Source organism: Labeo rohita, chromosome 23, assembly GCF_022985175.1.
Source record: "Labeo rohita strain BAU-BD-2019 chromosome 23, IGBB_LRoh.1.0, whole genome shotgun sequence".
NCBI lineage: Eukaryota > Metazoa > Chordata > Actinopteri > Cypriniformes > Cyprinidae > Labeo > Labeo rohita.
In genome coordinates, this window is record NC_066891.1 from 7960718 (window position 1) to 8082613 (window position 121896).

Genomic DNA, 121896 nt, shown 5'->3' on the forward strand with positions numbered 1-121896 from the left:
ATGATATTCTTAGCTATATAATATGCAAAAATAAAAAATAAACAGACTTCTAGGACAATATATAGACAATATAGGACAATGCACACTGAGCCACCTATTGTGCCATCAAGCCATTTTGCGGTGTTTTTTGGCTGCCACGAGAGTATGCATTAAAGCAGGGGTGCCCAACCCTGTTCCTGGAGATCTACCTTCCTGTAGAGTTTAATTCCAACCCTGATCAAACACACCTGTTTGTAATTATCAACTGTTCCTTCAGATCCTAATTAGTTGGTTCAGGTGTGTTTGATCAGGGTTGGAGCTGAACTCTGCAGGAAGGTAGATCTCCAGGAACAGGGTTGAGCACCCCTGCATTAAAGAAATCCAAGGCCTTGAAATATGACATACTACCCTAATGAAAGCCAAATTTAGAGCACACATTTTTACAGTACCAGTGTTTTTGTTTTGTTTTTTTAGACCCTTGAACTTGGCAAATAGGACAATGCTGTATTGTGCCATCAGCAAATTTCATGTCATGGTTTCTCCGTCTCCACAGAGGATGTTTTAAACTGGACATTAGAGGTGTCCTTGATATTAGAGGTACTACCATAAAGAAAACTAAATTTTGAGCAGGTAGATCTCTATTGATTCACATGCATCCATGCTCTCGCTTTATTCTCACTTTATTCATAGTAAGATGGCAGTGATGCACAAAAGAAATAGGTTATATAAAACTAAAAAAAACTGTAATGCGTAAGCATGCAGTGCTAACCCATGCGAATGTGAATATTTTCTCGAGGGCACAAAAAAGTTTACACATGCAAAACCATGAGAAAATAAAAATATTTACAGATGACTGTACTACATACCAAATATAAAGTTGAAAATAATTCTGTATGAACCATTCATGTTAAATAAGGTTTAGCAATTGTGAGTTTGTATCTCCCAATTTAAATTTTTTTCTCACAATTGCGAGTTTATATTTTACAATTTTAACTCTTTTTCTCATAATTGCGACTTTATATCTCACAATTTTAATTTCTTTCTCGCAATTGCGAGTTTATATCTCACAATTTTAACTTTATTTTCTCGCAATTGCAAATTTATATCTAACAATCTGAACTTTTTTCAAATTGTAAGTTTATATCTTACAATTTTAACTCTTTTTTTTTTGCAATTGCACGTTTATATCTCACAATTTTTACTTTCTTTTCTCGCAATTGTGAGTTTATATCTCACAATTTTAACTATTTTCTTGCAACTGCAAATTTATATCTTACAATTTGAACTTTTTTCTCACAATTGCAAATTTATATCTAACAATTTTGACTTTTTTCTCACAATTGTGAGTTTATATCTCACAATTTTAACTTCTTCTTTTCTCGCAATTGCACGTTTATATCTCACAATTTTAACTTTCTTTTCTCGCAATTGTGAGTTTATATCTCACAATTTCATGTTAAATAAGATCTGAAAATCTACTAAGTGGTTTGGAAATTGGAGTCTGGAAAAATATGGAATATGGAATTTTATATGGAATTTCGAAATGGAAAACCCTGAGAACTCTTTTTTATTGTAAAATATTTTAAAATGTAATATTTTAAAATTTATTCTTGTGATGCAAAGGTGAATTTTTAGCATCATTACTCCAGTCTTCAGAGTCAGATGATTCTTCAGAAATCATTCTAATATGCTGATTTGCTGCTCAGTGTTTAAATCAGTCACACTGCTTAATATTATGTTAGTATTCAGCTTTTTTCATCACACAAATAAATTACATTTTAAAATACATTACAAAAGCAGTATTTTGTTTTTTGTAATACTATTTCTATATTTCTACTGCATTTTTGATCAAATAAATGCAGACTTGGTGTGCTTAAAAGAAACCTCTTTGGGAAATCTTAAAGGTATAGTTCACACCAAAATCAAAATTCTGTCATTAATTACTCACTCTTATGTCAGTTGTGTTGCTGTCTATATGCAGGGTCAGAAAGCTCTCGGATTTTATCAAAAATATCTTAATTTGTGTTCCAAAGATAAACAAAGATCTTACAGGTTTGGAACGACATGAGGGTGCATAATTAATGACACCGTTTTAATTTTTTGGTGAACTATCCCTTTAAAAAGGTCTCAACTATGCCAAACTTTTGACCAGCAGTGTACTTTCTTTCTGATGTTTTGCTACATAAAGGTGGGGGAAACTCTCTCAGCATGCCTGTGATATTTTTAGGGCCTTTCGGGGTCTCTGACTATTGGAAATCCCATTAGAAGTGGCTGCCCTTGTTTGTCTCAAAGATTCTTCCGGAAGGGCTGTCTGTGTTTGACGACGTGTCTCAGCTACAAGGCAGATGGGAATCTCTACAAAAAGACATGATGACGCAGGTAAGGGCCAACTAGCCAAATCAAATCAGTCAGAGAAAAATGAGAGAGAGAGAGAGAGAGAGAGAGAGAGAGAGAGAAAGGATGATAGAAGGAGGGAGCAATTTTGAATGTGTGTCATTCAGCACGGAAAGAAGGTAATTATACTGAATGATGTCCTTGCCTGGGTCAAACAAACCCATTACTTTAGACAAACAAACCAATAGGTTTTGTGTCAGATCGCTTCTTGAGTTTAGGGGTGTTCCTCTATTCATTTAATAGTGTTTATCATTTCAACAAGGTGTAAGTCTAAACTTTTTTAAAGCTTCTGTTATGAAGCCTTTATTTTTCATGGTTTCATGGGTAATATCTACTGACAACTGACAGGTGATGTCCTGGTTTATTATTAATGAATCTATTAAAGCTGAAAATATTGACAGATATTTCTGATCTGACTACATTAGCTCACAGTATCAGCCAGACTGACTAAACACTACATAAAAACTAAATCTCAAACAAATGGATGTAAGAACGGATGTGGGCATTTGTAACTTAAATGTGTTTTGTCGCCAGTGTTATTCGATTTCCAAACATATGGAAACTTGTGAAAATGTAAAAACGTAACTTCGACCTTTTATTTCCTCACAGTCCTAAGAAATTCTGTGAGTTTACACCTCGCAATTCCAAGTTTATATTTTGTGAGTTTGTATATCACAACTGAAATTTGTTTTTTGCAATTGTGAGTTTATATCTCACAATTTTAACCTTCTTTTCTCATAATTGTGAGTTTATCTCACAATTTTAATTTCTTTCTCGCAATTGTGAGTTTATATCTCACAATTTTAACTATTTCTTTTCTCACAATTGCGAGTTTATATCTTACAATTTTAACTCTTTCTTTTCTCATAATTGCGAGTTTATATCTCACAATTTTAACGGTTTCTTTTCTCGCAGTTGCGAGTTTATATTTCACAATTTTAATTTCTTTCTCGCAATTGTGAGTTTATATCTCACAATTTTAACTATTTCTTTTCTCACAATTGCGAGTTTATATCTTACAATTTTAACTCTTTCTTTTCTCATAATTGCGAGTTTATATCTCACAATTTTAACGGTTTCTTTTCTCGCAGTTGCGAGTTTATATTTCACAATTCTGACTTACCTTCTAATAATTGCAAGTTTATATCTGGCAATTCCATTAATATCTCACAATTCTGAGTTCATATCTTGCGATTCTGAATCATATCACTGAATTGCAAAGAAAGTCAAAATTGTGAGATATACCCCCGGTTTCACAGACAAGGCTTAAACCTAGTCCTAGAGTAAAATGTAATTCTGCGCTGTTTCAACTGAAAGAAACTTGCACTGACTGATCTTACATATATATCAGTGCCTTTGTTTTGTCTCAAGATGCACAGTACTTGGACATCAAGTGCAGTAAATTATGCTGACAATTATGAAAATCATCATTAAATGCTGCTATATTAATCACTCGTGGTCTCTTTCAACAGAATCTCTGTGACGTCACTAGGTGGTTTGATCTTAGTCATCAACCCAAACATACTCAAGCATCATCATAACAGCTAAACTGATTGTAATATGGATGATTATATTGTTGTTGTTGTTGTTTTTGTATAAGGTTGTGCATGTTTATTTGACCTTAGTTTATATCGAGTCGAGTTTATATCTCACAATTTTAACTTTTTTCTCGCAATTGCAAGTTTATATCTCCCAATTTTAAAGGGATAGTTCACCCAAAAATGAAAATTTGATGTTTATCTGCTTACCCCCAGGGCATCCAAGATGTAGGTGACTTTGTTTCTTCAGGAGAAGACAAACGAAGATTTTTAACTCAAACCGTTGATTCACCGCTATGTCCTACTGTCCTGAGCGCAAGCACAGCATCTGGCGCGACGTGTACGCGCTCTGGCGTAGTATACGCAAGCGCTGGAAGCAATCTGCGCTTACACGTCACTCATTGTTTACACAGTGCACAGAGATTGTTCACTGGCACTGTGAAGATCTAAAGATATTTAGAAGTACAGGTCATCGCAATGGAAGACGATTTTTATATATCATCACGTCAAGCGCCAGATGCTGTGCATGCACTCAGGACAGTAGGACATAGTGGAGAATCAGAGGTAAAAAATTATATAAATACTGTTCATTTTCTCGCACAAACCGATTGTTTCGTGTCTTAGGCCATCAGTGTATTGTCACGAGTCGCAGGGTTTAATTTGGTTTTGTTTGTGTATGCTTTTTTTACTCTCAAAGATTTGGTAACCATTGACTGCCATTATATGACTGACAGACTGCAACGGTTTGAGTTAAAAATCTTTGTTTGTGTTCTACTGAAGAAACAAAGTCACCTACATCTTGGATGCCCTGGGGGTAAGCAGATAAACATCATATTTTCATTTTTGGGTGGACTATCCCTTTAACTTTTTTTCTTGCAATTACGAGTTTATATATCACAATTTTAACTTTTTCTTTTCTTGCAATTGCGCGTTTATATCTCACAATTTTAACTTGTTTTCTCATAATTGCGAGTTTATATCTCACAATTTTAACTCTTTCTTTTCTCGCAATTGTGAGTTTGTATCTCACAATTTAATTTTTTTCCTCACAATTGTGTTTATATCTTACAATGTTAACTTTTTTTCCCATAACTGCGAGTTTATATCTCACAGGTTTTACTTTTTTTTGCAATTGCGAGTTTATATCTCACAATTTTAACTCTTTCGTTTCTCGCAATAGCGAGTTTGTATCTCACAATTGTATTTTTTTCTCGCAATTGCGAGTTTATATCTCACAATTTTAACTTTTTTTTCGCAATTGCAAGTTTGTTTCTCACAATTTTAATTTATTTTTTCGCAATTGCGAGTTTATATCTCACAATTTTAACTCTTTCTTCTCTCACAGTTGCGAGTTTATATCTCACAATTCTGACTTACCTTCTAATAATTGTTTATATCTGGCAATTCCACTTATATCTCACAATTCATATCTTGCAATTCTGAATCATATCACTGAACTGCAAAGAAAGTCAAAATTGTGAGATATACCCCCGGTTTCACAGACAAGGCTTAAACCTAGTCCTAGAGTAAAATATAATTCTGCACTGTTTCAGCTGAAATAAACTTGCACTGACTGATCTTAAATATATATCAGTGCTTTTGTTTTGTCTCAAGATGCACACCAGTAATGTTTTCTTCTAAGCATGTTTATAAAAATTACTTAAATGTCCTAATTGAACAATGGCCTACACTGTAAAAAACAATTTGTTGAGTCAGCTTAAAATAATTTGTAACCTGGCTGCCTTAAAATTTTAAATTCAGTCAGCTCAAAAAAAGCTAAATTATACTAAGTGACAACTTAGATATTTGAGTTGAATCAACTTAAAATTTTAAGGCAGCTGGGTTACTTACCCATCTGTTAAGTTTAGCAAACACAAATATCTAAGTTATCACTTAGTACAACTTAACATTTCAAGTTGACTAAACTTATTTTAGTTGACTGAACTTAAAATTTTAAGGCAGCAGGGTAAAAAATTATTTTAAGCTGACTCAACAAATTGTGTTTTTTATTTTTTACAGTGTAATCACTTTTTACTTTTTATTTCATGGTGAAAACAACAAATGTAAATGTAAAAAAAACCGTAAAAATGTAAATGTAAAAGATAAGTTGCAAATTGGTATTTGTTACCATATTATAATAATTCATTATCATAATCATAACTACACTGGTTTATACATCAAATAGTTTTACCATTTACTGCACTTGTTGTTCTTCTAGTTGTTTACCTGTAGCGGCTAAAGAATCAGAAGTCTTACACATTCACAGAAAATAGCTTCTGTGTTGCAAAAAAAGGAGGATTACCTTTCTTATATATAATGTGGCACTTAGAACCACTTTGAAGACAGTACTTGGACATCAAGTGCAGTAAATTATGCTGACAATTATGAAAATCATCATTAAATGCTGCTATATTAGTCACTCGTGGTCTCTTTCAACAGAATCTCTGTGACGTCACTAGGTGGTTTGATCTTAGTCATCAACTCAAAAATACTCAAGCATCATCATAACAGCTAAACTGATTGTAATATGGATGATTACATCGCGGTCATCGTTGTTGTTGTTGTTTTTGTATAAGGTAGTGCGTGTTTATTTGATCGTACTGTGTTTGCGTGCAGGAGGTACCGTGCGAGTGAAAGCATGCAGAGAGTGGTTTGGCTGGATCAGCTGTGATAGTGCTTTAATGACATGGGGGAAGCCCCAGTTCAACACATTACTTACTGATATCAAAACATGAACAAGCAGCGATGCACATGTACACATGATTGCTTTAAAATCATTGTGGGGAAATTCCATGAACTTGTATTGTTTTCATACGGAGCCAATGATAACACATTCATTCTTTCTTTGGCAGGAAATATAAATGTGAATCTTCTGTCTAAAACTAGAGCTGAAATCCCAGTGTTTGTTATGTATTTAAAAAAACACGCAACAGGGAGCTTTTTACAACTGTTGAGCAAACAGATGAACTTACATTTTAGTTAGAGAAGGTTGAGTTCCATTCACGCCAAGATTGAAAGTATAACGATAAGTATATTATAATGATGCTCTGTTTATTAAAGGTGCGCACTGCTGTTTTGTCATCTACCGGTTTAAATCTTCAAGCTATTAAAAGCCGAGCCGTTTCTAATTGCCTGTCAATGTTTTTACTGTTCATCAACTAGAAAAAAATAGCTTGATATTGTTCCTATGTTTTGTTACTGTTATAGCTCTGTTGTGGATTCTGCTTTAGGATGATTTTTACTTTCTTGTGCTTGGTGTGTAGTTCCTGATAAAGCTTAGGCAGAATTCAATGTGTTTTCAAATAACACACAGTGGAAGTGTTTATAAATGAATCAGCGTTTTTTAACAAATGTGGTGAGTGGGTGAATGAATAAATTAATTATAAAGATGTAAACTTGTTTAGTGGCTAAAATCATGACTGCATACTACTTATGTTTATATATCAGTAATAGTAAGAGTAGTAAACAAGTTTGCCATTTTGAATTCAGACAAACATTTTAAGTAAAACGGTTGTGTGTGTAATTCAATGACTCCTAAAGACAGTCATATGTTTTGTTTCTGAATTAATCAATGTTGTTGAATGAATCAGCTGAGTGAGTGAATTAATTAATGAATCACTCATCAAAACATGTTCATTTCCCAAAAACAAATCTGTAGGCTGGTGGCCTATATATTAACATATATTAAAGGGTTAGTTCACCCAAAAATTGTAAGACCTTTGTTCATCTTTTGAACACAAGTTAGGATATTTTTGATTAAATGCAAGAGCTTTCTGACCCTCCATAGACAGCAATGCAAGTGACACATTCAAGGCCCAGAAAGGTAGTAAGGACATTGTTAAAATAGTCCATGTGACATCAGTGATTCAACCGTAATGTTATGAAGCTACGAAAATAACAACTTTATTCAGCAATTCTTTCTTACATGTTAGTCTTTGATTCGCGTTCATGAGGTACTGTCGTGAACATAAATCGAAGACTGACATGGAAGAAAAAGAACTGTTGAAAAAAGTCATTATTTTTGTTTTCTATGCAACAATGTCCTTACTACCCTCCTGGGCCCTAAACATGGTAGTTGCGTTGCTGTAAATGCAGGGTCAGAAAGCTCTCAGATTTAATTAAAAATATCTTAATTTGTGTTCCGAAGATGAACAAAGGTCTTACGGGTTTGGAACGACATGAGCTCCAATAGACTTCAGCAGATGATTATGCTAAACCAACACAATTCAAGACGAAGCTGTTAGCTAACATGCCATTAAAAGGCCAATTCACACTGCACAGACAAATGTCGACAAATGCCAAAAAACACGTTTGTTGGGTTTTGTTGGATCAGTGTGTTACCCCTTTCAGCATTTGTTGCTGTTGATCGGAGTTTGTTTTCGCCCGAATTAACATGTTCAGTCAGCGTTTGTTGGTGTCTTTTGGGGCAGTGTGAACATGACAGTTATTTTTCATAAAATTCTAAATCCAACGGCCAACTTGTTTGATTGATGTTTGTCTATGGGGTGTGAACTGGCCTAGAAAGATACCATAGTAAACCTGTAATATTGACTTAATACGCATAAAAAACACAAACCAACACATTCTCATCTGTGCAAGTTTATCCTGTTTTTTTTTTGGGGGGGGATTTAAATTTTGGTGTGTTTTTTTTACAACCAGAGGCTGTGCAATGTGGTAGCATCTTGGAAAACTGATTTTTATTGTGAGTGACGACACATTGCCAGCGGATGAGTTGACATGTCTGGAGCGGTTGAATGTGGCATCTACCTATACAGATCTATGGCCACATTCATACAGCAGCAGAATACGGTTGTCAGTCCTGCATTTGAGACACACAGTACAGTTATTACGGGTGTGACAACCGCATTCTATAACCAAACTCACAACTGTGAATTTTCAGGACTTACAACCGCATTCCCAGAACACACACACTGTGTGAATTGAACTGGACTGGACAACTAGTTGTCTGTCACGTCATTCAGTGTGAGAGAGCCGCTCTGCCGCACAAATGCGCGTCTGTAAGCTGCTGTGTGAACGGGACATTTCAAGACTCACACCTGTAAGTAAATGCAGTTGTCAATCCCAAAAACTGACAGTGTTAACATAGCCTTCTCCAGCGTTTTCGACCCTCGGAAACTCTGGGGTTGTGTTTCAGTGTAAATGGACCAAAATGGAAACTGGTGCCGTGGCTGCCGACATTCGTTTAGTGTATCCTTCACAACCGTGTAAACAATAACATCATGCTTATTGTTGTACCTGCATGAATGGTCATGTGACATGCGTTTTCAGTAGTGTAGTGTGGACACTGGACAGAGATCGTTTCTGAAACGCAGTGAAAATGCCAGTGTAGACGAGGATCACTTTCGTTTTAAAACAAAAACGCACTAGTGTAAACAGGGCCTTAGGCTCCCCAAGGCTGAAAAATACAGTAAAAATGTTAATATTGTGAAATATTATTACAATTTAACATACATTTTATTTTCACTGTATTTTTGATCAATTGAATGCAGCCTTAGTGAGCATAAAAGATTAATTTTTAAAGAGGACATCAGATGCCCATTTTCCACAAGTTGGTATGATTCTTTAGGGTCATCATGAAATGTCTGCAAAATACTTTAGTTAAAGACGTCATATGATGCGATTTCATGTTTTCCTTTGTCTTTCGAGTGTTACAAGCTGTTTGTGCATATATAAGATCTGTAAAGTTGCAAAGATTAAAGTCTCAAACCCAGAGAGATATTTAACTTAACTTTATAAAAGTTAAGACTCGGCCACGCCTTCCTAAAATGGCTCATTCAAACACGCCACCACGTCTATGACACTTTTCATACTTTGTATTTCTCCCCTGATTGATTGTTTATGATTTTATATTTGTTATTTGTAAATAAATGCACCATCTTTGCTTTGGAATCCTCTTGTTTTTGTCGTTATTTGGACTGGCATCTAGCAACCTCTACCAGGGTTAAACGAGATCTGGGTTAATTTACATTATGTTAAAACATCTCTCATACCCCTAACGGCCCCGGAGACGTAACATAAATTGTGGGGGCTCGTCCGGGATCTCTCTCTAAAGGAAAGGGAGGGAATCTGTAATCCTTAAAACCCTGGAGATGTTGTAGTTGCTGGTTCAAACTGCTAAAGCAAGTGCATTAATAGGAAAGAGCTTCAGGATTATGTGGAAGCTTTCTTGTGGGTTGGCTGTTTGTTGTTTGCTTGTAAACGTAATTATGACTTTGCACGCAAAAAGCTTTATTGAGAACCCGTCATTTCAAGTGTTTGAGAAATGTAGGAAAGATGATTTAATTGCTATAGCAGACCACTTTCGAGTTTCTGTTAGACAACAGGCATTAAAGAAAGAAATAAAACAACATTTATTAGATCGATTAGTGGAAATTAATGTTCTGGTTTTGCCGGAGATGGAGAGGGAAGCAGATTAAATTAGAGGTAGTGCGCAATCTGACGAGGATATGGAGGCTGAGGAGGAAGGGACAAAATTTGCTGAGGTACAGGCGGAGGTTGATGCCAGGGCAGGTTTGCCTCCCTTTGAGTCATTCTTCCCGGTTATGCCGGGATCGAAAGAGGATACAAACTTAAAGGTTCGTCTCGCCTGACTCCGCATGGAATTATCCTGAAGTTTTCCCTGCATGTGCTTTAACTCTTGCTCAGGCAAAGAAAATGAATGACAAGGTTGTATTAAGTGATACCTTTTTGTGTGTAGGTGAGAAGACTGCAGAAGAAGCAGCGCCAAGTGTTTCTGATCAAAAAGACTCAGAAGTTCAGGAGGTTTGTCTCCCGTTGTCTCTGCCTGTTACTCGTGAGAAAATTGCGGAGGCTCAGAGAAAGGATGAGTCCTTGGTTAAATATTTTGCTGCAGCCAGTGATGGAAAAGAAAAGGATGCTTTTATGTTGTAGAACAGGGGTGCTCAACCCTGTTCCTGGAGATCTACCCTCCTGCAGAGTTTAGCTCCAACCCTGATCAAACACAACTGAACCAACTAATTAGGATCTGAAGGAGCACTTGATAATACCTTGATAATACCTGTCTGTAATTATCAAGTGCTCCTTCAGATCCTAATTAGTTGGTTCAGTTGTGTTTGATCAGGGTTGGAACTAAACTCTGCAGGAAGGTAGATCTCCAGGAACAGGGTTGGGCACCCCTGTTGTAGAAGATGGCTTGTTGATCCGTAAATGGCAGCCGAAGGCTACTGTGAGTGATGACGGTACATTAGTATATCAAGTAGTATTTTCTTCTGCTTATTGAATGCATGGGCTTTCCCCTCATGATCATATATTATCTGGACATTTAGGGGTCACTAAGACGTATAACTGCATTTTGCGCCATTTCTTCTGGCCCAGACATGTCACGTTTGTCAGTACATGAGGAAGCCAAACCAAGTAATTCCCCCAGCCCCGCTCATACCAATTTCAGTGTTGGGCGAGCCATTTGAGCATGTGATTGTTGACTTCGTGGGGCCACTACCTAAGATGAAATCTGGTAATCAGTTTATTCTTATGATCATGTGTACCGCCACGCGTTATCCAGAGGCTATACCCTTGCATAAAATTACTACTAAGGTTCTAGTCAAGTTCTTTTCCGGACCAAGGTCCGAACTTCCTCTCTAAGTTGTTCATGCAGGTGCTGAGTTCACTTAATATCACACACCGTGTGTCAAGTCCATACCATCCAGAGAGTCAGGGGTCCTTGGAAAGATTCCATCAGACCCTGAAATCAATGCTGGAGAAGTACTGTGTAGAAACAGGGAATGAGTGGGATGAGGGAATTCCTTTTGTTTCATTTGTTATTCACGAGACTGTGCAGGAGTCATTACGATTTAGCCCAGCTGATCGGGTCTTCGGTCATTCTATTAGGGGACCTTTAAAGGCTCATAAAGAACAAATGTTGGGTATTAATTGTGACTTAAGTTCGAAGGTAAATGTGTTGGATCATGTTTGTGGACTCCATGAATGCGTACAAAAGGCTTGTGATAATTCCAGAGATGATGCACTTCCTACTACTACTTCCTATGGCCCGCTGTCTTATAGCGCCACCCGCTGATGATGTGAGTGAGGACGATAGGATTTTGTTAACTAGTGATTCTTTGCCATCTATACCTTTGTCAAATTCTGAGATATTAAGCAATCTTTCAAACTTTTTTGTCGGTTTAACTGACTCGCAGAAATGAGATATAATTGCACTTATCCATGATTTTCCCACAATTTTTGGCAATGTTCCTATGCAGACTAGGGTGTTGTGTCATGATATTAATGTGAAGGATGCATCTCCAATTAAGCAGCATCCATACAGGGTAAACGCAACTAAGAGGGCTTTGATGAAAGATGAAGTTGAGTATTTAGTAAGTGACGGTCTTGCTGAACCAGCAGCAGTCCATGGAGTTCACCGTGCCTCCTCGTCCCAAAATCTGATTGATCTTACAGTTTTTGCATGGACTACCGGAAGATCAATGCGGTCACTGTACCAGATTGTTTTCCCTTGCCTTGAATAGATGATTGTATCGAGAATCAGGGCTCGGGCCAGTTTGTTAGTAAACTGGATCTTCTTAAGGGATATTGGCAGGTGCCTCTAACCGCCGAGCTTCTGAGATATCCACTTTTGTAACACCTGATTCACTCCTGCAATATAGGGTGATGGCCTTCGGTTTACGCAACGCAGCGGCAACGTTCCAGCATTTGGTAAATACTGTACTAGTGGGAGTTTCTAATTGTAGTACGTATTTGGACGACCTAGTTGTGTACTCAGAGAGTTGGGCTGACCATTTGCTTAGAACAGTATTTGAGCATCTTGAGAAGGCATTGTTAACATTAAATCTTGCAAAGTGCGAGATTGGTAAGGCTACTGTTACCTATTTGGGGAAACAGGTAGGTCAGTGGCAGGTTCGGCCAGTGGAAACTAAGATTTTAGCTATTCGTGAGTTTCCAGCTCCTACCACCCGACATGAGTTGAGGCGGTTTCTTGGAATGGCAGGCTATTATAGAAGCTTTTGTAAAAATTTTTCCACTGTTGCCCGCCCTTTGACAGACTTGCTTAGTCCTTTTGAGAGTATCAAATCCCCTTTGTGTAGTGCTCCGGTACTGTGCCCCGAACCCCTCATTGCAGTTTAAGCTAGATGTCGATGCGAGTGCATGTGGGGTGGGAGCTGTGCTTCTTCAGGAAGACGCAAATGGAGTTTAACAAGCATCAAATTAACTGTTCAACTATCAAAAAGGAGGCACTTGCTTTGCTCTTGACACTTTATAACTCCGAAGTTTATGTGAAACACCTGCTGTTAGCTGTTTTGTATATTTTTGCTTTGGTTAGAACAGTTTATGTAGGGCGCATAGTGCACTGAAGAATTTACTTTTTTTTGTTTATTTGTTTGTAGGTAGTTTATTGGGAGCGGGGATTTAGTTAGAGTGGGGTTTTTGTTTTATTCTTTTTTTTGATTTAGCTCCGCTCAAGTCCTGCTCCCTGATTCAGTGTTTTTTCCCCGTTCCTTTTTTTCATACTTTGTATTTCTCCCCTGATTGATTATTTCCGATTTTATATTTGTTATTTGTAAATAAATGCACCATCTTTGCATTGGAATTCTCGTTTTTGTGGTTATTTGGACTGGCATCTAGCAACCTCTACCTGGGTTTAACGAGATCTGGGTTAATTTATATTATGTTAAAACGTCTCTCATATCCCTAACGGCCCCAGAGATGTAACAGTCACGGTGTGGGAAGATTTGCATAACACCACCTAAATGTATACATAAAGAAAGAAGGCGTAACTTTTATTCTCGCTGTAGCATTGTTGCAGTCACCGTCATGTCATGGAGACGCTGTGTGTTTTGTTGCGAAAGCGAAACTACTTTGTTTGGCCTCCCAAATGAGTACACAACTAGAAATCTGTGGTTAAACACTGTTCCAGAACAGTGCAACGCAAATATTCGAGTATGTGCAGCACAATTTACGGAAGTGTTTCCTGAAACTGGGAGAGTAGCTTACAATGCCGGCTGTTTCTATAAAGTGAGACAATTCCAGCTTGGCAAGGACAGTCCGGCACTTCTGACTCACAGCCTGTAAGTACATTTTCATATTTAAAGAATTTGCTACTGACTATTAAAACACAAGTTTGAGCAGTGTAGAGTAGTGCTGGTTGTTTGTTGTTTCTACGATCACAATTGCAGACATGGTTTTATGTTTACGTGGCACGACCCAACGCAACAAAACACGTAAAAAAACAGTGTAAGTCATTATAATCTGTAATTATGTCCTCACTGGATGCAACAAATGCCTCATTTATAATGGATTTTATTATTTTGGTCTCATCACGCCGGGACACCAGAGCACACTTCAGACTGATAAGCTTTATAAAAATCGACACATTTTAGAAAGGCGGGGCAAAGAGGAGCAACAATCACAGTGCATTTGATAGCTGGCTAATCAGAGCACTTTTCAGACTGATAAGCTTTATAAAAATCGACACGTTTTAGAAAGGCGGGGCAAAGAGGAGCAACAATAATGTACAGTATATAGAAAATAATGTGTTTTTTTAACCTTAAACTGCAAATACTCATTGCAATACACTAAGTACACAAAATAATGTTCTTTTTAGCAACATCATTTGACCCCATTAAAATTCCTCAATGGTCGTGTAAACCTTGTCAAACCAGCACTGTTCACAGCGACCCATTTTGGTGCATGTCTTTTTAAATGATATTGAGCTCTGCTCAATCTACCTCTCTCTTCTGTTTTTTTTTTTTTTGTATATTCGGTAACATGTTACCATCAAAAACAAAACTAATCCACTACTTTTTCAGTAGCTCTGATGTCAGGAGAAAATTAAGACTCTTACGCCTGTTTCACACCGTAAGCTTGAGCTTCGCGTCAGCCTAACTTTATCGTTGCTGCAGCTGCAGTGAATCGCTAGAGTATTCACACTGGAAGTGTTTATACAGTGTCACGTTTGTGGAGTGAAATTGGCCTTATGCTCCATTTTACATCCAACTACCACACGCCTGCAATGCTTATGAGACATTGCTGTTGCTACATCTGCTCAAGCACGGAGAAAACGGCAGACAGCATACAACCAGCTGACATATGCTAATACGGGACAGTCCGTCAGTGGTCGTGGGTGGGGCTTGAGCAGTGTGGCATCATAATGCTTAGAAACTCAAAACAGCTTGATAATTGAGACTGTTTAGGGTTTTTGGGGATTCAAAAAAAGGATTTTTGTGATTGTAGGGTGGTTGTGTCCACACACTGCTATGACAAATTTATATGCAAACACCATGTAAAAGTGAATTTTGCATCCGATGTCACCTTTAAAAAACTCGTCCAAACTTGTGATGGGTAGTGTATAAGATTGGCTGATTATTCATTCATATATTCATTTATTTGCTGTTCTAGTGTCCGACAGGTGAAAATCGTAATTTTGATGACTTAGAAAAAACAACGACAAATTTCAGCTGGTCAGTTTGAGTTTCATTACGATTCATGTTTATAAAACTGACAAACGTGCATATAAAATGGGATGAGTTACATGCTTACATTTGTTAAGGGTTATGGGTTTTTATAGCTGCTATAAATATAGAGGATGATTTCACTACACCTTCTTCAGTCCCTGCTGGCAACAAATGCCAACATCGAGTTTGATCGAAGCATTCCTAAATTTTATCTTTTATCTTTTTTGGTCGGGGTGAGAGGGTTGATGTGAAAGTTAAATGTTACAGTATGAAAGTTTATGGGTTTGACTTAATAACAAGTTCTTAGAAGTGTTTAAAGAAAGAGCTTTCTTTAGACCCTGATTTAGTTTTTCATCTACTTTTTGGTTGTTAGTGCTGTCGCCATGGTGATTATGGAGGGTGGTCATTAATAACTAACAGGGAGTAATGGAACAGGTCTGGATAAATCCACACATACGCAGAGAAACTAACTTGGGCTGCAGACAGGACATTAAGAATGACTCCTCTCTCGCTCGCTCTACACCCCGCCTCCTTTTCAAAGATGAAGATTTTCTGGGCAGATAATGATAATGTCAGAATGTCAGATATTATCTTTCTATTTCTGTGTCTCAAACTCTTCTATCTACTTTGCTGCTCTAATGAATGGAATTGTGAATTAGGCCGCAGGCTGATGAGGTCGGATTGGATGAAATAGCGTGGGAGAGGAAAGAAACGGTCTGATTGGATGAAGAAAGACTTGGAGAATGAATCAGATAGAGTGTGTGATGAATGACTTGAGATGTGATCAGTTGAATGGCCAACTCCGCTGGCTTTCGACTGAATTTGGATCCTATTCAGAAGCTGGTATTCAGCTTCTGCAGGCCTATGTTGTTATAAAACGTCAATGGTTGTTGTGTAGTTGGTTATAAACTCTAGCTATGTGTATGACTTACTAAAAGGAACCCGTTTTAGTCATTTGTTCGGGAGTCAGACTACACTGGTTGTTTTGTATGTTTTTGAATCAAAGAACCTGTTCATAAGAGTCATTTGTTCGGAAGTCGAACTACACTGGTTGTTCACTATGTTTATAATTCAAAGATCTGACTCATACGAATCATTTGTTTGGGAGTCAGACTACACTTTTTTTCAGTATTTTTTTTTTTTTTGATTCACTAAAAATAACCACCTCATAAAAGCCATTTGTAGAAAAAGGTATACACAATTTTTTAGAGATGATTTATGAACGACCACTCAGTAACTATTAGTTACTTAGTTGGTTATAAACTGTAGCTATGTGTTTGAATCACCAAAAGGAACCAATTTAAGTCATTTGTTCGGGAGTCAGACTACACTGGTTGGTTAGTATGTTTGGATTTAAAGAACCTGTTCATAGGAGTCATTTGTTTGTGTATAATTCAAAGATCTGAGTCATTCGTTTAGGAGTCAGACTACACTGATTTTTAAATATGTTTTTGATTCATTAAAAATAACTGCCTCATAAGAGTAATTTGTAGCTATGTGTTTGATTCCCCAAAAGGAACCAACTTGAGTCATTTGTTCTGGGGTCAGACTATACTGATTGTTCAGAAAATTTTTGATTAGAAGAACCTGTTCATAAGAATCATTTGTTCGAGAATCAAACTACACTGGCTGTCCTGCATGTTTATAATTCAAAGATCCAAAGAGTCAAAGCGCCATTTTTTCAGAAGTCAGAGTACCCTGGTTGTTCAGTATGTTTTTGTTTCAAAGAACCAATTCATTAGAGTCATTTGTTCGAGAATTGAACTACACTGGCTGTTCAGTATGTTTTTGATTCAAAGTACCTGTTCATAAGAGTGATTTATTCGAGAGTCAAACTACATTGGCTGTCCTGTATGTTTATAATTCAAAGATCCGAAGAGTCAAAGAGCCATTTGTTCAAGAGTCAGACTACACTGGTTGTTCAGTATGTTTTTGATTCAAAGTACCTGTTCATAAGAGTCATTTGTTCGAGAGTCAAACTACATTGGTTGCCCTGTATTCAAAGATCCAAAGAGTCATAGAGTCATTTGTTCGAGAGTCAAACTACACTAGTTGTTCAAATGATTACAAAGATCCAAGTCATTCGTTCGGAAGTCAGATTCACTAAATATAATGGCCTCATAAGAGTCATTTATAGCAAAATGTATGTTTACGCCAGATGTATGATGCGTATGTGTATGAGGCGATGTATGAACAACCACTCTACTAACTGTTAGTTATTTAGCTGGTTATAAACTGTTAGCTATGTGATTGATTCACTAAAAGGAACCAACTTAAGTCATTTGTTTGGGAGTCAGACTTTAGTCATTTATTCCGGAATCGTACCTCTTCATAAGAGTCCTTTATTTGGGAGTCAGACTACACTGGTTGTCCAGTATGTTTATGATTCAAAGAAATGACTCATAAGAATCATTCATTCTGGAGTCAGATTCACTAAAAATAACAGCCTAATAAGAGTCATTTGTAGCAAAAGGTATGTTTACACCATTTTTTATGAGGTGATGTATGAACCACCACTCTGCTAACTGTTTATTATTTAGCTGGTTATAAACTGTTGCTATGTGATTGATTCACTAAAAGAAACCAACTTAAGTCATTTGTTCTTGGCTCAGACTACACTGGTTGTTCAGTAAGTTTTTGATTCAAAGAACCTGTTCATAAGAGTCATTTGTTTGAGAGTCAAACTACGCTGGTTGTCCTGTATGTTTATAATTCAAAGATCCGACTCGTAATTAGTTTGGGAGTCAGACTGTAATAGTTGTTCAGTATGTTTTTGATTCAAAGAATTGGTTCGTAAGAGTCATTCAATCACTAGGTTGGATTACACTGATTGTGCTGTATGTTTCTGGTTTGCTAAAAAGAACCATTTGTCATGGTAAAGAGTCATTTGTACTTTAATCAGATTATGCTAATCACTCTCTCTCTTCAAAACTTCAGTTCTTGTCTTTTATTTTATTTTATTTTGTATCATTTTACACTAACAGGTTTTTAATGTATCTTTCTAGGTTCTGCCATGGTAAAGAATAGAAAAGTTCACTAATTATTTCAGGTTTGTATGTGCTCCGAAATTATCATAGGTCATGACAGGGGAAAAAATGTGGTCTCGTCACATTCAGCTTATTAATCAAAGATGACCAACTGTCAAAAGTGAAATGAACCCTTTATACCAGTGGCAGTCGAACGTCAGCGTGACTCACGCTCTTACCATTAGGTCTATAGGAACTGACACCTACTGATGGAGAGCATATACGGACAGTGAAGGTTTTGAGGTGGTTAGGCTTTAGTACTGATCTGAGATCAGTTTTCTATGATAGCTAGATAAGAATTTTGTAATGGAAAGCTGGTCTGGGATCAGAGTTTGTCTACACAGAGTGGGTGTTAAAGGAAGAGAAGTTTGAATGAACTTGCCTTGTTCTCACCTGGTGCCCACATGAGGTGAGATCCTGACTCATGCTGTCACTTTACTATCTCACATGTCCTTTTTTGTATGGTGCAATGAAAAAAAGTTCTCAGCCACCTTTCTGCTATGTTCAATAAGATTTAGTGACTATATCTACATAACCACTGTCAAATGTTTGTTCAAGTGGAGGCACTTGTGCTTATGATAACTATGAGCATAAATGAACAGAGAGCAACATTTAATCGAACATACCCACCTCTATCCACTATAACTCTCTAACTCACTTAGTTTTTTTGTCATAGTTTGGCAAAAAGTCCATTTAATTTATTAGATGTCTTATCATATTTATTAATTTTGTAAAACCAAAATTTGAAACAAAAATGTAAACATTTCCAAGCTAACATTTAACATTTATGCAAGCATTTTTAAACAAGAACTTATTACACTTTTAAACATGCCAGGTTAAAAACAACCCAGCGCTGGGTGAAATATGGACAAACCCAGCGATTGGGTAGTTTTGACCTAGTAGTTAGATTAAATGTTTAACCCAACCTTTAACTCAACTACTGCTAAAAAAAATACTATATTTCTTGCTTAAAATGAACCTAAAATAGGTTGGAAATTAATATGTATTAACATGTTCAATAAATGAAGATTTATAGTTTCAAAAAATAATAATGAAATAATAAACATTATTGAGGTATTGCTCTAGTAATTATGTCTCTGATTTTTAATTTACAACCTATTTTGGGTTCATTTCAAGACAGCCATATAGTATTTTTTTTTTTAAATGGGTGAGTAAAATACAACTACCCAGAAGGTTGGGTTAAACATTTAACCCAACCGCTCGGTCAAAGCAAGGTTGTTTTTAACCCTGCATTTTTTTTGAGTGTAGAGACTGTAACTTAGTTCACCTGTGCAGGTTTACTGTGCAAATGCAACTTGTCCTATTACATGTTTGTTCTAAATATTTAATTGATTCTTTATGCAGAATCACTCATAAAGTCATAAAGATGCTACACTCTAAAAATGCTGGGTTCAGCTTGTTGGGTCATTTTATTGGGTTGTTTTTAATATTTGTATCCAGGTGCTGGGTAGTTTTTCTGCACTCTAAAAAATGCTGATTTTTTTTATTTTTAACCCAAATGCTGGGTTTAGTTTGTTCAGTCATTTTATTGGGTTGTTTTTAATTTTTTTACCCAGATGCTGGGTAGTTTTTCTGCAATCTAAAAAATGCTGTATTATTTTTTTAACCCAAATGCTGGGTTCAGCCTGCTGGGTCATTTTTTTGGGCTGTTTTTAATATTTTTACCCAGGTTACTGGGTAGTTTTTCTGCCCTCAAAAAACGCTGTTATTTTTTCCCCAAATGCTGGGTTCAGCTTGTTGGGTCATTTTATTGGGTTGTTTTTAATATTTTTATCCAGGTGCTGGGTAGTTTTTCTGCACTCTAAAAAATGCTGATTTTTTATTTTTTCCACAAATGCTGGGTTCAGCTTGTTCGGTCATTTTATTGGGTTATTTTTTAATTTTTTACCCAGGTGCTGGGTAGTTTTTCTGCACTCTAAAAATGCTGAATTATTTTTTTAACCCAAATGCTGGGTTCAGCCTGCTGGGTCATTTTATTGGGTTGTTTTTAATAGTTTTTCTGCACTCTAAAAAATGCAGAATTTTTTTTTACCCAAAGGCTGCGTTCAGCTTGTTCGGTCATATTAATGGGTTATTTTTAATTTTTTACCCAGGTGCTGGGTAGTTTTTCTGCACTCTAAAAAATGCTGAATTATTTTTTTAACCCAAATGATGGGTTCAGCCTGCTGGGTCATTTTTTTGGGCTGTTTTTAATATTTTTTACCCAGGTTACTGGGTAGTTTTCCTGCACTCTAAAAATGCTGAGTTATTTTTTCCCCAAATGCTGGGTTCAGTATGTTCGGTCATTTTATTGAGTTATTTTTTAATTTTTTATCCAGGTGCTGGGTAGTTTTTCTGGACTCTAAAAAATGCTGTTTTTTTTTTACCCAAATGCTGGGTTCAGCTTGTTCGGTCATATTAATGGGTTATTTTTCTTTTTTTTTTACCCAGGTGCTGGGTTGTTTTTCGACACTTTAAAAAATGCTGAATTATTTTTTTAACCCAAATGCTGGGTTCAGCCTGCTGGGTCATTTTATTGGGTTGTTTTTAATAGTTTTTCTGCACTCTAAAAAATGCTGAGTTTCTTTTAACCCAAATGCTGGGTTCAGATTTTTGGGTCTTTTTATTGGGTTGTTTCTAATATTTTTTTTACCGAGGTGCTGGGTAGTTTTTCTGTAACTAAGCTGGTGGGTCATTTTTAATTCTCTTTGCCCCTCTGGCAAAGCGTTGCTGCCTTACAAGTTTTCTCCTTGTCTAAATAAATTGTCTGAAACTCCAGAATATTGCTAGTGTCTCCCCCTCATCTTGTGACGTCAGGAGTGAGATGTCTAAAGTTTAAGTTAATGACTTCAAAGTGTATTTAACTCAGTGTCTGCATTTCCCAAATCCACTTTAAGGAAGACCCCCTAAATACTTTGCTTCAACTCTGACTCACATACTATTTGACAAATGTGTCTGGAGCAGATACATTCTGTTGGAATAGCTTGAGTCATTAGATCCACACTACAGACAAGATTTCACGTAATGACTGAAATTTATTACCTGCACGTTCACCTCCCTTAACAGCAATAGCTCCATATTAGAAATATATATCACTATGAAATGAATATGTAACATAAATGTCAATTGAAGGTCAGGGAAATTCTAATAGATGATCAAAAAGGTTTCTTTTGTTGTTTTTGGTAGGTTTTCAACTAGCCATTATGAGTAACATTAAATATGATGTCAATATAGGCTTAGTTTTGTATACGTTGTATTAATCTTTGGTTGTAAAGATGACTTAAGCAATTGTCATTAAATCTATTTAAACGCAACCAAGTGTAAAAGAAGATCTTCAGACTGAACAGAAACTGGGATTCCCCTTTAAGTGAACATTTCTAACAATCATCCAACCGTGAGCGTGAAATTGTAGCTAAGCACAGATCTCAAAATCATAAGAAGAACTTGAGTTGTTCTTGATAATCCCAGCAATTCACAAATGTGGTCTGCAGTGTACATTAGCAGCAGCCATTTTGTAAAGGAGAACATCTTGAATCACTTTTGAACTATGCAAAAACACACAAACAAATGGCATGTTTATGCAATTGAACTAAAGCTGAGCTGTTTTACCTAAATGCAAAGCAAGCCGATTTGTGCAAAAGGCAACAACACATGACATTAAGAATATCAAGACTACCATCCCCCCTGTTAAAACATAAGGGTGTAATTTTGTGAGGCTAAAAATGTAGAAGTATAGAAAAAAGACCCTAACCATTTCCATCAGCACATTTTTCCAGTGTCTGTCTGGGAAAACCTGTTAAAAACATCCTTTGCAATTCCATTTCATACCACTCATTCAAAAGGAATATTTTTTTATTTTATTTTTTGATATATGCATCAAGGTTGGAATCAGTATAATTATTATTTTTTAAGCAAGTAATATTTTTATTCAGCAAGAACACATTAATCAAAAGTTCAGTAAATGCATAATTTTATAAAATATTTCTGTTTTAAATAAATGCTTTTTTAAAATAAATTATTCTATAATATTATTTATACAAAAAAACATTTATTTATTATTATTATGTATATATATATGAAGAGTTCAGATGTAGTATAGTATACGTCCATCAAATACTTTTATTTCAAACTCGCTAAATTCCAGCCTCAGCCCAATCAGAAGTACCAGTACTTACATAGAAACCTATACAAAGTAGCCAGAAAGAAATGCTAATTTTAAAGAAATACGCCAGATGGATTTAGAGGCTTTTGCATCTGAACTCTTCATATATATATATTCTTAAATGTTTTTGAGCACCAAATCAGCATATTAGAATGTTTTCTGAAGGAGCATGTGACTCTAAAGACTGGAGTAATGATGTTGAAAATTCAGCTTTGATTACAGAAATGAATTACATTTTAAAATATATTAAAATAAAAATTACTGTACTGTATTTTTTAAAAAGTAAATGGAGCTTTGTTGAACAAAAGAGACATTAAAAATACATATTAATCACATATTAGAACTTTTTTTTTCATAAATACATAAAGGATGGGATTAGTATGATAGTTTTTTTTTGTTGTTGTAATAATTACTATTTTTATTCAGCAAGAAAACATAAATTAATCGAAAGTTCAGTGAATTTATAATTGAATACAGAATATTTATGTTTCAAATATTTATGTTTTTTTGACAGTTTCCACAAAAATATTAAGCAGCAAAATTATTTTCAACATTAATAATATTTCTTGTTCCTTGAGCAATCAAATCAGCATATTAGAATGATTTCTGAAGAATCATGTGACGCTGAAGACTGAAGTAATGATGCTGAAAATTCAGATTGCATTACAGAAATAGATTACATTTTAAAAGATATTAAAAGAAAAATAGTTTATCTTAAAATATAATATTTTTTTTCAATATTGCTGTTTTTACTGTATTTGTAATCAAATAAACAGAGCTATGTTGAACAAAAGAGACATTAAAAATTCATACTAACCGCACATCAGAACTTTTTTATTTTATTATTTGTTCATTTAATTATTTATTTGAAAAAATACATAAAGGTTGGGATCAGTATGATTATGTTTTTTTTTTGTTTTGTTTTGGTAATAAATTGCAAATTTTACTCAGCACAAACACATAAACTAATCAAAAGTTCAGTAAATTAAATTTTAAGAATTTTTATAAATGCTTTTTTGACCGTTTCCACAAAAATATTAAGCAGCACAACTGTTTTCAACAGTAATAATAATATTTCTATCTTGTTTCTTTCTTTTTCAGTATATTAGAATGATTTCTGAAGGTTCATGTGACACTGCAGACTGGAGTAATGATGGTGAAAATTCAGCTTTGCTTCACAGGAATAAATTACATCTTAAATGCTATTACAAAAAATGCAGCTTTGCTGAACGAAAGAGAAAATTTCTGATTAACCCCGAATGTTTGAATGGTAGTTTAAGTCCAAGGAATTTCCACTCACTTTATCGTCTTCTGGATCAATTACAAAAGTAACAGCACATCCGACCTTAACAAATCCACGGGATTTAAGGTATCATTAATTTTAGTAGCAACTGAGAGATTAGTTACGCGTTAAAGTTTAATACTTGCCTAAACAAGCACTGGAGGTCTGACAAAAAAGGTTGTCTGTCAGCTTTAATGGAGACAGACAGAGTTAATCGTACAAAATTAGGCAGAATGATGAATTACACAGCGATAAAGACCTCAACTGGTGTGTGAATGTACATTTGATTGGTGTTACAGTAAATGTTTAACCCTCCATCAGGACTGTGGCTTGTGGCTGTGGAGAAACGAGCGCTTGTGCCATGTTTTTGTTCTGCTAATTCTTTGTTATTATGCAAACAGCAAAAAACTGGAGCAACTGCAGGGGCTTTCATTTAGCCATCTAATTGGCTGCAATCAAACCGTGGATTGTGACACAAGAGATGTTCTCACCTCAACCAGATGTGCCTCATCAGAAACGGATCACAGAGCTCTCTCTCTGATTCTGTCTCCATTTCCTCACCCGGCAAACTCACGCACACTTATGAGGACCACCAACACGCTAATAACTCCAACCAGAGCTCGGACCACAGCCCCTCCTCTCCTGATAGCCTAAATGGCGGTCATAGGACATTATCGTTAGTTCTATCAGAGGACATTTGCTCAGGAGGAGAAACAGAGCCGTGACAGTGGGTGTGGAAGATGAATCTGGCGTACAAATTATGCCGAGACGAGTCAGATGATCTCATCACTATTGATAGTAATGAGTCCAACAGCAAGGAGCACAGATACATCAGATCAAACGGTTTAGGTCATTACTGAGATGCACATGTGCGCTCGCTCACTCACAGACATACCAGACGTGCAATCACAAATACCGCACACAATGAAAATTATACAAATAAGCACACGCATGCCCACACACACGCTAGCAGAGGCCGGTGGCCAAGGTTTGACTTCAAAGTACTCAAATTATTAATGGTCATTTAGCATGACATGATAAAAGTCCAATACATTATATATACACATCCTTAAAAATAAAGTTTCCAATAAAATTAAAAAGCTTGAGAAGTCATATGACAGGCAGGGCTTGAAAACGAAAAAAAATTAAATCAGTTCACTCCGAGCAGAATCCATATTTTAACGGTTCTGTTTCTGCGTTCCTCTGTATTATTACCGTTCCAAAACCGGGTAGAAAAAAATACCGGTTAATAACGTTATTTTTTAAATGTCTTTGCCTATAATAATAATGTTAATAAAAAAATAATAATAATAAAGTACAGCGTTTTCTCAGTGCCGGCCCGTCCAACAGGCGATACAGGCGGTCGCCTAGGGCCCTGACTTAAGGGGAGGGCCCCGCGGCTGGGAGGATGTCAATTGGATTTTTAGGTGTGTTCGATTTAAGACGCCGCTGCGTAGAAAGACTCGTTTTTAAAATCAAAGTTCTGCAAGAACTATAGAGCGCAGACAGCTCTGTATGCTTTCAACTCGCTCTTGCGGTACTTTAATTTCATCCACCGATCCGTGTGCACAGCGCAACTTAAGGCTGCATGCACCTCTCGTAACGCACACCAGTGCTGTACAGTGCGGCATATGTGTCGAATGTATGAAAAAAAAATCAGTCTGTGCTTTCAAACTGCCCTCAGTAGAACGCGTGCATGGATTTTGCATGGGGTTGAGTCTGTTTACAAACCTGTCTATTGAGAACGTTTTAATGACATGATTTTGCTCCAAATTCATTCAATAACATCAGTTGAGTTTTTGAAGTAACTTCCTTTCTTATCTTACGTGGTTTCACAAAACAAAATGAGGCAAAATCATTATTTTATGTAGTATTTTATAAAGTGATAAAGCATTGCATTGCATATTCATATAAAAATGCCCAATATGGCTCGAAGAACAGAGATAATCCATTTAGTCGCAATCGTACAGATATGTCTTCATGTTTCATGAGGTAAAATGTCTCTATCTGAGTTTTATTCAGCTACACGAAAGCGTACCTTTGTCCATATTATAGGGATTTCCTGTATGAATTAAACATTCTGTTACATCTATTACATATATTAACACCTTATTTTGGGTAAAAATAGGAATAATAATACTTCTCTGTAAGTTTTTTTTCTCCAGTGGAGTTTTTTTTTTCCCTCTCTCTCAGTGAATGCATAAGATTTTCTGTCAAAAAGTTAAGTTTTCTTTTTTTTTTTTTGGTCAAAGATTTTAAATCATAATTAATTTTATAATAATTTTTATAGCTTTTATAGTTAGGCCTCCTGTATGTTAACAGGTCATACTGCATTTTTCTGTAAAATCTGTTGTTACGGTTTAGACTTTGGAAATCACTTAAAATTGTCTCTCAGAATAGTCTCTGGAAATGAAGTCTTGTTATACATTAATGCTATTTTAAAATTATTTGACATGAAAGAATGACATAGAGATTAAAGTGAAGTTGTGGTAGAAATGGAATCCAAACAGTATCTTTCCAGGGCTGGAAAAATAGATTTTTTGACTGCTATATACATAATATTTATTGCTGTAGTATTTATTTAATTTTTTTTTTACATGCAGTGATGCCCATGATCACAGACAGACTTGTCATATAAGGAAAAATTGAGCCACATTTAGCATGTTATGTTATAATTACGGACCCGGGTCCACTGTAATTCAATAAAGTTTTTTCAAAAATATTTTTTCATATGATCATCAATCAGTCCTTAAAAAAAAAAGCAGAATAGCCTGCATTTCTTATCATTTATGAATATTAAGGCCTATGTTTATTTTGTTTATGCTGTATTTATTCTGTTTAGTTTTTGTGTATACTTTACTCAATCTCACTTGCACTCCTATTTTTTTTATTTTATTTGCTTAAATATATATATATATATATATATTTTTTTTTACATATGTTTGTTGAATGTGTTACGATTAATACACATTCATGCTTAAATATTGAAATTTCATGTGCTTTATCTTCACTAGTCAAATTTCTGTGACAGTATTTTACACTAGTGGGGCCCATTTTCATTATCTTGCCTAGGGCCCCGCAAACCTACAGGCCGGCACTGCGTTTTCTTAACTAAAGGCTACTAAACAAAAGAAAAAATAAAAATGTTTGCTGCATTGTTTAAAAACCGCTACTGGTCGCCTATAAAATTGCGTTTTGAGAAGTCGCGTAGGCTCAAGTCGCGTAGGATGTCCCCCCTAAAAAACTTTAGGAACGACTCTTTGTGTTGCAAATACCATATGTAAAATGATTGTGTAAGTAGTTTTAAGTTCAGAAATGTTTTGAGTCCCCCTCCTTTGCCTAACAGTGGTTTGGTCCACTGCTTTCCCCCTACCAGTACATAAACTAGACCGGTGGGAGAGAGAGGAAAGTTCTTCAGGAGTTATGTGTAAGTAATTTAGGCTGTCAAGGCTATTATTCACTTTAAACATCAGGTGAAGTGATTCTTTCTTTTTAATACAGAAGATGCTGGATCATTAATAACTTAGTCATGACAAAAAATTAGGATATCCGATGTATTTTTTCTATGCGCAATTATAAAATAACCAAGCTTAGTTTGTTATTACCGTAGCTTGTCACCCACTACAACTAACACGGCGATAATCCTGTTTGTAAAGTGATTAGGCTAATATTGTAGACCTACCGATGTGTTGGTTTTGTCTCAATATGATAAGTGGCAGATCAGTGGGCTTGCTGCGGATGAATATCTAACAGTTACCTGTAAATAATCCCAGACTAAAGCTAAAATACTATGTCGAGGACGCAAAATAGCTCAATAATTATAACATTAATATGACCGCGTTGTGAACCTATGAACCGAACTCATATTTAAACACGCTCTCCATGCTATGTAACAGTTACACATGTTGTGTACACATATTATGTATCCTTTCAAGTACGATTTTGGCTGTATTATGTCCTCTTCAAAAATTGCTCTTCAGAAATATGTTTAAAAGGGTGTAAATGTCACTGTTAGATGACATTTACACCCTTGGGTTATACAGATAGACGTTATACCGATATTTCTGCAGTCTAGCTTTCCTTTCAGTGAACTTTGGATCGCGTCACAATAAACCGAAACTCAGCTGATTTTTTTTCTTTCGTTTTGTTAATGTCAATGATTTAATTGGAATATTTCGTATGTTGAATCCATTTTACACTATCCTCGGATAAACTCTAACGCCCGTGCTTTGCCATTTCGACTTACCTATGATTAGTTCACAGTTGAGCAGGGCTGCCAGGTTTTCACAACAAAATCCGCCCAATTGCTACTCAAAACTTGCCCAATGGGTTTCGAGGGGCGGCCCCCCGTCAAAATACACGTTTTTTGTCGGGGTTCCTTTGGTAAATTCTTATTTCAGGTACCAAATATGACATTATTAGGGTCGATTCTACCCGCGGAGATCTAAAACAAACCGCCGCAACAGTGTTAAAGAAGCCCAATTTCGCGGGAAAACTGAGGATTGGCAACACTGCAGCTGAGCGCGGGCATTTAAGTCGTTGGATGCGTCAGCTCACATTTGCATAGGCCGTACTACTTGAATTCGTGATTGGCTGACAGCAAATTAATTTAATATCAAAAGTTCAAATATTATATGTAACGATAAAATAACGTTATTAACCGGTTAATGGCCATTTCAAATTTTCGATTCTGTTTGGAACTATAACTATAACTATATTTGTTTTCATTTCTGTTTCTGGTTCATTTCCTGTCAAAATGTCATTCCTTTCCCGTTTTCGTTTTTCCTTACAGTGTTGCCAACTTAGCAATTTTGTTGCTAAATTTAGCAACTTTTTCTTACAAAGCATCTACAAATTTAGCTATATTTATTTGGCAATATTTAGCAACTTTTAATAAGTGACTCAAACGATAAAAAGCACAAATATATTTGTTGCTGAGTTTTGATGCAGTGACACAATTTTGAGTTGTGCAGTTACATGTTGAAGTCATAGCGCAGTGACATTACAACATCATTTTGCAACCTTTAGCAACGAATCCACCTTCCTTTAGCAACTTCCCCTGAAAATGAGTTGGCAAAACTGTCCTTGAACCGGTTCAGAGCCCTGAGGTGCTTGATTCAGAGGGATTTAGTCAAGTGACTGAAAACTGAAGTTACTTCCAAGTAGCAAGTATATGTTGGCTTTTTCTAAAGAATTCTGAATAATGTGCAATGACGCATTGTTTGCAAGTTCATTGTTGTTAGTAAAATTCTTGATAAGCAAGCATGTTTCTCACATACCTGTTTATTCTCTAGTCCTTCTGCTGAAATTATGATGAGAACTTTTATATTTTATATGAAATTTGCTTTATAAATTACATTATAAATTCACGTCATCTATTATTTAGAAAGAATTTTATTAACATATTTAAAATATTGTATTAATATTATTATATTATATAACAAATATGTCATTAATATTTTAACAATATAATTAATATTTAATATTAATATTTTACCACTGATTTATCGCATGTTATTGAATATTTTTATATTCAAACAAAACAAACAAAAGATTCACACCAAAATACACACACACACACACACACACACACATATTCTTTTTAAATACAAAATAAATATTCTTTTAAAACTATATGGAACAAAAGGTACCACAGAACCAAAAGTAAAAAACAAAAAGACATTATACAGACGTATATATATATATATATATATAACTGTTCTAACTGTAGGGTTTACAAAAAACATGGGTGTATGTACATTATATAATTATGTAATTATATAAGTATTTGCTTGCTGAAGAACAAGTGACCCAGTCTGGCGGATTCCTGCATGTTTTCCTCTGACAGCATTTGGTATTTTGATATATGTCTTCTTCATTCTTCTTCATTATACTGGTTATGAGTTGACTAACATTCCTGCAGCTCAGAGAGTTTATTATTGCACAACATCTTAAATCTTGGTGTTCCATAATTAGCATTCAGCTGAACCTGGAAAGAGTATTCTAGATATTTTAAAAATGCACCTTTATAAGCTTAAAGCAATAGTTCACCCAAAAATGAAAATTACCCCATGATTTACTCACCCTGATGTCATCCTAGGAGTAGATGTCTTTCTTCTTTCAGACAAATACAATTGGAGTTATATTTAAAAATCTCTTTCAACTTTTATAATGGCAGTGAATGGGTGTTGAAAGTTTGAAGCCCCAAAGAAGTACATAAATCCATCATAAAAAGTGCTCCACATGGCTCTGGGGGGTTAGTAAAGGCCTCCTGAAGTGAATCAGTGCATTTGTGTAAGAAAAATATCCATATTTATAAACTATATAAACTAACTGTCGTACACGCAAGCGAGTGACGTTCCAGTGGATGACATAGTAGGTAGGCATAGCCAGAGCTGTAGTTGCGACAACTCCATTCACTCCAATGGACCAGTTTCACCAATGGTGGATCGTGGAGGTGCTCAATAGTTCCCGGAAGTTAGCGCTAATATCAGCATCATAGAGACACAGCAGAAAAGACCACATTTTTGCATAAATATGACACAAAACATCATTATATTTTCACACATGTCCTGAAAGTTGACAAAGAGAACCCAATCAAACAAATCAAACAAAGAAAATATATACTTTGTCATATATTTACTGAGAAACATGATCCAGTGTTAAATATTTGCACGTTGCAAAAGAATGTGAATTTTGCTTTCAGTTTTTGGTGTGACCCCATTGTGAAGCAATAACCGCAGGTAACCACTGATCAGTCCTGCACAACAGCTTGTAGGAATTTTAACCCATTCTTCAGTACAGAAACACTTGAACCCTGTGATATTGGTGGGTTTCCTTCTATGAACTGCTTGCTTCAGGTCCTTCAACAACATTTCAGCTGGATTAAGGTCCAGACTTTGATGTGGCATTCCAAATCATTAACCTTTCTGTTCTTTAACCATTTTTTGGTATAATGACTTGTGGTCGTTGTCTTGCTGCTTGACCCACTTTCTTCTAAGATTCATTTCTCGGACAGATGTTCTGACATTTTCGTTTAGAATTTGCTGGTATAATTCAGAATTCATTGTTCCATCAATGATGGCAAGCCATTCTGGCCAAGCTGCAAAAAAGCAGGCCCAAACCATGATACTACCACCACCATGTTTCACAGATGGAATAAGATTCTTATGCTGGAATGAAGTGTTTTTCTTTTTCAAAACATAACTTCTCATTTAAACCCAAGAAGTTTTCTTTTGGTCTCATGAGTCCACAAAACATTTCTCCAATAGCCCTCCGACTTGTCCACATGGTCTTTAGCAATCTGCAGACCGACAGTTTTTTTTTTTTTTTTTTTTTTTTGAGAATTGTGGCTTTCTCCTTGCAGCTGTGCCATTCATACCATGGTTGTTCAGTGTTCTCCTGATGATGGATTTATGAACATTAATATTAACCAATGTGAGAAAGGCCTTTATGTGCTTAAAAGTTATCCCTCTTTTAAGGGCCTTTGCAACCTTGCAGACTATTACAAGTCTTGCTTTGGAGTGATCTTTGTTGGTTGACCACTCTTAGCAAAGGTAATAATGGTCCTGAATTTCCTCCATTTGTAAACAGTCTGTCTGACTGTGGTTTTGTAAAGTCCAAACTCTTTAGAGATGGTTTTGTAACCTTTTCTGGCCGGATGAGCAACAACAACACTTTATCTGAGGTTCTCAGAGATCTACTTTGTTCATGCCCTGATTCAGTTCCACAAACATGATCAGACTTTGATAGATTCCTGTTCTTTATTTAAAACAGGGCATACATTGGGACCTGGTAGTCATCCTATTGACTGAACACATCTGAACACATTGACTCTAATTTCACCTTAAAATTAACTGCTGATCCTAGAGATTCACATACTTTTGCAACTCACAGATATTTAAACTGGACCATTTTTCTCAATAAGTAAATGACAAACTATATATTTTCATCTCATTTGTTTGATTGGGTTCTCTTCATCAACTTTTAGGACTTCTAAATCTGATTAAAATTTTGGGTCATATTTATGCAGAAATACAGAAAATTCTAACTTTTAGACAGCACAGTATATTACTAAAGTAATCACAGTAAACCTGTACATTATTACTCTACTTTATACTTAAACGTCTTAGCTACTAGAACTAATGTGTTGAAGGAGTAGTGATGCCACAGGACTGAAATGTGATGGAGCATCACTTAACCATTTCTCCTGTGTTTTTCTCCTTCTCTATCCTGCTTTCAGAACAAAAACCACCTAAAGACTCCCTGTAATGAGACATCACCCTCACAATGAGTCTCTTCACTGGGTTTGGCAAGTCTTTTCCTGTTCTTTGTGAAAAAGTTCCAGTTCCCAAGTATAATTACATCACATTTTGCTGATGTAATCTATAGATTGCTCCTGCTGACTATATCCAGCCTCTTATGAAGACTTCAGATGACCAGCACCTGTGAAGAAATGACGCCAACCCTTGAGAGGACTTCAGTTGAAATCGACTGAATAAACATACAAAACTGCGGAAATTTTTCTGCATTGTAATCAACAAATCATGTAAGCATTGCTTTAATTTGTTCACTGTTTCCGAATACATGACGTTACTTAACTGCGTAATTTGGATAGCCTAATTTTAGAACATTTCTGCCATATGAACATTACTTTGACCATTTGTCAGAAAATTTGTTTTGGACTGATGAAGAGAACCTATGCCGTTCCAAAGCTTAGGAGTGGCAAAATTTTAATATAACTCTGACTGCATTCGTCTGAAAGAAGTCATACACACCTAGGATGCATGGAGGGTGAGTACATAATACGCTATAGTAGTGTCAGGTCCTATCGTCAGCCTGTGAGATCGCCAACACATGATATTATCGTGCTAATTTATTTAATTATTTACATACTTAGTTTCATTGCCCAAAACCAGCTCCAACATAAGGCTAAAAGCAGCCAAACATTTATCAAAGAAAATCATCACTGATTAGCCTAGCCTATTTAGTGCAGGTTTATGCATTTTAAAAAACATTGTAAGTGAAGCTGTCTACACTGTATGATGAATAAATCTCTTACCATACACGTTATGGCTCTGACACGGCAACCGGAGTAGATTACGGCTTCAGCATGTGTTTCGATCCCCTGTACTGCACACGTCTGCGGCGCGTTAATGCTCTGAAGTGGCCACTGTAGTCAATGCTTGTGTTTATACCTATTGAAGCGGCTCTCCACGCTGCATTGCTAAAGTTAGGCTAATCCCCTACCTCATCTCTACCCACCCCCCAACAATTTTAATTTCCGTAGACTGGATTTAATTTAATGATATTCTAATGGACCGCATCGTGACATCATTGCACGTGGAAAACAAACGCTGTAGTCTAAAGGAGCCGTTCGTTGTAGTTCTTGAAAAGAGATTTTTTAAAAACGAAATATCTCCCTTTGGAGTGGAATTTAAGATTTGTAACTTTGTAGATGCTTTTTATGCCCAAAGATACACACCACGCACTGACTAAAATTCAAAAAGTGAAAAAGCATAATAGCACCCCTTTAAGTTGTTTTAAATTTGAATATACTACAAATATATGTTTCTATACAGTGCACAGCATAAATGAGTACACCCCCTCTGAATAAATATAATGAAAAAATAAAATATGTATTTGTTTTTAATGATCACTAATATAATTCATATGAAGATGGCAAAATTGAAATGTATTAAACATATACTTAATAAAAACAAAAAATATATGCCAATATTTTCTGAAAAATCAGTAAATTAGCCAATTTTGTTTAAATGAAGGATTGCAGAAATTAGTACACCCTAGATTTAATTCAGCAAATGTATAATATAATAAGCTTTTTATAATGCTATTGGAGCATAAGAAACAATATTTATGAGGCAGTTCTTGTCAGATTTTATTGGGGTTTTTCAAATATGAAATTTAATCGTAAGCTTGGTGAACAGTTTTAGAGAATTTGATGTTTCCCCATTCAAAGAGATACGAGCTGCACTTGCCTGCCCCAAAGCCATTTCAAAGATGGCCGCCGAGTGATATGACTTGCCTTGTGGCATTTCAAATATTCAGTGATTACTATGATGAAGGCCGTAAAGTTAACCAATACAATATGGTGGACTGCTTACGTATAGTGGCATAGAAACAGTCGCTAATGAGGCATCTACATATATAAATCTACGCCCTATAGTATAGACGGTTTTCCTGAAACGAGACGTCTGGTCACCCTCTCCCTAACCCTTTGGGTGTTGAGTCCATTGTTTCAGATTGCTAGTTTGCGTTTTGGTTATCTGTCCACTGCGGCTGTTATACTGAGACTAGACATGCAAATGCCACCTATGATCCAATGACAGAGACGCACATTTTGAAAGACAAGACAGCTAACTTAGCCTATAGGATGTATTTTGAATGTCCGATAGTCCTCAAATAACATTCTAGTCCCGTCTCGTCTTGTTAACGTAGACGCGGCATAAATTTCGTCATAGTTTTTATCATCAGATATTAGTTTTAGCTTGTCAACGTTTCGTCTTAGTCATAGAAAAAAATGTTTATTAACAAATAATTAACACTGATTTGAATGGGTTCTAGTGGAAATAGAAGAGCACCCCATCAGAAGTTAGAATTCGTAATAGCGGCACTCATTGTTTACTCATGAAAAAGGTCTATAAACATGAGACCTCGGGTGTGCATAATTTTCTAAGAAATCAGTGGCTTGTCGTCAATTATTTATTACTTAACCACTATAGAGACATTAGAGCCAGCGGCAATACCTTGGCTGAGGTAAGGCTGCTCTCTGCAGGTTCATGAGCACTGAATGGCCGCTGACACCCTGGATTTTAGATCTCTGAAAACGTTGAGGCAAAATTTTCAATAGACGTTATCTGCATTAACAAACTGCATGTTTGAACTATAAACAAGTGCATTCTTGCCTGAAAACCTTGTAAAAATACATTCCGTGACACAGAAACAGGAATATTTTTACAATTATAAGACAGTCATGACACTCGCCTTGAGAAGTATCGCAAGCGGAGTAATACAATTACAAACAGTGAAATGGCTGTTGGACTCTAATATCACACTCTTATTAGCCAATCAGCTTTGAGCACCAGAAAGAACTGTTTTGTGTTTGTGTCTATATATATATATATATATATATATATATATATATGTATATACACTGCCCTCCATAATTATTGGCACCCCTGGTTAAGATGTGTTCTTTAGCTTCTAATAAATTCAGTTTTGTTCTAAATAATATAGGACCACAATGAAAAAAAAGAGGAAAATCCAACCTTTAATTCAAGTGCATTTATTCAGTGGGAAAAAATCCCACATTAAGAAATAATTCTTTTACATCAAATCATGTGTGCCACAATTATTAGCACCCCTGATGTTAATACTTTGTACAACCCCCTTTTGCCAACAAAACAGCACCTAATCTTCTCCTATAATGTTTCACAAGATGGGAGAATACAGAAAGAGGGATCTTCGACCATTCCTCTTTGCACAATCTCTCTAAATCATCCAGCGACCTGAGTCCTCTTCTCTGCACTCTCCACTTCAGCTCACTCCACAGGTTTTCAGTGGGGTTGAGGTCTGGGGAGTGAGCTTGATTCTGTGTCTGGTGAACCATTCCTGTGTAGATTTGGCCACATGTTTAGGGTCATTATCTTGCTGAAAGACCCAGTGATGACCCATCTTCAGCTTTCGGGCAGAGGCCACTCAGATCCTGGTATTTCAAAGCATTCATGATGCCATGCACTCTAACAAGGTTCCCAGGGCCTCTGGAAGAGAAACAGGCCCACAGCATCACCGATCCTCCCCCATACTTCACAGTGGGCATGAGGTGCTTTTCTGCATACTCATCTTTTGTGTTCTGCCAGACCCACTTAGAGTGTTTGTTGCCAAAAAGCTCTATCTTGGTCTCATCTGACCAAAGCACACGGTCCCAGTTGAAGCCCCAGTACCGCTTAGCGAACTCCAGACGTTTGCGTTTATGATTGTGAGTGAGAAAAGGTTTTTTCCGTGCATGCCTCCCAAACAGCTTGTTGGCATGTAGATAGCGCCTGATGGTTGTTTTGGAGACTTTGTGACCCCAAGATGCTATCATTTGTTGCAATTCTTTAACAGTGAGCTTTGGAGAACTTTTTATTTGTCTTACCATCCTCCTCACTGTGCGTGGAGGCAAAATAAACTTGTGTCCTCATCCAGGCTTGTTTACCACTGTTCCAGTTGTTTTAAACTTCTTAATGATTCCTCTGACAGTAGATATGGGCAGGTGCAGGCGAGTGCCTATTTTCTTGTAGCCATTGCCTGACTTGTGAAGGTCGACACACATCTGCCTCACTTGATTGGTGTGTTCCTTTGTCTTTCCCATGTTGAAGAGTGGATAAGAGAAATGGCCTCTGTGTCACATCATATTTATACCCCAGGGAAACAGGAAGTGATGAATTACTAATTAAATGTTCCTAGATACTCTGATCAACTTTGTAAACTACTGTAGAAACGACAAAAATACTTCAATTACATTTATTTCCTAGGAATTGTTAGGGGTGCCAAAAATTGTGGAACAGGTGATTGTATGAAAAATAATTATTTCTTAGTCAGGGATTTTTTTTTCCCCTTAAAATTCACTTGAGTTAAAGGTTACATTTTTCTACAATTTTTAGTGTGAGATTATACTTCTGCAATAAAAATTGAATTTATTTTAAGGCTTTTAACGCATCTTAACCAGGGGTGCCAATAATTATGGAGGGCAGTGTGTATATATATATATATATATATATACACTGTGTGCAGAATTATTAGGCATGTTGATATTCTGGTCATATTTTTTTTCCAAACACATTTTACCAATTCCAAACCACATCAGTCTTAATAACTACTGTCAATTTTATATTTAATCATTTTGTAAGTGATATATAACTGTCCGTGAAGGCTGGAAGTGAAAAACTCCTTATATTCAGGTGTGCATAATTATTAGGCATGTTTTCTTTTACAGATAAAATGAGCCAAAAAAGATATTTAACCCAGACTGAAAAATCCAAATTATTAAATGGCCATGAGAAGAATGCAATACTAATGCATTACAAGAATTTGCAAAGTTAAGGCTTGACCATTGGACAGAAAAATGCTTGTTGAGTCTGCATGGTCAGAAAAAACAGGTGGACAAGAAAAGCTGCATGTTAACTGCAAAAGAATTAGGAATTAAGGTGAAGAATTAGGTGTGACACCATCAGGAGCCGTTTCCAGTTCTCCAGCGCCACCATTTTCCAGAATTGCAACCTACCTTGAGTCTTCAGAAGTACGATGTGTCAGGTTCTCAGAGACTTTGCTTGGTAAAAAATCCTAAAAAATGCCCCTGACTTAATAAGAATAACAAGCTGACGTGTTGTGAAATACATGAAGACAGTTTTTTTTTTTTATAGGCTTTATAGACAGATAAGTTGAGAGTGACTCTTGAAGGACCAGCATCACATTCTCTTGTACTTCTGATTCAAGAATTTGAAATCTAGCAGTACATTTTGGGAGTTCATTTTAGTCCATCTCTGCAAGTCAGACTTTTCAGGATAAGAGACTAAACATGAACTCCCAAAACTTACTGCCAGATTTTGGAAGATAAATTCTTGAATCAGAGGTACAAGAGAATGTGGTGCTGGTCCCTCAAGAGTCACTCTCAACTTATCTGTCTATAAAGCCTATAAAAAAAAACTGTCTTCATGTATTTCACAACACGTCAGCTTGTCATTCTTATTAAGTCAGGGGCATTTTTTAGGATTTTTTTACCAAGAAAAGTCTCTGAGAACCTGACACATTGTACTTCTGAAGACTCAAGGTAGGTTGCAATTCTGGAAAATGGTGGCGCTGGAGAACTGGAAACGGTTCCTGATGGTGTCACACCTAATTCTTCACCTTAATTCCTAATTCTTTTGCAGCTTTTCTTGTCCACCTGTTTTTTCTGACCATGCAGACTCAACAAGCATTTCTCTGTCCAATGGTCAAGCCTTAACTTTGCAAATTCTTGTAATGCATTAGTATTGCATTCTTCTCATGGCCATTTAATAATTTGGATTTTTCAGTCTGGGTTAAATATCTTTTTTGGCTCATTTTATCTGTAAAAGAAAACATGCCTAATAATTATGCACACCTGAATATAAGGAGTTTTTCACTTCCAGCCTTCACGGACAGTTATATATCACTTACAAATGATTAAATACAAAATTAATAGTAGTTATTAAGATTGTTGTGGTTTGGAATTGGTAAAATGTTTTTGGAAAAAAAATATGACCAGATTATCAACATGCCTAATAATTCTGCACACAGTGTATACACACTACCGTTCAAAAGTTTGGGGTCAGTAAGACTTGTAATAGTCTTTAAAGAAGTCTCTTATGCTCATCAAGGCTGCATTTATTTGATTAAAAATATAGAAAAAAACAGTAATATTGCAAAATGTTTTTACAATATAAAATAATGTTTTTTATTTTAACATACTTTAAAATAGAATTTATTCCTGTGATGAAAAGCTGAATTTTTATCAGCTGTTACTCCAGTCTTAAGTGTCACATGATCCTTCAGAAATCATTCTAATATGCGGATTTATTATTAGAATGATCAATGTTGGATAATATCAACAGTTGTGCTGCCAAATATTTTTTGGAACCTGTGATTTTTTTTTTTCAGGATTCTTTCATGAATAACAAGTTTAAAAAGTACAGTGTTTATTCAAAATATAAATATTTTATAACAATGTAAATTATTTATTATTAACTTTTAATAAACTTTTAATTATTAACTTAATACATCCTTGGTGAATAAAAGTACTAATTTCTTTAAAAAAAAAAAAAAAAAAGAAACAATAAAAATGTACTGACCCCAAACTTTTGAACGGTAGTGTATAAATATATATGAGGTTGCGTTAACTTTAAATTGTCTGTCATTGATGGAATTTTTTTTATCAGGAAGGAAAAATCCGAAGGCTGTCCGTCACTTTGACAGATTACACTAAGGGTCATCTACTGTAAATTGTAGCTGGCGAGTGCGCTCTAATGTGGCAGCAGATTCAGAACAAAAATGAAACTGTCACAAATGTTTTGCCATGCGTTCGATTTCACACAGGCGAATACACAGAAGCTACAACGATCTATCATGCCACATTAAAGAGCGCCAAAACGGTATTTATTGCTTGAATTTCCTAATTAAATGGACATAATGTGAAATCTGAGACTTTGTTTCATATCAAAAGTAACACAAAGCTTAGCCTATTGCTATTTATTGGAAGGAAGACATACTGTGTACTGTTCATTCATCAACTGAAAACAGCATAGACCAAAAGATCGATTGGAATTTAAGAATCGATATTGGTTCATTAAAATGAGAATCTATTAAAATCGAGAAATCTATTTTTTTTATCCAGCCCTAGCATATTTTGTTGTTTTTAAACACTGCACTGTCGTCCTGTAGGTTCAGGGCTAAAAATGAAAATTTGAACAAAAATAAAAGCAATTAAATGTGTTATTCTAATTAAAATATGAAAATTAAAATGACGGGTAATAATAGATTATGACGGAATTCTTATGACCCTGTCCGTCAAACTGATGGACGATGTTAAAGTCCAGCACAACCTCATATATATATATATACACACACACAAATAAATGTATATTTTAATGCCCCAGGATTTGGTAAAAAAGCAACAATAATTCATTCTTGTTTTTATAATAATAATATTAGGCCCTGTTCCTCCAAGGTGTCAGATATATACGTGAGAGATGACCAGACAGCAAGGGAGAGACTGATATGCCTGAGATTTGCTCATCTTCATCACCTCTCCTCCACAGGTGGCTGTCTGAAACTCGTCTCTCTTGCTTGCTGATTTTGGCTTGTAGCTGTTGTCCTAACGTACCCTTTACAGACTTTTCAGAAAAAGAGAGAAACATCCCTGACAAGTCCAGAGGCTTCCCATGCACGGCGTGGCTGCTGTTTCCCAGTCTTACAACAACAGCTCAGCGAGTGCATGCAAACAAGACCTCTACACTTGGCTCCATCATTTCATATCATGACTATTTTCTTTTTGATGCGGAATGTGTTTCGCCCTCCTGACACTCAGTCCCGCTGGAAACCGTGCACAAACACACACACTCATACAAAGCATTTGGCATTGTTTGAACTATGTTACAAAAAACAACAAAAAAAAACTCTTGCAACCGCGAACAGCATGTCTTTCATTTTGTCACTCTGCACCACACATCTGCTTGAAAACAATTCACAGATACAGGCCGAACTGACGTGTGACATCATTCAACAATCCTTCATTCTGTCTATCTGCTGGATTATAACTCAAAGTCTTACAAAAGAGTCTTCTGACACATCATCTGTCATAATTGTGATTCTATGCCAATGACAATTTCAGAATGCTTGTAAATAATCAGTCGGATAACGCATGCCTTTCACAAATACTTTAAACACCTATGTATCTATTGCACCTGAGTTGCCGGGGAGCCACACCTATAGGCACTTTGCACATAGTTTAAATCCGTCTGTAAATAAGACTACAAGGGCACAATTGTAAAAAAAAAAAAAAAAAAGTGTGCGTGCAAAATCATGTGACGATGTTGCTGTTTATTTAGAAAGGTTGTTTTTAAGTTTGTGTTTAGAAATACTGTTTCAATACAGTGTTATTATGGAAGCCTGTTTCTGCCAAAAAATAAAAATAAATAAATATCAGTGCTTTCAACCTTTCTCAAATACAAATCTTTTTATAGTTTATATCTTGCAGTTTTTATATTTTGCAATTCAGACTTTTTCTCAATATAGTACATTTATATTCTCATAATTCAGACTTTACTCAGAATTAAGAGTTTATTTCTCACAGTTCTGGCTATATCTCGCAATTCAGAATTTTTCTCAGAATTGTGAGTTTACATCTCACAATTCTGACTTTATATCTTGCAATTCAAACTTTTCTCAGAATTCTGACTTTATGGGCCCTATCACACATACATTTGTGGAATTTAATCTCACAATCGGCTCTTAAAGGGAATGGGAGATGAGACTCTGATTGGTTTAATGCACGTTACGCCCAAAACACACCTACGACTCATTAAGAGAATAGAGACAACCCTTTTAGACCATGCGCCGGGCAAAATAGCAAAAGTGGATTCGGACATGCCCCAGGTACTGCACCGTGCACTTTAGACTATGCGCTTAAAAAGGCTCTATGTATTACAATTCAGACTTTTCTTAGAATTAAAGTTTTTATCTCACAATTCTGACTTTTCTCATAATTCTGACTTTTCTCACAATTCTGACTTTATATCTCGTAATTCAGACTTTTCTCAGAATTAAAAGTTTGTATCTCAGAATTCTGACTTTATATGTTACAATTCAGGCTTTTCTCTCAATTCTGACTTTATATCTCGCAGTTCAGGCTTTTCTCAGAATTATACGTTTATAACTCACAATTCTGACTTTATATCTCACAATTCACAATTTTTTCAGAATTCTGACTTTATATCTCAGTTCAGAATTTTTCTCAAAACTGAGTTTATATCTAACAATTCTGACTTTATATCTCACAATTCACAATTTTTTTTTCAGAATTCTGACTTTATATCTCAGTTCAGAATTTTTCTCAGAACTGAGTTTATATCTAACAATTTTGACTTTATATCTTGCAGTTCGGACTTTTCTCAAAATTCTGACTTTATATCTCGATTCAGAATTTTTCTCAGAACTGAGTTTATATCACACAATTCTGACTTTATATCTCACGATTCAGACTTTTCTCAGAATTAAAAGTTTATATCTCACAATTCCCACTTTATATCTCACAATTCAGAATTTTTTTTTTCAGAATTCTGACTTTATACAATTCAGACTTTTCTCACAATTCTGACTTTATATCTCACAATTCAGGCTTTTCTCAGAATTAAAAGTTTGTATCTCACAATTCTGTCTTTATATCTTGTAATTTTTTTTTTCAGAATTCTGACTTTTATATCTCACAGTTCAGAATTTTTCTCAGAGCTAAGTTTATATCTCACAATTCTGACCTTATATCTTGCACTTGAGGATTTTTATATCACAATAAAGCAATAATCCCCAAAACCTGTTGGTTACAATGAATTTATAACAGCGTTGTTAGGCACGAAGTGAAGCAGAGTGCCTAAAACTCCCTTAGCTGTTATAAATTCACTGTAAACCACAGCTTCAAGTGGCTTATTTCTTTCATAAACCGGTTATTCCATATACGTAGTAAGGTTTCACTAAATAAAACAGCAACTGTGTAATGATATAAATAAAAACACTATTCTTCCACCAAAGAATGTAGTTCCTCAGATACAGTTGTGGTTGCAACAAAGAGGTTGCCAAGCAACACACAGAAGTAAACAAAGGTGTATGTTTGTAGAGTAATTTACAACAGCTTCGAACAAGGCTCAGGATTAAGGACCGGAACTATTTGTTTTATAATTCTGACTTTATATCTCACAATTCTAAATTTTCTCTTAATGGTGAGACTAAAAGTCCAAATTGTAAGATAAAAAGTCACTTTTTTAAGTCTGTGGCAGGAACGGGATTTCATATTTGATTCTATTATAGTTTCAAGGAAATTATAGAACCAGTCGAATGCAATGGAATTGAATAATCTGTCCTTTTCGAGGGACAAGTATTGGTTTAATTCTGGCGTTCTTTACCTTGGTTACAAAGAGGCTCTCATTGAGGAGATAAACAAATTAGCAAACAAAAACCCACACATCTTGACCAACATCCGTTTAACCTAAATATAGCCTAATTTGTCTTGTAAATGTTTTTTCAAAGAGCTTCCAAGAGGTGTAGGTCTAAGTGAAAGGGAAAAAGAAAGAGGAAACAAAGCCAAAAATAAAAAACAGATTGTTAGCAGTGTTTGCCAGGGTAACTGTGGCCAATATCTACATTTAAGTGTCTTCCCTGAAGAAAAGGAATGTAACATATAGGAAGGGATGGATAGCTTGTCATGTATTTGTTACTTCAAAACATCAGCTGTTAATATGGCAGCCATTAGAAAATGAAATTTATGTCAGCTTTACCAACAGAGCCTTGTATATTGCAGAAATGTACAATTCTATGGACTTCACCAAGAAGTTCAGCCAACATGAAACAAAAGAACATAATAAAAGAAATTTATTGGACATAAAGAATCCCCAAGCGGTCACAAAAAAATATGTCAGAATCCAAATGCTAGCGGAAGAAAATTTTGTCCATTTCAGAGCTGAGAGGACAAAAGAAGTTAAATAGACAAAACAGATGGGCAGTCTGAGAAAGACGCCAACAGACGCAAAAGGTGAATGAGGATGCAATGAAGAAAACACTCCAATGGCCAAAGTCTGTTATGAGACCGACCAGCTTTTATCGACAAAGCCTTGTTCTAACTGCTAGAATGAGAGTTAGACATTTCCGAATAAGAAAAAGGAAATTGGCACACTGCAGGGTAAACAAACTCATGCAAAATATGTCCTGTAAGAATGCCATGATTTCAATTAAAGGGGTAATTCACTGCAGGCAAGATGAGATTTTAATAAAAGTTGGCTGTCTGTGCAGCAGAAACCATTTTAAAAAAATCGGTGCTACACAACTATATAAAACAGAGAAATGGGGGGGAGTAGAAAAACTTCAACACCCACAATGCACTGGGCTTGTTCAGACTATCCATGACTGGAGATACAAAAATTCATATGTAGACCAACATTGTAACAATACAAAGCTGGTTGAAAATCAGCAAACTTGCCCTTTAAGCTGAACTAATTTCTCATACATGCTTTGTTTGCTTACAGCTGAATCAACTGTAATGAGGCATGGTGTTTGCCCTTCAAAACACTTGATTCATGGGGGGGAATCCTTTTTTGAGTGGCATGTTTGAATTATACATTGACATATTTACAGTTGTCTCAAAGTTTGTTTCATGTTTTTTTAATGCAGGTCAAGAAGAGTTAAGGCTAAACGATGCAGAGGAAGCATAATTTCCATCAATTCCTGTTTTGAATTTACTGATTTGTAATTTAATTGACGTTTCTATATAAAACAGCACTACTATACAGCAGTAAAAAGGAATAGTTCACTTAAAAATAAAAAATGAACAGAAAAAGAATGTAAAAATGCTACACTGTTACTGTTTTACTGTTCTATACTGTTTAATATATAAAATGATCATAAATATGATAAATGTATAAAGTATTTAACTAATTTATCTTAGTCAAACATGTTCCATTTATTTTAATTTTCATGATTTTCAGTGGAATATGCAAAAAATATGTTTCCAGATGAAGTTTCATTGCATGATCCATCACATTTTATGATATTTTATTTAAATCTAATGCTTGTTTTTAACAGTTATTATAAATTTATAAACTATTTAATTTAACTGTAATTTATCTTATAGCATATGAAGTAAAATACACTGAAAATATGTGCAATGTTAATGTAACATACTTTTAAAATAGTTTTTTTGCAAGTCAAACATGTTCCATTTATTTCAATTTTCATGATTGCAAATGCAAAAATTGTTTCCAGATGATGTTTCGCTGCATGATTCATCACATTTTATGAAATGAAATTAAGCTTTTCACTGATGGTTTGTTAGGATAGGACAATATTTGGCTGAACTATTTGAAAATCTGGAATCTAAGGGCGCAAAAAAATCTAAATATTGAGAAAATTACCTTTAAAGCTGTCCAAATAAAGTTCGTAGCAATGCATATTACTAATCAAAAACACATTTTTAATATATTAAGGTTAAGAAATATACAAAATATCTTCATGGAACATTATCTTTACTGAATATGTTAACGATTTTTGGAGTAAAAGAAAAAACGATCATTTTCACCCATACAATGTATTGTTGGCAATTGCTATAAATAAATGAAGGCTAATATTATGTAGAAAGCAGCGTCAACATTCCGCTAAATATCTCTTTTGTGTTCCACACCCCTATATAAGGTCACGCAGGTCAACAAAGACATAGCGGAGAGTAACTCAGGACAGTGGGTAAGTGAGGACAAATGATAAATTTCGTTTATGAGTGAACTATGACTTTAAATGTCTTTTTGAATGGTTTGAAGCTATACAACCTTTCAGATACCAGTCTAAATCTGCAACCAGCAGGCTGACCGATATTCTTTAGGTTTCAGCGTACAGAAAAAGCTTTTATGATATCTGTACAGTGTAATCACTTTATCATGTGTACCTGCCTTTATGAGCACTTGACTTCACTGATAAGATAACCACACACATTAAGCTGTTTCCATGTAAACAATCCCAAACAGTAGAAGACAAAGTTGTTAACCGGATAATGTTATGTTGTTATAAAAAGCACACAGAGGCCAGAAGCAAACAGGGGCCCTGCTTATTTTTCCCTAAATATGTCCAGGTTTAATTCTGACCGTGGACACTTACGGTGTTAGGTCTAGTTGACTTCAAGGGGCCCTAGACGGCTGCCTACCTTTGCCTAGTGTTGAGTCCGCCCATGCAGATCACCATTCGTGACCGGGATGGCAGCCAGATTGCTCCATGTTCTCTTTTGCTTTGAGGGAGTGGTATGAACGAAAGCAAACACAAACTAATCCGAACTCACTTTTCTCCTGTCTGTTGGCCTGACTGCTTCTCTTGTGCTATCATTACCATTACGCAGAATAATTACATCAGCTGCAGCCACTTCCAGGCATCGATCTGTAACTCGAATCAATCCTCTGGAGACGCAGGGGGATGAAATGGTGATCTATGGTGGTGTGTGAGGGGAAAAACCTGACTTTCAGGCACCATAGGAGTTCCAGTCTGTAGAAATGGTGGGACAGTTCCTGGTATAGCTGCATCTCTTCCTGCAAGCGCAGCTTTCTAAGTGCTCTAATGAGATAGTGGGCAAGGGAAAAAAAGTCCATGGGATGCTGCATGTGAGAAACGGGAATATGAAGATGTGCGGCGTACGTGTAACGAGTTTCTAATTAAAGACACGGCGATGTAAGCCCTCGAGGGACGACTCCTTCCGTCTGAGAGCCTCAATAAATTGGCGAGAATCGGCGGCGAATGTTTCGAGACGTTCAAGACGAGCGACGAGCTTTTCCACTGGAGTTTGCTCAAGTCTCGGAAACATCAGAAGGGAGTCTGACCACTCAAACTTCCCACGCTTGAGCACGTTAAAGGACGATTCGCTTTCAAGGATAGCGCTCCCTCTCTCTCTTTCTCGTTTTGCGAGCCTTGCGTGGGGTTATATAGGCACCGGACGCTCAATCGCCTCAGGCTGTGTCGACTGAGGGACAGAAACGCGGCGATACCAGCGTCCTCAGGTAAGTTTACTGGAGGCGTTTATCACCTATGGTGATTCCTTTTTGAAACATTTTTTATCATATCCTCCTAACTTTCTAAGCTTTTTCACCGGGTCTATTTTCCTCATATACAAAGTGGATTGTAAATTAGCAGATAATCAATGCGCTTCTGTGGAAAGTGATGCTTAGATAGAAGTTTCGTAGCTTAAACAGTTCATCGAGTCCAAGTTTAGACACGCACCACTGAATTTGTTTCCATTCAAGAATTTAAAGTTTTTGCACATGTGTCTCTTTTATACTTTAATGGTGAGCTAATTTATACTGCATGTCTTATTTCTCAATACAACTCCTAAGAAGAAAATAAACATCTGGGAAGAAATGATTGAGTTCATATTGACTTTTAATCGTAGATGTGGGTATCTTAGCAAATGTGAGCACAGCTCAAGATTTGTAACTGAGTGACACGTGTGAGCTTCTGTGGTTTCTTTCTGAGGAGTTTCTGAAGATCAAGAGCTTTTTTTATTTGCTCTTTATGCAAAGTTATTGCTGCCGAGGAGAAACAGACTTATTATGCCTACGTATTAATTTATAAAGCTAACGCTTTGATTGATTTGTTTTGAAATGAATGAGCTGGACCACGTTAGTGAAGAAAACCCAGCCAACAAGTGCTCAGCGTATGTGAACTCAGCACTTGATGAAGAAAATGTGCGGAGAGATAGTTTGAATAGTTTTCATGACTTACTATTGCAGTAAAATGAACAACAAGTAGGTGTGTCCACGCTGACTGGTGGTTAAAGTGTTAATAGCACTTCTTTTTTAAGAAACCGTAAAAGCTTCCAAAGTTTATTTTTAACATAAAGTGGACTTTTGCATCTTATAAACCCCGTCGCTTCTTTACCAGATCCAGGACTTGGCCAGTGCGGGACTTGGGCGCACTCTGGTTGCGGGAGCGATGCGCGCCCTGCGGGCTCCAGTTCTAGTAATGGGGCTCGTCATGTTAATCTGCACTACCGCACAAAGCGACGCCAGCGTGAACGAGGTCGAGAAAACGTTCAGACGGATAATGGACATCATGAGACTGGTGGGAAACAGCGCTGACGACGGGAGCGCACAAAATAAAGAGAGCGCGGCTAAGGACACCCATCGTCTCAAAACGGAAAGCGGGGAAACAATTTTAAGTAAGCAGCGCGTTGAATGCACAGAAAAATGTAGGAATGTTAATAAACGGGTTGGTAAAATGTGACAAGTGACCTTAATTTGAAAGAAGGAATCACAATGAAATGCTAAAACATGTTCAAAGTTAAGCCACATGTCACATTGTGGCTGTGAAACATTAGTGGAACATTTCAGCTTTTACTGAGAAACTGACTTCATACACTGCAAAAATGATTTATACAAGTAAAGTTAATTTTCTAGCATTTGATGCCATTTGATCATGTGATGCAACGAATGCGCGGCCAGTCTATGTGCCTTCTTTTTCCATGACCTATATGTGAGAGGGATGTGACTTACCCACTAGGGAAGGAGCCAAAGTCTTAACTCTCAAAGCATTAGGTGAAATAGTTTTGCATTGCACCTGTTGCGTGCTGAGTCAGACATATGGTGGTCAGCAATTCCCAGTTAGCTCAGTCGTCTCTGGCCTACATAAGATTTATGATATGAAAGAAGCAGAAGCACTGAAAAAAAGTGTGTTCAATAAATAGTTATAATATTAATGAATGCACTCTTAAAAAAAGTTCTTTATTGGCATCGATGGTTCCATGAAGAACATCCATAGAACCTTTCAAAAATGCAAAAAAGTTCTTTAGATTTTTAAAATGTTCTTTAAAGTTGTTATTTTAAGAACTGTTCACTGAAAGGTTCTTTGAGGAACCAAAAATGGTTTTTCTATGGCATCACTGCAAAAACACCTATTTGGAGAGTGCAGGTGATCATAATGTGTACAGAAAACTTGTTTTGGGGTCTAAACTGCTGAGAGCATGTTCATTGTTGGGGAATGTTGAGATGAGCGATGTGGCTCAGAATCAGGATTTGACTTTTGAATTTCTTTCTTTTTGCAGAAATCTTTCCCAGAGATCTTAGAAAGAAAGAAAAGGTGATCAGAATCTTAACAGGTGAGAGACTTTTCAGTCTCCTGTGATTTTGAAACAAAACCGGCGTTTGAGAAATCTAACCTAGCCGTTTTCCCTTTCACCAGGTCCTCTTTATTTCAGTCCAAAATGCAGGAAGCACGTCTACAGGCTTTATCATAACACCAGAGACTGCACCATCCCTGCATGTGAGTATGGTCGAGCATTCGCATCTCTTCAGACCCCACACACAGGTCACATCTCTGCCCTCATGCGCCACGAGCCTCTACACACTGTCTTTATATTCATGACAGTCTCATGTCGGCTAGGTGCCCCTGATTTACCCCTGCACATGGAGTTTTAACACAGAAACAGTATAGGCTACAAATTCAGGACTCATCCAGCTGATTATCCAACTCATCCAGCTTTACTCCTGTCCTCAGACTACAAAAGATGCGCGCGACTTCTGACGCGACTGGCGGGGAGTCCGAGATGTCAAGAGGGTTAACTTTACCAGGTAAGACACTTTTTTTTGTTTGTTTGTTTTCCTTGAATGTAGGTAATTCTACAAGAAATTGGAGAAGAGAGGGAGAATGTGATATGCAGGATTCCCATGGTCCTGAAAAGCCATTCAAATCAAAAGAATTCATGGAATTTCATGGATTTTGTCTAAATTTCAAAACCATAATATATATTTTGGACATACCATTGTGGTCAAAAGTTTACATACACCTTGCAGAATCTCCATTTATAATATTTTATAATATTAAATAACTTATATATATATATATAGACAGAGAGAGAGAGAGGGAGAGAGACAGATTGAAAAAAAAAAAAAAATATATATATATATATATATATATATATACACACACACATATATATATATTCAGTATATTATATATAAAATCAAATGTATATCAAAATCGGCATCGACTTAAAAAGCATTAATTTATATAAGTAAAATACATATTTTTATATATATATATATATATATATATATATATATATACACACACACACACAAATTTTCCAGTTAATTACAATACAATTTTAAATTAATTTACATATATATATAATATATCTTAAAATAAAAAAAATGATGACAAATAACATTTAGTATATAGATAACATATTGATTTGTATAAATACATTATATATAGAGTTTAAAATAATACTAGATTGAACTGAAAATGTTACAAATATATATATTATATATACACACACACATATACATATATACATACACACACACATATATATATGTATATATATATATATTTGTAACATTTTCAGTTTGAAGATGTTTTATGCTGCAGAACATGTAACTGCAGTTTTCAATTTGTAACAAAAGTTCAGCAAAGTTGTCCTCAGATATATGTTTGTGTGTGTGTGTGTATATATATATACACACACACACACACACACACATATATATCTGAGGACAACTTTGCTGAACTTTTTTGATCCACTTCAAATGTTGACTAATGTACCTGGAAATGAAACAGATTCAAAGCAAAGAAAGTGTAGGTGAATATGTAGGTAAATTACAAAAGCAAAACAAAACGACAATTTATTCTGCAGATTCGGAGAAAACACATGCACTTTGAGGTTTTATGACTCAGAACACATTCCAGGATTAGATAACTTATCCAAGCTATTACAGATAAACCTGTTTGTCTTAGGATGTGATTTAAGGAGGTAAACAAACCTAAGTCAGTGCTTTACATTTCAGCGTTTTTTCCTAAGACCACTTCGGAGGGAGTACATGTAACAAACCGTGTTTCCCAATTTTTCACAGAAGGAAAAAATTTCAGACGCTTCCAAGCTCACACATGAATGTGAACACGGCCAAGTCTGAAACAGCACTAAACTTCTCTTCCTTTATCAAGCAGGTTGAAGCCAAACCAGAGTGACCCAGAGAAAATGAAAAAAACAGCAGTCAAAGTGCCTTTGGACAAGAGAAGAGAATTTAAACCAACACGCAACATTCCACATAATCAGCACATCGCGTCCAGAACACTGCTCTGTCTCTCCGGAGAATAGATGTGGGAAAGAATTGATAGAGCAGTAAACGGACACAGTATAATGGGATGCACTTGCCCAAAGACGTCTGATGGACTCAGCATGGAGCCAACGGTAAAATACAGGACGATAGAGAAAGAAAACAGAAAACGCATCTGGCGTGTTGGGTTGTGAACCACTGCCAAAAAACAAAACCATTTTTCCACCACTTTATCATGACAAAAGGGATTGCCATGGTTTTTGCGTTTCGTTCTCATCACATCAGACTCGTCACAGTCAGTGCTGATGTTTCGTGCGACATGCCTCGATGGGGTTACAAATCAGAGCCGTGACGACAAATTGTGCTAGTTCGCCGCAACGAGAGAGCTTCGCTTTTCTCTGTGCTAGAACTGAAAACCAGTTAACTGCATGAACGTTTCCTTTCGCTTCTGTTTGCCAGCAAACAGGTAGTTTTTTGCAGTAAATCCGTGAAAAGCTTATTGTTTTTTATGTGTGAGACTCTGAGTGTATGACTGTGGAATATATTCAGTATATTTTGATATGTAAATGTTGTACAAACGAGACTAAAAAATCCCTATAACAAACATGTAAGCGTCTGGCGTACGATGGGATGTGTATATTTAAAAGGAAATATATTTAAATAAATTATGATTGTTTAAACACTCTGGTCTTTAATGTTACAAAAATAGACTGAAAAAATTAAAGGTTAACCTTCTGCAGCATAAAACATATCTTTATCTAGTTTAACAGCTTATCTTGGCATCAGAAAATGTAGTTTTTAGGGAGTTTAAGATCTCTTATCACTTATGGTGGATGCTTTAGATGCTTCAGAGTTATAGAATTTTTTTGTCTGTAACCACACCAAAGATAACAGTCAAATTCTTTAGATAAATATCTTAGCGATGAGAAAAATTCTCCAAATTAAGAGGATGAAAGAGAGAGGAAAGGAAAAGTAATCAAAACTACTGGCACAACCATAGTCATATTCAAAGAAATGAAGTGAAAAGCCATAAACGTACTCAAAACAAAAAGTACTTTCAGCATTTTCAGCTGGTTTATTTTGGTGAGTTTACTCTCTTCAGAGGGTATGGTCAACAAACGCAGCTACAGCTGCTCAAACAAGCATCCTGTGACATCACAACTTATTTTACAATTAAAGACAAAGTGCTTATTTATACACTGCTTTTGTTTGGTTTGTGTGAAGACACAATATTTCGATTGGATATTTACGTTCGAGCATCTCATGAGGCGTTGCAGGTTTCAGGAGACAGTCGCTCTGTGTGTGTGTGTTATGAGTGCTGCTCCAGGAAGGCTTTGCAGCACCTCACACACTGTTGATACACCGTCTCAAAGTCTTTATCACTCCCCTGCAAGTGAAAACAAACAGGAGCCATTAAAATATAACTGTGAACAGAAATTATTCAGCCAAGATTTGTAACAGCAGACACATGCAAACTTAAAGTGATAGTTCATCCAAAAATGAAAAGTCATTAATTACTTACCTCATATCGTTCGAAACCTGTAAGACGTTCGTTCTTCTTTGGAACACAAATTAAGATATTTTGGATGAAATCAGAGTGCTTTCTGACCCTGCATAGACAGCAACGCAACTGACACGTTCAAGGCCCAGAAAGGTAGTAAGGACCTTGATACAATAGTCCATGTGACATCAAAATAATAACGTTATTCAACATTTCTGTGTCTTGAACGTGTCAGTTGCGTTGCTGCTTATGAAGGGTCAGAAAGCTCTCGGATTTCATAAAAAATATCTTAACTTGTGTTCCGAAGATGAACAAAGGTTTTACGGTTTAGAACGACATGAAGGTGAGTAAATAATGATAGAATTTTCATTTTTGGGTAAACTATCCCTTTAAGAATGACCAAAACACAGTACTAGGGTTAGGTATCATTACAATTTTATCAGTTCCGATGCCACTTATCGATTCCAATGTGAATAAAAGATGATATCAAGCATATTTATTCTGTTTCTTTTTTACTAAACATTTAGCTGCAACTGAATACCATGAACAAAAATCAACAGGCTACATAAAAACAATTCAAAAGCTGTTTGCAAAATAGAGCTGCGTGATTTTGGATAAATTGGGTTGTTATTGTTTTGTTAAATGGAAGTTGTGGTTCTCTTACGATTCTGAAGAAAAAAATAATTAGACAACTAAACAAAAATCACATGTAGGCCTAATTTACAGGTGAATGATTCAGTGATTCACTCAAGATTTACTTGGGTCATTACTGGATGAATCAGTGTTTTTGAATGAATGATCAAAAACAAATACATTATTAACAGCCCCTTTTCGCCATCTACTGGCATAACAACGTAATCGATAAATCTTTAACACTATTTGGAATGTCAAATAGATGTTTTGATCTCTACCATACATATCAGAGTTAATATCCGGACGATGAACTTTTACTTCTTTGATTATTTGAATGTTTGTAACACAGAAATGTGCGCTATGCACTTAGATTAGCAAGCAACGTCCTGGCAGATCGCTAGGTCGGGTCCTCAAAGATGGAAAAAAGAACCGCATAGGAATCGATAGGCGGAATCGAAATTTTTAATTTCACAAGAATATCCGATTCTGGAATCGGAATCGATTTTTGATACACAACCCTACATAGTACAGATTAAATGTTTTGGTAATTGACTTAAACAGCAGATTTAGTTCTAGCTCTAAGCAAACTAATTTATTGTCTTACCTTTTCTCTAAAATGCTTATGTGCGTTAGCATAACTGAATCAAAACAATACTTTTCCCCCTCTAATTTGTGCTAAAGAAGCAGTGGACTACTGCTGTCAGATTATATTAACATTGGCAAACTTTAAAGATACAAGCAGATTAAAATTCTATACTATTCTGTCTAAAAACAGCAACACTAAAAATAAACAAACAAAAAAACTAAAGTCAGTCATTTTAAACGTTTAAATAAAATGCAAAATTAAAGTCATAATGGCCAATGAAAAAAATCTGGTCTAGCATTTACTTTTAAACAGTTTTCACTCAGAAATTGCTACTAAATGTCACATATAAGTAAAGAGAAACGGCACGAAATACATTGAATTAATGTAAATGTAAAATTTTGAAGTAGAAAGACTGAAAATCTTTTCTTATAAAATGTTCGCTAAGAATCTGTTTATTTACAACATTGAAAAAGTTTTTACAGTGTAGAGTGCGAAAAAATGGATATTAATTTTGAGATTTGCTAAAGAACATTTAACATTTCTATAAAATTATTAGTGTTTTTAAAGATAAAGTGAGCGTTTGATGTAAAAGGTGAATCTGAATCTAAAGGTAAAATGAGGAAATGAGCGTTTCTATAGACTGCAATATGGAATAATAATAATAATAATAATAATAATAATAATACTGCTACAGCAGGGTTGCCAGGTCTGCTTAACAAAGCTAGACCAATGGGCAATCAAAAATAGCCCAAAAGTAGCCTAATGACCATATCTCAAATATCAAAACTCAAAATTTGCCATTCCCATAGCTAAAGTGCATATTTTACAATCACTGTTGGAAACTAATATCATAATGATCATAAACAAGCTCAAGGGCTCCTTACCAATGGCCCTCCATCACAAAACTTAACATCTACAACAGTTTTATTATTGGTATAATGTAAAACATTTCAGTACAAGCATTTCAATCAAATATACTTTATGCAATGTCAAACCATTAACCCGCAACAGCTTACAAGTAGCTCATTTCAGCAGGAAAACCACAGACTTGGCAACCCTGTACTACAGAGCTCACTAAAAATATAATAAAGACTTCACACCAGTGTTATTTTAATATTGTTTATATACTATTATAGTATTTATTTCTATTCTGAATTGGCTTTTTATATTTTAATTTCAGTTTCATTTTTTGTGCTTTTGTAATTTTTTCATATTTCTATTTAGCTTTAATTTATTACAGTTAGAAGAAATTTTAGTAATTAAACTCATTTCGGTTATTTGCCAAGGCAAAATTTCTCATTTTTCTGTATGTGTTCAAGTTTACATTTGTCATCTAATATTTTATTTCAGTTACCAAAAATACAATTTTTAATAGATTAATTTTTGTTAACAATAACAGTTAAAGGATTAATTTACTTCCAGAAAAAAAAAAAAAAAAAAACTCTTGATAATCTACTCAGCCCCATGTCATCCAAGATGTTTGTCTTTCTTTCTTCAGCCCAAAAGAAATTAAGGTTTTTGATGAAAACATTCCAGGATTTTTCTCCATATACTTCAATGGTTAGTTCTTTGTCTTCAAAAAGGTAGGGTAGGGCAAAAAACTCTCATTTTCTCAGCCAACATCATTGTGTTATTTTTTTGTAAATGGCATTTACTTCCTTTGCACATTTGCTTTGTAAACACAACACACGTGCCTGAAAACATAATGCGTGAGGTCAAGCTAGTGAAAGACAAGCATTTGTGGTTAAAAAGTATATAAATTGTAATGTTTTTTAAGAAAATGGCCAATCGTTTGGCTAGATAAGACCTTTATTCCCCAGCTGGGATCATTTAGAGCCCTGTGAAGCTGCACTGAAACTGCAATTTGGACCTTCAACCTGTTGGCTCCCACTGAAGTCAACTACATGGAGAAAAATCTGGAAATGTGAGTAAATGATGAGTAAATTATCAGGAAATTTTTATTCTGGAAGTGAACTAATCATTTAACCATCAGGATCGTCTATTAGCTCAGTTTGAGAACTCCAGCCGCTAAAATAGCCGTGGATCTCATCTGCGGACACACAATGTACCATCCCCATCAAAAGAAACTGCACTCAAAGGACCACACTTCCTCTCACACTTGACTCTTGGGGGACTAAACAGGAAATCTCAGCTATCTGAACAGTGAGCACCACCACAAGAGCATTTGGCTGGTGAACCATCTCCAGAGACTCTTCTGTCATGGAAGAAAGGCTACTTCAGCCAGCTGGTTTTCTGCCATGTAGAAACACTAGAGAGGAAACATTCAACTTTACACCTTCTCGAATAATCTGAAACAACCTGTGACCCACATGTGCTGGAAGCCTTTAGCCCAGTCAAACATCTTCAAAATGTGTCCTTCATCAGTCCTTAGACATCCGTTCCATGAAAAATGAGTTTCTGATCTTCACAGACGCGTCTTGGACAGCTGGTGGTGTGAGCGGGATGACCTGAGAGCGTCTGGAGGAGGAACGCTAATGATCTCAGTCGGGAAGGCCCGTCAGGTTCTTTCCAGTTCCGATTTCTCAACGCGTTCACCCGGACCCTCCCTATAATCTCTCATAATTGACACTGCTACTTTCCAAACATCAGTTTTCGCAGTTTCTTACATTACGGTTGAACCACTAATGTCACATAGACTGTTTTAACGATGAACTTTCTGGGCCTTCAACGTTTCAGTTGCGTTGCAGTCTATGCAGGGTCAGAAAGTCGTCTGATTTCGTCAAAAATATCTTAATTTGTGTACATCTTTGCGATACTATTCACGTGTTCCCCAGATCCCTACAACCAGATTATCAGTGCATATCGACTTATATTTCCATCTGTTCCTCGAGCAAACATATTTCAGTATACTCTAAATATTGCACAAGAGTCATATTGACAACCTTCACGATTTTTTTGGGTTCTCTGTGATGTTTTAAAGCCCAATTCATTTTAACTGCATGAACAAGAGTGAACAGTTCTGAAAGCAAATCCTCTTTTTGTGTTCCAAGAAGACATACAGGCTTTGAATGACACGACCCACAAGACATTCATATCCAATGCGTGTTGACAGCTGAAGAAACTCTGTAAACAGAGTATGCCTTAAACACACACGGATATCCACTGAGGAATCCTCATTCTCAAACATCAGTCAGGGACCACGACCACACAATGCATCAGTCTTTCTGTGGAGAACTAGACGGAGGACATGATTTATTGGCTAAGTATATGATTAAGTCTTTATCTTAGCACACCACAACCAAAAAAGCATCTTGCAGCATTCCCAAAAAGTTTTCTCTACACAATCACAAACCTCAACCAACCACAAGACTGTAATCCTAAAGGTGAAATGTGTGTTATTTGAGCACTACTAGGAGGAAAATGCAAAAAGCAACGACCACTGGTGAAATAAACAGAAACAAATAATTAGTCCCGCCTACAAACTCACACGATTGTTGGAATCAATCCTGTCTGTCAATATCAGGCTAGTCAGGATGCTCAAACACCACAGCGTTTTTGAGAAAACCCTACCTACAGTTGTCACATTAAGCTGGGATAGAAGTATTTCAACATCCAAGCAAGTAATATTCAAAACGTGAACATATTAATCATTATGAATCATACAGGAATAGAAGTTAAAAGGGAGTGATTGTTATGGGAAACATTGAAATAATCTACCGATGCAAGATTGATCCAAAGCCATTCCCACACTAGTTAACAGCTGCAGTCGGACTGAGCTGAACCCTCAGACATCATATAAATTTTATTTTTGGGCCTTTTGCCACTTTGATTGAGTATCTGGCAATAAACGACCAGGGTTTGGGGCTGATCCTGCTGCGTGCATATGTGTACACTTACATAGTACGGGTCTTGGATAATAAGCTGTTTTTCAGGATCGTAGGAGCCGAGCAACTCAATCTTGGCTTTGCTGTTTTTCACACTGCTTGCCTTCTTGTTCAAATCTCTGTAAGAAAACCATACACACAAACACTTTAGATCTTGTGCAGCCAATGGACTCATTCATAATCTGATTCATATCATTGGTGTCATTGCTTATGTTTTTTCAGACTAATTCAAAAACATGTCTTAAGCAGCAATGAAAATTGACAGGGTCTGTTCTTTCTGCGACAGTCTCCTAGGAGCAAGACGTTGCAACACACACAAACAGCTGAAAAAAATAAATTCATAACACGCATGACAACGCCTATGTATGGACAGCTGGTGTGGTTGATCGGGATATTAAAAACAAACAATAACTACTAAGGCTGTACAAAACTATATATCTTCAAACGAGTCGGTGGATTCTTTAAAACTGGGGTTTTCTAACTAGAGAAAAAAAAAATTATATATATATATATACATATATACAGTTGAAGTCAAAAGTTTACATACACCTTGCAGAATCTGCAAAATGTTAATTACTTTACCTAAATATGAGGGATTATACAAAATGCATGTTATTTTTTATTTAGTACTGACCTAAATAAGATATTTCATATAGAAGATGTTTATATTCCAAAAGAAAAAATAATAGTTAAATTTATAAATATGACCACGTTCGAAAGTTTACATACACTTAATCCCCTTGTTTGTCCTGAACAGTTGAACTACTCGCTATTCTTCCTTCAGGTCCCACAAATTTTTTCAAGGTTTTTCAAAGGTTTTTCAGCATTTTTGTGTATTTGAACCCTTTACAACAATGACTGTATGATTTTGAGATCCATCTTTTCACACTGAGGACAACTGAGGGACTCATATGTAACTATTACAGATAGTTCAAACGCTCACTGATGCATTAAGAGCCGGGGGTTGAAAACTTTTGGAATTTGAAGATCAGGGTAAATTTAACTTATTTTGTCTTCTGGGAACTTGCAAGAATCTATTGTAGCTTCTGGAGGGCAGTACTACATGAAAAAAATCTATGATGTTTAGGCAAAATTAGAAAAATGTAAACATCTCCATTATGTTCAAAAGTTTTCACCCCCCGGCTCTTAAACCATCGTTTTTCTTTCTGACGCATCAGTGAGTGTTTGAACCTTCTGTAATAGTTGCATACGAGTCCCTCAGTTGTCCTCAGTGTGAAAAGATGGATCTCAAAATCATACAGTCATTGTTGGAAAGGGTTCAAATACCGAAATGCCAAAGATGCTGAAAACACAAAACATTTGTGGGATTTTTCTGGAGAACAGCGGGCAGTTTAACTGTTTACGACAAACAAGGGACTCATGAACAACTATCACTAAACAAAAAAATAAAGCAGAACTGTGGATCATTCAGGTAACAACACAGTATTAAGAATCAAACTTGTATGTAAACTTTTGAACAAGGTCATTTTTATAAATTCAACTATTATTTTCTCTTTTGGACTATATGTAAACATCTTTTATGTGAAATATCTTATTCAAGTCAGTACTAAATAAAAAAAATAACATGCATTTTGTATGATCCCTGATATTTTGGTAAAATAATGAACATTTTGCAGATTCTGCAAGGTGTATGTAAACTTTTGACTTCAAATGTAAATGGTAACACTTTCATTTAAGGACAAATTCTCACTATTAACTAGCATATTGGCTGTTTATCAGTACTTTTAAATCACATATTAAAGCCTTATATTCTGCATGACCAATCTTACCTCATACCTGAACCTAACAACTACCGTATTAACTATTAATAAGCAGCAAATTAGGAGTTTACTGAGGCAAAAGTCATAGTAAATAGTGAGAATTGGACCTTAAAATAAAGTGTGACCAGACAAATGTACTAAATTACTATTTCATTTTTAATGGATTAATTAAAATATTGTATTCTGTTGACAGCCATAGTTGTATAATTCCCTTTGGGTTTAAGCATCTAAAAGTTCTCTAATGATTGATAGAAAAACAGAATGTCAACTTAATAGTAATAGTTTTTCACAATACAAACAGGTTTTAAAAACTACCATTTCAAAGTTTGAATATGTTTTTGTAATTATTATTAAAAGAAAGCCATACTTTTATTCCTCAAGGGGGCATTAAATTGACAGTTTAGACATTTGTGTTCAAAAGATTTATTTTTACAAAGAAATTCTTTAAAAAGAAAAAGATTTACTTTCGCTGATCTTTTGAGCGTTCGATTTCACAAAGAATCCTGTAATAAATATTAAGCCGTTTTCAACAATGTTTATAATAAAAAAATAAATCTTGCGCACCAAATCACCATATTAAAATGATTACAGAATGATCATGTGAAACTGAAGACTGGAGTACTGGCTGATGAAAACCAGTTTTGCCATTACAGGCATAAACACAGAATACAGAAATTTCAAGGAGTGTCTGACACATTTCCAGTGCTTGTGTCTGGCATCTTGACCAAGAGGGGGTCTCATTAACTCTTCAGTTCGGGGATCATCCCTTCCAGGTTTGACCTTTAGGATTACCAGCTCAGACCTTTAACCATTAGCACTCACACACCTACTTACATAACATCACAATACAGAAGCAAAAACACAACAGTTGATGACCTCACATGTATATTTTCAACCCTGAGTAACCCAAGACAGACAGTCATCGCTAAGCGTGACTATGAGATGATATTACATCAGTCTGTTATGCTGAGCATCGGAGAAAAGAAAGCAGAGACCTAGAGCCACAGAGCAAAAACAAAGAATCTAAAGAACTCAGTAAGCTTCTTAATAGCGCCGGATCTGGCAGGAACATGTGACTCCCAGAATATCCCCCCCAACACCCCATCTGGAAGAAAAAAATACCCCTTCTGTCCCCTTTATTTTCTTACCCATATCAGACTCTTTTGGTACGGCCACAGATTGTTTGATGCATTCTGCAGTGTTGACAGATCCATTTATTGTATAATTCATTCACTCCACTTCAATCATCACTCTAATGTCAGAAAGACAACTATGGAATAAAGGTAGACATCAATTCCTATGCGCAACAAATGTCAAGGGCCTCATTGCTGCTCGTCACTTTTGTACTTGTGAATACAATGAGAAGCAAACTCAGTTGCACTTTTCTTAAATTCCCAGCAAATGTTTTCTTAAAGTATCCTCTTTGAGGAGGATAAAACAAGAAAATGCCAGAAACATATCATGGTTGAAGGCAGTGAGTAATATAGATAAGAAGACTTAATATTTAATAATAAATCGTTCTTAGAATATATATAAAAAAATATATAATTGTAAAAATGTTAAATAAATTAATAAAAAATACAATAAAACAATATAATTGTATAACATTATTTTAATATATTTTAAAATGTAAATTGTTTCTGTCATGCTGATTTGCTCATCAAAAAAACATTTCTCATTATTTATCAATTTTGAAAACAGCTGCACTACTTAATATGTATCTATCTGCCATTTAAAAGTTTGTGATTAGTAAGATTTTTTATGTTTTTTAAAGAAGTTTCTTTTGCTGCACCTATTTTAACAAAAATACAGAAAAACAAAAAAACATTATTGCAATTTAAAATAAGTTTTCTATTTTAATATACTTTAAAATATAATTTATTTCTGTGATGCAAAGCTTGGTTTTCAAAATCAATGCTCCAGTCTTCAGTGTTGCATGATCCTTCAGAAATTATTCTAATGCGCTGATTTATTGTCAATGTTGAAAACAGCTGTGCTGAATAATATTTTTTTTGGAACCTGTGATGCTTTTTTTTTTTTTTTTTTTTTCAAGAACAGCATTTTGTGAAAAAAAAAAAAAAACCTTTTGTAACAAATATAAACTACCGTTCAAAAGTTTGAGGTCAGTAAATATTTTATTTTTGGGGTCAGTAAAACCTCTGTGTGTGTGTGGTGCGTGTGTATATATATATATATATATACATATACATATATATATATATATATATATATACATATATATATATATATATATACACACACACATATATATATATATATATATATATATATATATGTATTATTTTTAAATATATCGTATCAGAACACTGTATAATAACATTTTTAAGGTAATGCTTTTTTGGGGGCTGGGCGAGGGTGTTTTATCCTACATATGGCACCAGAATAACCAGATTTATGGTGTTCCCACCTCCAAAATACCAAGTGAGCCCCTGCACGTACCTCAAGTTGCTTTCGTCCATGCAGAGGATGTGATCAAAAGTCATGAAGTCGTCTTTGGTGACCTAACAAACAGAAAGACTGTATGAGTAACGCATGTAACACTTCATTCACATTGTCCTGCGGTGACCCAATAATCACGGGCCAGTGGTTTCGGCCCACATCCAACCCCCCCCCCTTGCCATTTTTATCTCTAATTCTTCCTGTCTTTCACTGAAAGAGGTAAATCTGCCGCCAAAAGAGCACGGCGCTGGCTTGGACGAGCTCCAAGGAACATGAGCAAAGAGCCAGAGCGTGAGTAGACGTGCTGTCTTTGTCTGTTCGAACATTCGCTCTCCTCACTCAAGGCGCGGAGTTAAGAAACGGATCAAAGCACATCTGTGGCTGCATGTAAGTGTGTGCATATATTGAGTAAGACCACATGATTCATTTGGGACGTTACTGCACAGAGACAGTCATAATAGGAATAAATGTTTTTAATTTACAAAAACAACGAAGTGCAAAAACTGGAAATAGTGAACCGCACATACATGGGGGGGGTTGGGGCGGGACAAGGAACGCCTGCCTGGCTACACGTGTTTTCTTGTATAATTGGGGGCTGTGATTTGTGTGAGGTCAACGGACAAAGATGTCTTTAGTGTGAGCTCAGCTCTATACAGCCTCGCATGAACCTGACCTCTAAGCTTGCCCACATGACTGGAATATCTGACTGATGGCTGGAATATGTGGGTGGAAAGCACGTGAGTTAGGAGTTTCTTATAGTCTGAAGGTAATAGGCCAAACCATGTACATTTCAGGTAAGGTGAGTGAGCGGCCAACTTAGCGTTGACAAGTTTCAACAAAGCTGCAAGGATATTACATGTCCCATACAGGTTGCTAAAAAAAAAAATTGATGAAAATCGTTGAATGAGCAATGTGGTAAAACAGGTTTAATTATTTCATGAAACAATCTTTTTAGACAAGCTGTATCAGCGCTATTGCTTGCTCTAGCATTACGACTGTATTTTTTCTGCTGTTTACCGTTTTTATTGGTATTTTTAAAACAAATAAATTAATTAAAACAATTTAGTCCCTTCAGATGCTATAAAAGCATGCTGGGAAGCATGCTCTGTTGTGAAGGGTTGATGATATACAGCAACAAGGAAAAATTAGAGGCTGCCAAAAATCCGTTACTCCACTTTGTTTCACACACAGCAGCTTTATTGTTATACAAATTAACTCTGGTGATTTCTAAACTTCTTTATTTTATATCCTATAAAAAATATTGCTCTGATGCAAATAATTGCATTTGAACAGCAGGGTCACAAAATCCAACAACACAGCTTTACAGGTTGCCAAAATCTGTTACCCCTCCTCTGCTTCACAAACAATGGTTTTAACGGTATTCAAATTAATTCTGGTGAAGTTTAAACCTCTTATTTTCTTCAGTCATAAAGAAATAGTGTTTTGAGTTAAACATTTCAGGATTTTTCTCCATATAATGGACTGCTATGGTGCCCCGAATTTAAACTTCCAAAATGCAGTTTAAATGCAGCTTCAAAAAAATCCCAAATGCGGTTGTAAACGATCCCAGCCAAGGAAGAAGGGTCTTATCTAGTGAAACAATCGTTTATTTTAATACAAATAATACAATTTCTATCCTTTTTAATGTCAAATGCTCGTCTTGTCTTGCTCTGCCTGAACTCTGTGTATTCTGGTTCGGGTATGTCGAAAAACTCGTATTCGTAATCATAATCGTATTTTCTCCCTCAACTTCAAAAATCATTTCAAAATCATCCTACATCACTGCAGAAGTTTACACCCAGTGAACTTTGCAAAGTGAACATGCAAAGAAGATCATAAACCCTTAACAAAAAAAGGTAAAACAGCGATATAGGACGATTTTGAAGTTGAGGGAGAAAATACAATCAGAGTTTTATGACATACCCTAACTGTCTTAAGCCAGAATACACAGAGTTCAGGGAGAGCAAGACAAGACGAGCATGACACTAAAAAGTATATAAATTGTATTATTTTTTATGTAAATAACCGATCATTTCCCTAGATAAGAGCCTTCTTCCTCGGCTGAGATTGTTTACAACTGCATTTGGAAGTTCAAACTCAGGGCACCATAGAAGTCTATTATATGGAGAAAAATGCTGAAATGTTGTCCTCAAAAAACAATTTCTTTACGCCTGAAGAAAGAAAGATATGAACATCTTGGATAACAGGAGGTGAGTACATTATCTGTAAATTATTTTTCTGGAAGTAACGTACTCCTTTAACAGCTGTAGATTTACGACAGAATCAACATTGAGCCAATCAGCCAGTGTAAATACTAAATGCAACAATGCACACAGAATGCCTTTTATATCATTATTACTGATGTCCGGTGTGTAGTGCTTTTGTGTTGTATGTGTCAGAGTAAGCGTCAAACAGATTTCTCCTTCTAATAACGTCTAATCTGCTTTATGTGTGCAGATGTTCACATCAGATCAAAATGCTGTTTTTTTTTGTTGGTACGAAACAGAGATTAGACATCACCAGAGTGAATTTGAATAACATTGAAGCCACTGTGTGTATTTCATTAATGTCTGTTTCAGCCTTGTTGGATTTAGTGACCCTGCTGTGTGTGTTACTGCTCACATCAGAGAAAATGTAATAAGTAATAAAATAATAAAACAGTTCAGACGTCACTGGAGTGAATTTGGGTAACACTGTAGTTGTTTTGTTTATTTATTGAAGGGGAAAAAAAGGGTAATTGGCCCCCTTTTTTTTTTTTTTTTTTTTTTTTTTCACAATTCTGACTTTGTTTCAGAATTGCAAGATATAAGCTTTTTAAATTTTTGCTATTCCAAGATTGCATGTCACAATTCTAAGTTTATATCACACAATTCAGTTTTTTTTTCTTCCATGAAATAAAAATATAATATTTTATCTCACATTTCTGACCCTTTTCTTAATATTTCAATTATATCTTACAATTCAGATTTTTTTCCATTTAGAATTTTGCCTTTTATTCTCAGAATTGAAAAAAAAAAAAAAAAAAAAAAAAAGTCAGAATTGTATAGAAGTGCGTTTCTGACATTGAAAAAAAATTGTAAAAAAGTAATTGCGACTTTTTCTCTCACAACTCTGACTTTTTTCTTGCAATTGTGAGTTGTGAGTTAGTTTGTAAGAACTGCGAGATATAACGAAGGAATTGCAGGATATAAACTCACAGGTGCAAGAAATATAAACTATAAGACTTTTTTTCCTCACAATTGTGAATTCAGACTTTTTTCTCATAATTGCAAGTTTATATCTTCTAACTTTTTTCTCAGAATTGCATTTGTTTCTTGAGATTCTGACTTTTTTCTCGCAATTGCGAATTTTTACCTCACAATTCTGACTTTTGTTTCTCGCAGTTGCAAATTCAGATTTTTTCTCGTAATTGCGAGTTTATATATTCTTACTTTTTTCTCAGAATTGCTTTTGTATCTCAAGATTCTGACTTTTTTCTCGCAAGTGCATGTTTATCTCACTATTCTGACTTCTCTTTTTTGCAATTGTGAATTCAGACTTTTTTCTCACAACTGCAAGTTTATATTCAATTTTTTTTTTCAGAATTGCGTTTGCATTTCACAATTCTGACTTTTTCTTGCAATTGCGAGTTTATATCTTACAATTCTGACTTTTTATCCTGCAATTAGGACTCTTTTTCTGTCTCACAATTGTGAGTTTATATCTTGTAATTCTAACTTTTTTCTCAGGATTGCATGTTCGTATCTCGCAATTCTGACTTTTTCCTTGCAACTGCGAGTTTATAACTGTTGTGAGATATAAACTGTTCTAATGACTGATATTTTCTCCGAATTGCAAGTTTGTATCTTGCAATTCTGATTTCATGAGCAATTGTGAATTTATTTCTCATAATTCTGAGAAAAGTCAGAACTGCGAGATGTAAACTCAACAGTGAGAATTGTTCAAATTGTGAGATAAAAAGCCACAATTACCTTTTTTTTTTTTTTAATACATTTTTCATTCTTTGGCAGAAATGGGCTTCCATACTAATGTGCACTAATACATAGACACTTCTTCCTGTTACTTTCTTTAACAACAGAAATAATTTCCAACCAAAGTCAACCCAGGAATGCTGCATCTCCTACTAGTAGCACACACTATTTGGCACATACCTGAGCAAGTCATATACAGTATGTGACCCTCGACCACAAAACCAGTCATAAGTAGCATGGGTATATTTGTAGCAATAGCCAACAATACATTGTATGGGTCAAAATTATAGATTTTTCTTTTATGCCAAAAATCATTAGGTTATTAAGAAAAGATCATGTTCCATGAAGATATTTTGTAAATTTCCTACCATAAATATGTCAATAAATATGTCAGATTAGTAATATGCATTGCTAAGAACTACATTTGGACAACTTTAAAGGCGTTTTTCTCAATACTTTGATTTTTTTACACCGTCGGATTTTCAAATAGTTGTATCTTGGCCAAATATTGTCCTATCCTAACAAATGTATCAGATTTTAAAAATGTATCAATTTTAAGAGAATAGGGAAGATTATACCACAGCTACAGCGAGGAACGATATCAAATAAATAAATGATAAAAACATTTACAGCAAATCAAAATAACTTTACCTTAATAAAGAGCTCAAGTATTTAAGGCAGGAGGTGATTGCTAATATAGTTATCGTTATGTTTATGCTTATTGTTCTTGGTGTGAACCGGCTGCAACAAATAAGAAGAAGAAGAAGAAGAAGAAGAAGAAGAAGAAGAAGAAGAAGAAGAAGACAGTTATGTTTCCCACCCAGTAACAGCAACAGGTTTGTTCTCGTAAAAAGATGTCTTTATGATTTATGTATGTGCTATGAATGATATGTTGACGCTACATTTATGGAGCAACTGTTTTTTATCAAAATACCGACCAAACACTTTTTGGAAGCCAATTCAAAACAACAAACTCTGTGGAGAGTTTTCCTCAGAAAATGTACAAGAAAGATGAAAAATAGCAGAAAACACAGAGGGAGATGGAGAAGAGAGGTCAACAGCAGATAGGCAGTGGATGACTGTCAAAATCAATTTATAGGCAAGAAGTAAAAAAATACGGAAAAACAAAAAAAAACCTATGATGTGTGACAAAGATGAAGTACCTTTGGCTGTAAATCACGATAACCCTCACATAAGCTCTCCTGCCAAAACAGGCTTTATTTGTGTATGTTTAAGGTTTCCATATGAGCATTCATTGAAGTTCAGGAAATGATGATAAATGTGTCGTCTATGTTGTAGTGTACAACAATACTGTGCTGAAAGCTTCTATAACACACAAAATCCCACATCTGCAGTACCTGTCGTGCCCTGTGATCTGTCTCTATGCCATGTTTCCTGAGGCAGGCCAGACCACGGGCGTCAGGAACGCTGCCAGTATTCCAATCTGAGGTGGCACCCGAGTCTATAACCCACTGTAACACACACACACAGAGAACACGTTTCTAGCTTGGAGTGCTAATCAGGACCCCACCGTACCTGCCGCGCCACGTGCCTCATAGACACGCCGTGTCGCTTCATGCAGGCCTGGCCGCGGTGATCCGGGGGGTTTCCGATCTCATAGGTGGACGTGGCGGCACTGTCTATTCTCCACTGAAGACACACATACATAAACATGATGATGATAACAGCAATACATATTAAAATGCATAAACACACACAAACAAAATTATCTGAAGAACTTAGAACTACACATTACTATATAGCGGTTTGTTACTGCTGCAAAAATGTAAGTTAAACATGGGGCCGTGTTGGCCAAGCATGCATATTTGAATATTTCTGGCCTTAAGGCTGGAATAAATCTGACACTGTTTCTCTGTATTTTGGCTCATGAGGCTAAGGTTTTGACTTTTATTGTTTTTGTCAAACTTTTTGAACAGCAAAAAGTTTCTCTTGTGCAACCTTTTGAAATGTCAAATCTCCACAAGAGCAAGCGTAACATGATCATGACACTAATACTCTCAACCAAAGGGTAGATGAGGTGCGAGGTTAAAAGTATTTCAAAATGCTTATGCTTTTGCACTGGAGTGCAGATGTCGCTTGGTTACATACCTGTTATCATGCATAATATTTGCAAACTTCAAAACCAGAAGATGATGCACTGTCACAATCAATTCACTGAAGCACATGCAATTAGTTGGGAGTCTTAGTAAGCCAGGAGCATATACTTATGTACACATCATTTAGTACATGAAGCATTGCATGCAGAAACTTACCTTGTCCACCACCCCATTGTCTGTGGCCATTTTCTGGAAAACAGCCTCAGCGATTGGGGATCTGCAGATATTCCCTGGGTATTGAGAAAAGGGGAAAACATTATTATTTTAGTTTAACTTTGAGTAAATGCCACATACATAAACATATACACAATATATTTTTCAGGATTCTGTGCTGAATATGAAAAACTCTTTTTTTCTTTCTTCCTTTTTTTTTTACTGAAAACATATTTAATATCTCTTTTGACCGATTTAACGTCCTTACTGACTAAAAAAAATAAATAAATAAATAAATAAAATAAAACAACTTTTGAATAGTTGTATATGCTTATACATTTACTCAGTCTTATGAATGTGGTTATGCTGTTTTATTGTGTGTTTAAAACAACAAAATAAAACCAAAATAAAAATACAGACAATAAAACAACTTCTAATGCGAAATGCAGCGGATATCAGATACGTATCAAAGTCCTAATGCCATTATGAAAATAACAAAGCTCACTAAACGGTAATAGTTTATGTGTTTATTAGTATGACTCAACTGAGGCAGTTGGAAAATAGCCAACACTAACTTTAGTGCTTGGAGAACATATTGGTGATCAATGATGAACAAAATACACATATTGTTTATGTTACTAGGTTCTAAAGTGGTTCCAAAGTGTTCATTAATGTAAGAATTAATGAGGTATGCATGTGATTTCAACATGCCGGTAACGTTATGTGAGCTCACGATGATAGCTTTCATTTATGAATGAGGCCAAACAGCGATCATCGACTGAAACAGTGATGATGGTTTGACCGTTTTTTTTCCAGCTGCAATGTATCCTTACTAGCAGCCCGTTTAAACATTACAATCAAATCAGAGAAGGTCCGGTGATATTTTATAAACTTTCTTACCCAAGCACACGAATAAAACCGAACTTCCACTGGGAGTCGCCATATTGGTCACTATTAAAGGTCCCCGCGCCACCACTGAGGGTTGCCCAAATTACCGCCTGTTCCAAATTCAACAAGATCCAAAGTTCAAAAAAGGCATTTGACATAAATTGTTCATTTTAAAATCGATTTTTAAGATATTGGTAGGCAGTATTACATACATAGAGCGAAAGCCTGACACACACTTTGACTTTTATCCTCTCTCATTCTCTCTTACACATTAGGCTATTATCAGACAGTGGACTACAAAACGAGTCATAAGGGTAATTTTTTTAAAAGTGAGATTTATACATACATCAAAGCTCAATAAATAAGCTTTCCACTGATGTATGGTGTGTTAGGATAGGGCAATATTTGGCCGAGATACAACTATTTGAAATTCTGGAATCTGGAAAAAAAAAAAAAAAAAAGTATTGAGAAAATTGCCTTTAAAGTTGTCCAAATGTTCTTAGCGATGCATATTAGAAAACAAAATTTAAGTTTTGATATATTTATGGTAAGAAAATTGCAAAATATCTTCATGGAACATGATTTTTACTTAATATCCTGATGGTTTTTGGCATAAAAGAAAAATCAATAATTTTGACCCATACAATGTATTGTTGGCTGTTGCTACAAATATACCCGTGCTACTTAAGTTATAAATTCCTACACAGCTGGCAATGCTGCCCCTGTGACAAGACAAATTTCCACCAACAACATACAAAAAAATTATATTTGTTGTAGTTACACTATGAAGGCAGCACACAGACTGAATCTAATCCATTTAAATTAACTATGGTTTTATTATAGTGAAAGTGTAGTAACAATGTTTTGGCGTACTGATTATCATTTGTACAACCACAATTTTACTACAAATACCATGGTTATCATGCACAGTTATTATGTAAACTATTTGTATAGTCTGTCTTAGGTTATGTGTATGTATAGTCAATTATTTATAGTATATGTATAGTTACATGTATAGGTTTAAAAAATTGTTTCTACGTCTAGTGTATTTATGTTCATATTTATGTTTATTTATGTAGCACCGTGGTCCTGCGAGACACGACATTTCGTTCCACTGTATGTCCACACATGTAGCGGAATGACAATAAAGCTTGACTTGACTTGTTAAACTATGGTTAGAATACCAAATATAGTATGTATGTATAGTAACCATGTTTTGTTTTTTTGTAGCAAAACCATGGTTAATTCTCATAAGGGATGTGGCATATACAGTGTATCACACAGAGGATCCAGACCCCAGTTTTGAGTAAACGTCTCATATTATGTTTTGCCAGTAAATGGCACATTAGTGATTAAGAAACTTTTCTCTTATGTCTATTCAGGCCCCCTATTAAAAGGGTCATCAGATGCCCATTTTCCACATGTTGATATGATTCTTTAGGGTCTTAATGAAAAGTCTATAATATACTTTGGTTCTCTGCAAATATCATCCCATTCTAAGGGATTGTTCCTTTAAATGCAAATGAGCTCTGCTTGCCCCGCCCCTCTCTTCTCTCTACAGCTCAGAACATCTTGGAGAGATTGTTCAGCCGTGAAACTTGCTAACTGGCACTCTGTTAGGAAAGGTGATTGCAGAGATTCATAATAAACCCCTTATACTCACTTCTCCTGTAGGTGAAGCTGGATCACTAATGATCTGCACGAACATAGACATATGCATCTTCAGTGGCTCAGATGTCAGGAGTAAATGACGACCACTCTGTTCATTATTACATCCAGCAACACAACACCTCAATCACTCAATCTGAGATATTCTTATCTAACTTACATCCCTGCTCCGCATCGAAACAATGGAGGTCGGACAGTTACAGCTGATCTGAGGTAAGACGTTCATGTCAATCAACTATCGTGGGAGTGGCCTCTGTCGGTGGACATCTGAAAATGGTTTGATTTAAAAAAGGGGATATTATTTTTACAGATTAACTAAAAACTACTGCATGGATTTTTATCATTATAGGGTAGATTTGTACATACACTGCCAACACACATTAATGTTCAAACAGCATGTAAAAGTGAGCTTTGCATTAGGGGTGTAAAGGGTCTAAAAAGGGTCTAAAATGTATATGGTCTGTTTATAAAAGCTTACATTTTATAAATGTAATAACTAAAGAAGCAAGCACTTTATCCCCCCCCCCCCACACACTTGTTCTGCATAAAAAGTGATTCAGTAACATTGAATGGTTTGCATATGGTGATGTGTTTTTAATTCCAGCTTTCCTAAAAGTATGTCCTATTCATAAAATAAGAAATATCCCAATATATTGCCTTGTTTACAATATCGCAATGTATCGCAACTTATCATATCGCAACCCCTGTATCGTGATACGTATCGTATCGCCAGATTCTTGGCAATACAGAGCCCTACTTTGCATCCGATGATGCTGGGTAGGTATGTTTTGAAGCATGCTAGCCGGTTTGAGCTGGTTTAACCTGGTCCTGAGCTGGTTTAAGATGGTCCTGAGCAGGAGCTAGTTGCTTAGGACCAGCATAGGACCAGCTCAAACCATGCTTCAAAACATACTTAACCAGCATATGTTTTTTTTTTCCAGCCTAATCAGTCCCAATTCTATTATTGGTATCAGAATCCCCTTAAAGAGCAGACTAGCATATGCAGATCTAGGTGATCAGGTTGTGGGAAAGTTTTCCAGAACAAGTTTAGATTGCAGTATTTTTCAGTCAGCAGCCTGGTCTGCTTAGCCATACTTGCTCTGTTATGAAACCAGAAATCACGTTTCAGGGGCACCTCGATAGGACCAAAAGGGCACTTTAGCATTGGTGATTGAGGGGGTAGGGGCTCATATCACCCCACACTATGCACGCCACTATTCAGTGTATTAATAGTGTGCACCAGACGAGTGAATTTACTGCACACTAAATATATGTGCATACATATCTGACAAAGTCAAAACAGGAAACTCAGAGAGCCTATACCTATGGGGTTAGTCCAATAAAAATAACACAGGATCTATTGTGGTGCTGTATTGCATTCATTTGGTGGACACTTTTAAACACAGCAGTGCATTCAAGATATATATTTTGTTACTTTACTGGGACTTGAATGTGGTAGTTTCATTGCTGTCTATGCAGGATCAGAAAGCTCTTGGATTTTATAAAAAATATCTTAATCTGTGTTCCCGAAGTTGAAACCCTGGTATTCAGCTGCCCGATTTTGTAAAGTTGCTCATTCTACTCAGGATTTAAGCATGAATATTACCTTAAAGGAGAAGTCCACTTCCAAAACAAAGATTCACATATAATGTACTCACCCTCTTGTCATCCACGATGTTCATGTCTTTCTTTCTTCAGTCGTAAAGAAATTATGTTTTTTGAGGAAAACATTTCAACATTTTTCTCCATATAATGGACTGCTATGGTGCCCCAATTTTGAACTTCCAAAATGCAGTTTAAATGCAGCTTCAAACGATCCCAAATGCGGTTGTAAATGATCCCAGCCGAGAAAGAAGGGTCTTATCTAGCGAAACAATCTGTTATTTTCATAAAAATAATACTATCTATATATATATATTTAATGTCAAACGCTTGTCTTGTCTTTTTCTGCCTGGACTTTTTTTTTCGGTTCATGTTAGGGTATGTTGAAAAACTCCCATCTCATGTTCTCCCTCAACTTTAAAATCACCCTATATCGCTGTTTTACTTTTTTGTTAAGGGTGTTTGATCTTCTTTGCATGTTCGACTGGGTCGGTACTTCTGCAGCGATGTAGGATGATTTTGAAATTATTTTTGAAGTTGAGGGAGAAAATACGATTGGAGTTTTTCGATTTGTATTTTTTTAATGAAAATAACCGATTGTTACGCTAGATAAGACCCTTCTTTCTCGGCTGGGATTGTTTACAACTGCATTTGGGATCATTTAAAGTCACATTTAAACTGCCTGTTGGAAGTTCAAAATCGGGGCACCATATCAGTCCATCATATGGAGAAAAATGCTGAAAGGTTTTCTTTAAAAAACATAATTTCTTCACAACTGAAGAAAGAAAGACATAAACATCTTGGATGACAAGGCGGTGAGTACATTATAAGTAAATCTTTGTTTTGGAAGTGGACTTCTTCTTTAAATGTAAATGAATTTCATAGTTTTACCTTCAGTTAGATTAGGTTTTCAAGACATTTGTTTGCTTTAACAATAATAAGCATTTATTGTGATATAACTTGTTTTATTTGTGTCGGAAAAACCATCGTCAACTAAGTTACCAACTAGACCCCCCCCCCCTCCAAAAAAGGAATGGTTTGTCCCATTCTCGCATGATGATATTTCCTTTAGATAGAAGCATGTGGATGAAAGACTAGAAGTTATGTTCTCTCTCTTTCCTCTAATATTGGTTAAACTAGGCTAGCAAACCTGTGTCAAGAGTGGATTATTTGACTGCCAACAGTGTTACACAAGTATTATTGCTGCAAATTTAAATAAGACAATTTAACAAAAACTTATGTTTTGTTTATGAAAATATTTCTAAACATACCATATGCTCAGTAGTTCTATTCTTCCATGTTAAGTATAGGCCCAAAACACTAAAAGTTACTTGTCAACTGTGTTACCCAGTAAAGGTAACATGGTGGACAGATGGTATTTTATACTCATATTCCTACAGATCACCTTTATTTATGTAGCACTTTACACAATATAGATTGTTTCAAAGCAGCTATTTAAGGTCATGTTTGGGTTTTTGCGAAACAGGAAAATTTTTTCTTCAAATTGTCAAATTCTAAATGTACCCATAATTATAGAATGACCCAGAAACACTGGGGAAATACATTTCAAAATAAGAGTACAAAACACATGACAGACAAACACAGGCTGGGATCAAGACATGATGATTTCCTTAGAAAAATGTCAGTATTTGTAGACAAATAAGAGATACTAATAGGTTTATCAGCTTTCCTTTTTTGGCTTTGATGCATAACACTGTCAAAGATAATGACCAGTAAGAGAAATAATGAAAACCATATTCTAGGGTCAGTGGCTCGAGCTGCGCCAAACTTTAAGGGAGGTGATGCACGAGTCCAACTTGCTGGGAAATCCAGCACATCTCCTCTATACAACAACAAATCCGATATCCACTGACATAGTCATTCTATTGGTTTTGACTGACTGGATTATGCAGCACAACTACTTTTTTTCTTTAACCTTTAGTATCAGTGCTTGAGCCAGAGATCCCGCTTGATCTGTGCAGTATTCACAATCTGAAATTCAGCTGGTTTGCAGCTGCTCCACATACAAATCATCTAAGGGTTTACTTCATCGTAATGAGCAAATCTTGGAACTTTCATTAAGTATGTCTTCACATTAACATCCTTAGCCTTGCATACGGACACAATATGCTGCTGGCAGAAAATGCCTCTCAGATTTGAGTGAACAATAAACTTGTTCCCTAATTTGAACCTTTCTTATAGTTCACCCAAAAATGAAAATTTGCTGAAAATTTACTTACCCTCAGGCCATCCAAGATGTAGATGAGATCCAGGATGATTTGGAGAAATGTAGCATTACATCACTTGCTCACCAATGGATCCAGTGAATGTGTGCCATCAGAATCAGAACATCACAATAATCTATAATTAATCTAATTAAAGATAATCATTAAAGGAGAAGTCCACTTACCCTAGAAGTCCACTTTTTTTTCCTACTCACCCCTTTGTCATCCAAGATGTTCATGTCTGTCTTTCTTCAGTTGTAAAGAATTTTTTATTTGCCTTTCTCTCCAGGAACTCAAGACAGTTAGGGTATGTCAAAAAACTCCAATCGTATTTTCTCCCTCAACTTCAAAAATCATTTCAAAATCATCCTACATCGCTGCAGAAGTTCCGACCCAGTCTTTGCAACGTGAACATGCAAAGAAGATCAAACACCCTTAACAAAAAAGGTAAAACAGCGATATAGGACGATTTTGAAGTTGAGGGAGAACATCAGATGTTTTTACATACCCGAACTGTCACGAATTGGAACAAAAACAGTCCAAGCAGAGTAAGACAAGACGAGCATTAAAAAGTATATAAATTGTATTTTTAAGTGAATTCCTCGGCTGGGATCGTTTACAACTGCATTTGGGATCATTTGAAGCCACATTTAAACTGCATTTTGGAAGTTCAAAATCGGGGCACCATATCAGTCCATCATATGAAGAAAAATTCTGAAATGTTTTCCTCAAAAAACATAATTTCTTTACAGCTGAAAAAAAAAGACATGAACATCTTGCATGACAAGGGGGTGAGTAAATTATTTGTAAATCGTTGTCCTGGATGTGGAGTTCTCCTTTAATATAATTAAAGTTAGTGGTGACCAACCTTTTCATTCCCAAGATCCCTGACCTTCGCCTTTATGAAAAATCTACCTATTGAAGTACTGACTAAAAATGGCCTTTGAGGCCTTTTATTTAGTACTTCAATTAATAAGGCACTGATCATTGCCAATTCAGATTTTTTTTTAAACTAGCAAATTGGCTGATTCTGATATGGTTGCTTTATATTTATTTATTGGTTATTTGCTCTATTAACAACAATCTGACTTAAACAAAAATAGCTGTAGGCATTTGAAATTAGAAGCAACCACTGCATTTTTAGTCACCATCCAAACAAAGATGCTACGCACATGTTGCACGAGCAGTTGTTTTTGATGTGAATTAGATTTATTATTTTAGGATAACCAAACAGCCAATAAAGCAATGCTTTGTGAAAGTATGGTACATAAAACATCTCCATGAAACAAAGACAGCAGGTCTGAATGAGACAAGCAGGCGGCGGCGATGAATGATCTAAGCAATTCATTAGCTGTATGTTTTAAATAAACATTAATCCAACATTAAAACAGTTTTAACTTCCAGCTAAAATACAAGTCCATCTATAACATAGCTTTCTCCTGTGAAAAAGTCATTTGAATCAAATGTGAAATATGTACAGATCAAGCAAAATATATACAAGCAAAAACAGTCCTATAGAAATATGTCAGTGGATTGAGAAAAACAGGGGCTTTTTCAATGGAGGAAGTGTTATTATAGATTATGGACTTGCATTTTGGCCGGAAGTGACATTTTAAAGTTAAAATACATTAATGATGCATTTGTGGGTCAGTATCACTGTAGGGTGCCATTTGGTGTCCTGTACATCAATAACTCATTTGCCATGACAACTTAACATAAAAATGAAATGGTGTGTTATATTAGGTTAAGTTTTTTATTCATAACAAAAGGATTACTTGGCTCTTTAGATACATTTTGTGGATTTTTATAAAGTTTTGTGTAGGAGAATGCATGTTTTTTTGCTATGACCCATGCACTGCTTATTAAATTTGATTGAGAGTAGAATATAATCAAATAATAAAATGTAAAAATTGTGTTTCCCTATTAATGTTTTGTTAAAAAGCGATTACTCAATTTGAGTGTATTGACCATTTGGTAATAAAAACGACAAGAGTGTGCCTATGCCTTTAATGACATCTGGACAACAGATTTTTTGTCTCTTCAGTGGCGGGAATTTTAACGGCTGAGGTGAGTAAGTTGGTGACTTTTAAATTATGGGGAGATTTTGGAGTCAGTCACGGCATCTTTCAGCTACGAGTGACACGCGATGCCGCGGTCTGAAGTTCGCAGTTACCCCACCAAACAGCAGCCCTTCACCGGCTCAGATTTCGGCAACACACCGGCACGAGAATTAGCGGTATTTCGGTAAAGAGTGATTACAGAGAACGCTTGAATACACTAAAATTAAAATGCTACTTTTAATCGTTTTTATATCTTAAATGCTTGTTAAACGAGTTTAAATGTAATATTGTAAACTATGCTGTGTTCTCCCAAATATATTCAATTCGTCTTGTATTTTGTCCATGTGTTCTTGCTTAATAATAAATGTTTATCTTATATTGCTATTGCCTCTATGATTCTGTGTGTGGATTTTTTTTATATAAGTTTCAGTCTATTTTAAGCCAGCAATGTAATAATTTTTAAACAATAGCTGACTGAAATAAAATAGCCCAGCATGTGTGGTAAAAACATGTAACCCAGCGAGCTGGGTCCAAATAACCCAGCATGTGTTCTGTCCAATATTTACCCAGCGATGGGTTGCCAAATAACCCAATTTGGGTTGTTTTTTACTCAACATTTTTTAGAGTGTACATTATCAGAACATTTTCAGTTTAAGTATTTATTTAAATCTTCAGTTTCTTAAAAACAAAGATGTGCTGCATTATTCAAGACCTAAATACTCTTGCCAATCTAGTAGGGGTTTTGTGTAGAGTCTGACATAATCATACTTTACTCCAGGCCTAAATGATTAACCTTGAAGGTTATGCAATCACATCACTGTTTCCTATCAGAGATCATGTCTGGAATTACGTACATATTTGTACAGAAAGGCCTTGAGTGATCAGGTGTGGAAGGGACACATCACAATTATTTGCTTTTGTGAGATGTGTAAACAAGGTTAACGGAAGGTTGCGGTTATGGTTGTAATTTGTCACACTGTGGTTTCACATGTTATAATTCATACACAAAGAAGAGGGCTCTGTATTTACGAGAAAAGCCCATTGTGGCCTTTAGGATTTGGATTGTGCTTATTGTGCTGCAAGTGTGCTGATACAGTCTGTGTACAATTATAGTTATTAAGGTTTGTAAGTGATGTGGGATTCTGAACATTTAAAGATGTTCGTGTATTTCGGAGTAGACTGACATGATAATGAGTCTCACCCTATCTCATCTGGATCTACGTACGATTTTGGAGGCTCTGAGGTCAAAGAAGCCATATATTGGTTTTAGTGTACTGCTATTGCCTTGGATATTTTCCAGCAAACTGCACAGCAGGCACTTTAGAACACATAAATTACGTCCACACAAATTCTTGGTTCTGAGTTGGGTTGAGTGAAGAAATGATTTCTGGGTTACGGTAAGTGGACAGTTGCCGTTTAGTGTATTTTGCACGTTGTGCAATGCACAAACACTCCACAGGAATTCAGTCCGGAAAATAGCTTTGCCAGGATGTTGATATGGGGTTGTTATGGTGGTTTCTGATGTGTTGCTATGCGGTTGCTAGGGTGTTCTGGGTGGCTGCTGGAGTTGTTTCATTTTATTGTGGGATAAAAAAAGTCAAAGCAATTCTAAATTAGTTTACTGCTCAGATTCAGAAATTATGTTTAAAGGTTATGAAGCAACTGCTCATCATGCACTCTCATACACAAACAGGTACATCACCTCCTCAAGCTTGACGCCATCTACTGGTTTCATGGAGATCCTGCATTCTTCTCCTGGCCAATGTCCCTCTGCATTAAATTTAAAACTGTAGAATGCTTTTGATTAGTGTAGGAGTGGAACCAATTAAAGTTTATGTGTAGTGCATGTGTTTTGCTTCTCTTTATTAAATGCGAGCACATGACAACAAATGACCATATTAGATAGTCCCATATGCACAAGGATACAACAAACAAAAAAATTAGCAGGTCAAATGTCAAAAGATGTTTTACATTTTTTTTATTACTTTGTTTGACATTACATTTCTGCACACAGGGAGAAATATTACTGAATCAGGCCACACAGTGCATAAGCAGATGCTGAGAAAAAACAAGAATCAGGTCAAGCATGAAATCATTTTACACCTTATTTTTTACACCTTAAGAAATATTACCTGGATTAAAAAAGTTTGACAATAACCCTAGCCTCCCTTAAATTCCTTCACTGTTTTACTCTTGTGCTGTGTTGAACCTCTATTACCTAATTTGGTAAATCTTGGATTTATTCTTTTTGCCAACTTGTTTTCTTTCAGTTAGCACAGTTTTGTTTGATTACTGTTTGATTATATGGCTTAATTTTTCTAAACTGATGCACCTCAGTTTTTAATAAAAAAAAAAAAACTGATTAAAAGTTATTAGTAATAGTTTTGGCAAGCGTTCACTCAAAAATGAGGTGCAGATGCTCAGATCAATGAGGCCTACGACCAACCAGTTCCAAAAAGAAAAACAAAACCTCTGCTAATTGTAAGAAAGCAAGCTGATAAAGGGATATGATAATATAATGAGATTCACAAGCATTTTTTTGGGCTGATCATTTTTAAACAAGAAAACTACAACAAGGTGAAAAAGACATCCTAAAAAGTACAAAGAGAATCTATAATTTCTTGTAAAATTATTATACATGGTGTGAACAAACTCGGTAAGTTTACATTAACTATAGCATTTTCAGGAAAAAGAAAATCCTCTCTGGGTCTTTACGAGTGGAACATATGGAAGCGAGTTTCTACCAGAATAAAAACATAAAAATGGTAATCGTGACTTCACAATTCTGAGAAAAAAGAAAGAATTGTGAGATATAAATGCACAATTGCCAGTAATAAAGTCAGAATTGCAAGATATAAACTCGAAATTTTGAGAAATTAAGTCAGAAATGCGAAATATAAACTTAAAATTGTGAGAAATAAGTCAGAATTGTAAGATGTAAACTCTAAAATGTGAGAAATAAAGTCAGAATTGCAAGATGTAAACAGGCAACTCTGACTTTTTTCAGAATTGCGTGATATAAACGCGAAATTGTGAGTTATAAAGTCAAAACTGCAAGATATAAACTCGCAGTTGTGACAAATAAAGTCAGAATTGGGAAATATAAACTCTAAATTGCGAGTTATAAAATCAGAATTGTGAGATATAAATTCGAAATTGTGAGAAATAAAGTCAGAATTGCGAGAAATAAAGTCAGACTTGCGAAATATAAACTCGAAATTGTGAGAAATAAAGTCAGAATTGTGAGAAATAAAGTCAGACTTGCGAGATATAAACTTGAAATGGCAAAAAATAAAGTCAGAACTGGGAGAAATAAGTCAGAATTGCGAGATAAAAACTTGAAATTGTGAGAAATAAAGTCAGAATTTCAAGATATAAACTTGAAATTGTAAGAAATTAAGTCAGAATTGCGAGATATAAACTTGAAATTGTGAGAAATTAAGTCAGAATTGCGAAATACAAACTAAAATATAAACCTCAAAATTTCAAGAAATAAAGTCAGAATTGCTAAGTATAAACTCGAAAATTTGAGAAATAAAGTCAGAATTGCGCAATATAACCTCTAAATTGCGAGTAATAAACTCAGAATGGGTAGCTATAAACTCAAAATTGCGAGAAATTAAGTCAGAATAGCGAGATAAAATTATGTTTTTTTTATTTATTTTTTATTCCGTTTTATTATAAACTGGCTTTCACAGGAACATGACATGGGATAATTCTTATAAAAACAAAAAATCAAAGAAACAAATAAAAAAAACTAAGTAAAAGGATTTGCAAGCCCTATGTTGCAGACGTTAAGTCACAATCTACCTTTCCACATCTTCCTCACCTACACATCCCTCGTGCCAAAACTCGCTGTCTTGACCTGTTAGTGGGTGGAGTAGATGAGTAGTATGAACAGGTAAAGGTGTGCGTCAGTGTGTTCTCATCTAGGCTACTATCTACTCACCGTCGGACCATTTTTGCAAGATAGCTGTTGTGGATTTAACGCGAAGTACTAATCTAGACTGCACAATGCTGAAGAAAACGCAAGGCTCGGCCGACGTGGACGCGTCGCGCATTCTTGTGAAGGGGCCCGAGTTTTTGAGGAGACAGATGGAGCGAGAAAGCGAAGCGAATAAAGGACGCGTCAGTGCGGTGGAGAGGTTGGCAGCAACTAAACCTCAATACGTAAAAAGCCAACAAGTGGTCGGTTCCACTCAGGAACCGTTTATCAGCATCAGCTCTGCCTCCGTGAGCAGCCGAGAGTCTTCAAACGCAGCGCACGGTTCCGTTATTTACACCGCTCAGGTTGATGTTGAGGATATTCCGTCGCCTGAAGAAGAAAGTGGTAATGCGGTGAGACGGAGCAGCTCGAAAAAACGCGACTCGATTTTATTATACAGACAGAAGTGTGAACTCTTAAGAGGATCGCCTGGTGGGAACAGGAGATTATTTAAAAAATCGTTATTTTCTATTAAAGACAAGACAAGCGCGATTTCTGAGGCTCGCGGTGATGAATGCGCCACGCGCAAGAACTCCGAGGCCACTCAGGTAACCTTAACCATCTCAAACGGGCACTCAGGTGTGCCGAAAGGACCTCCTCACAGGAAAGTCGCTGAAACCCAGAAGCAGGAGCGCAGGAGCCGGAGGGGTGTGGGGCGCTCCAGCTCTGACATCAGTTCGCGCTACTCGAAGAACTTCGCGGACTTCGACGCGTTCTTCAAATACTGCGGGCTCGACGGTGACATCATCGAGTCCCTGGGCAGAGAGAACTTCTCCGCGCGTTCGGAGGACCTCAGCTCCAAAATCCGAAGCATCAGCGTCTCGACGTCAGATGACGGCTTCTCGAGGAGCAGCGACGGCCTGCAGGAGGAGGAATTGCAGGAGACTGTACGTCAAGGTTCCTCAGTTGTCGAGCGCAACGCTCGGATCATCAAGTGGCTTTACAGTTGCAAAAATGCAGCAGAGTCAGGAAAGACTCTTCGAGATCTGGATTAACTTGGGACATGTTAAAGGAGCCGTTTTTGTCAGTATCACACATGGAACGACCTGAAAAAGTACTAACTTATCTATCTGTGACATCTCTTGGCTCTGTAAACATCTTTGTCCAGTCAGAGACGCTCTCTGCTGCCTTGAGTTGGCTGACATGTTCATTTCCTTCATATTCAACTAATACCAAGGGTTTAGAATGGTGGTCTGAAATTTGTGAGTAGGTCTGTGGTTAAGATTTTGTTCTACTACATAAATTACTACATATATTTATACCTCACATCTGAAAGCCACTGTAACAAATTGCTATTTGAGGACTACAGTGGTTTCGTCAAGCATACACGTTGTTGTGGTAGTTTTAGTCTTTATTTAGCAGCTTGTTAGCAATGTGTGTAATTTATGTTGACACAAACGGAATGCTAACCACTGACCGAATTTTACTCATGAATCCAAAAGCGCCATTCTAAAGACCCACAGGACCCATAGGAAATTCCAAAGAGAACCCATGGCTCCAAAAGGCTACTTCTTTTGCTGGTTTTAGGATCTCTAACTACTGGTTTAGCTGTTTTGGTTAATCCTTTTCTACATGCCAGTACTTCATCCTGGTTACGTATTCCACTTCATCTACCTAGATATCATGTTACTTTATTTTTTTTAGTTACTGAGTGTTACTGAGTTTTTTCTCAGAACTACGTGATGCAAACTTGCAGTTCTTACTTTTTTCTGTATTGTAAGATATAAACTCGCAATTGTGAGTTATAAAGTCAGAATTGCGAGACTTAAACTCTCAATTGTGAGAAATAAAATCAGAATTGTGAGACAGACGCTTGCAATTGTGTTTTTTTCTCCGAATTGCGAGTTTATGTCTCACAATTCTGACTTTATAACATGCAGCAGGCACAAAACGTCATTAGACGTTGATATTTGGTTATATTTCGTCTGCGGCATCGGGTGACCAAAATTCAATGTCATTTCAACATCTAATGTCAACATTAATTTGACGTCCAATAACGTCAGCTGACGTTTATATTTTGTTGTTTTTAGGTTGTGTAACCAAAATCCAACGTTAAGTCAATGTCAAATTGACATCAAATACCCAATTTTCATTCTTAACCAAAATGCAACATCGACCTGACATTATATTGAAGTCCAGTGCCTGCTGTGGTGTTATTGGCCTAGTTAAAGTCAGGATTGTGAGATATAAACGTAGAACATATCAGTGTTTTTTCTCCTCAAAACTAAACTTTAACGCACAATTTTAAGTTTATACCTTAATTCTGAGAAAAAAGTCAGAATTGTGAGATACAAACTTGCATTTGCAAGAGAAAAGATAAAAACTTGCACTTCTGACTTTATAACTTGCAATTGCGAGTTTATATCACGCAATTCTGGGAAAACAGTCAGAAATGTGAGATAGAAAGTCGCATTAATATTTTTACATTTTTTATACAGTGTCAGAAATGGGCTTCCATATCACTGCATTTCATTTTGACACTGTTTTGTGAAAACTACCTTTGCACATGAACCTATGGATATAGTATAGTTTACAAAGACAAATGACATTCAAGCCAAACAGGCCATCAAGGCCTGTCAGCTATGGAATGCTGAAGGTAGCACCTGGCCTTGAGATATGGAAAGATATGGCTTCAAACAAGCACCTCTGTCCATTGTTGCACAACAGCGGAAGCACTGAACAAGCAAGTACATTCACACCCAACGTGGGTGTATTTAATTTGTGCCACTGTCACACAAGTTCAAGGATTAGCTGTCTGTTTATTCTGATTGTCTAGTCATATCTTCCCTGACTCAGTATGCCTTGCAAATATGAAATGGTATTTTAAAAAACTTGATAGTGTATGTACATTGAGTCAAACAACCTGACACGCTATGCAAAAACGCTATGTAAATATGAGCATGCATATCAGTCAATAAAATGTTTTCTTACCATTTTAGTACTTTTACTGTGTATGTAGTTTAGTGTAATTTGTGTATCTCTTGGGTTATAGCTTTTGTATTTTAACATAGTTCAAGAAGAAGATAATGGCATAAGTATTTATAATGATCGAAAAAACTCTAAAACACATGTTGGCTGAACCCAGTGCTTCTTTTTATCATTTTGGCAGGTATTTTATATACCCATTGTATGCAGTGTTTTCACATGCACAAAAACTTACCCCTCTGGCCTCTCAAATGCAGACTGTGGCAGGTTAGATCTTGCAGAGGGAGTGTCCGTGGCCTTTACGCTACTTTAAATATTTTTTTGAAATGCAAGAGTTTTTGGCCTCCAGCTGTGGACGCATGTCAGAATTATTCCCCTTTTTGCTGTACATATACAAAGTGACAAGTTTTTCTAAACACATTGGAAACAGAAGAAAAGCATGACTGTCTTGAGTTACTGGCATTTGTCATTTTTATGAAATTTGCGAAGTAAGAAACAATTTAATTGTTGTCCATTCTATTCAGATGGTAAAAATTATTCAGGGGTCAAAAAGCCGTACTGGCACAATAATCATTTACTGGCACTATACATGCATGCACAAATAAGTTACTTCTATAAATGCTTCCAAACGTTTATGTGCACAGCATGTAATTTTCAGCTCTTTTTAAAACTACATGACTTCTAATACCCTGCAGGATAGTGTGGACTTTCATCTAGGTGGGGTTTTACCTTACACAAACGTGAGTCACATAAGGAAACTGACACAAGGGCCTATATATCAATAAGGGCTTAGTTTACACAAAAATGAAAATTTCCTCATCATTTACACACCCTCCACTTGTTCCAAACCTACATTACCAGTCAAAAGGTTTTGACCAGAAAGATTTTAAATGTTTTTTAAAGAAGTCTCTTCTGCTCACCAAGCCTCCATTTATTTGATCTAAAGTATGGTGAAAACTGTAATATTTTGAAATATTTTTACTATTTAAAATAACTGTTTTGTATTTAAATATATTTTAAAAATGTAATTTATTCCTGTGATTTCAAAGCTGAATTTTTTTTTAATTACTCCAGTTACATGATCCTTTAAATGTTCTGATTTGCTGCTCAGAAAACATTTATCATCATTATTATTATGTTGAAAACAGCTGAGTAGAATTTTTTCAGGTGTCTTTGATGAATAGAACGTTTGAATGAAAATAAATTATTTGTAACATTATAAATGTCTTTATAATCACTTTTGATCAATTTAAAGCTAAATAAAAGTAATACTTTCTATTAAACTTGCTGACTTACCTTTGAATGGTATAGTGTATAATGTTACAAAAGCTTTTTATTTCAGAGAAATGCTGATCTTTGGATTTTTCTATTCACCAAAGAAAAATGTACTCAACTGTTTTTAAAGTTGTTGATAATAATAATAATAATAATAATAATAAATGTTTCTTGAACAGCAAATCAGAATATTACAATGATTTCTGAAGGATCATGTGACAAGACTGAAGTAATGATGCTGAAAGCTAATGATTTAGCTTTGAACACAGGAATAAACTACATTTTAAAATATATTTAAATAGAAAGCACACTGTAAAAAAATTAAAAAACAGCTTAAAATTATTTGTTATCCTGCTGCCTTAAAAATGTAAGTTCAGTCAACTAAAATAAGTTTAGTCAACTTGAAATGTTAAGTTGTACTAAATAACAACTTAACAGATGGGTAAGTAACCCAGCTGCCTTAAAATTTTAAGTTGATTCAAATCTAAGTTGTAACTAAACATTTCAAGTTGAATAAACTTTGTTTGAGTTGACTGAACTTAAAATTTTAAGGCAGCCAGGTTACAAATTATTTTAAGCTGACTCAACAAATTGTTTTTCAAATTTGACTGCTTTTGCTGTATTTTGGATCAAATAAATGCAGGCTCGGTGAGCAGAAATCTTTTGACTGGTAGTGTATATGAGTTTCTTTCTTCTGTTGAACACAGAAAAAGTTATTTTGAAGAATGCTGGTAACCAAACAGTTGACAGCAGCCATTGACTTCCATAGTATGGAAAAAAAAATATATATATATGGGGACTGTTTGGATACCAACAACATTCTTTAAAACATCTTCTGTGTTCAACAGATACAAGTTTGGAAACTGAGGGTGAATAAATGACAGAAATTTCTTTTTTTTTTGGGTGAACTATGAAATGAATCAAATGAGCAAGTAGTTGTTTTCTATAGCAGTTAGCTAGACACCTAGTTAGGAAATTACCTTTAACACTGTCTTTCAAATAAAATTAAAACCTATCCAACATGGTCATATTTGGTAAAAACCGTTCCATGAAACCACTTTGACACACATTCAGATAAAGGTTAACTATACTGTATAATAAAGATGGGTTTTAGATTAACTGTATTCTGAGGACAAAGGTAAACTATTTTTTAGGCAAGACTTAATATGTACTAAATAAATGCACAGGCAAAATAGTAAATAAACTGAAATAAAACATCAATATAATATTAAAAATACAATATTAAGTATTAACATAGAATATAATGCAACTGTATAAATACTAGACACTATATTGAAGTGTAACTTACTAAACTTAACATTTTCTAGCTACTGTTCATTGTCTCAAGTTTTTTTGTGGGTTTTTATCTCACAAAGCTCTGTACTCACGGCTGGCTGAGGGGATTACAAAAAAATATATATTCCTTCTATCCAAAACTAAACAGTAAAATGTTTACTCTGTAATTTAGCATGATCCAACATGCTTGGTCAGTTTATTCCATCGTTCATTTTCTCCATTTCCCTTCCCCCATTACAAAATCAAAACATGACAACATGTGCAGCGTCTGTGTCACGTGTAAGAAGCTGCAGCGGCTGAGAGCTCGGGATAAATCGGCTAGTGATCGACAGCGCCGAGAACCAATCAGCTTGGGAATTCCGGGTAGCAACAAAATAAATACAAACACAACGGCCAATCACAAGCGGCGGGGGGCGTGCCGTACATTCCGCTTTTCTGACTGTTTACTTCCGTCAATATTCAAAGAAAAGCAGAAAATTATCACCATAACAAAGGACTCGCTGTAAGTAAAGTTAAATATATGTCTGTTAGGAATACAAATACACGATTTTGCGGGTAAAACAACAATAGAGGCAAAGATTTGAGCTGTCTTTAGTGTTTTGTCGACGTTTACAAAGATAAGGTTCCTGGCTGGCTTTGCATTTGACCAAATTTATTGGCAGTAGTTGTTCAAGAAGCCAGAGCTCATTTAAAATGTGATAATTAACATCAAAATGTGACATTTTTGTTTTTGCAAAGATAATGATTTACATCAAGATTGTGAAATATGGCTTTTAAAGCTCTGAATGACTGTTATTGTGTGTTGTCTCTTCAGATCATTATGATGTTTGATCATGTGATATGTGATAAGCCATTGCTGTGGTATAATAGTTTGAGATAAGAGCCTTGAAGAGTCTTTTGTATTCAGATCTCTGGAGCAGGTGGAAGAAGATGCCGTTCTTGGGCCAAGATTGGAGATCACCAGGCTGGAGCTGGATCAAAACTGAGGACGGCTGGAAACGCTTTGAATATTTCAACCACAAACTGGGAGACAACATCAATGAACTTACCCTGTAAGAAATGCTTTGAATTATTTCGTTTTTTGGGTTTGAACCTGCAACCTTTCAGTTACCACCTACGATCTTTAACCACAAGGCTACACAACCCCAGAAAAGCATTGAGGAACCAGACTAAAAAGGAAGTGTGTATGTGGCATGTGGGAAGTCAGGTATCCGTGTTTAGAACTTGTGTGGTTATTGTCTGGAGTGGCGTAGAATAGACAACCGATAACGTGGCTAAAAACACCTTAGTCTGACCATGCTGTCATGGAAACAGAAATGTCGGTCACACTAGGAAACGTGAACATGTGAAACCGTCTGAACATGTGAAACCGTCTGTAAAGGATGTAAGTAGGTGTTTGGATAGTTTTGTGTGTTGGGTGTGATCTGTGTATTAAATTTCACTAGACAATAGACCACATATACTTGTGTAAGCTAAAACGTCTTCAGATCTTCAGAACTCCTTAAGCAATACTTGGATTAATAATTAAAGTGAACTTTCACTGGTTTCTATTGCAAAATGTGTCAAGTGTATATCTACTAGCAGATTACAGTCTAAACTGCTTGTTTGTCATCTGTTTATCACATGATCATATACTTTTTGTAGGTCACTCTGTATAGGACTTAAATGCCTTAAATAGAAATGTATTGTCTAAAGCGCATTTTGATATAGTTATAATTTCCTTATTAATTTTACAGATTGGACAATGACAAAGAGAACGTCTACGTGGGAGATGTCTGCGAAGTAGCTGCCAAGAAGAGAAAAAAGGACTTCTTCAACAACAACACTAAGTCACAGTGTACAAATTATTTAATATTTTATTACATCACACCTTAATTAAAACAACAATGATCTTAAATGTCACAGTAAATTAGAGTTTTTTGTTGTTGAGTGGTCATTATATAAAATTGAAAGATCAAAGAATGACCAATCAGAATACATTTTTCATGAGCTGTGTAATTATTAATAATTTTATATATATATATATATATATATATATATATATATATATATATATAATTATTATTATTATTATTATTATTTTATTTTTTTTGCATCATGCCAAATTTCAAGTTTTATATTTATGTAATTATGTTAATTAGTTTTTTTTTTTGGAACAATCATAGAGTTTGGGGGGGGTATACAGTTTAGTAGTCATTATACAGTTTGTTTGGTCACAGAATGCCACAGAATTTTTCTAGAGGTGTGTAATAATTACTAATTATTACTTTCTTTCATTATGCTTCATCACATCATACTTAATTATCACAATAATAATGTCTTAAGACAATGGGCCATTATACAGTTTAGCATTATACAAAAATATATGACCATAGAATGCTACAGTTGTTTTCTAGGCTCACTAAGCCTGCATTTATTTGATGCATAATACAGCAAACACGGTAATATTGTGAAATATTTTTTGTATTTAAAGCAACTGCTTTCTATTTGAATATGTTTTGAAAAGTAATTTATTTCTGTGATCAAATTTCAATTTTCAGCATCATTACTCTAGCCTTCAGTGTCACATGATCCTTTATAAATCATTCTAATATGTTGATTTGCTGTTCAAGAAACATTTATTATTATTATTATTAATATTTAAAACAGCTGAGTTCCTTTTTTTTAGTCAGTATAATTTTTTTTTTTTGTTTGGGAAAGAATGCTTTAAATTAATCAAAAGTGATGATAAAAACATTTATAATTTTACAAAAGATTTCTGTTTCAGATGCTGTTCTTCTGAACTTTCTATTCATCAAAGAACCCTGAAAAAAATTCTATTCATAAATGTTTTTTTAGAAACAAATCAGAATATTAGAATGATTTCTGAAGGATCATGTGACTGGAGTAATGATGCTAAAAATTAATCTATGAAATCACAAGAATAAATAAAAATGTAAAATATATTTAAATAGAAAACAGTTATTTTAAATAGTAAAAATATTTCAAAATTTTACTGTTTTTGCTGTACTTTGGATTAAATAAACGCAGGCGAGCAGAAGAGACTTCTTTAAAAAACATCTCACTGTTCAAAAACTTTTGACTGGTAGTGTACCTTTAAAACATAATATATAGATGAAATATATTTGATCCTTTTTCTCAGTTTTGTTCCAGGAGAGGTGGATCTACATTCAGAAGGAGAGTACGCGAGAGGTGAGATGAATTATATCATATCAACATGTAACAAACGAACAACATGAGTCATAGAACGTTTGATGTCATTGTTAATATATTACAGTTCTCCTATTGGCAGTCTTTTCTCACATTTGTCAAATGTGAATCGCGTGTTTGTTGTTGCAGAGGCACGGGTACTGTACGCTTGGCGAGGCCTTCAATCGTCTGGATTTTTCCAGCGCCATTCAGGATGTGAGGCGATTCAACTATGTGGTCAAAGTAAGACTTTTTGATCTCCGCTGAACAATTGCTAGAATATTTCTCTGCAGTTGAATCACTTACTCCACTTGCCTTCTGTATCTGTATCTGTCTAATTTTATCTACTGCTGTTTACTTCTCTTAGCTTCTGCAGTTGATTGCCAAGTCCCAGCTGACGTCTTTGAGTGGAGCTGCACAGAAAAACTACTTCAATGTCCTGGAGAAGATTGTGAGAAAAGGTGAACTGATCTTTATCCAGTTACATAGAAAATGCAGAAAACATATTGTTTTGATATATGTGCATGTGCAAATATAAAGGTGTATTTGTTTTTTTGTTTTTTTTTAATCGAGCAGTTCTGGATGACCATCAGAATCCTCGACTAATCAAGGCGTTGCTCAATGATCTAAGCTCGACTCTCTGCATCCTCATGCGAGAAGTCGGGAAGTCCGTGCTGATTGGAAACATCAACATTTGGGTCTGCCGTTTAGAAACCATCTTAAACTGGCAGCAGCAGCTCAACAATTTGCAAATTCCAAAGGTAGGCTTTTAACAGTCTTCTTACGGGTTAGGCATGGACAAAAATCAGTTGGTGCATTTTCTGAATGAGTTCTCTAACCCCCTTTGTAAAAAAATATATATTTGTATAAATACGCTGGTCAGGTAACTTCACAGTCAACCCACATATAGTTGTGGGTTGTGGGATGATTAATAAATAATATGATTATATTAATATTACATATCTTGTAGAATTATTTTATAAATAGTTGTAATATTGTAATAAATAATGTTATAATATATAATTAATAATAAAACAATAAACTAATTAATAATTAAACATTACTAAAGGGTGAATTATTTAATATAAATTAATATATTACATTTATTTAAAAATATGTAGTTTAAATATTAATGGCCTTATTACTAAATATTATAAAATGCAGATAAATAACACTACTTAAGAGTAAATAATTCATGTAAATAAATAAATTACATTTATTTAACAACATGTATATTTTAATATTAAAGGCCAAATTACTAAATATTATAAAAATGCAGAAAAATAACAACATTACTAAAAAGTAAATAATTAATGTAATTAAAAATGTGTAGTTTTAATATTAAAGGCCATATTACAAAATATATAAATGCAGGAAAATAACACTACTGAAGAGTAAATAATTAATGTAAATAAATATATTATTTATTTAAAATGTGTAGTTTTAATATTTGTTTTAGTTTGTAATATTTGTAAGGGCATATCACTAAATATTATAAAATGCAGAAAAAATAACAACATTATTAAAACGTAAATAATTAATATAAATAAATTACATTTATTTAACAATATGTATATTTTAATATTAAAGCCCATATTACTAAATATTATAAAAATTCAGAAAAATAACAACATTACTAAAGAGTAAATAATTAATGTAATTAAAAATGTGTAGTTGTAATATTAAAGGCCATATTACTAAATATATAAATGCAGGAAAATAACACTACTGAAGAGTAAATAATTAATGTAAATAAATATATTATTTATTTAAAATGTGTAGTTTTAATATTAGTTTTAGTTTGTAATATTTGTAAAGGCATATTACTAAATATTATAAAATGCAGAAAAATAACATTATTAAAAAGTAAAGAATTCATATAAATTACATTTATTTAACAACATATATAATTTAATATTAAAGGCCATATTACTAAATATTATAAAAATGCAGGAAAATAACAATCAGTTGCCTCCATAGGCTTCTGTATGTGACACTATGAACTAAAAGTCTTTATACTGTTCTAGAGATGCTGTGCTTGTCTAACAAATTAAAGATTAACTTTTAAGACCGAAGTCGACTGTTAAATCTGTTTTTTTTTTTTTTTTTTTTTTTTTTTTTTTTTGTGATCGTACTAGTCACTAATCTTCTGATTATATTTATTTATATGTAATGCTAAATATGTCTTGTTGCAGCAAGTTTCAAATGGCATGACACTGAGCGACCTCCCTTTGCACATGCAAAACAACATCCTGTACAAGTTTAGCGATGCCTGTGACATCATCAATCTGGGACAAACCACCCCAACCCTGCACATGCTCAGTGAGGACTGGCAACTGTGGAAGAAACTGTGCCAGTTTCATTTTGCTGAGAAACAGGTGGGGAATAAGACTTTATTAAGTAAGGCATAAACACCCCTAATTAGATGACTAATTTGGATGACAAATCCATGCTTGCAATATCAAATTTTCTTGCTTTTCAAGATTTCAAGTAGGTGCTCCAAACTGAAGAATCACCCAGATATAATTGTTTGTTTACGCACTGTATATGAGATTCTTTAGACGAATCTTTTTGGAGATTCAATATTGCTGAAAGTTGGGTCAGTGACCTAATTTCTCCACAAGATGGCAGTCATGCTCTCAAGCTTGGAAGAGAGGCCTCCGTTCCTCACACAGCTCTCTGTGCGTGTGTTTTCAGTTCTGCAGGCACTTGATTCTGTCAGAGAAGGGCCATGTGGACTGGAAGCTGATGTTTTTCACACTTCAGAAATACTACCCTCAGAAAGAACAGTACGGAGACACTCTGCAGTTCTGCAGGCATTGTAACATCCTCTTCTGGAACGTAAGAAATCCTTTTTTAAATGTCAAACATTCTGGTCTGTTAATAAACAGTAAAACGTCCCTCTGGATTTTGTTACTCTTTAGATGTAGGTGTTCTTATCAAACATTTCCCCTTTTAAAGCCCTGTACAGTATGTGCCATACTTGATTGCTCCCAAACAAACTATCCTTACATGCTGTTTTTTTTGTGCGTATGTGTGCAAATATCTTCTATAATGAAACCTTATAGCAACAATTATCACCAGACAAGCATCAGTTTAAAATAACCATTTGTGACTATGGACCACAAAACCAATCATAAGGGTCAATTTTCTGAATTGAAAACCTGAAAGCTGAGATACAATTATTTGAAAATCTGGAATATGAGGGTGCAAAAAAATCAAAATATCGAAAATTGCCTTTAAAGTTGTCTAAATGAAGTCCTTAGCAATGCATATTACTAATCAAAAATTAAGTTTTGATATATTTATGGTAGGTAATTTACAAAATATCTTTATGGAACATGATCTTTATTTAAAATCCTAATGATTTTTGGCATAAAAGAAAAATCTGTAATTTTGTATTTTTAATCTGTAATTTTAATTTTGTAATTTTGACCCATACAATGTATTGTTGGCTATTGCTACAAATATAACCATGCGACTTATGACTGGTTTTGTGGTCCAGGGTCCATTTTTAAAAATGAAGAACTAATCCATTTTCAAATATATTTTCAAAAGTAATTTATTTCTATGCTGTCAAAGCAGCCATTAAAAAAGCATTTATTTGAATATATCTTTTGTAACATTATAAATGTCTTTACTGTCACTTTTGATCAATTTAATGCATTTTTGTTGGAAAAAAAAGGATTAATTTATTAAAGAAAATATTCTTTATTACCCCCAATTTTTGAACAGTAGTGTATTTAAGAGAATAGCTCATCTAAAAATTACTATTTATTCACATGACAGAAGTTGAAAAATGGAGGCTTACTTTTTACACACATAAAAAAAGTTTAATTTCAGCAGTTTCGGGTTACATCTATTCCATTTGCCCTCTGTAATATCAGCCCTCTTCCTGTACCCTTGACCTTTGGCCTTTTATTCTTTTCCTGTTCTCCTCCTGGTCCCTTATCTCCTAAAGGACAGACACCTGGCTTTGATCTTTAAGGTACATGCTAAATCTTACATCAGTGTGCCAGCGTTTTGAAATCAGTGTCTGTAAATAAAATCTGTTTTGCTTCATCCGTCAGTTTTTCTTGTCACCTCCGTCGTCTTCATTCCGTTTTTGTCCATCAAACCATCTTGCACTTCAGTCCATTCAAATCAACTCAATCTATCTTATGTGTATTCATTTTAATATTATTTGGATGTCTTTTTTTTTAACATCTGCTTTTTTAAATGTTGTCAGTGAGTTCTACAATGTTATACACTAATGCTGCTAGCATGAACATATACACAATAACTTATTTCTTCTGATAGTTAGGAATTTGAACACTGATTACATAGTAACTGATTACATGTAATCTGAATGAGGTTACACTTTACAGTGTCTATAAAATAATGTGATAAACAAGATAAGGCAGAAGTAATCTGAAAGTAGTCTGAATACATGACCTAAAATTTTTAATTATTTTATTATTAACTACAGTTTTACTATGTTCTTTTAAAGGGAACCAAGGGTATTAAAACTTGTATGGCCTAATATAACGTAAATGATGACTCTTATTGAAATATGTAGCAGGAAACCCATGAAAGACTTGTTATATTAAAAATCCACATTGTTTTATACATATTTTGGTCTATGGGGGGCGCCGTTATTTCAGTGACTTGAAATGGTTGAGCTACTGGCACTACCTGTAAACTATTTTTACCGCAACACAACTCGGAAAATAAAATACTGATACAAAGCCACATTGTGCGGCTTTAGGTTGTAATTTTCAGTCAAAGGACAACTAGAGAAGCGATGTAAGTCTTCACTGCTTTTGTAGCAGAAGAAAAGAATGTGAAGATGGCGGTACATGAATAAAACTTCCTAAAGACCCATGTCTTGGTTCTCTCCACTTTAGCCCTGATGCCTTCAAGGCTTTTTTAGTAGACCACAGCTACTGAAAGAGCTCACAAACAGCAGAGACAAGAAACGCTAGATGCCATCCTGGCAGGATGTAAACATGCCGACGCTTGCAATGGCGCCGCAACCACTAAAGGAGTTTCTCAGCACGGATTTCACTCGATATTCAGAGGCATTTAGAGTCCTTGTGGGGAAAATTAATGGTACTACATTTGGTTTAACCCTACACTCTGAAAATGCTGGGTTAAAAACAACCCAACTTGGGTTATTTGGCAACCCAGCGCTGGGTAAATATTGGACAGAACACATGCTGGGTTATTTTGACCCAGCTGGTCGGGTTAAATATTTTTACCAAACATACAGGGTTATTTTATTTAAGTCAACTATTGTTTAAAAATTATATTGCTGGTTTAAAATGCACTGGAACTTATGAAAACACACTGAATTACTAGAGGCAACAGCAATAATCAAAAGATTAACATTTATTATTAAACAAGAACACACGGACAAAATACAAGACAAATTGAATTTATTTGGTTGAATACAGCATAGTTTACAATGTTACATGCATTTGAACTCGCTTAACAAACATTTTAGATATAAAAAGAGCATTTTAATTTTAGTGTATTCAGCCATTGTCTGTAATCGCTTTTTACTGAAATAAAGCTAATTCTTATGCCGGTGTGTCGCCGAAATCTGAGCCGGGGAAGGGATGCTGTTCGCTGTGTTAAATGCGAAATTCAGACCGCAGCCTTGCATTTAACTCGTAACTGAAAGATGCCGTGACTGACTCCAAAACCTGTCCATATACAAACAGTACTGACATCAGAGAACATATTTTAAGATTAAACTCAGCACAATAGCGAATAAAATCCATTTATTTTATGCAATGCAAAAGGCATTTACATCCTGATCTCGTCCTTATGTTGCGTTGCGTAAAATAATACAGTTTACAGCACAGTTAAGACTTTATAAATAAATAAAAATGTATACAAACCTTTATTTCGCTGAACAAGTGCAAATCGGCAGCGCTAAGCTCCGATCTTTCCTGTAAAGGACTCAAAAAGCCCATGCTCTGACTGATAGGGCTAGATTCTGAGGCGTTGGGAACCGATCCCATCATAGGGAATCGACGACTCATTCAAAGTTTTTAGTTCAACAAAGCTCATCTATGGGCGCCTCTCAAACGGAAGGCTGTGTTTCTCAGCTGCTGTGTCACCAAATGTCACTGAATGTGGATTCATGAAAATAAACTGAATGAAAACGAGTCAGTACTGAGCTCGTCCAACTTTGAGGATGCAGCCTTTCATTTGAGAAGCACCCATTCGTCTCTTGCTCGCTAATATAGCGATTAGAAGTCTGATTCGTTTTTACTCGCATAGCTATGGGCTATGCCTAATTTCATAGGCAATGCAGACAAAATGTCAATTTAATATCAATCAAAGCTACAGAACTGTATTGCTTTTTACAAAGAAAGCTACTATCTACAACCTTTATATTCTGCAGTCATGGCGAAATTAGGTTCCTCCAATTCAAAAAACAAGAATCGAAATAGAATCGAAAACAACAGTGAGGAATCGATTCTTGGAGACGCATCCTATCGATTCCAGAACCAGGACTCGATTTCAAACATTTCAAAATCGAACAGCCCTATTGACTGACTGTAACTCAGCAGCTGGGTTCTTTCATCAGAGACATGCTTAACCTAGCGATGGGCTAGAAAAAAAATGACCCAGCAACTTAGTTACAGAAAAACTACCTAGCGCCTGGGTAAAAAAATATTAAATATAACCCAATAAAAAACTAGTTGAACCCAGCATTTGGGTTAAAAAAATAACCCAGCATTTTTTAGATTACATTCATCACCACATAAGCTCTTTCAGTAGCTGTGCTTATCGTATCAGTATTTTATTTTCAGAGTGGTTTATTCTAAATTGTGTTGTGGTAAAAAAACAAACAAAAAAACAGGTTGAGCCAGTAGTACACCAAGCGCAACCATTTTAGTTCACGCATAGATTTCACATCATAATGGCGGTCCTCATAGTTCAAAATATGTGTAAAACAATGTGGATTTTTTTAAAAATAATGTACATCTTTCATGGGTGAACTGGTTCTTTAATGGTATCACTGTAAAAACCCCCTTTTGTTACCATTTATTTTTAACACTAAAGAAGGGAGGGACCCTAGCGACCAACAAATATGGCAGTGAATTTTTGATTTTGACCGCTCTTTCTTTCCATCTCAGGACTCGGGACATCCTTGCACAGCAAATGACCCGGACAGCTGCCTCACCCCCGTCTCTCCTCAGCACTTCATAGACCTCTTCAAGTTCTGAAATTCAGAATGTTCTTGGACCTCTCACCTTTCGATCTCCTTTGGAACACCTGCAAACAAACACCTCTAACCTAAAACTGATAAACATTTTCACCTTTTCAACTCCAAACCATGTCCTTTTCTCTCCTCTTTTATGTTTCGGTCGTTCTGTGATTAAAATGTTCAAACTTCCGACAATGTATCTAATGATATGAATTTTCTGTTGCCTCACCCAAACTTTTAAGGGCTTATTGGAAAGATGTCATAATATTAGTGTTTTTTTGGTATTTGTCCACTTTTTTGTTCCTCGTTGCATTCTCAAAGAATTCATCTGTTCTTTAAGCACAGAAAGATGGGAGATGAACAGCAAAAAGAGACGGATATATGAAGGATTGTTTGCTTTTGGGAAAGACAAACCGAAATGAAAAGCGTGGGAGATCCTAAGCCAAGGTTATCTTGTCTTTTCATGTACGTATTTTCATTTCTATACCAATGAAATGCACGTCAGAAGTAGTCGTAGGTTAATGTTTACGTGAGTTCTCGTGTTGTTTTGTCAGGCTGTGCGTATATATATATATATTTGATGCGTCAACACTAAAGTGTACATTTGCTGCACAAAAAAAACCTTTTTACGATACACTTTTGTCAAATCTGCCACGAGGGCAGATGGAAAATCTAATGTAAGCTTTGCTATTTATGAACAAATGTATTTTATATCCTTTCTCTGAACTTTGTAATATTCCTTTACTATTCCAGTAATATAAATGTCATTGAAATTGATCAAGTGTAGGATGTGTTTGGTACTCTCAAGCATTTGCAAGAAACATCGTTACCTGAAATAATTAAAAGTTTTGGGAAAAATGCCTTGTGATTGCTTTTTGTTTTTTTTGGGTGCCCAGGAAAAGGCTGATAGACATCTAGGAATAGTTTACTCACCCACAGGCCATCCAAGATGAAGAGTTTATTTCTTCTTCAGAACAGATTTAGAGAAATGTAGCATTACATCACTTGCTCACCAACTGATCCTCTGCAGTGAATGGGTGCCGTCAGAATCAGAGTCCAAACAGCTGCATGTTTGTGAGAAACAAATCCATCATTAAGATGTTTTGATGAGTTGTTTATCAATAATATAGCTTTCTTCAGTGAAAAAGTCATCTTGCCTGAATCAGGAGAGAAATATGCACATATCAAAACAGCTCTAAATAAAATATGTGAAACTAGTTTTTTTTTTCAAAAACATCTAAAAATCTTACTGAACCCAAACCCTAAATAAATAAATGAATAAAAAGCTTGAGTATAAAGTATTTCTTTATTCCAATTCACCAACTTATCTGAACCCCTGGAACATATAATTTGCATTTAAATCACAATACAGAAGAAAAAAAAAATCATTCAGTAGTATCAAGATAAAATCAAAACAAGATTCTTGCAAAGGCCCCAAATATAAAGAGCAAAATCTGAAACTAACATTTTAATCATCTTTCAAAGTTAAACACATTGGTGTACTAATTATATAAAGCTACTATGATCGTCTAAGAGCAGCAAACCCACTTACTTTCAGAATCTGATTATAAATAATCCTAAAATCAGCAATAAGACACTCAAACATGTTCTTCTAGCAAACCAAAGATCTTATGGCAGTGGCCAAAGGTTTATATAAAATACATTTTATATTAGACTTATAAATGATGATTGTCATTTACCACGTTGAGGGTGCTGGAAGAGAATAACTAGTTAACGTTGTGATCACACTACAAAATGTATTTTTAGTCGAGGCACAGCAAAGAAAAATACTTCATGATAAAACGGCACAGCTCGAGGTCTTTGGAAGGCTTCAAATAAGGTTTGTAACAGTAATTGTTACCGTAAGACCTGGCTACTTATCCCATTCCTGGAGATCCAACCTGCTTATAGTTTCAACCCTAGGAGATTGTGTTTTTCCCAAATGAATTCAATGACTATAATTAGCTGTTTGATTAAAGCTCAAAATCTCCAGCGACAGGACCGAGCACATACACATTCAATTTACAACTGTTCCCTGTAAACCACAGTAAGTTCGTCTTGTGAAAGAGTGGCACTGAAAAATCGAAATAGCAAGTAGTTTGGGATTATAGCAAGAAAATTATTGCATAGAGTAATTACAGTACATCATGACTGTGAATCAGCAGGCAGTAACGACTGTAAATATACATTAAACAGTGGAAGGTGTTTCTACATCATTTCACATTCACTCTTTCACTATATAGAGGAATAAATTAACCACAAGCGAATCGAAGATTCAAACATTAACGTTACACACAAGCCATCGAGCTCTCGTCAAGTGATTATGGCGATTGCGCCCTCTGTCTGTGACGATGGGTGCTGCAGCCTAATCAAAACTGATAAAACTACTAAATGGATATTCTTTCGTCGTTTATTCACCCTTATGTCACCCCAAACCTATCTGGTTTTTATTCTGTGAAAAAAAAAGTTTTGCCGAATGTCCTGACTGACTTTTCAAGGATGAATGGAGACTTATTGCTGTATACAGCGACTAACTGTGCGTTCACACCGCCGCCGGCGAGAGCGTCAAAATTCGCTCTGGGCGCGCTGCCAACAACGCTGTGCAAAGATTCTTTGACGCTCTGACGATCGAACGCTTGGTCTTGTATTTAAAGCGGCCGCAAAGCAAACAAGCATGCCGATCTTGTGCAGACTGACCACAAGTAGGGTGTAAGTTAACCTCATTAAATATTTTAAACGTGAAAATAAGAAATGTAATTTAATTGTAGTTACATGTTTGCTAACGAAATAAACCAATTAAAAGCCATTTGTGTGGTGTGGCTTTTGTGTTCATGGTTAAGTGCTAGTGTAATTTCAAAATAATAGGAGACATTTACTAGCCTTGGTCTTTAATTAACATTAACATGAATTTGTGTGCAGCCTACATTGCAAACCATCTTGGTTGCAATTGGTCAAATCAGTGTTGTTTTGAGCAAATGAATTGCATTCCCGCTGAAAAACAAGCGTTGGGAACTAATGTGGCCGGAACCAAAGTTTACAGGACTGCGTTCTCTGGAAACCTCTCAAGCGGTGAACTTCTACATTCCGATTGGTTGCCGCCGAGCCGCGTCATAGCTCATTACCATAAAGTTGACCTGACTTCAACTCTCCCCGACGCCCACACCGTCCAAAACGCGCCGCGCCGCTTCTCGCCGCTTCTCGCCGCCGGCTCACATTGAAAATGAATGACTTCCGGCCACTTTGACGCTCTCGCCGGCGGCGGTGTGAACGCACAGTTAGGCTGTTTCTCACATAACTTTATCGTACAAATAAAAAACACTCATAATATTTAAACTGTCATTTGTACTGTATAGGACAATAGACTTATGTCAGGGTAGCGCCATATTTATTTTCTGACAGGGAGGAAATGGAGGTTGTGATAAGTATTTAAAAACATGCTGATTATTAAAGGAGAAGTTTAGTTCCCGAACAAATATTTACAGATAATTTACTCACCCCCTTTTCATCCAAGTTGTTTATGTCTTTCTTTCTTCAGTCGATAAAAAATTGTGTTTTGAGGAAAAAAATTAAGGAATTATCTTCATATAGTGGACTTCAATGGTTATCCCAAGTTTAAACGTACAAAATGCAGTTTAAATGCAGCTTCAAATGTCTCTAAACGATCCGAGCCAAAGATGAAGGGTCTTAACTAGCGAAACGATCGGTCATTTTCAAAACAAATTGACAATTAATATACGTTTTAACCGCAAATGCTCGTCTTGTCTCGTCTCTGCTATGCGCATGCGTAGTCTGTGTAATCCGGGTCAATACAGTTAGGGCATGTTGAAAAACTTCAGTGTCGTTGTCTTCTTCAACGTCAAAATCATCCTACATTGTTGTTTTACCTTTTTTTTTTTTCGTAAAGAGCATTTGATCATCTTTGCATTTTCAGTTTGCAAACACTGGGTCGGTACTTCTGCAGCGATGTAGGACGATTTTGAAGTTGGGGAAGAAAACGAGATGGGAGTTTTGCGACATACCCTAACTATACTGACCGTATTGAACCCGGAAGACAGTTCACACAGACTTAGACAAGAGGAGCGTTTAAGGTTAAAAAGTACATAAATTGTCAATTTGTTTTGAAAATGACAGATCGTTTTGCTAGATAAGACCCTTTTTCCTCGGCTGGGATTGTTTAGAGCCATTTGAAGCTGCATTTAAACTGCATTTTGGAAGTTCAAACTTGGGGGCACCATTGAAGTCCACTATATGGAGATAATTCCAGAATTTTTTCCCCTCAAGAAACAATTTCTTATCGACTGAAGAAAGAAAGACATGAACATCTTGGATGACAAGTGGGTGAGTAAATTATCTGTAAATTTTTCTTCTGGAAGTTAACTTCTCCGTAAATGTTCGGTAAACAAAAACTATGTTTTGAATGTTGTGAAAATTATGTAATTTAGGACACGTATACAGTACGTACCATTGTAAAGACTGTAAGTTTATAGAATCTTTATGTGCGTTAAATGCAATATGGCGTCTGACTAAGGTTTATGATTCTTGGAATATCCCTCCTAAAAAAAGCCTAACCAGCTAAAAAAAGTGACCAAAACTAGTGGCCCTCTAAAATCAGCCTTCTGACCAGCTAAAACCAGCCAACCATCTTAGGCTGGTTTTAGCTGGATTTCTCAGCAGGGATTCCTCTAATCCTCATCTTTTTTGTTCCACAGAAGACTGAAAGAAAACCAAACAGGTCTGAAAAAGACATGAGGGTGAATAAATAATGACAAGATTTTAATTTTTGGTTGAACTCTCTCTTTGATTGTTTAAATGCCACTTATAGGCTTAAAAAGAAACGCACAAAACATCATGGTGATGTCAGACATAAACTATAAGTACATCCAGTGACTTATCTGAAGGAGCTTCATTGCTTCAAAAGTTGGACTCGCATTTCTATAAAAAGGAAAATGACAATAAATCATTGGAAGCAGGCACTCTTGGTCTGAGGGTCCTACTCTTCACATCTTGTCCAATCAGAGTTGGTATACAAGTGGGTATGGCCATCCTCACAGACATCAATATAGAAATCATTTGAGCCCCTCCCAATTACTCTCTGATAGGCTGGCTGGACTTCGCCGTCGAACGGCGGCTAATTTATCTCGTGCCCGAGCCGCCCACTGGCTAGGGCCGCCCGTCTGTGATTCAGTCAGACTAGCGTAACGAGACGAGTCCTCCTCTGAACCCAAGCCAACCCAGGACGGCAAGCCCAGAGAATGTGGCAGAGACAATGACAGAGGGGAGGACAGCGGGGACGAGTCACTCCTCTTCTTCTCCAGCTCGTTTTTTTCCTCTTCCATCCCGTCGTTTAGCTGAGGCGGCTCCCAGCCCTCGATCTTGTCGATTTTCCTCGTAGGTGTGATTTGCTTCATGGTCATGGTGATGCTGTCCCACAGACAGTGCGCTTTGTCTTTTTCAGAGTGCGTTTTACTCTTGTCGTCCTCCCAGTTTTTCTTTGCAGACCTGAGAGAGAAGAAAAGCATGATTTATTGTAAAGTGAAAATGTTCTAACCTAAAAATTAGTATTAACATATTAACACATAAACATCTTTACTGGCCATTTTAAAAAATAAATGCAAAATAAATGAACGCAGTGTTGCCAAGTCTGTGGTTTTCACGCAGAATTGGGCTACCTTAACACTGTTGCCGCGAGTTGTTTTTGATGTCCGTGGGTTTAAGAGACCCCAATAACGTCATATTTAGCCCCTGGAATGCGAATTTACCAGAAGAACCCTGACAACAGAGTTGCCAGGTTTTCACAACAAAGCCCGCCCAATTATTACTCAAAACTAGCCCAAAACTATCCCAGTCACATTTCGACAATTAAAAATCGCATTCTGGGGTGTAAAATACACACTTTTTGTTGGGGTTCACCTGGTATATTTGCATTCCAGCGGATAATATGACTTTATTGGGGTCGCTTAAGCCCGCGGACATCAAAAACAACCAGCAGCAATAGTGTAATAGGGAAAACCGTGGACTTGGCAACACTGACCGACAAAAAATGTGTATTTTACACCCCTGAATACGGTTTTTAAATGGAGGACACCCTCAAAGCGCAGTTAGGCTAGTTTTGAGTAGTAATTGGGTGGGTTTTGTTTTGAAAACCTGGCAACCCTGCCTGGACCACAAAACCAGTAAAAAGGACAATATTTGGCCGAGATATCTGGAATCTAAGGGTTTAAAAAAAAACTAAATCTTGAGAAAATCCTCTTTAAAGTTGTCAAAATTAAGTTCTTATCAATGCATTTATAGTAATCAAAAATTAAGTTAAATATTTAGTAAAAAATATTTAGGTAGGAAATTTACAAAATATCCTCATGGAACATGATCTTTACTTAATATCCTAAAGATTTTTGGCATAAAAAAAAATCAATAAAAAGTCATAATAGATGCAAATATGCCCATGCTACTTATGACACATTTATTTATTTTTTGACGCCATGTCAGTAGCAATGCTACCTTTATGGCGAAAACAGAATAAACAACAAAAGTATACATGGATTAATTTCTTTCACAAACTTAGTGACCCCAAACTTTGGAATGATCTCAAAATTTCCATATATGAAAGGGTACAAGGCTAGACAGTGAATTTATTATGCTGTACGTCCAGTATGTTGTTTGGTTATGTGTCATAATGGCACAAGGCAGTTACTTATGCTTCAGCAGAAAGGACAGAGGCTGGGCCGCAGGGTGCGGTTTCTATTTCAGACACTTACTAGATGGTTGACTGGCTTATTTAAAGTTACACTATATTTATGTACAAAATCATATAGGAGATATTTTCCATTCCTTATGTAAGGATGTATTTATTTCTATTTTTATTGCACAGTATGGATATTTTCATCTGTAGGCACTCAAAGGTGCTGTGCACACATTTCTGGTGGAGGAGAAGGAATAGTTCACTCAATAAGTGATAATTCTGTCATTAATTACTCACCCTCATGTTGTTCCAAACCCAAAAGACCTTCTATCATCTTCAAACACAAATTAAGATATTTTCTGATGAAATTCAAGGGCTTTCTGACCTTGCATAGACAACACAACTGACACGTTCAAGGCCCAGAAAGGTAGTAAGGACATTGATAAAATAGTCCATGTGACATCTGAGGTTCAACCGTAGACTGACTGTCGAAGACTAACACAGAAGAGAGGAAACTGTTAAATAAAGTTATTTACTTTGAGCACGAAAGGTATTCTCGTAGCTTCATAAAATTACGATTGAAGATGTCACATGGACTATTTTAACAATGTCCTTACTACCTTTCTGGGACTTGAACGTGTCAGTTGCGTTGCTGTCTATGCAGGGTCAAAAAGCTCTCAGATTTCATCAAAAATACCTTAATTTGTGTTCTGCAGATGAACGAAGGTCTTACGGGTTTGGAACAACATAAGCACGAGTAATTAATGACAGAATGTTCATTATTTGCATGAACTATCGTTTTAAAATACTTTTTCCTAGTATAAATTTAACATGCAGAGTCAACTATAAGTAAGCCATTGGTTCATTTCCCTCAAAGACTGACTGTAAACACTGTGGCTCTGTGCTGCTTTTACAACATGGCTTTGTTTGTTTCAGCAGCCCAACATGTCAATTTCTGGCTCAACTAATGGCCTGAGTTTGAGGCAGACCAAAGATTTGGACAGTGTGGTTTTGAATTTTCCCACCAAGCACATTCAATACAGAGACGTCTGTGAAGAAGCACATAAGCTAGAAACCACTGTGTTCTATTTTTAGCATCTTTTTTTGTGCGTGTACAAGCATCTGATAATCATCTCAAAAACACTGGATCTGTGTCCTAAAGATCATTAAATCATGGAATGTTTAAGCTACTAAAATGACCAGAAGTAATAGAAATTATATATATATATATATATATATATATATATATATATATATATATATATATATAAAATAATCTGCCAAATGTTAATGATTTTACCAACATAAGAGTGATGATCATACAAAATGCATGTTGTTGTTTTTTTTATTTAGTACTGATCCTGAATAAGATATTTCACATAAAAGACATTTACATATAGTCCACAAGAGAAAGTTTATAAAAATGACCCTGTTCAAAACTTTTCATACACTTAGTTCTTAATACTGTGTTGTTAACTGAATGATCCACAGCTGTGTTTTTTGTTTAGTGATAGTTGTTCATGAGTCCCTTGTTTGTCCTGAACAGTTAAACTGCCTGCTCTTCTTAAAAAAAAAAATCCTTCAGGTCCCACAAATTCTGTGTTTTTTCAGCTTTTTAGTGTAATCGAATGATTATATGATTTTAAGATCCATCTTTTCACACTAAGGACAACTGAGGGACTCATATGCAACTATTACAGAAGGTTCAAACGCTCACTGATGCTTCAGAAGGAAACATAATGCATTAAGAGCCAGAGGGTGAAAACTTTTGAACAGAATGAGAAGATATGTGTATATTTTATACAGAATGTGTATATTTTTCCTATTTTGCCTAAATATCATATTTATTTCCATTTAGTACTGCCCTTCAGAAGCTACATAAGATACTTACAGTTTCCTAGAAGAACTAGGACTTCCAAAACTTCCAAAACAAAGATTCACATATGATGTACTCACCCCCTTGTCATCCAAGATGTTCGTGTCTTTCTTTCTACAGTCATAAAGAAAATTATGTTTTTTGAGCAAACCATTTCAGGATTTTTCTCCATATAATGGACTGATATGTTGCCCCGATTCTGAACTTCCAAAATGCAGTTTAAATGCGGCTTCAAACGATCCCAAATGTGGCTGTAAACGATCCCAGCTGAGAAAGAAGGCTCTTATCTAGCAAAGAGATTGGTTATTTTCATAAAAATAATACAATTTATATACTTTTTATTCTCAAATGCTTGTCTTGCCTTGCTCTCCTTGAACTCTGTGTATTCGGCCTCAAGACAGTTAGGGTATGTCGAAAAACTCAGATTGTATTTTCTTCAAAAATCATTCCAAAATCATCCTACATCATTGCAGAAGTACCGACCCAGTCTTTGCAAAGAACATACAAAGAAGATCAAACACCCTTAACAAAAAAGGTAAAACAGTGACAGGATGATTTTGAAGTTAAGGGAGAACATGAGATGGGAGTTTTTCGACATACCCTAACTGTCACGATCCAGAAAAAAAACAGTCCAGGTAGAGTAAGACAAGACGAGCGTTTGACATTAAACAGTATATAAATTGTATTATTGTTATGAAAATAACCGATCGTTACGCTAGATAAGACCCTTCTTCCTCGGCTGGGATTGTTTACAACTGCATTTGGGATCGTTTGAAGCCGCATTTAAACTGCATTTTGGAAGATCAGACTCGGGGCACCACAGCAGTCCATTATATGGAGGAAAATGCTGAAACGTTTTCCTCAAAAAACAATTTCTTTACGACTGAAGAAAGAAAGACATGAACATCTTGGATGACAAGGGGGTGAGTACATTATATGTGAATTTTTGTTTTGGAAGTGGACTTCTCCTTCAGTGAGCGTTAGAACCTTCTGTAATAGTTGCATATGAGTCCCTTAGTTGTCCTCAGTGTGAAAAGATGGATCTCAAAATCATAGTCATTGTTGGAAAGGATTCAAATACACAAAAATGCTGAAAAACCAAAGAATTTGTGGGACCTGAAGGATTTTTCTGAAGAACAGCTGTTACAGGTAACAACACAGTATTAAGAATCAAGTGTATGTAAACTTTTGAACAGGGTCATTTTTTATAAATTCAACTATTATTTTCTCTTGTGGACTATATGTAAACGTCTTTTATGTGAAATATCTTATTCAGGTCCGTCCAAAATAAATATAACATGCATTTTGTATAATCCCTCTTATTTTGGTAAAATAATTAATAAGTATACTACTAATAAAACAAAATGTCCATAAGTACATGGTTAAAACATTTTAGGTTAACCTTTCAGCAAAGATAACTGTGGTATGATTTAAATTATACCAGTTTGGTCATTGCATCTAGCCTTACTTGCTGGGTGTAATCATCTAAAATTACTGTAATCATCTAAAAAAATATATACATATTAAAATTTTAGAGGCTTGCAAAACATTTGCTTTAGCTTACCCTCTTCTGTGAGACACAGTGACTCCTGTCAGCAAGATGTGTTCATCGTCCTGAGATGGAAACAACTTCTTGTCTCCTTTTTCTCGCTTTGATTTAACCTTCTTTAACTTTGAATCCTACAAAAGGTCAAAAACAAAGTCACAAACTATACAGAAATCGCTTGTTTATTCTTAGAACAGGGCTCAGCGTGCAGTAAAACGGCTGTTTGTTATGTGTCAGAAAGGCACAGCTTTGGTTTCTCAGTGAGACGGAAATACAGATGGTGAGAGATGATTGCAGGTTTAGGCTTGGCGCAAAGACAACTAATCACAAAGACACACTTCATCTTGAGTCTCCAGGAGCAGAAAGCTGTGTCTGACGGACAGAGGGTAAAAGCACAGTAAAAACAAGAAAGGCCTATGATGATTACAACAGGTTGCAGGGACGGATATCTGAGTAGACACACGTGTGTGTGTGTGTGTGTGTGTGTGTGTGTGTGTGTGTGTGTGTGTGTTTTAGGTCATTTGGCGATCTGACACATTCCTTCAGACTCCCTCCTGCCTGCGTCCAGTATGACCCTCAGGATTTGAAATACCGGCCCGGCTTTGCAGCTTATTATATAGGAAAGAACCTTTGACACAATTTCTTGCTGTCTTTCATAAGTCGTTCATTTTTTTTCGGACCTGCCTTGTACAGAATGATCTCCCCTCGACTGAAATAGAATTTTATATTATAATTTATATTTTATATTATAATTTATATTTTATCACACCATACTATTGGTTCATATTTCGCTCCAAAATTAAAATGGAAAAAATTAAGAGAATATATTGGTTAAAACATTTTTTTTGCATTATGATATTCTTTTAATGACAATAAAGCACATTTTTACTTCTTCAGTTCTCAGAATCTTCTTAATTTAATGGACAACAACAACAACGACAAAAATCTCATTACTGTAATAAATAAATAAAAAGTAATATTTGCTGTAAAAAAATTAAATAAAAAAAAAAAAGTACATAAAAAAACAAAATCGAGAGAATATATTGGTTAAAAAATATTTTTTGCATTTTGATATTCTTTTAATGACAATAAAGCACATTTTCACTTCCTCAGTTCTCAGAATCTTCTTAATTTAATGGACAAAAAAAAATAAAAAAAATAAAATTGCATTACTGAAATAAATAAATATTTTTGGTTTAAAAAATACTTTTTGCATAATGATAATCTTTTAATGACAATAAAACTTATTAATTTAATGGACAAAAAAAGAAGAAATAAAAATTGCATTACTGAAATGAATGAATGAATAAATAAAGATTTTTGGTTTAAAAATATTTGTTGCATTATGATATTCTTTTTATGACAATAAAGCACATTTTCACTTCCTCAGTTCTTAGAATCTTCTTAATTTAATGGACAACAACAACAACAACAACAACAAAAATCTCATTACTGTAATAAATAAATAAATAAATAAACAAATAAGGTAATATTTGCTGTAAAAAATTTAATTAAAAAACATTAAAAAAATATATATATATCGAGAAAATATATTGATTAAATTTTTTTTTTTGGCATTTTGATATTCTTTTAATGACAATAAAGCACATTTTCACTTCCTCAGTTCTCAGAATCTTCTTAATTTAATGGACAATAAAATAAAATAAAATAAAATTGTATTACTGAAATAAATAAATAAATAAATATTTTTGGTTTAAAAATACTTTTTGCATACTGATAATTTTTTAATTACAATAAAGCAAATTTTTATTCTTAATTTAATCTTCTTAAAATAAAATAAAAAGTAAAATTGCATTACTGAAATACATAAATACATACATACATGAATATTTTTGGTTTAAAAAATCTTTTTTTGCATTATAATACTCTTTTAATGACAATAAAGCACATTTTCATTTCCTCAGTTCTCAGAATCGTCTTAATTCAATGGACAAAAAAAAAAAATCAAATTAATGTAATAAATAAATAAATAATTTTGGTATATAAATTATATTTGCATTATGATATTCTTTTAATAAATATTTTTTCCCTCAGTAATATTTGATGTTTTATTACATTATATGCAAATACTCTTTATGGTTCTCACATAGGCTTACTAATACAAAACATTTTTATTTTATTTTATTTTAGGGTGAAATATAACCTCAATATTTCTCTGCGAGATTTACCCAAGTGCATCTTTTCTAAATATATAAAGATCTCCAAGTTACACTGCTTTCATTTGTGTATCATCCAGATATATTCAGTAGTTGTTGCTGCATGTCTGGAGGAATTGTACCAAACACTAAAAAAGGTAAAAGCACGTGGTTAATTTAATTCGCCGCTCCCTGTCTTGTTTCAAAGCAAAGACCTTTGTGTTCTGTCACTCCGCTGTGCTAAAACATGCCATCTGACTATGCACTAACACATAAACGCTTGTTATGTCAGGACCGGCTCTTATTATGAGTTCCAGCACATTTATTTAGCAGTTATGAGCATTAGGTGTCTTGGGGCACATCACTCATTCCGTTGGATAAACAGACGTTACTATCGGACTCGTCTTTGACCTCAAATAAAGCACAGCACTCGTTGGCTGCCATCTATCACTCCATCTGTCTTGTCCTCCCTCTCTCTCCGCTCGGTTAGGTAAAGCACGTAGTGGAAATAAACAACTGTCGCTTTAACTTGAGACTGAGCTCCTGCAATCGCTGGAGGAAACAGCAGAACTCTCTGGAAGTCGAACTGTGAAATTCCTTTTCTGCTAGCCTCCATAAAGGGGTCATATCCAGGAAAACTGATTTCTTATGATCGTTTGAGATTAAAAGACTTCATTGTGCTATGAAAACACACTGTTACTTTCAGAACACAAAGGTCCAAAAAGAGCAATTATTTATATGCAAATATAAACAAAATAAATATATTTAAAATGTATTACAAATTTATTTTAATTTATCATTCAGAAATCATTCTAATATGCTGATTTGCTGTTCTAGAAATATTTTTTAATTTTTGGGTTTTTTGATGAATAGAAAGATCCAAAGATCAGGATTTATCTGAAATAAAAAGCTTTAACATTATACACTATACCATTCAAAAGTTTGGAGTCAGTTTTTTTTTTGGAAAGAAATTATAGAAATTAATACTTTTCTTTAGTAAGGATGCTTTAAATGGATCAAAAGTGATGATAAAGACATTTATAATATCACAAAATATTTCTATTTCAGATAAATGCTGTTCTTCTGAACTTTCTGTTCATCAAAGAAACCTTAAAGAAATTGCTCAGCTGTTTTCAAAATAATAATAAATGTTTTTGAGCAGAAAATCAGAATATTAGAATGATTTCTGAAGGATCATGTGACTGGAGTAATGATGCTAAAAATTCAGCTTTGAAATCAAAGGAATAAATTACATTTTAAAATATATTCAAATAGAAAATAGTTATTTTAAAATAGTAAAAATATTTCAAAATTTTGCTGTACTTTGGATCAAATAATGCAGGCTTGGTGAGCAGAAGAGACTTCAACAACAAAGCAAAAAAAAAAAAACAACATTAAAAATCTTACTTTTCAAAAACTTTTGACTAGTAGTGTATATAATACTTATATACATAAAAAATACTTTTTTAAAAACTACAAAATACTTGGGTTTCTATGGAATCATGAAATCAGTTTCTCTTTGGGGAAAATTAATGGGAATTAAAATAAAAACATAAAATTAAATAAATTAAAGAAAAAGATAAAAAATAAAAAAATAAATAAAAGATAAATTAAAAGGGGTCTTTGGATGCCCATTTTCCACAAGTTGACATGATTCTTTAGGGTCTTAATGAAAAGTCTATAATGTACTTTGGTTAAAAATTCTCAATGGCAGTGTAAAAGAACACCCTTTTTACCTTGTCAAAATGAGCTCTGCAAAAATCATCCCATTTTGGTCAAAGCTGCTTTAAATGTTAATGAGCTCTGCTCGCCCCGCCCCTCTCTTCTCTCTGGAGTGACGAGCCTGTTTACTTTAGCCACATTTAGCCACTAAACTTCCTAACTAGCACGTTATTAGGAAAGGTGATTGCAGAGATTCATAAAAAAACCCTATACTCACTTCTGCTGTAAGTGAAGCTGGATCACGAATGGTTTGCGCGAACATACATGCATTTATGTAGATCGGAAGGTGCATTCCCTTCACAAACAAACGTAATCCACTGGATCTTCAGCGGCTCAGATGTCGGGAGTAAATGACGACCACTATGTTCATTATTACATCCAGCAACACAACACCTCAATCGCTCAATCGGAGATATTCTTGTCTAACTTACATCCCTGCTCCAGCATCGAAACAATGGAGGTCGGACTGTTACAGCTGATCTGAGGTAAGACGTTCATGTCAATCAACTATCGTGGGAGTGGCTTCTGTGGGTGTGACACCACAATGACAGGCATCTGAGAACTGCTCGATTTGAAAAAGGGGATATTAATTTTTATCCACTGCATGGATTTTTATCATTATAGGGTAGATTTGTACATACACTGCCAACACACATTAATGTTCAAACAACATGAAAAAGTGAACTTTGCATCCGATGACCCCTTTAAACATTTGTTATTTATGTTGCATGGAAAAAAAATATTTAATCCTAATATACAGCTACTTTTAAATAGTTGTTTATTGACCTTAGTCAGGTTAGATGCTGTAAATCACTTAATTTTCACAACTCACAACTTTCAAAACTGCTTTGTAGAGTTCTTCCCCACTGAAAGTCATTTTTGGAAAGACGTTTTGTCAGCAGAACAATTGGTATGTTATTAAACAACAGTACAATCCACTGAACACGCTGTACTATTCTTCACAGCCTCATTTTCATTCCTGGCAGAAATTAAATATGACTAAGGTCTATGGTGGAGCTTTTTGCATTGCATAAAAGTGTATTTACTGTTGCTCGTGCTAACAATGCAAAGGTTAACATCAGATTAAACGGCCTGTTTAATTCTACTGGTCAAAGAATAGTTCAGATAATTGTTTGACAACTTAAAATATAACATGCCAACAGCATTCCACTGAAGGAAAGCACGCCAATGAATGTTTGCAAGTCTCAAGATGGATTTGCTATTGTCCAGATTGTTCTGAAAGAATGCGTCACATCCTCTCTATACTGTCCTATCAAACTACGAATCTTGTGTTCATTCACAAACAACTAACAAAAATAAAAAGACAACAGCAATTCAGTGTTTCTTTTTGCATCGCATCCTAACAATGCTGCAATGGTATTGTTTCAGACACTGTCAACAAATTTTCGCATTTCTGTTCAAAGCAACAAACTGTTATGTGTGTGCTGGTGTGTGTTTACCTTTGTTGAGGGGCTCAGAACTTCCTCTGTTCCCTCTGAGTCCTTATCCTGAAAAGCAGAGGCCAAGGAGAACAAAACAATGAGAACACGCGCACACACTTAAACACATGCTAATGTATACAAACACACACACAGACAAAAATGCGAGGAATATTTTTAGCACGGTAACGTAAACAAGGTCTTGCACATTTGAGGAGGGACTTGGAAAAAGAACTCAAAAAGAGTCATAACACAACTATGGTGAGGAGTAAAAAAACTCCCACTATTTTCAAGTGGTAATCTGATCTGTTAGTGTTAATGTAATCATTAATGCTGTCTGTTTTGGGTGATCAGTCAACTGCTCTAGCATTCAACTTCCTGTTAAGGGTCTGACCTCTTTGCCTTCCTTCCTGCCCCACCTGCGCTACTGCTGCCTCCTGAAAGTTCTTACCTCTCATTTTCACTGCCCTACAAAGACAGGAAACTTTTAGCGCTAGTGCAAGAACCTGAAGAGCAAAGGATGCACATTAGATGTGTAACTGATGCTTTATCTGCCACAGGGAATTATGGGAAATGTAGTTTTGTCACGCAAGATATTTGTCACCTTGAATTGGTTTATACTTTTCAGTCAGTTACATTTTATTACATATTAAAATAGAAAAGCATCATTTTAAATTGTAATAATATTTCACAATAGTAAATTTTACTGTATTTTTGATCAAATAAATGCAGCTTGGTTAGCATAAAATAATTCTTTCAGAAACTGTATATAATTTTACTGACCCCAAACCTTTTATTATATATATATATATATATATATATATATATATTTTTTTTTTTTTTTTTTTTTTGATCATGAGTTAAAAGTGAAAGTTTTTGTTTGCATAATATGTGTGTGTACTGTGAATATTTATTATGTCTTATTGCTGTGCAATTTATTATGTCTTACTGCTGTGCGATTAATGGCATCCAATATGAAAGTTTTTGTTTACACATATATATGTGTGTGTGTGTGTATGTTGCATATATTTATTATGTATATATAAATACACACACGCATAGACATATTTTAAAAAAAACAATATGTTATGTTTATATATTAAGTATATAGTGCTGTCAAACGATTAATCGTGATTACCAATAAATTTTTGTTTACATAATACGTGTGTGTACTGTGTATATTTAATATTTATATAAAAATACACTTTTTTAACACTTGCCTGCATACATTTTGAAAATATTTACATGTATTTACATGTATATTCATATAATCGATATGATATATCAATATCAATTAATATATACACATATTTTTCTTGCATATTTACATGCTTTTGTATTTATATATACATAATAAATATTCACAGCACACGCACATACATTTTGTAAACAAAAACTTTTATTTTGGAAGTGATTAATCGCGATTAATCATTTGACAGCACCAATATTTATATATAATATTAATTATATCAATAAATATGTACATGTAAGTATTTTCAAGTTATATACTGTATGTATGTGTATTTGTATATACATAATAAATATACACAGTACACACACATATATTATGTAAACAAATATTTTGGATGCGATTAATCATTGCACAGCTATATATAAATACACACACCTACATGTATATATTTAAAAATATACATAAATATACTTATATGTATATATATATTCATATTAATGCTGGGCAATGATTAATCGCGATTATTCGCATCCAAAATAAAAAGATTTGTGTACATAATATATGTATGTCTACTGTGTATGATGTATATATACGTATATTTGAAGACACACACATACAGTATATATTTTAAGAAATATTTACATTTCTATAGTTATATTCATATAATTTATATTATATATAAATATATTTAATATATAAACAACATATTTTTCTTAAATATGCATGCACATGTGTGTGTGCATGCATATATACTTGCATATTAAATATAAACAGTACACACACATTATGTACACAACTTTTATTTTGGATGCGATTAATCACGATTAAATGTTGTCTACCACTATAATTTATATTATATATAAATAAAATATTTTGTATATAAACATAACATTTTTCTTAAATATATACATACATATACAATAAATATACACAGTATGTAAACATACTACTATATTTTATTTTGGATGCAATTAATTGCGATTAATCCTTTGACAGCCCTAGTTTAAACGGCAAAACCAGAGCAAATGTTCATATTCTGACATGACTTGAGAGCACATTATGATTCATGCAAAAAGAGAGAGAAAGATCAACCTGCAATGTCCAATTCATTACTCCCTCTTTCATTTCTACTCCCTCTCACTCCTTGTATCACTGCCACACACCTCCACCCCATCTTACCACAGCGTTTGGCCTGATTACAGTGCGAATACTCTCTCGAGTGCTCGTTTATAAATGAAGGAGTGAAGCTGAGACGCAAAGAGGAATGTTTCGGATATTTTAAGTCCTTTACCCTCTGGACTTTGTCATTTCTTATGATTGTGGCATATTAGGGACAGCTCAGACTTGACTTTACTGAAAAAACTCCTGTGATTGAAGAACACAGGGTCAGAGTTTATTTATTCCGCCTTCAATTGATTTATGAAGGAACTAACCACAATATCAATAAGACTGTACCTCAAAATAATGATGTTTACCTACTGGCAACCTGACATGGTTTAAAATAAAACGCTCATAAAATAGCTCAGTATAAATCGCTGGAACAGCGAGGACATTCATCTCGATGAGAACTTGTTTATCGGATGAAAATCGAAACTTTCTACAAAAATTCTGACAGGACCTGAATAGAACTGGAGCTGAATGTAAGCAAAGGTTCGTTTGTCCTCATCCGTCGGGCTTCCTGCTCTACATACCAAGTTCTGGGTGAACAAACTGACTAGCAACTGAAGGAAGCGGATCTCACTGAAATATCTTTTTGTAGACCGAACAACATCAGAACATTCCTTTCCCTCTCCAACATACAATCCACAAGCCTAGTAGAAAAAACTATTGAAATAAGCGATAAGCTTTGAACAGTACTAACACATTTTTGGACATGGTACAGTGGAAATAATGGTTATTTGGGGCTTTAATGTTAAGATTGTACAATTTCAAAATTTAAATCCAAAACAGAATGGTCTGGCCATAGCTTTGTGATATTATTCTACATGAAACATATTTTAATGAAACAAAAACACCTAAACAAGGAACGCAATTTCCCTCACGGACAGCAGGTGGTGCTTTTGGAACAATGGCAATACAGCGTTTTCTTGGTTAGCACTGTAAACAATGCAGTGCTGATCTTTTAAATACTATATTAATATGCATTATACGGAGGTAAGATGAAAAGAAAATACCACCTAAGCTTTTCAGAAGACAGTCTGTACCCCTCAGAGATACATTCATATAAACCCCTCACCTCCAGTTCAGTATTTACAATTTCTCCCTATATTTTGTGCATTGTGAACAGTGAGTTTGATCTGCCTGCTACAGTATTTTTTCCTCTTTGCGTCAGTCTTCAGCTTCTCTGGCTTGGCCGTTTACAGTTGGTTTATTTACCCAGTTGAAGAATTTGTTGTGTGTTATTAATAGTTCTAAACGTTTTCCAACCATTAGTCATAAGTGTATGCAGTTAAAAGGGATCGCCTGTCTTTTTCAGTCACTTTTACTGGTATGCCGTTTTTTTATAACTTCATACGTTAGTGTTGGACCTTTCTCACATTTCCAGTTTTCTCATTGCGGAAGTCATCATAGTTGGGTAAAATCCGAGAGCAGTGAATGGGAGAGTACCACAAGTATATTTTTTGCATTCTCATTTGCTTAAATAACAAAGGAAAAACTCCACGATAGTGTTTATATGACTTTCAGTCCCAAGATATTTCACTATTTATGGACATGGTACAATTTTTAATACTATTGTGGTAATAATGTGTTTTTTAGGCATTAATTCAGTTTAACATTGCTAAAAATTTTCTTTGTATTTTCACTTTTACGACATTGATTAAAATGCAATAAAAGTACCTCAGTGTTTTTAAGGTCTTTCCTTTACTCATACTGTGATGAAACAATGGTACAAAAATGTGACCCTGGATCACAAAACCAGTCATAAGGGTCAATTTTACAAAATTGAGATTTACACATCATCTGAAAGTTGAATAAATAGGCTTTCCACTGATATATAGTTTGTTAGGACAGGACATTTTTTGGTCGAGATACAACTATTTGAAAATCTGGAATCTGAGGGTGCAAAAAAATCAAAATAGTGAGAAAACTGCCTTTAAAGCTGTCCAAATAAAGTTCTTAACATACTCATCAAAAATTAAGTTTTCATATATTTACAGTAGGAATTTACAAAGTATCTTCATGGAACTTGATCTTTACTTAATTTCCTAATGATTTTTGGTATAAAAGAAAAATCAATCATTTTGACCCATACAATGTATTTTTTGGCTATTGCTACAAATATACCCCAGCGACTTAAGACTGGTTTTGTGGTCCAGGGTCACAAATGCTATCGGATGTTTGCTATAGTAGTTTGAAAATATATATATAACATTTACTCTATGGCACCATGGTGTTTACTTGGTACGCCATTATACTTAAGAGAATACCATGGTAAAAGTAATATTTTTAATGTTTTTTAAAGAATTCTCTTCTGCTCATCAAGCCTGCATTTATTTCATCCAAAATACAGCAAAAGCAGTAAAATTTTAAAATACCTTTTTACTATTTAAAGTAACTGATTTCTATTGAATATATTTTAAAATGCAATTTATTTCTGTGATCAAACCTACATTTTTAGCATCACTACTCCAGCCTTAAGTGTCACATGATCCTTCAGTAATCATCAAATCAGAATATTAGAATGATTTCTGAAGGATCATGTGACTGGAGGAATGATGCTAAAAATTCAGCTTTGAAATCACAGGAATAAATTGCATTTTAAAATATATCCAAATAGAAAACAGTTATTTTAAATAGTAAAAATATTTCTAAATTTTACTGTTTTTGCTGTACTTTGGATCAAATAAATGCAGGCTTGGTGAGCAGAAGAGACTTCTTTAAAAAAAAAAAAACAAACAAACAACAACATCAAAAATCTTACTGTCCAAAAGCTTTTGACTGGCAGTGTATTATGGTATTTTTAGTACATGTGATAATCATTCGCCTTATCATCTCAACTGTCTATTTAATAACCAGCAATTAGGGTAACATATTTTATTGCTGTATTTTATAATCCAGATGTGGTGCTGGTCTTCTCTCAAAGGCCAGCTTTCACGGAGTATGAGAAGTAAACCAACCTAGTCGAAAACCATCGACAGTTTGGTCTAGCAGCTAGGCTAGTCGTCATAATGTCTTTCACTATCAGATGAGGATATCAAAACTTTTGACTCCTCTCTTTCCCATCTCTGAGTTCAAAAACATGTTTGTGGAACAGATTCTGTTGGGGCGAACGTGACTGTGGCCTAGCCAAGGCCGTCTAATATCACACTTGCCGCAGAACGCAGTGGGAATCTCTAACTTTATAGTGCAAGCTTCTGAAATACATTTAAAAAAGTGTGAGGGGGAGAGAAAGAAAGCTTATCTGCAACCGTCTCCTGCTGTTACGCTGTAGGGACCTTATCTAACTCCTGCAGTCTAACAGCTGACAGAACATTACATCTGAAAGCTAGGACAGAGGCGAATGCCATGGATCTGTATTTAAACTCAGCCAGGGCAGAGCCACATTTAATTTAAGCTAAATGTATGATCTTATCCACGAAAATCAAACAACATGATCATTAGTACTGCACCACTGGCTCAGAGAAACATGAATATAAAACTTCAAGTATGAAACTGTATGTTATGAGCTCACTTCTCATGACTGATCTGATCTATACTCTTGTAGATGCTTATTCTGCTGGAATATATATTCATTATATTCTGCTTTAATATGACATACTTTCATTGTCCTATTCTCCTATTCCATGTTCATACTGGTCAACAGAGATAGGTTCATTAATGGTTGATGACATACACAGATCCAAAGGAACATTTAGTTATGATGATGCATATTACAAATAAGTACCAATATATGGCTTAATATGGCTATGGCAATCTGGTTAATACACATTCCATTTAAATAACCCAAATATGACCCATAAAAGCATGTGAACACAGTTATTGTACCACACTTTCAATCTCTCAGTTCTTTTAATCTAATATTCCCTATTTATATTCTCATTCTTGCACACTTGCATAACTACAAATCCAATTTTTTTTTTTTTTTTTCCATTGTCTTATGTTCTCCTTCCATATTCATCCCAGTCCACAGATATGGGTTTACATAAGCAACACAAAGGGGACAATTCTGATTAATACAGGCCAGCTGATACTATTCTGATTTCTAAAAACCTAAATATGGCCTAATCTAGTTATGGCAATCTGGTTAATGCACATTCCATTTAAATAACCGAAATATGACCTGTAAAAACACAGTTATTGTACCACCCTCTCTGTCTCTCAATTCTTTTAATCGAATGTTCCCGTTTTATAGTCTCATTCTTGCGCACTTGCATAAAAATAGACTCTCTTCTTGCTATATTTTTATTGTCTTATTCTCATCCTTTCATATTCATACTGGTCAACAGATAGGGGTGTATTATTGGCCGATGACATAAGCAAAACCATGGGGAAAAATTCTGATTAATATAGGCCATCTGACTCCATTCTGATTTCTTAAAACCTAAATATGGCCCAATCCGGGTCAAGTAAGGCAATAATTAGCAAGGCAATCTGGTTAATACACATTCGCCCATTAATAAACCCATATCTGTTTATGGGTTTATTAATGGGCGATGACATAAGCAAACCAAGGGAGAAATTCTAATTAATACAGGCCAGCTGACTTTATTCTGATTTCTAAAAACCTAAATATGGCCTAATCTGGATATGACAATCTGGTTAATGCACATTCCATTTAAATAACTGAAATATGACTCAAAAAGCATGTGAACAAAGTCATTGTACTAAACTATTAATCTCTCAATTCTTTAATGTAATGTTCCTATTTATTTCTCATTTGCATACACTTGCATAACTACAAATACTCATTTTTTGCTGTATTTTCATTGTACTATTCTCTTCTGCCATATTCATACTGGTCAACAGATATGGGTTTATTAATGGCCAAAGACATAAGCAAAACCAAGGGAAAAATTCTGATTAATACGGGCCAGCTGACTCTATCCTGATTTCTAACAGCCAAAATATGGCCTAATCTGGGTAAGGCAATCTGGTTAATACACATTCCATTTAAATAACCAAAATATGACTCAAAGAGCATGTGAACACAGTTATTGTATCACACTCTCAGTCCCTCAATTCTTTTGATCTTATAATTCTATTTATATTCTCATTTGCGCACACTTACATAGCTACAAATGTTCTTTTTTTGCTATATTTTTATTGTCTTATTCTCTCCTTCCATATTCATACTGGTCAACAGATATGGGTTTGTTATTGGCCGATGACATAAGCAAAACCATGGGGAAAAATTCAGATTAATATAGGCCATCTGACACTATTCTGATTTCTTAAAACCTAAATATGGCCCAATCCGGGTAAGGCAATCTGGTTAATGCACATGCCATTTAAATAACCGAAATATGACCCATAAAAGCATGCAAACACAGTTATTGTACTACACTCTCAATCTCTCAATTCTTTGAATATAATATCCCTATTTATATTCTCATTATTGTGCACGTGCATAAAAATATACTCTCTTTTTGGTATATTTTTATTGTTTTATTATCTCCTTCCATATTCATACTGGTCAACAGATATAGGTTTATTATTGGCCGATGACATAAGCAAAACCAATGGAAAATCCTAAATAATACAGGCCAGCTGACTCTATTCTGATTTCTTAACGCCTAAATATGGCCCAATCTGGGTAAGGCAATCTGGTTAATACACATTCCATTTAAATAACCCAAATATGACCCATAAAAGCATGTGAACACAGTTATTGTACTACACTCTCAATCTCTCAATTCTTTTAATGTAATACTCCTATTTATTTCTCATTTGCATACACTTGCATAACTACAAATACTCACTTTTTGCTAGATTTTCAATGGCCTATTCTCTCCTTCCATATTCATATTAGTCTACAACAGATATGGGTGTATTAATGGCCAATGACATAAGCAAAACTCTGATTAATACAGGCCAGCGGATTCTATTCTGATTTCTAAAAACCTTAAATATGACTCAAAAAGCGTGTGAACACAGTTATTGTACCAGACTCTCAGTCGCTCAGTTCTTTTAATCTAATATTTATATTCTCATTATCGTGCTTTTGCATAAAAATATACTCTCTTTTTGCTACATTTTCACTGTCATATTCTCTCCTTCCATATTCATACTGGTCAACAGATATGGGTTTATTAATGGCCGATGACATAAGCAAACCAAGGGAAAAAATTCTAATTAATACAGGCCAGCTGACTTTATTCTGATTTCTAAAAACCGAAATATGGCCTAATCTGGGTTAGGCAATCTGGTTAATGCACATTCCATTTAAATAACCAAAATATGATCCAAAAATGCATGTGAACAAAGTCATTGTACCACACTCTTTGTCTTTTTGCTATATTTTCATTGTCCATATTCATACTGGTCAACAGATAAGGGTTTATTAATGGACGATGACATAAGCAAAAACAAAGGGACATTCAGTTATGAATATATTCCAAATAAGTGACCTAAACTTCTGATTAGCTGTTTCTATTCTGATTTATAAAACCTAAATATGGCCTTATCTAGGTACAGAAATCTGTTTAATACAAATGACATGTAGATAATCAAAATGTGAGCCAAAAAGCATGCAAACACGGTTATGTTCACTCCCTCAGTTGTTGTGATCTCATATCCCATTCTTCCATATTATAAATACTCTCTTTTTCCTATACTTTAGTATTTCAGGTTTCCCTTCATCGCATGATCCGTATGTTTCATACTGAAAAAACCCTCCAGACCTTCATACTGAAAATTTCAAAAGTAGAGCGACACATTAATTAGTGGATTTAATTATACAGGATGATAATTATTATTTCGCTGCTGTTCTTATAATCTTAGGCTACTTTACGACTCACTCGGGGGCGCATCCGCTTTGTAAACAATACAGTTACTGTACAGGCAGAAATGTGAGCCAGCCAAACTATCATACTCAAGCACATTTGATCTCTCAAGTTTGAAGCCCACGGGCAACATCCCACCTTACCTTACTAGCGTGCTCTTGATGCCACGACACATCGTCTTCCTCTGACGCTTCATCCACCAGAACTTTACTCTTGCTCTTCTTAAACATTATACGCGGAGGGAGTTCAGATGTATCTCAGAAGCACGGTATTTTCCAAGCCCATGGGATGTGAGACTCTTGGTGAGGAGATCGCGAGGAGGCAGCGGTTAAATCAGAACAATAACCCGTCTGTGATCTCGCCCTGCCCTTCGCGATACCCCACATGCACACTTTCCTCCGGCCCACTATCTTCTTCTGATGAACGTCTGAGAATACGGTTGGCTGGAGCACCTGGACCGCTGCTCCTCCCATCGGGGATCAGATTGCCGCTGATCAGCTGGTTCTCATGGCAACGTGGGCGGGGCGACAGACCCCTCGGACCCTCCCACCCGGACAGGAGGTCTTATCATGAACAGTCAAATGTGTAATCAGACGTTCTAGTCAGTGGAGAAGTTTTTCATGTGTTCCAGGCAGACTTTAGTGAACCCGCAAAACTGGACTCTTAACCCACAATTTCAAAAGCTAGACATAGCATTAAATGACAAAATATCAAACTAACTGGCAAAGCTCACTTTTTAGGTATAAATAAATAAATAAATAACAAAACAAAATAAAATTAAAAAAAAATAATAGTTGCAAACCTGTGTGAACACGAGGGGTACTTTTTCCCAGTTAAAAAATTATAATCAACTTGGATTTACCTGATTAAAATTCATTTAAAAAAAATTGCATTTTTTTTTTTGGTAGCCTCAACTTGGTTTGATATTTTGCAAAAGTGCATTGAATACATACATTCAGAGTGTGGTAAATACTTTTATTCTAAGCAGACTATGGTGAGCCCACAAAACTGGACACTTAACCCACCTTTCAAAGGGTATAGTAATAAATGACAAAATATCAAACTGGCAAAATCTCACATTTTAAATGAAAATAATAAAAAATAATAACTGCACACGTGTGAACCCGAGGGGAACTACTTCCAATTAAAAAAAAAAATAAAAAATTGCTATTTAACTTAACCCACCTTTCAAATTCTAGACAAACCATTAAATGACAAAAAATATCAAATCAAGTGGAAAAAGCTCACTTTTAGGTAAAAAATAGTTTAAAATAAAGCAAAATAAAATAATAAAAATAATAATTGCACACCTGTATGAACCTGAGGGGAACTACTTCCAATAATAAAAAAAAAAATTAAAAATTAATTTTTAAAATTGCGATTTTTTTTTAATTAATCAACTTGGTTTGATATTTTGCAATAGTGCATTGAATTCATACATTTAAAGTGTGATAAATACTTTTGTATGGATGTTTCTTATGGGTCTTATAGACAGAAAGAGAGAGAGAGAATTTAATTTCATAGCTAGTATTTTATGAATCTTAAATCACTCTTTTTGCATAATATTTCAAAATTACAGATTGATTAGAAATTACACACACAAAAAATATTGTATTCAAGTGACATTAACCTTGATTATTTTTTAAAATTAGATTTCATCTCAAGCTCTTTATTGACACAAACAAGTACACTCATTTTATTGTTGTTTTTTTTTTTTTTTTAACATTTTTCATAAAATGTTATGGGGAAAAATTGTTAACTGTTGTGGAAACCTGTGGTATAGTT

General features: G+C 35.2%; 5 protein-coding genes across 9 annotated transcripts; 3 read left to right on the forward strand and 2 right to left on the reverse strand.

The window, feature by feature from the left end:
- Positions 1 to 45374: 45374 nt before the first annotated feature.
- Positions 45375 to 51028, forward strand: LOC127154920 (ALK and LTK ligand 2a-like). Of its 3 annotated transcripts, none has more exons than XM_051096798.1 (6): positions 45381 to 46141; positions 47022 to 47298; positions 48181 to 48234; positions 48318 to 48398; positions 48633 to 48706; positions 50085 to 51028. In XM_051096798.1, exons 2-5 carry the CDS (start codon positions 47073 to 47075, stop codon positions 48695 to 48697), a joined length of 426 nt encoding a protein of 141 aa, XP_050952755.1. In that variant the 5' UTR covers positions 45381 to 46141; positions 47022 to 47072; the 3' UTR covers positions 48698 to 48706; positions 50085 to 51028. The 3 variants fall into 3 exon arrangements, with proteins under 3 accessions (XP_050952756.1, XP_050952755.1, XP_050952754.1); XM_051096797.1 differs by having other exon boundaries at positions 45384 to 46141; positions 50082 to 51028; XM_051096799.1 differs by lacking the exons at positions 48633 to 48706; positions 50085 to 51028 and adding an exon at positions 48519 to 48609 and having other exon boundaries at positions 45375 to 46141.
- Positions 51029 to 51241: 213 nt separating this feature from the next.
- acp1 (acid phosphatase 1) lies at positions 51242 to 68204 on the reverse strand. 2 transcript variants are annotated; one of them, XM_051097477.1, is made up of 6 exons: positions 68142 to 68204; positions 67245 to 67318; positions 66330 to 66443; positions 61001 to 61062; positions 56773 to 56878; positions 51242 to 51581 (listed from the first exon to the last, which is right to left on the reverse strand). In XM_051097477.1, exons 1-6 carry the CDS (start codon positions 68182 to 68184, stop codon positions 51504 to 51506), a joined length of 477 nt encoding a protein of 158 aa, XP_050953434.1. In that variant the 5' UTR covers positions 68185 to 68204; the 3' UTR covers positions 51242 to 51503. The 2 variants fall into 2 exon arrangements, with proteins under 2 accessions (XP_050953434.1, XP_050953435.1); XM_051097478.1 differs by lacking the exon at positions 66330 to 66443 and adding an exon at positions 66508 to 66621.
- Positions 68205 to 79264: 11060 nt separating this feature from the next.
- fam110c (family with sequence similarity 110 member C) lies at positions 79265 to 82333 on the forward strand. Its single transcript, XM_051095877.1, has one exon. The coding sequence runs from the start codon at positions 79699 to 79701 to the stop codon at positions 80662 to 80664; it is 966 nt and encodes a 321-aa protein (XP_050951834.1). The 5' UTR covers positions 79265 to 79698; the 3' UTR covers positions 80665 to 82333.
- Positions 82334 to 85544: 3211 nt separating this feature from the next.
- On the forward strand, positions 85545 to 96418 carry fbxo25 (F-box protein 25). Of its 2 annotated transcripts, XM_051096343.1 has the most exons (11): positions 85545 to 85667; positions 86073 to 86217; positions 86902 to 87002; positions 88308 to 88357; positions 88505 to 88597; positions 88722 to 88815; positions 88931 to 89115; positions 90550 to 90732; positions 91052 to 91195; positions 92316 to 92342; positions 95488 to 96418. In XM_051096343.1, the coding sequence occupies exons 2-11, from the start codon at positions 86096 to 86098 to the stop codon at positions 95575 to 95577; spliced, it is 1089 nt and encodes a 362-aa protein (XP_050952300.1). In that variant the 5' UTR covers positions 85545 to 85667; positions 86073 to 86095; the 3' UTR covers positions 95578 to 96418. The 2 variants fall into 2 exon arrangements, with proteins under 2 accessions (XP_050952300.1, XP_050952301.1); XM_051096344.1 differs by lacking the exon at positions 92316 to 92342.
- Positions 96419 to 99765: 3347 nt separating this feature from the next.
- si:ch211-225h24.2 (uncharacterized protein LOC564539 homolog) lies at positions 99766 to 120567 on the reverse strand. The gene is made up of 4 exons (XM_051096345.1): positions 120255 to 120567; positions 110998 to 111045; positions 105678 to 105793; positions 99766 to 101057 (listed from the first exon to the last, which is right to left on the reverse strand). The coding sequence occupies exons 1-4, from the start codon at positions 120339 to 120341 to the stop codon at positions 100625 to 100627; spliced, it is 684 nt and encodes a 227-aa protein (XP_050952302.1). The 5' UTR covers positions 120342 to 120567; the 3' UTR covers positions 99766 to 100624.
- Positions 120568 to 121896: the final 1329 nt, after the last annotated feature.

Bases quoted from the DNA above. Each gene is read 5' to 3' on its own strand.
- LOC127154920 (XM_051096798.1), top strand. From the start codon at position 47,073: ATGCGCGCCCTGCGGGCTCCAGTTCTAGTAATGGGGCTCGTCATGTTA. The intron at 47,299-48,180 runs GTAAGCAGCGCG...TTCTTTTTGCAG, and splicing joins AAGCGGGGAAACAATTTTAA to AAATCTTTCCCAGAGATCTT. The intron at 48,399-48,632 runs GTGAGTATGGTC...TCCTGTCCTCAG, and splicing joins AGACTGCACCATCCCTGCAT to ACTACAAAAGATGCGCGCGA.
- acp1 (XM_051097477.1), bottom strand. From the start codon at position 68,184: ATGGCGACTCCCAGTGGAAGTTCGGTTTTATTCGTGTGCTTGG. The intron at 66,444-67,244 runs GTAAGTTTCTGC...TGTGTGTTACAG, and splicing joins ACAATGGGGTGGTGGACAAG to TGGGTTATAGACTCGGGTGC. The intron at 56,879-61,000 runs GTACGTGCAGGG...GTTTTCTTACAG, and splicing joins ATGGACGAAAGCAACTTGAG to AGATTTGAACAAGAAGGCAA.
- fam110c (XM_051095877.1), top strand. From the start codon at position 79,699: ATGCTGAAGAAAACGCAAGGCTCGGCCGACGTGGACGCGTCGCGCATT.
- fbxo25 (XM_051096343.1), top strand. From the start codon at position 86,096: ATGCCGTTCTTGGGCCAAGATTGGAGATCACCAGGCTGGAGCTGGATC. The intron at 86,218-86,901 runs GTAAGAAATGCT...TTAATTTTACAG, and splicing joins AACATCAATGAACTTACCCT to ATTGGACAATGACAAAGAGA. The intron at 88,816-88,930 runs GTGAACTGATCT...TTAATCGAGCAG, and splicing joins GGAGAAGATTGTGAGAAAAG to TTCTGGATGACCATCAGAAT.
- si:ch211-225h24.2 (XM_051096345.1), bottom strand. From the start codon at position 120,341: ATGTTTAAGAAGAGCAAGAGTAAAGTTCTGGTGGATGAAGCGTCAGAG. The intron at 105,794-110,997 runs GTAAACACACAC...GACCTTTTGTAG, and splicing joins TTCTGAGCCCCTCAACAAAG to GATTCAAAGTTAAAGAAGGT. The intron at 101,058-105,677 runs GTAAGCTAAAGC...CTTCTCTCTCAG, and splicing joins ACTGTGTCTCACAGAAGAGG to GTCTGCAAAGAAAAACTGGG.